This window comes from Schistocerca americana, chromosome 3 (assembly GCF_021461395.2).
Source record: "Schistocerca americana isolate TAMUIC-IGC-003095 chromosome 3, iqSchAmer2.1, whole genome shotgun sequence".
NCBI classification, from domain to species: Eukaryota; Metazoa; Arthropoda; class Insecta; order Orthoptera; family Acrididae; genus Schistocerca; species Schistocerca americana.
In genome coordinates this window covers 99,565,298-99,709,476 of record NC_060121.1, presented here as the reverse complement: position 1 = coordinate 99,709,476, position 144,179 = coordinate 99,565,298, and positions in this window count along the sequence as shown.

Below are 144,179 nucleotides of genomic sequence, written 5' to 3'. Positions count from 1 at the left end.
GTTAGTTAGGTTTAAGTAGTTCTAAGTTCTAGGGGACTGATGACCTAAGATGTTAAGTCCCATAGTGCTCAGAGCCATTTGAACCATTTGAACCCAATCCATGCAGTGGAAGAACCCAGCTTCACCGAGAGCGAAAATGCTCGAATAATAAAAATCAAGATTGAGAGCAATGATGATTTTGTTTTCAATATTCATGAAACTGCGTATCTCTACTGGGTTTATGATGGTCAAACTATTAATGAACATTACTACCTTGCGTTTCTTGCCTAACTCCTACAGAAAAAAAGAAAAACGACCCTAATTCTGGTGGAAGAAGTCATGGGTTCTGCATCGAGACAATGCACCGGTTAATACACCATTGTCGCTTAAGAATTTTCTAGCGAAGTACAGCATCCCAGTGCTAAACCACCCACCTTGTTCACCTTACCTGATGTCGTGTCACTTTTACGTATTGCTCAATGTCAAATGGCATTAAAAGGAACAATATTTCAGTCCGTTGAAGCAGTGAAACGAAAAGCGGAACGCGTCGTCAAACAGCTCAAGCGGAAGACTTCCAGCAGTGTTTCCTGAATGGAAAATTCGCATCGAGCGTTGTTGGGATGGAGGAGGGGAGTACGTTGAGGGTGACAGTAATTAACTCTGGACGTTTCTGAAATAAAATGTTTTACGACAGTAGCCCCGCTGTTTCATAGCCTCACCTTTTATGTCAGATATCCACCAGACAGCCTCGCATCGCCCAACCACAACCCCGTTAGTGTAGAGCCGCACTCTGGCCTTTAATTTTGGTGCCAGCAGCGTCTGCCAGCTCTACATTTCGGTGACAGAGCAACCGCAGTGGCCGCCATGTCTGCTGTTTTGCCAGCATGCGGGATGGTGAGTGACGTTTTTCTTTTTTTGTGTTTTTGTTTCATTGCAAAGGTAATGACAGCTCAGTGGATTATTGTCGGTTGTCTAATCATAAATGTGCGTACAGTACGAGGAAAGTGAACTCAGGCTATGTTCTTAGTACTGCAGAATATGGCTGTCAGTTTGTGGTGTTTTGGTTCTGAGCAAGGGTTGTCGCTCATTATATTTCAGCGTTAAAGTTATAGTCATAAGTAACCATACAGATGAAAAAGATTATGTTACAGTAAGAATGTTAGCACTATATTTAAATATCCTCATTATTTATTTGTTGCCAGTCTGTGTGTCTGTCTGTCTGTCTGTCCGTCCGATTGTTAAAAACCCTTTATCTCAGGAACGGTTACATGAATCAAATAGAAATTTATGTCACATACTACGATCTATAGACCCTGGGCGGTGTAAGAAGTATATGCTTGTACGTCAAAGAAAAAGGAAGCTACGGCCATTTTCGTCACATGTGTGTACACGCGCAAACTTACTGATCAAAATCTATCCCGTTGATCCACAATGATGAAATTTGGCAGTTTCACAGTACAAGTAAAGTATAAATTTCGAAAGTTGTTGATTTGTAACTATACGAAAAAAATATTTCTTTTATCATTTGTTATCTGACGTCAAGCTTCACATTAAAACAATCGTGTTCTACATTCACGCTGACTGGTCCGCAATGGTGAAAGCTAAACATCAGTCAGGGATTAACTTTATTCTTCATATGAGGCGCATGGCAGACAAGTCTGCGAATGTTTCTTTCTCATGCAACTTGATACGCCATATCTACGTGTCGTAATCACACCTGGATATTTGATGATGTATACATTTCGAAATGCGGCATATGAACAATAAAATCATTCCTTGTCTGTTGTTTGACTTTCACGATGTCATATTGTAACCGCTCCTGAGATAAAGGGTTTTTTACAATCGGACGGACAGTAATATTGAATAGAAAACTATTGATTGTTGTAATAATAGTAGCCTGTCTGTTGCGTGGCTTTATATCATATTTATATTATTGAAGTTAAAACATTTTCGAAAATCTTGTAACCCCTGCTACCGATATCTTCCCAGTACCAGTGTCGCTAACAGGCAAAATTGTTGAGATTCTCGATTCCTCGATTCCAGGATTGGGTGATTTATCTGTATGCGTAATTAAGTTAGTACGGGACCCTCAGTGCACGAGTCCTATTCGCACCTGGCCAGTTTTTTGGTAGTCGTTTTCTGGCTTTTCTGTAGTTGTTAAAAGGTCAACCATGGCGTTTTCAATACCACAGGGGCCTACCATGGATGCGTAGTTGCACGTTTTAGCAGCGAGAATAGCTCAATTTCAAGCAAACAGTGCGAATACGTCTAAGCAACTAAAGATTGAGGAAACGGACCAAGCATATATAGCAGACAAAATAAATGTTGGGAACAAAAACAAACCGCACTGGAAGAGCGCAATTACTCAAGAAGAAGAGGAGGAAATGCGACTGGAGGCTTGGTAGACCGAAAACTCCGAGTGTGCATCTCCAGCGGCAATGAATATTAAGAGTCTGAGGTAGTGCAAGATTAAAAAACAAGAGTGCTTGAGCGGAAGCAGAAAATAAGGAAAAGAAAGTCGACCGTGTGAATTTAATTGATGCGCCAAGCACTAACGCTGTAGATGTTAATGAGAGATGTGTAGAAATTTTAGCTCCAATATCATGTGAAATTTTGGAGTCGGAAATAGCTGCAATACCAGACGAAGTACTTGTATGCTGTGCTGAAGTAAATGAGTATGTGAGTAGCAACATGGGTGATACTGATTTAGGTGCAGTACTATCATTTGGTGCCAACGGCCTTGCCGCACTGGCAACACCGGTTCCCGTCAGATCACCTAAGTTAAGCGTTGTCGGGCTGGGCTAGCACTTGGATGGGTGAGCATCCGGTCTGCCGAGCGCTGTTGGCAAGCGATGTGCACTCAGCCCTTGTGAGGCCAACTGAGGAGCCACTTGACTGAGAAGTAGCGGCTCCGGTCTCGTAAAATGACATACGGCCGGGAGAGCGGTGTGCTGACCACGTGCCCTTCCATATCCTCATCCAGTGACGCCTGTGGGCTGAGGATGACACAGTGGCTGGTCGGTACCGATGGGCCTTCCGTGGCCGGTTCCGACGGAGGTTAGTTTAGTTTCCTTCAGTGCTATTTGGTGGTAATTATATTTTTTTGTACACAGTAATACTATTATACAAGGTGCACAGGATGCAAAGGTAGCTATTTATTATGTTTGTTATGTTGCGAATATTGTGGATGATGAAGTAGTACAGACGCATCTACTTGCAAAAGACGCAGATTCGTCGCCGCAGGTGATGGCGAGACTGTCTCTGAATAGGAGCCGGAGGAAGAAAAGAAAGAGGAGAAATTTTAGTAAGGCTGCTAATCTGAGGATCACAGTCTATGTGTCACATTATTCCTCTACTACACACCAACAATGATTAACTGAAATCAAATTAAGAAGAAGTATTATGAAAAACCAGTTAGAACTTAAAAACTTTTCGAAACAAAAACTATTGGTAACTATAGCTGCCATTAAAAGACAGCTAGGACACTATAGAAACTCATTTCGATTGCAAATATCACGTCTTCCAAGGTGGAATAAGCCTTCTGTTTCGAAGTACAATGTGGTGCATGAGCAGCGATATACCGCTGGTTCCTCGATTTGTTATGTAACATCTTTTACAACATACAAGACTTTTATTCACCATAAAACTATGTAAAAGAAGAAGGAACAGTTACAATGTTGCCAATGAACTGACCCTCGTGGTGACGCAAAGTAGGCCTAATTGGTGAAATAGTTCCTAAAGTCCATACCGCTATCTGTACGTCTTATACCTTGCAATAACTTAAATTCAAAGGGCGGTCCGTATAATGTGTCTCCATAGCGAATACCGTCTTTCTTCTATACTATAGAAGACTTGCTTTGATTACAGGAGTAGAATTTTACAGACTAACGTTTAAGCTCCTCTGGAATATTCTCCATTTACTAGCTAAAATTCCAAATATGCATTCCACCATATGTCTTATCCTACATAATCTGCAATTCAACGCCGGCCGGTGTGGCCGTGCCGTTCTAGGCGCTTCAATCTGGAACCGCGTGACCGCTACGCTCTCAGGTTCGAATTCTGCCTCGGGCATGGATGTGTGTGATGTCCTTAGGTTAGTTAGGTTTAAGTAGTTCTCAGTTCTGGGGGACTGATGACCACAGATGTTAAGTCCCATAGTGCTCAGAGCCATTTGAAACATTTTTGCAATGAAACAGTCCTTTTCGTCACACCCAGATGTCGATTAGGAGAAGATCTCGAAATGTGCGTTGCTGCTGAAAATTCCTTACCTCATTTATAAACTAATGGCATAAGTTTACCATATTCATCATGAGGTAGTTGTTGATCGCCTGGTCTGTTCAACAGACCTTCAGCTAAACGTTTTTAAAGAGATGAACTGCAAAGCAGATTACAATCACTGATTAACCGTAAGCGCCAGTATCAACATACGTGAAGCAGTAATCTGAGTTCACTACAGCTAGGAGTATCACAGATTGCTTGCCCCGGAGGTAGTTTGAGCACGATGTAGCCGTCATTTGCGTGCGTATATGCTTACCATCAGTGGCTTCGAAACAGTAAAATATGTCTTTCCATAAAAGAGCTTTGAAATTTCCAAGCATGAATCGTGTATTGGGACGGTATTTCCCAAAGAGTACGACATACAACGAAAACAAATCCGCGTATAGTCGATGCACCAAACAAGAATTCATAATGTAAGAATATGAAGGAGCTGGGTGTTGTCAAGTACCTATGGAAAGAAAAATAAAGACAGATAGGTACGGACCTATACCTTGTGTTACTGCTGAAGTGCAGCAAAGGTGTGATTCCGTCCACAACTGAATCAGATTATAACGAGCTATGCAGAAGAAAGCACCTTCGGGAAGCCGTGCAAAGTATTGGAGAAAATCTTTTGAGCAGATACTGTTTATAATCCTCATCCATAAACTTCGTAGGCCGCGCAGGGTAGCCGTTCTTAGCGTTAAGTTAGTTTCAGTTAGATTAAGGAGTGCGTAGGCCTATGGACGATGACCTCAGCAGTTTCGTCCCATGTCCTTATCACAAAGATCCAATTTTCCAAATATTGCAGACAGAATCGTATACACTGCAGGCAAGTACAAAGTGGAATGTCAACGCGGTGAAGTATAAATCGGTGTAACCGTCAGGTCGACAACAGCGCGCGTGCGGGAACATGAGCACTACATTCAAAAATGGTTCAAATGTCACTGAGCACTATGGGACTTAACTTCTGAGGTCATCAGTCGCCTAGAACTTAGAACTACTTAAACCTACCTAACCTAAAGACATCACACACATCAATGCCCGAGGCAGGATTCGAACCTGCGACAGTAGCGGTCTTGCGGCTCCAGACTGTAGAGCCGAGGCCCGCTCGGCCATCCCGGCCGGCGCACTACATTCGTCTGGGTCAGCAAAGCAAGTCTGCAGTGGCCGAACCCCAGTAACACCGCAGCTATGAAGTCAAATTTAATGAAACGCGCTTACTCGCTCTGGCCGTTATTATACTATCACACCTCTTTCACAAAGAATTATCATCGAATATTTGTCAAGTTTGACAAAGATCTCTGAATTGACGTTAGAAATGGATATTACACTGTCATCATATTTTTCGCCAAGTTCAAGAAGGTAGACAACAACACCTTATTATACGCTGCAGTCGCTTGTGTAGTAGTAGAATCGTGTGTGCATTCGGAAAAGAAGTTACAGAAAAAAATATATACACTACTGGCCATTAAAATTGCTACACCAAAAAGAAATGCAGATGATAATCGGGTATTCATTGGACAAATATATTATTCTAGAACTGAGATGTGATTACATTTTCACGCAATTTGGATGCAAAAATCCTGAGGAATCAGTACCCAGAACCACCACCTCTGGCCGTAACAACGGCCTTGATACGCCTGGGCATTGAGTCAAACGGAGCTTCGATGGCGCGTACAGGTACAGCTGCCAATGCAGCTTCAACACGATACCACAGTTCATCAAGAGTAGTGACTGGCCTATTGTGACGAGCCAGTTGCTCGCCCACCATTGACCAGACGTTTTCAATTTGTGAGAGATCTGGAGAATGTGCTGGCAAGGGCAGCAGTCGAACATTTTTTGTATCCAGAAAGGTCCGTACAGAAGGACCTGCAACATGCGGTCGTGCATTATCCTGCTGAAATGTAGGGTTTCGCACGGATCGAATGAAGGGTAGAGCCACGGGCCTTAACGCATCTGAAGAGTAACTGTTCAAACTGCCGTCAAGGCGAACAGGATGTGACCGAGACGTGTAACCAATGGCACCCCACACAATCACGCCGGGTGATACGCCACTATGGCGATGACGAATATACGCTTCCAATGTGTGTTCACCGCGATGTCGCCAAGCGCGGATTCGACCATCATGATGCTGTAAACAGAACCAGCATTCATCTGAAAAAAATAACGTTTTGCCATTCGTGCACCGAGGTTCGTCGTTGAGTACACCATCGAGGGCGCTCCTGTCTGTGATGCAGCGTCAAGGGTAACCGCAGACATAGTCTCCGAGCTGATAGTCCATGCTGCTTCAAACGTCGTCGAACTGTTCGTGCAGATGGTTTTTGTCTTGCAAACGTCCCCATCTGTTGACTCACGGATCAAGACGTGGCTGTACGATGCGTTACAGGCATGCGGATAAGATGCCTGGCATCTCGACTGCTAGTGATACGAGGCCGTTGGGATCCAGCACGACGTTCCGTATTATCCTCCTGAACACACCGATTCCATATTCTGCAAATAGTCATTGGCTCTCGACCAACGCGAGCAGCAATGTCGCGATACGATAAACGTCAATCGCGATAGGCTACAATCCGAACTTTATCAAAGTCGGAAACGTGATGGTACGCATTACTTCTCCTTACACGAGGCATCACAACAACGTTTCACCAGGCAACGCCGGTCAACTGCTGTTTGTGTATGAGAAATCGGTTGGAATCTTTCCTCATGTCAGCACGTTGTAGGTGTCGCCGCCGTCTCCAACCTTGTGTGTATACTCTGAAAAGCTAATCATTTGCATATCACAGCATCTTCTCCCTGTCGGTTAAATTTCGCGTCTGTAGCACGTCATCTTCATGGTGCAGCAATTTTAATGGCCAGTAGTGTACTTCTACCAATTTTCGTGTATCCTCACAACTCTTTCTTGGAGCTGGGATTTTCTTCCGTCAGTGTATTCGACAAGGTTCTGAAGCATGTTAAATGTCTTGCGCTGCGTGAAGCGTACTTCAGGAGTGAATTCAGAACATTTCTGCTGGCCAGTTCCTTTCTCTCCACTGAAGCGTATCTTCGAAAGAGTACTTCAATGATTTGTCTCCATAGTTATAATTAACTATTTCAAAACTCGATAAGTATCATTTTTGGTCGTAGTAGTATTATAATTGTGCAGTTAAACCTACAATGAATTGGTTTAGAGCATCATTCTCAGTATCGCCATCGCCGTAATGTTAGAACAGTGCAAAATATTATAATGTTCGATGACAGTGTAGACACCACTGCGGACACCGAGACAAAATATGTGGAAAGAAATTGGTGGTGAGGCTATTCCAACGCCACTGTCAGAGTGCGGCCACGGATGCTGAATGCGGCCAGAGTGCAGTTTGGGGCGCCACGGTCGCCCAGCCAGCAGACAATTGAGCGTCGCTCAGAGACTGTGGACCGCAGAGCGCGACCAACTAGCTGCGACCAGGTCTCGCCGTACGACCCACAGCACTGTGCTGTCGTAGAACAGTGCCGCCCCTCTGCGAGCGCTCCGCTGCACTAATCCAGCTACTAGTTGCTGGCTTCGTTAAACTCACTGCATAAAGTCTTGCGTTACCCATTAGCGCTGTTAAAGTTAGTAAACACCCCAGTGTTTCAGCGTCTTACACGTTGCACCGATGTTGTAGTGAGATATTTATGGATTACTTTATTCAGAGCGTCATCGTCGTACTGTCTACATTACAGCCATTAGCGTAATCTCATTTCTGTGTGTTTGTTTCGTATCTTAGCTGAAACTGTTTGTTTAAGTAGATATTGTTCGGTAAATGTTTCTTTCCTGTTATTCGCTTGATACTAATTTCTACTCTTAAACACTGTTTCAAATTTTTACTTTCTCTTATAGAATACTAAATATTTGCTCATTACTGGAGCTTTCTTTACGATTCTCCTCTTAATTTTAATTTTATCATCCTTCGTGTCTAGCTCTACGATCCACTCAACAGTAGTTTAATCTGTTTAACGTTATAGAGGGCACTTGCCACTGCTTGACATTTCCATTGATATCTCATAATCCCATAGGTGGATTTTTTTTATTTGTACTTTTTTATCCAAAGGAAGATGACTATGTAAAGAAATGGATGGTTTACCAAGACATCCAAATTTTGTTTTCGTTTCTGTACTTGTAAATTATACATATGGCTTAGCTGATCTCGAAATGACTCACCAAGTGTACTGTATTCGAAATTTGCTGGGTAAATACATGATGGGTAACGTTATAAAACCGTGCACGTCTTTTTCTCGATGTAGTGAATGTATGTTTTTTTAACCTTCTACATATTCTTCGTCTTCTTTTTCTCCTTCTAGCGTTGTCTGCAGGCAACTGTGGGCATTGCAAAACGATTACTGAGAGAGACAGTACTTTCGAATGAGTTTTCTCTTCCTGTGTTCCCAGCACTTTTTCATTATCTCTTAAGGCTGTCGTTTTTGTTTCTAGTAGACGAGTCATTCACTTTTATCATGTTTCCTATGAAAATATTTGAAGTTCTTTATTTTTCTGCTGTTAAGTTCGTCTACCGTAAGTATATTCGAACCACTGATCTCTGTGCTTTTTGTTGTTGAGGTATTTGCAGATTCTATTACTTAATATATTGCGATGCACTGTCTTCACGTGTACAAGGAAAGGAACAGGCTTCTTATGGACTGTGTCTGGAAGCTTATGAATTTTTTTTTGAGTTCGTTGTTGCGACAACTTACAGTTACCATTTTCATCCTTGGTGTGTCCCAGAATTTTTGTAAACATTCTCTTCCATTTAGTCCCCTTATTTCCAATACTTAAAGTATGCCAATGTAGTGTACTGTACGGAGCGCTTACGGTTTCATTGCTGTTTCATACTATATAATTATCGTACTTATAGGGATTGATTTTCTACGGTCCCCTTGGAGACATGACATGCCACTTCCAATATCCACAATTTGGTGCTTTTTCTTTTTTTGGTCAATACGTTAAAATTTTTACGCTTCAATAACATTAATTAGATCGTTCTTCAGCAATGTGTTAACTTAATTCGTTTCTATTTGTATATACTGGGTGAAGAAAAATTCTCGCCTTTGAACTTCGCAAATGCGATTCCTGACGTACTAGCAATACAAAAATGTCTGCAACAAAACTTCGTCCTGCGCGTATTTCCGACAGTAAAGGGACGTCAAATATTAGCAGTCTGGCAACACTGTAATCCACGTTTACGGTGACTACCTCGCTCAGAAAAGCACGTGTAATGGTTCAGAGGATAGCGTTCTAGGTTTCCTGCAGGAGATAGAGGGTTTGTTTCTGAATCGAGAAGAATTTGTTTTCATTTGCTAAATGTAGTCTGCGTGGTACGGTATGTGGAGTTTTCATCGTCATGCAGCGCTTACAGTAGGTCTTCTACAAAACATTCGTAGTTACACGCTATGAACCCAGAAATGGAAGTACAATCGTTTTTATTGGTCAGCTTTTGAAGCAGCGTTTGGCACGTCGTGGATGCGAATTGTTTCCACCATTGCAGCTGCTAGATCCCAAACCTGTTTTCTGTGTACCTTCCCTCCCTGGTTCCAAATATTATTCTTGCCTCGTTCAGGTCCATTACATTTCGTTAGGAATGTACTGTGAAAATGTCGAATACGTGTGGCTCACAAAAAGCTATATACAACAGTATTATATGACAGAATGAAATCAGCTACTAAACACAAAGACGCATCAACCCAGAATCGAAACCTCGACCCTCTACGCGCTGGCCCGATGCGCTACCTACTCACCATTTGTTCAATAGTAGTCTGCTTTGCTGACAGAGGTAGTTGCCGAACATGTAATTGCACTGTTACCAGATTGCCAATTTGTAACATACATTTACTGCCGGAAATATGTGCAGGACGAAATTTTGTGACAGACATTTTTGTATTGCTGGTATGTGAGGAATCGCGCTGCGAAGTCCGGGTGCATGAATGTTGCTTCACCTTGTACAGCTACGGCACGAGTGTGCTCCAAACACAGTTTCATAAATGAGTTAATGCATTACATTCTTGACGTTAAGCCTGCAAAATACTGAAAGCGAGAAAAGATTCGAAAAGGTTTGAAATTAAGCTCAAAGTTTGTTGGAAATCTGTAAGTGCTCCCTTTATCAGACATTACTCGTATTAATATAATCGGAATAACTTACTCTCTCTGTTAAGGAAAAAATTTTTCTATTCCTTTCAACAATTATGACGCCGTCTCTCCTGAACTATTTGCCACGCAGTGACCTAATATTGCAAGTACATTTAGCAGTATATGTGACAGTCTCTGTGAAAAGTTGCGATTAGACTTACAAGGGGAGATCACGGATTTACTTCAAAATTTGTACACTTCTGGAAGTCCATTAAGACAACATACCGCGCAAGTAGTGAAATGTACTACTTAGGCAACGTCCGCTGCTCGTGGTCGTGCGGTAGCGCTCTCGCTTCCCACGCCCGGGTTCCCGGGTTCGATTCCCGGCGGGGTCAGGGATTTTCTCTGCCTCGTGGCGACTGGGTGTTGTGTGATGTCCTTAGGTTAGTTAGGTTTAAGTAGTTCTAAGTTCTAGGGGACTGATGACCATAGCTGTTAAGTCCCACAGTACTCAGAGCAATTTGAACCATTTTACTTAGGCAACTTCGAGAGAATCGCAAAAAATATTTTACGAGTTTATCGGTACGTTGCCACCATGGACCGAGCTGTCTGTTGTCATGTCGTTAGCTTTCAAGCTCTGTAGTCAGTTAATCGCTGAATCGACTCCCGCTCATCTTTAATTCATATTCCTTTCAACACAAGTCATATTATTTCGTACATACTACATTTTAAAGGTAATACGATGAGAAAACAGATGTATTTGCGTGAACTATTTTTAAACTTTCACAGATTATTTCGCTTTTTATTAATTCTTATCATTAAAAGAAATATTATGAGACCTTTATTTCGACAGAAAAGTTAAAAACTTTACAAAGCGGCCTCAAATTTGTTCATATTTGAGTGACAAGTAACGAGAAATTGCTTCTTGTGAAGATGCTATTAAAAAACATCCAATTTTTGGCATCGATCTACATCTACATCGATACCCTGCAAATCACATTTAAGTGCTTGGCATAGGGTTCGTAGAACCACCTTCACAGTTCTATATTATTCCAATCTCGTATAGCTCGCGGAAAGAAAGAACACCTATATCTTTCCGCACGAGCTCTTATTTTCCTTATTTTATCGTGGAGATTGTTTCTCCCTGTGGGTCGGTGTCAACAAAATATTTTCCCATTCAGAGGAGAAAGTTGTTGATTGGAATTTAGTGAGAAGTTTCCGTCGCAGCGAAGAAGGCCTTTCTTTTAATGATGTCCAGGTCAAATCCTGCATCATTTCATTGACACTCTCTCCCATATTTCGCGATAATATCAAACGTACTGCCCTTCTTTGAAGTTTATCGATGTACTCCTCAGTCCTATCTGGGATCCTTACTGCGTAGCACTATTCTAAAAGACGACGGACAAGCCTGGTGTAGGCAGTCTCCTTAGTAGATCTGTTACAATTTTTTAGTGCCCTGCCAATAAAACGCAGTCTTTGGTTATCCTTCCCCACAACATTTTCTATGTGTTCCTTCCAATTTAAGTTGTTAGTAATTGTAATTCCTAGGTATTTAGTTGAATTTGTGGCCTTTATATTTGACTCATTTATCGTGTAACCGAAGTTTAACGGATTCCTTTTAGCACCCATGTGGATGACCTCACACTTTCCGTTATATAGGTTCAACTGCCAATTTTCACAGCGTTCAGATATCTTTTCTAATTAATTTTGCAGTTTGCTTTGATCTTCTGATGACTTTAGTAATCGATAAACGATAGCCTCACCTGCAAACAACCTAAGACGGATGCTCAGATTGCCGCCCAAACCGTTTATATAGATAAGGAACAGCAAAGGGCCTATAACACTACCATGGGGAAATCCAGAAAACACTTCGGTTTTACTCTATGACTTTCCGTCATTTACTACGACAGTAAGTCACAAATCCAGTCACATAACTCAGACGAAATTCGATAAGCACGCAATTTCATTGTAAGCCGCTTGTGTTGTACAGTGTTAAAAACCTTCTGGAAATCCAGAAACACAGAACCGATCTGAAATCTCTTGTCAATAGCACTCAGCACTCCGTGCGAATAAAAAGCTAGTGGTGTTTCACAAGAACGATGCTTTCTAAACCCATGTTGATTGTGTGTCAGTAGGCCGTTTTCTTCGAGGTAATTCATAATGTTCGAGCGCAATATATGTTCCAGAATCCTGATACATATCGACATTAATTATGTACGCCAATAATTAAGTAAATTACTCTTACAATCTTTCTTGAATATTGGTGTGAAAAGCACTCCGTCTTCAGGCCACAAGTGGCCCATCGGGACCATCCGACCGCCGTATCATCCTCAGTTGAGAATGCAGATAGGAGGGGCGTGTGGTCAGCACACCGCTCTCCCGGTCGTTATGATGGTTTTCTTTGACCGGAGCCGTTACTATTCGGTCGAGTAGCTCCTCAATTGGCATCACGAGGCTGAGTGCACCCCGAAAAATGGCAACAGCGCATGGCGGCTGGATGGTCACCCATCCAAGTGCCGGCAATACTGGTGTGACCTGTGCAACTTTCCAGTCTTTGGGTACGGACCTTTCGTCGAGCGAACAGTTGTGTATGATAGAGAAGTATGGAGCCAAATCATCAACATAATCTGAAAGGAACCTGATTTGTATACAGTCTGAACGAAAATGTTTAGTTACTCACTGTTTGCATCCTAATTGTGGGAAGAAAGATAAACATTTTAAAATGACAACGACCTTTGTTGCTCCTTAGAATCTCTGAAGGCTCCTTCTGGATTCATTCGACGACGTTTTAATTTATGTTTAGCATGTCTGTAAACTAAGAGAAAGCTCTTGACATAGTTGACTGGAACGCTTTCTTTCAGATTCCGACGGTGCCAAGGGTAAAATACAGGGAGCTAAATGCCATTTGCAATTGGTACAGAAGATAGGTGGCAGTTATAACAGTCGAGACACGCAAAAGGGAAGCAGTGGTTGAGAAGGGAGTGAGACAGGTTTGTAGCCTATCCCCGATGTTATTGAATCAGTATATTGAGCAAGTAGTGAAGTAAACGAAAGAAAAATATGGAGCAGGAATTAAAATCCATGGAGAAGAAGTAAAAACTTTGAGGTTTGCCGACGACATTGTAATTGTGTCAGAGACAGCAAAGGACCTGGAAGAGCAGCTGAACGGAATGGACAGTGTCTTGAAAGGAGGACGTAATTAGATCAACCAAAGCAAAACGTGGATAATAGAATGTAGTCGAATTAAACCAGTTGGTGCTGAGCGAATTAGATTAGGAAATGAGACACTCTAAGCAGCAAATGGGTTTTGCTGTTTGGGGAGCAAAAGAACTGAAGATGGTCGAAGTAGAGAGGATACAAAGTGGGAAGGAAAGCGGTTCTGAAATTTGTTGACACCGTGTCAGGTTTTCTGAAAGTACTTGTATGGAATGTAGCCATGAATGGAGGTGAAACATGGACGATAAATTAGGCAAGAAGAGAAGAGAAGCTTTTGAAATATGGTGCTACAGAAGAATTCTGAAAATTAGATAGATGGATCACGTAACCAATGAGTAGGTAGAGAACAGAATTGGGGAGAAGAGGAATTTGTGGCACATCTTGACTAGCAGAAGGGATCGATTGGTAGGGCACGTTCCGAGGCATCAAGGGATCACCAATTTAGTACTGGAGGGAAGCTTGGTGGGTAAAAATCGTACGAGTCCAAGAGACGAATACAGTAAGCAGATTCAGGAGGATGTAGGTTGCAGTAGTTATTGGGAGGTGAAGAGGCTTGCACGGGACAGAATAGCATGGAGAGCTGAATCAGACCACTCTCTGGATTAAAGACTACGAAGAACAGAACAAAAACAGCAATATGTCTCTATGGAAAATATCATCGTGTAACTTGTAATGTCGAAACACATCCGACGATTAATAGCCTTGCTGACATAGCCCATTGTAATTCATTTTATTACTGTATAAAGTTTTTTTCCCCTTGATTTGTCGATGTTCGACTTCAGATTTCCAAGCTTGTCAAACGTCCTTGAAACTTGTGTCTGCAGTCAGGTTCAAAGGAGTTCTCGTTACTCTACCCACCTGCACGTATGACAAATTTCGGAGGTCGCGTCAGGCTTAAATTTTCGGGAAAACTTTATGTTTTTGGTTGTTTACATTTTGATAGTTATTAATGTAACATTTGCTGTGATAATAAAAATTAGCAAACAACGAAATAGTATTCGAATTTTAGTAGAATTTCATGGACATACAGGTGTATTTTCATCATATTACTCTTTAAATCTAATATGAATGGAACAATATGACTAAAAAAATATAACTTAAAAAAAGATCATGAGCGGGACTCGATCGAGTGATACCCTGTTTATGAAGCTTGAACACTAACTACATGGCCGAAGCAACGCAGTGGTACCTGACTAACACGTAAAACTTCCCTCTCGATTTTTCCGAAACTGTGTTCTTCTACATTATTTTCTCCTATTGGACTATTAAATGTGTAAAAAGTTAGAAGGAAGTCCTTGATCCGACCGTCGTTATCTCCCCCTGTCAGTAATAAATAATTACTAAATGAAAACGTTATGTCTAATACCGAAGTTTTACTGCGTAATGTAGTAAGCGATGAACATTTTTCCTGTTATTATTTTGTAGAGGTTATCAGCGAGGAAATATACCTAAAAGAGTTGAAACTGAGTAAAATGACTGTTGGAAGTCGCTAAGTGATCTCATTCTCAAAATAGTGAACGAATGCAGTATGGAGACTGTTTCAAAGTTTAGTACTTCACTTATAGTGTGAAACCTTTGACTTAAGATTGCAGCTCTTAATATGTTATGATGGCATTTTAAATTTTTTAGATTTTCTCGATAGTTATATGTAATACTTATAGCAACATTTTTGTAACTCCTGTAAGCCGTTAGATAGGCAGTTCGCAACGGGAGCGGGTGACCCGGTGACCGCTTTAGTCAGTTGGTGGTGTCGGTGTACTACTATACTGCTGCCTACCCAACCGACTGCCTCCGCAATATCTGCAACTCCTAGGTGTTAATAAAGACCAGTACCGGCAGTAAAAAGGCAATGAGGTAGCGGTGAGACCAGCTTGTGTCCCGGGTCACGCCGGGCCCTGCACACAACGTGTGTTCCCTGTGTGGCGCGGGAAAGCGGCTTTCTTTATGGGTCCACGAGGAGCGCCGCCGGCGCGACGGCTCGATACAACGTCCCCCACAGCAGGTGCAGCCGCTGCAGCCTGCCCGCTTCCGGCCCACAACAGGTAGCTGCTCCGCTAGGACCTGCGCCCCCTCTTTCTCCTTCTGATTCCATTCCATCCCTCTCTTTACTACCTTATTCTCTCTCTTTCCACTTTCCCCCCTCTCCCCCAACCCATGCTCCCACACGGTTTCCTCAAGTAGCTATCGTATGACCCAACTCGCTCTGTTCGTCCGCGAGACACTGAAAGCAGCAGATACCGGGATCCAAGCTGTTGGGTGCTTCCTACAGTTTCCTAATGAAAAAATACGAGCCGAAAGAGCAGGTCAGCTGTGTGGTTCCTGCCAAACACGACACAGCAAGCCATTCTTAATGCAGAGACATATGCAGGCATAAAAATTGCTCTCGGTACCCCAGAGGTGTGTAACAGGATGATAACTCCTGTGTCTGCCCACTTCATACAACGTAGCGCCTACTGCATCGGCATCCCACTTCAACCAAAACGGAATGCCTGCATCACAGGGCGTATATTCACCGTGGAAACCTACGTCGTCTGCTTTGTCAACACACACATTTACCGGAGACCACAGCATAATTCCAGGCTTCCACCAATTGTTGTCAGGGACCGCTAACCGTTCGTGGAGCTGGCAGAACAGGTTCACCAGAGGTCGCAGCTAGCCCAGGAACTATTTTTATACGCCAGGCACGTGATCGCAAGCAGTTCAGACAGATACATCCGCCAAATGGGCTTTATAGGGAGGCGAACTGCCGGCTAAGGGCTGCACAGTGAAGAACAACCACCTTCCCATCTGTGGTGTCACCGCCAGACACCACACTTGCTAGGTGGTAGCCTTTAAATCGGCCGTCAGTATACATCGGATCCGCATGTCGCCACTATCAGTGATTGCAGACCGAGCGCCGCCACATGGCAGGTCTAGTCTAGAGAGACTCCCTAGCACTCGCCCAGTTGTACAGCCGACTTTGCTAGCGATGGTTCACTGTCTACATAGGCTATAATTTGCCGAGAATACAGTTTAGCATAGCCTTCAGCTACATCATGTGCTAAGACCTAGCAAGGCGCCATATTGAGTTACTGAATGTATTCTGAAAAGATAATATTGTGAATCATGTACCGTCAAGAGCGACGTTCATCATTATGGATTAAAGTTAAGTATGAAACTAATTACGTCCGCTTTCTAAACTCTAATTCCTTGTCGTGTTCCAGACCTCACGCCAGCCTGCGTGAGCTAAAACGCGTGCATTTCGGCCTCCTCTAGTAACACGGTGTTGGCTGTTCTGCCAACACAACATTATCCACACTGTCGATGGCTTAACCCTGCATGTGGTAGAAACTCTAGCCGATGCGTCTGAGGCCCAAAACTAAATACTCACGCAGGACCTAACGCCTGATGAACTACAAGATGAATACGAAATTGTAGTGGCCGTTGCCGCTTTCAGACAAAGACCGCCTCTATCTGCCCCTCAACCTACGTCCACAGCGGAAATAAAGCGGATCCTCTGGCTGAAACGAGGACAGTCGGCTCCAGGTTTGGACGGTATTTTAAATGAACACCTCCGACAGCTGTCACGCAAGCCATTGGTGTTATTTACCAGCATCCTAAACCGAGGTCCGTTAGCCTTCTGAATATCATCGTTAAGGTTCTAGAAACTTTGATCCTCCAACTCATTTCCCAGCCTCCGGCGGCGGCTGGGACCATCAATCCGGGACAGTATCGAATCGCTTCTCACCTGTCGGCCGAACTTCAAGTCCTTCGGGCCACAGAACATTTCAGCGAGGGCTTTAACTCCGCCAGCGGCTTTCCTGGACCGGCAAAACCCGTATAACAACATATGGCAGAACAATATTGTGTTCAAAATGCTGACACAAACGACCATCCCCGACATCTATGTGACGACTATGGGTGATATCCTGCACGGTCGGACTTTCTTGGTTACTCAGCAAGGTCGACGCTCCAGCTTACGTAACATGTCGATGGGCACTCCTCACTGCTATGTGTTATCTCCCATCCTTTTTAACATTCATGTTACGGATATGACAATCCTCCACCTGGCACATATGCCGATGATACGGCGGTCTATACCACCTGCCGCAACACAGACAAGCTCATTGTTCGCCTCCTGAGACAGGCGGACGCGACAGTGACCTGGTGCCGTTCCAACGAGATTGCCCTCAATGCCGCCAAAACTATGGCAGGTTAACTCACTAAACCACCCCCCATCATCCGCAACAACATCACTGTATCAGGCGCCCAGGTCCCATGGTCCCCTGATACCAAATACCTATGTGTCTGGGTGGATAAAAAAACTGCTGTTCCATCGCCATGTAGAATATGTAACCCAAAAAGAACTCAAGTTGATAAAAGTGTTGTACCCAATGCTCACAGCAGGGAACTGCACTTCAGCACTAAGCTCGGGCTGTACCGGATGGTTGTCCACCCTTCCCTCGCCTATGTCTCCACTGTGTGAGCTACGGTTATTGCCTCCTGGATGGAGAACCTCCAGAGCCTGCTGAATAAGGTGCTTTGGTGGAGCCTTCACACCCCTCCCTTCACGAGGGCAGTTATCCTCCACGAGGAAACGGGCGTGGCCACTCTCAAGAGTTCCGTGCTAGAGAGGACAAGGCGTCTCTGTGCCAAAGCCCTACTCGACAAGGTCGCTGGTTTAAAAAACACTGGAACCACGACACACTGGCACTGGCACAGACGCACAGTTCCTCTCACCATCCTTGAGGACTCCGATAGCGACCACCGTTAACGTTAGCCTTCTTACGGCCGCTCACGCAACGTTAGTATTCACTTGACCTCTCTGTGTGTGTCGACCATCGTAAATTTCCGATGTTGATACCTAATGTTGTTCATCGTTATGTTAACTCTTCCCTGCGACCTCAACTTTCACCGTCTGAGGGTGTTATAGGACTTCAAGTACCACCGCCACGCCCTCAAAGAGCACTCCAGTGATGTCTTTTGAATGGCATCACAGTCGAAGGGAACAGTTTCACCATCCACCAACACAGTAAGACCGTGAACAACCGGTGACGCTGTATTCCAACCTCCCACAAAGAAAAATGGCTTGGAAGTACACAGAGCTGCCAACTCCGAAGCCACGGCCAGATGCCTCTTCTAGCTGGCCGATCAGCTGCTGATGAACTTGCTATAGTCGACAAACATCTTGACATTATAGAATTATTTCATTGTTATCTCGCCCCTTGAAAAAACGGGTCTTTTCTATTATTATCTGTTATTTTATGTTTGTGACGATTTGCAGTTGGTATCGAGTTTTTGGGGAGACCAACAAATTTGTTTTGGGACCTGTGTTTTCCGCATTTCTATTCTGCTAGCGCTGATACTTCAATAACTTTTCACAGCACAGGGCGAATTAGCTGCCTTTACAGTTTCGTTTCATACAACCCGCGCTAAATCTGTATCAGGAATTGTACCCAGACCGGAGAAAGCCATGTAATCGATACTAGTTCCCTCTCAGAGATTTTGGAGACCATTAGCAAAGGGAACCATATTGTGAAAGATACAATGAAGAATGGCAACGAGTTACACGGTATTTTAGGACCAAAATGTACCTTACTTCTGCCATACTTGTCCAACAGTCTCGTCTTTCTTGGAGTGTAAGTAGCGGTGCAGTCATACACGATTTGGGTGCTTCTGTAAGATTGTTCTGTTTCAGTAGAAAAACAGTATCGGGTGCGAAATTATTTAATGTCAAATCCGCGTTTCGCCCTTTTGAAGCATCATCAGATTTTGTAAAAGTAGCTGGGCACTTGACCCATCCGTCATAAAAATCACGTATCCAGCTACTTTTACAAAATCTGATAATTCCCAGAAAGGGCGAAACGTGTCATTGTCATTAAAGAATTTAGCAACCTAGACTGTTTTTATTCTCAAACACTTTTAAACCGATTGCTGTAACAGCCGGCCATGACGGAATGGCAAAATTTTTATTCTGTTTATAATACTTAGTCTTTCGTAAATGGTTCAGAATTTATATAGCAGACAGCTGTCATTTCCACACTTCCTATTTTGAAATCTCCTGTTAATTACGTCGTTTCCGATGTTGTAATAATTCTGAACCATCTGTGAAATATTAAGAACTATAAACGGAATAAACTTACAGAGACGCCTGTTTGACTACACCTATAATTACAGAAAGGAAACTTGCATGACAAAAGCAAGGTATATCTTGGTCAAAACGTAGCGTGTAGTTCATGGGCAGTCCTCACCTGTATTTTTACAGTGTGAAACCACTTGCTAACAATCGTCAAAAGGTGTCAGAGGGAAATTATGTTTGTTATGGCCAAAGCCCGAAATCTGCCAAAATGCAGCTGGCCGACCAAGTCGCGAAATGGCCAATGTAGCTTTAAATTGGCCAGCCAATGTCCCATCTTTTCCTGATTTCGGCATGGGATTCAGCCTGCCTGCTCGAGAAGTGATTGGGAGCGATCGATCAAACTCGAAAAAAGAAGCAAAGCAGATTTGACTGATCAATTTTAAATTGTATAAATGGTCAACATCGTTTTAAATCGACCGGCCAGTATCCGATCTTTTCTTGAGTTCGGGATCTGGCCTGCCAGTTTGCGAAATGCCGTAGGCATACCTGTCAGAATTGGAAAATAAATAAAGAGTGGATGAATATGTATTGTTTCAACCTGTAAGCTATCTATTTATTTTATTTATCTCATTCATAAAAGATATAAAATTTACACAGCACACCCACTTTTATAATCTTTCTTTACACAACTATTATACTGTTATTACAACAAGTTAAGCTTTCGTGACATTTAAAATTACGCGATATTTTCTTATTTCTGCATTTGTAGGTATTTGTGGTGCGTTTAGTAAAGCAGTTGCATCGATTGGAACATTGGCCACCGGCCTATGACTGTGAAGACGTCAACATAAGTAATAATTTTTCGTCTTTAGCCGCGGATTGCAGCGGGAGCAGAATCTAGTGCCGAACGAATCGTTTCTGGAAAATCGTCACTTGAGAACAACATGTTCTGTTCCCATCTTGTAGAAAGTGCCTTCGACTTTCATGGCTATTGCAAGAACACTTCTGCGATCTCCTCACCCTCGGTCAATATCTGGTATACGGGTGTGAACATTGTCGCCAACTTTTGCTGGTGGGAATTTTGCATCTTTGTACCTCGGGCTAGCAAACTGTCGTGAGCTCCTGCCCTCTTCTTCTCATTTCTTCCTTGTTATAACTTAGTTTTCAAATAATTCTCCCCTCTTCTTCATTACTTCGTCCACAAACTGTATGCACATCTTTGCCACATGATGTACAACAATGAGACGCACTATATTCTTGTTCTCAAACCACACAGAAGACGCTACTGGCCCCTAAAATAGCTACACCAAGAAGAAATGCAGATGATAAACGGGTTTTCATTGGACAAATATGTTATACTAGAACTGACATGTGATTACATTTTCACGTAATTTGGGTGCATAGATCTTGAGAAATCAGTACCCAGAACAACCACCTCCGGCCATAATAACGGCGTTGATACGCCTGGGCATTGGATGGCGTGTACTGGTAGAGCTGCCCATGCAGATTAATCACGATACCACAGTTCATCAAGAGTAGTGACTGGCGTATTGTGACGAGGCTGTTGTTCGACCACCATTGACCACACATTTTCAATTGGTGAGAGATCTGGAGGATGTGCTTGCCAGGGCAGCAGTCGAATATTTTCTGTATCCAGAAAGGCCCGTACAGAACCTGCAACATGCGGTCGTGCATTATCCTGCTGAAATGTAGGGTTTCGCAGGGATCGAATGAAGGGTAGAGCCACGGGTCGTAACACATCTGAAACGTAACGTCCACTGTTCAAAGTGCCGTCAATGCGAACAAGAAGTGACCGAAACGTGTAACCAATGGCACCCCACACCATCACGCCGGGTGATACGCCAGTATGGCGATGACGAATACACGCTTCCAATGTGCGTTCACCACACGGATGCGACCATCATGATGCTGTAAACAGAATATGAATTCATCCCAAAAAACGACGTTTTACTATTCGTGCACCCAGGTTCGTCGTTGAGTACACAATCGCAGACGCTCCTGTCCGTGATGCAGCGTTAAGGGTAAGCGCAGCCATGGTCTAAGGGCTGATAGTCCATGCTGCTTCAAACGTCATCAAACTGTTCGTGCGGATGGTTGTTGTCTTGCAAACGTTCCCATCTGTTGACTCAGGGATCTAGATGTGACTGCACGATCCGTTACAGCCATGCGGATAAGACGCCAGTCATCTCGACTGCTAGTGATACGTGGCCGTTGGGATCCAGCACGGCGTTCCGTATTACCCTCCTCAAGACACCGATTCCATATTCTGCTAGCAGTCATTGGATCACGACCAACGCGAGCTGCAATGTCGCGATACGAAAAACCGCAATCGCGATAGGCTACAATCCGACCTTCCCAAAGTCGGAAACGTGATGGTACGGATTTCCCCTTCTTACACGAGGCATCACAACAACGTTTCACTAGGCAACGCCGGTCAACTGCTGTTTGTGTATGAGAAAACGGTTGGAAACTTTCCTCATATCAGTACGTTGTAGGTGTCGCCACTGGTGCCAACCTTGTGTGACTGCTATTAAAAGCTAATCATTTGCATATCACAGCATCTTCTTCATGTCGGTTAAATTTCGCGTCTGTAGCACGTCATATTAGTGGTGCAGCAATTTTAATGGCCGGGAGTGTATATATATATAGAGTCACTGAAATCCGGAGATGAAATACCGACTTTACCACTGAGTGGATTAAAAATAAAAAGATCTCTAGGTGAAACATAAACGATACTTAAAGCCGCCTTATCGAAGCCAGAATACAGTATCAGAAGAAGAATTGTAAAATATCCTGAGTATAGGAGGAACAGAGAGTGCTCGATGTCAGTACAATAGCCCTTGAGTCATTATGGCAAAGAAGAACGGAAATGTGAGGCATATGTTCGACACGCCGGTAGAGTCTTCTACTGCAAGAGAGCAAGGGAGAGAAAGTTGTTATGGGTGGCCGGTATCCTCTTTGTGGTTCAAATGGCTCTGAGCACTATGGGACTCAACTGCTGAGGTCATTAGTCCCCTAGAACTTAGAACTAGTTAAACCTAACTAACCTAAGGACATCACAAACATCCATGCCCGAGGCAGGATTCGAACCTGCGACCGTAGCGGTCTTGCGGTTCCAGACTGCAGCGCCTTTAACCGCACGGCCACTTCGGCCGGCTATCCTCTTTGTGCAACACAAAAGAACACGTGGATTAATACGACTCTTTATTTACATGAAGTATGATAGTGGCACAAGCTCCTCAGTAATAGTCCTTTAGCAGAGAATATCGGTAGTCTTGCTATTACAAACATTAGTCGCGCTGTAGTCATTAATCTGGTCGCTATGTACTGTCATAGTCCGTGATGTGAGCTGAGTCCAGTCTGCTGGAAGTACTAACAGACGGCAACTGGTTGAGAGTGTCAGTGAGGGCCTCAAGTCAGTGGCGGCGACCTAAAGACATCCCGTCGAGAGGACGTTGTCGGCGTGTTGCTTGAGGGGTGTACCTCTGGCCTCTCTCATGATGGGTGCGCTTGATCCTGCTCCTACTTATCGATCTCCGCGCTTCATCTTTGCCGACTGGTCTGCTGCCGACAGCTTAGTCCAGCACACCAGTGACGTATCTGAACCAGAAAGAGATGGACCAGTAAAATGGGTCAAATGGCTCTGAGCACTATGGGACTTAACATACGAGGTCATCAGTCCCCTAGACTTAGAACTACTTAAACCTAACCTAACCTAAGGACATCACACACATCCATGCCCGAGACAGGATTCGAACCTGCGACAGTAGCAGCAGCGCGGTTCCGGACTGAAGCGCCTAGAAGCACTCGGCCACCGCGACCAGAGACCAGTAAACACAGACGAGTTATTTCAAAAGTCAAATCTCGATGTGACATCTATCAAGTGAGGCTGGACCCAGAATCGATTCCATATAGAGCACTTTTATATGGAGAGAGATACTACATTTTGGACAACGTATAGATGTATTCGACTACGTTTTCATCTATTTGAGTTTATGGGTGTTCATTGTGACTCTTGTAACAGACAGTGTCTAGAAATTAGGAGTAGACACTTACCTAAGTGACATGTGATAAAATAGATTTATTCAGCTACACAGCCGCTTATACAGGTTGTTGCGTTAAAGTGCAGTGACACTGGCGGGTACGAGCGGCTGTAGTGAATATACGAGAAGCAGCTTCTGCCTCACACCGTGTCATGTGTTGTCACACGACGACAGCTGGCACGGCGAGGTGCTGAGTTTCACTGCAGAGCGGCGCCTAGTCTGGCAGTTGGCGAGATGTCAGTCAGTGCGTGAACCAGCCGACGGGAGGGGGCAGAATTCAACAGCCAGCAGGACGTTTTCAGAGAGAGCGGACGTCGACCACGTCACCTGACAGCAGCAGGTGCCGGCCAGCTATCGGCAGCCCACCAACTCGCTGCGTACGTAATGCACTGCTGTATCACGCACCATAGTGATTAAGTTCGTGCATCTGCGCGGATCCTGTTTGATATCCCAGTAATGCCTCCCTATATCTGCAGTGTTAAGACAAGTTCATGAATGCAATAAATCAGTATTTTATTTATACTTTTTTGTAAATGCAAAAAACGTAATTTTCAATTTTCTGTCTTGTTAATACTTTATCATACATTTTCTGAGTCTGCACAGACACTCCGCAAGCAACGGCACGGTGCATGACGATGGGTACCCTGTACCACTACTTGTCATTTTCCTTCCTGTTCCACTCGCAAATAGAGCAAGGTAAAAACAACTATCTATCTCCATATGGGCCCTAATTTCACGTATATTATTGTCGTGGTCCTTATGCGCAGTGTACGTTTGCACCAACAGTATCGTTCGCCAGTCGGCTTCAAATACCGGTTCTCAATTTTTCTGAACAGTGTTTCTTCACAAGAAATCCCTCTCGGGATATCCATTTCCGTTCCCGTAGCATCTCCGTAACACTTACGTGTTGCTCAAACCTACCGGTAACAAATCTAGCAGTCCACCTCGGAATCGCTTCGATGTCTTCCTTCAATCCGACCTGGTACGAATAGGAAACATTCGAGCAATGCTCAAGAACAGGTCGCACCGGCGTCCTATAAGCGGCCTCCTTTACAGTTGATCCATCCTAAAATTCTGCCAAAAACCAAAGTCTACAGATAACGAAAGCATTAAAATAATCAATGTTAATTTTGGGGCAGAAGAAACATTTATGTAACAGACTTCAATAATATGGCAAACTTTATTGATATCTAGATTTGATGTCATCTGGAGCACCTTCTTTACTTCAATACTTCCCTGATTTATGATACTTTCGTAAAGTAAGTATTAAAATGTGGCGTGAAGAGCTTTATGAATTGTGCTACTATATATTTTTCTCTCAACATGGACTTTCATGCTTCACAAATTTTGAAATCGACTGACACGAAATCTAGTACTGTAATCTTCACTGTGATCTTTTCCTGTCTGAATAATTCTATACATTGTGAAAGCGACTGTATCATTGTAAACGTAAATGTCAAACCTAATAGGGAGTGTATAGAGGAACTATACAAGGGCCATGTAGTTGAGGGCAATATTATGGAAATGGAAGAGGACGTAGATCAAGATGAAATGGGAGATACGATACTGCGTGAAGGATTCGACACACCACTGAAGCAACCACGTCGAAACAAGGCCCCGGGAGTAGACAAAATACGAATAGCCTTGGGAGAGCCAACCATGGAAAAACTCTTCCATCTGCTGAATAAGATTTGTGAGACAGATGAAATACCCCCAGACTACCCAAATAAAGCAAGTGCTGACAGGTGTGAAAATTATCGAAATATCAGTTTAATAAGTCACGGTTGCTAAATACTAACACGATTTCTTTGCAGAAGAAACTGGTAGAAAACGACCTCGGGGAAGACCATTTTGGATTCCGTAGAGATGTTGGAGCATGCGAAGCGAAAGTGACCCTACAACCTATCTTCGAAAATAGGTTAACGAAAGGCAAACGTACGTTTCTAGCATTTGTAGATTTAGAGAAAGGTTTTGACAATAATGACTCGAATACTCCCTTCCAAATTCTGAAGATGGCAGGGGTAAAATACAGGGAACGAACCAGATGGCAGTTATAATAGTCGAGGGATACAGGATGGAAGCAGTGGTTGAGAAGGTAGTGAGACAGAGTCGTATCCTATCCCCAATGTTATTTAATCTGTGTATTGAGCAAGCAGTGAAGGAAACAAAAGGAAAATTTGGAGTAGGAATTAAAATCCATTGAGAAGCAATAAAAACTTTGACGTTTGCTGACGACATTGTCATTCTGTCAGAGATTGCAAAGGACCTGGACTAGAAGTTGAACGGAATGGACAATGTCTTAAAAGGAGGATATAAGATGAACATAAACTAAATCAAGACGAGGATAATGGAATGTAGTCGAATTAAATCAGATGACGCTGAGGGAATCAGATCATGAAATGAGACAGTTAAGTAGTAGATGATTTTTGCTATGTAGTGAGCAAAATAACTGAAGATGGTCGAAGTAGAGAGGATGTACAATGTAGAGTGGCAATGGCAAGAAAAGCATTTCTGAAGAAGAGAAATTTGTTAACATCGAGTATAGATTTAATTGTCAGGAAGTTGTTTCTGCAAGTATATACATGGCGTGTAGACATGTATCGAAGTGAAACATGGACGATAAATAGTGTAGACAAGAGGAAAATAGAGGCTTTCGAAATGTGGTGCAACAGAATATTGCTGAAGATTAGATGGATTGGTCACGTAACTAATGAGTAAGTACTGAATAGAATTGGGGAGAAGAGAAATCTGTTCCTAACGAGAGTAGAAGGACATGTTCTGAGGCATGAAAGAATTACCAATTTAGTATTGGAGGGAAGCGTGGAGGGTAAAAGTCGTAGAGGGAGACCAAGAGATGAATACACTAAGCAGATTCAGAAGGATGTAGGTTGCAATAGTTATTCGGAGATGAAGAGGCTTGCACAGGATAGTGTAGCATGGACAGCTGCATCAAAACATTCTCTAGACTAAAGACCTCAAGAACAACAATGGGGATAGATGGATGTGATATGCCTGAAGCATAGATTTGGAATAAAAATTTGTTGCCAATCAGTGGGGTCACCATTCCATTTCGATGTTTTTCAACTAGTGGGGAATTATCATTTTCAGTAATTGACGGTACTCTCTCTCATTTTTCCGAAGTCTTTATTTTACGCGGGTTTTGAAAGCAATTGGTTGTGTGATGTAAGGGTACAGATATCGATCCTACACCTCACGGATCAATCTGTCATCACGTTTCTTTGCTACAGTGCTGCGGCTACGCCGACGGGGATGCTCCACAATTCTATAACAGATTGGCACCCGAAGAGCGTTTCGCGAGAACATATGAATCAGTTGATCCTGAGCACCTCCCGAGTTCTCACGCTTCGTGTGAACGCGTAAAAAGGAATTATTCTCGGAGAAATATTATAACCAGCTGCGCCAGAGCCTTCATCCGAGAAGGACGCTTATGTGGGTGAAATGTGATTATGGTTAAAAGAATAAAATTGAAGCTCAGGATTAATTTCGTATTGAGGGAGTTGTTATTTAACTATAAAGTAAACGTACTGCAAAAAAAAAAAAAACCTGGAATAGTTAACTCATACAAACTCGTGATAGGTGAGAGACAGTGATCGTAGTGTGACTGCGAGTAGAACAAGTAGAGTCGTATTACTACTTAAATTCAAAGTGAAATTAATTAACTGTGTCGTACAACAGGGTTCACATGTTGCCAACTCTTCATTATTGTTAGTATTTCTGGGGGGAACGAGTTACAGAAAATAGGTTGGATATACGTCGTAGGCTAAGGGCCACAACTTCTGTTATGTACCTTGGGAATAAGCTCGCACTTCAAAACTGCTACCTATGAATGTCCGATGCCTAATTTTCCAGTCAGACTATGGCAAATAACAATAACCTATAAATCAATAAACAGTACGCAATGGTGGCATCAAACTTTAGAATCATCTTCATCATCATGATTTAAGACTGATTATGCCTTTCAGCGTTCAGTCTGGAGCATAGCCCCCTTATAAAATTCCTCCATGATCCCCTATTCAATGCTAACATTGGTGCCTCTTCTGATGTTAAACCTATTACTTCAAAATCATTCTTAACCGAATCCAGGTACCTTCTCCTCGGTCTGCCCCGACTCCTCCTACCCTCTATTGCTGAAACCATGAGTCTCTTGGGTAACCTTGCTTCTCCCATGCGTGTAACATGATCCCACCATCTAAGCCTGTTCGCCCTGACTGCTACATCTATAGAGTTCATTCCCAGTTTTTCTTTGATTTCCTCATTGTGGACACCCTCCTGCCATTGTTCCCATCTACTAGTACCTGCAATCATCCTAGCTACTTTCATATCCGTAACCTCAACCTTGTTGATAAGGTAACCTGAATCCACCCAGCTTTCGCTCCCATACAACAAAGTTGGTCGAAAGATTGAACGGTGCACGGATAACTTAGTCTTGGTACTGACTTCCTTCTTGCAGAAGAGAGTAGATCGTAGCTGAGCGCTCACTGCATTAGCTTTGCTACACCTCGCTTCCAGCTCTTTCAGTATGTTGCCACCTGTGAGAATATCCATCCTAAGTACTTGAAACCGTCCACCTGTTCTAACTTTGTTCCTCCTATTTCCCACTGACATTACTTTCCTTTTGGAGATGCTAATCTTCATGTCATACTCCTTACATTTCTGATCTAGCTCTGAAATATTACTTTGCAAACTTTCAATCGAATCTGCCATCACAACAAAGTCATCCGCATATGCAAGTCTGCTTATTTTGTGTTCACATATCTTAATCTCACCCCGCCAGTCTATTGTTTTCAACATATGATCCATAAATAATATGAACAACAGAGGAGACAGGTTGCAGCCTTGTCTTACCCCTGAAACTACTCTGAGCCATGAACTCAATTTACCGTCGACTCTGCTGCCTGACTATCCATGTAAAGACCTTTAATTGCTTGCAAAAGTTTGCCTCCTATTCCATAATCTCGTAGAACAGGTAATAACTTCCTCCTAGGAACCCGGTCATTTGCCTTTTCTAGATCTATAAAGCATAGGTACAATTCGCTGTTCCACTCATAACACTTCTCCATTATTTGTCGTAAGCTAAAGATCTGGTCCTGACAACCTCTAAGAGGCCTAAACCCACACTGTTTTTCATCCAATTGGTCCTCAACTAATACTCGCACTTTCCTTTCAACAATACATGAAAAAATTTCACCCACAACGCTGATTAAAGAGATACCTCTGTAGTTGTTACAATCTTTTCTCTTTCCATGTTTAAAGATTGATGTGATTACTGCTTTCGTTCAGTCTGATGGAACCTGTCCCGACTCTCAGGCCATTTCAATTATCCTGTGTAGCCATTTAAGACTTGACATTCCACTGTATTTGATGAGTTCCGACTTAATTTCATCCACCCCAGCTGCTTTATTGCACTGCAATCTATTGACCATTTTCTCCACTTCCTCAAATGTGATGCTATTTTTATCGTCATTCCTATCCCATTCTACCTCGAAATCTGAAACATTACTGATCGAATTTTCACCTACATTGAGGAACTCTTCAAAATATTCCCTCCATCTGCCCAAGGCATCCACAGGATTCACCAGCAGTATTCCTGACCTGTCCAAAATACTTGTCATTTCCTTCTTACCTCCCTTTCGAAGACTGCTAATTACACTCCAGAATGGTTTTCCAGCAGCTTGACCCATAGTCTCCAACCTGTTATCAAACTGTAGAACAGAAAAAAATTCAATTCAATTGTTTTATATTACGAGCCTTCCTTTTGTTCCGACCAAGGGATAAATCTAAGATTCGGAAAGTTGTAAAGGGCATAGAGAACCGGAGACAGACTAATGCCTATACCTGCGGCCACAGTCGACTGCTGCACTTCATGATAGTGACAGAGCGCAGAACGTCAGCTACAATTCATACTAATATACAAATAAACACATACTACCTACAAATCAATGAAATCTGTTTTATTAAACACTGATTGCATTTGTTGCTCATATACACTGACTAGCAAACCCGGTGATACTTTACAATTGCTAAATAAGTGTCGGAACTGTATTTACGTCCTGATCTACTTCTCCCCCTCTCCCTGTCCATCTCCCCCTTCCCCCCTTTCTCTCACAATTTTCTCGCCCCCCTCTCCCCCTGTCTGTCCACCTCCTCTTTCCCTCTCTCTCTGACCTTGTTTATTGTTATTGCATACGAAACCTCGATTGGGAAGTGAAACCTGAAATGAATGGGTAAATCGCCTGCGATAATTACTGTAACGTGTACTGGAGTGACGTGTTAAGCTGCTGCATGTGTGAGAATAGTAGCTCCAATGATAATATTTCTCAGGGTTTTAATCTGTCAACCGGTGGGATTTTAAGGTTTCACATGATTCAGATTCCACAGCACTATTCTTATAAGTCAATGTGCCATAAGACAACATTCCTGTTTCCTATTAAAACTGCTTAAGACGATCAAAACAAACCACCCCAGTGTTGTATATACAATTTTTGTTTAAAATTATATATAAAGAGACACTTGTGGAAGAAACTACTGTCTAATGGTTTAAATGCCCTGATATCGAAGTTTAAACTCACTGCAAGAAAGAAACGAAACTGCACATTTTCACAATATAGCATTTTCTTTCTTGCAGACGGTTTCAACAAACAATTTGTACATTTGATTAACGTCTCATGATTTGGATTCATAGTCATATAATATTTCTTCCAAGATATCATAGTCTCTGTTGACTGTATAAAATATATATTGTTACTTATTTGGTCTTAAGGCCATTTTCAAGTAACACTGCAAAGTTACATTCTGTCAGAATATAAAACATGTGCTCATGTCAGATAGTTTTATATTCTGACAGAATGTAACTTTTCAGTGTTACTTGAAAATGGCCATAAGGCCGAAATTGCAATAGTAACAACAAATATTTTATACAGTCAACGGCGACTATGATGTCTTTTAAGAAATCTATATATTGTTGTTTAAAAATGTGTAGCTTATGTCTGTCTAAATGTTAGTAAACTGTAGTATAAAATTTTGACGTAAAAACTATCCAGAACTCTTCTAGGTATTTGCGAACGACGTTTCCCCTCTGTACAGTAAACATATATACTTATATATTATATATATTTAAATATATACAGCCAAGATCTGTCTGAATGTTTGTTAGAGCATCACATAAAAATGAGGAGTAAACTGGTCCCGCTCTTTTCGAGATTGTTACTATCAGCGTTTCTCCATTATATATTACATACACATCTTTATACAGTACAATTAAAAATATTTATCCTTTGTCCATCCGAACATTTAATAGAACGTCCCATAAAAACATGAAGTAAATTGGTCATCAACTTTTCGATATTTTTGGTAACAACGTTAAATACAGCTATTCTTCATATAAAAGTATAGATTTCACATATAATCCAACAGCGATTCTGTGTGACACTACTTCGACCACTTTGATAGGAATCTGGAGATACGATGCGTTAGATGTCTACCATTTGGTCAACAATAACCTTAAACTGCAGGCTGGTGGTTTGTGGATGCTAAATCTACAGATCAAGAACTAATTCGTTTTGCCAACATTTTTATATATTAAGGAAAATACAATAAACCTGCAGTGGTAACACACTCTTCAAAACCAAAAAACGATAAGGATCCCTTCTGCCGATCAAGCAAATAACAACTAATTCCTATAATCAGAGTTCCCTTTGACGCTATACCCGCACAACTGTTCCACAACGAAATCGGCTGTTACCAGCTGGTAGATAGCGTAACACGGTGGAGGCGACGTATCACGATCGTGGCGGAAGAGACGATGATCGAGGTGGCACACCACCTGACCGCCTGATCTCCGTACTCGGCGAGTAGTGAACTGTTCGCTGAACGGCCCGGCGCCGGCTTATCTAGCCCCGCGCGGAAGGATATTTCCTTGAGTATTTGCGCACACATCATCGCCACGAAATAGTTCGTTGATCGTCGCGCCTCCTTACTCTGCTGCTGGTTGATTCCCTCTAACGGACGTTGTCCGCACCTACATGTCTGTTGTCAACTGTGGTACTTGCTTGTAAGCACTCATGCTTTGGCCAGACTTCGCAGCGGAGTCGGCAACCCGCATCGTAGGTCTGTTTGCGGTGTTGCCGCACCAGTAGGCGTCTGTGGTGGCTGCAGGAGTGGGCGTGCGGCTGGCTCCCAGTGGCGTCCCAGATGTGTACCATTGGACTGTGTACCAATGGATTGTGACCAGGGCAAGTATCCTGTTTAAGGACTGCCATTGCTGTCAGGGAATACATCGAGCATGAGGGCATGCAAGTGCTCTCACAGTCCACAGCAGTCAAGTTGCCTTCGATTACTTCCCCAGTCCCCACAGAAACCAGCATAAATAACCCCCTCCCCCCATATAGCATAATATGCCCCCTCTGTGCTTCGTCTGAGGGCAGTGTATAATTTAAGTAGGCATTCGCAAGGATGATGCGATATGCACCACGACCATCGAACTCAAGTAACAAGAAATGTGGTTCGCCCCACCAGGCGACACGTTTCCACTGTTCCACCGTCCAGTCTCGATGATCCTGTGCCTACTGAAATTATAATTGACTATGTCGTTCGGACGACATTGAAATACAGACGGAATGTCTACTGCAGATCTCCACGTTTAACAATGTGTGCTGAATTCTGTACACCAGAGCATCTGTGTTTTCACCATCTTCGTGCACTGACAACAAATCTGCCACAGATTGCCGCCCCAATTCCTGCTTTACAGAGTGGGCAATGTTGAATGTGCAACAGCCTGTCCCGTATTTGTGGTCTCGCGACCTTTAAACCTATTCCCACAGGTGCTCATGATAATAGCACGCGAACAGCCGACCAGGTTCACCATTTCCGAGATCCTCGTTCCAAAGCGCCAGGCTATAGCACTGTGGCCTTTGTCAAAGCCACGTCTGTCAGTGTACATCCCCTTTTAAGCGAGCTTTTGTAATGATTTATCTTTTATTTATTGCTGGCTTCCAGTTTGAAGTTTGTTTGTAACCTAATAGTTTTAATATTCATTTAATGCTCAATTTGTTAAGCGTCATCAGTGTTATATCACAAGCTGCGACGAATTGAACAGTGACCCGAAAATAGAATAGATTTCATTTCTTTCACGTTAATGGTCACAAATTTTTAGGTCTTCAGACTACGGGTTGCTGACTATCTTCCAAACTGCAGCAAATTATGGAAAAAACACAAATACAATCAGCAGATTGTTTATAGCTTAAAACAGTGAAACAGACCATGATGAAAAGTTTTATAAAAACATGTCCTAATGCACTGGAGCCATAGTGGCATCGTCAAATAATAAACACAAAATCAGTGACAGCATTGTCAAAAATATGTGAATAATAGTATACAAAAAAGTCATCTTGTCAGTAGCGATACTGTAAAAAAAAAAAAAAAAAAAAACTGATGTACAGAGCCACAAATGGTTTGTCTTTCAAGTTCGCCACAAGTCGCATTTGCAGCCATACACATATTCTTCAATAATAATTGTGTAATGTAAAATACAAAGAGAAAAACAATCGGTAATGTCTGTAGTGGGCTAATAAAGTGCCAAAGCCATTACAGTAATATATATTTCTTGCCTTTATTGTATTTCCAACTCCCCAACTGGGGTGGGCTGGCAGCAGCATAGGCGCTGCTTTTCAGCCTAGAGATGTTACTCTGGTTCAGGAGGACATTTAAAACAATAAAAAGTACAAACATGGTTGAATACAGATATAAACAAGGAGGAACATAATGCGAGAAAGTATACAAAAAAAGGAGTGACTCTAAATTGGAGAAAAAAACAAAAAGTATATTACACAGAACCACACACTGTGAGAATCAAAAGAGAGCTAGATACGAGTCCAAGTATGGCAGGAGCATAAAAAGTCTCATGATGATTATAATGGCCACGTGATGGGCGGCGCAGCATTGAAAAACCATGGACGGAGAAAATATAGACAAGTCAAGCACACGATTAAAAACCACATCACTTGACGACACTTTAGAACTGCAGAGAACAAAAAAAATCACACAGTACACTCAACGATAAGTAAAAATGGGACTCTGAGCATTATTCGACTTCTGAGGTCATCAGTCCCCTAGAACTTAGAACCACTTAAACCTAACTAACCTAAGGACATCACAAACAACCATGTCCGAGGCAGGATTCGAACCTGTGACTGTAGCGGTCGCGCGGTTCCAGACTGTAGCGCCTAGAAGCGCTCGGCCACTCCGGCCAGCGATAAGTAAAACCTGGCAGGATCTGCTAGGGGTGGGGATATGAGGGAATAGGGCGGTGGGTGGGTAGGGGCAGGGTAGAAGGGGGATGATAGAAGGGGTATGGTGAATAGGGTATGGGGTGCACTGAAGTGACCAGGGAGGGACGGGATAGTAGCGACTGAGAGGGAGAAGGGATGGATAAAGGGGGGTGGGGGCTCTGGTATGCTGATAACACAGCCTTCCTGGAACCTTATCCTGCCCTTCAAAGGTCACAACGTACCCTTCAAACCCACCACAGCCAGTTCATATCCTGGTGCAAACAGTGACTCCTGCACATCTACCCTTCCCAGCTCAGGCTATCATCATAAGTCGTACCACCCACTCCTTCTGTCTCCACGATTTTTACTTCATTATTTATTGTCGCCTTATCCACCTCACTCTCACCGTGAAATACATTGTCCCCAACCTCGATTGTCACCTCACCTAAACTCCCCATCTGCTCACCATTCAACACAAAGCCCACAATAGACTCTGCCTCCTGAAACTCCTGTCTGGCCAGACATGAGGATTCCATCCTTTCCCTACCCTTGACACCTACAAATCTTTGATCTGCCCCATCCTTTATTATGCCAGCATTGCTTGGATTTCTGCCCCTCCCAGGTTCTATAAAGCCTTCGTAATCCTAGAATGGCATGCACTCTGCTTCGCCTTCTTTTGGAAGTTGGATAACTTCTGTGCCCACGCCAATCCTCTGTGACCTCATCCCCTTTCCCCATCTTCTTCTTTTCCTCGAACATATCCACACCCTCAACATTGTAACTGGATACCCCCTCCCCCTGGTGTCTTCACTTCTCTCCACCCGTAGCCCTCTGCCGCGCTTTACCGTTGTGTCCTGCCCTCTCTCCATCTCCAGCCTTTTGCCTCCTTTCCCAACACAATTCCAGCACCTACCCCTCCTGGATGATGAGCTTCACGCTGATCTCTACCCCTCCTATCGACTCTATCCGCACCTTCTCTCCTACTCTTCAGGGCTCTCTCTCCCCTCCTCTTCCCTTCCCCTGAGCAGTTTTTCTCCCTCCTACGCCCTCTCCTTTCCCTGTGCCCCTTCTGTGTCTCTGTACTCCCTCCTGACTTTCCTTCCACCTCCTGCCTCACCCAGCTGCTGCATCTTGGTGCGCCCCCCCCCCCCCGACCTTTTCTTCTCTTCACCGCTCCAACCTCCCCTTTCTCACTGCACCTTCCTCTCTCCTCTTTTCCCCCTTCTCTTGCCAAGGTCCCTACCAGCAGCTCTTATTCTTCATGTGTGCTTAAGTGTCTCTTGCTCTGTGTGTTTGTATACTATGGCTGACTTATAACTTGTGTGTGTGACTCCAGTGTATCTTACGTGCCTCAAAATCGTCAACTGTGTTACTTTAACCTATGTCAACTTTTTTAAATATCCCCCAATGATCGTCCACGTGTCAGTGTTTATTTTAACTTCCATTGTCTCCATTTAGTGTGTTTTATATTCCCCTTTTTACGTATAAGTTTACACTTGTTATTTTCTGTAATCCCACTCACCTGAAGAGTGGCGGGTTGTGCTGCTGCTAGCCCTGCCCTGCCCATATAAGGCAGGGGAATGAAATTAAAGTAAAGAAAAAAAAAACTGGCTGTTTGACGACCTAAAATATTTGATATGAGTTATATTTGATTCTAATTAGTGCTTCTTAGTCTTTCCTAAATTGTCTCACTTTTTCGTTTAAATTAATTGATTAATCATTACTTGGATCAGTTGGAGGAATTTTGGAGTGGCTGACTGCATTATTTATATTTTATTAGTGTTTCTGGTATCGGTGCCATAAAAAATTGTTGTACTTCTTTGTAGTAACAAATAACTTGATATAAGTGTCATGCACCTTTCCCATGGCCGTTTAGTTATTTCCTTATCCTGAGGCGTCCGCTTACATTTTAGTGGTAGCATCATTCAATCTGTGGTTAAAATTTATAAAGGCTTATTTTCATTTAACAACCTTTTACGTTCACAGATTTTTGGTTATTATTGTATTTTATTTTGTACTGTCATGTTCGTTGTAGATAGATGTGACCATTCAAAGGAGGAATGATGTTAGAATTGTGGACCTACGCTTGCATGTGACTCTTTTCTTATCCCACCACGTATCTTCAGATCTTACTAAACAATACTGGTTTAAAAACAAAGTTCATATTATGGAGTGACAATTACACAGCATGGAATAAAAACAAGATGATGATCGTCCTTTCCGTTTACCTTGTGTTACTTACAGGGTCTGCCAGGAACTTCACGCTGACTGAGAAGAGAAAGAGGATGTGCAGCGTATTGGTACCTGAAGACATGCATGATACAGTAAGATCTGCTACATATGCTAACAAATTTTAAGTCATTGACTTAACTGAACAAAACTTCTTCAATACTAACTTTGATGCCGATATCTTGGTAACAATAAAAAAGCTGCATGTCTAAAGTAACGAGGGTTCACTTCTCAGTAAAGAATCCCAGAGTCAGAAGTGAAATATACCTTCAGACAATAGAAAACTTGGAAATATGTTAATATTCTAAAACATTCGCGGTATTGAAGGGCTACAGTACTTAGCACAGGTGAAAAGAAGACTTCTAAAAAATATATATCATTTTGTGAGATCATGTGTGACACTAATGTGGACTGTTTTGTATTTTGCAATTTTTTAAAATAGCGTGCCGGTACTAAGACTGAAACTACCTTTGGCACTTAGATTATTTCTTGGTAAAGAGTAGAGACACTTACAATGATCAGCCAGAGCATTATGATCACCAACCTACCATCGATATAAGCCCGTCCAGGTGATACCGGCGTCACCTGTCGAGGAGTGGCTTCTAGTCAGACACACGCACGGTGAATGTAATACCACTAAGCGTGTTATCCATGCGTAAGACTGAAGAAAGTGTGTGGTTTATCTGAGTTTGGCATGGGGGCTGATGGCCTGGAGGCTTGGCACGAGCATTTCGGAAACCGCATGACTTGTTGCGTGTTCGAGGAGTGTTGTGGTGAGTTACTTCAACACGTGACGAAAGTCAAGGTGAAACCACCTCCAGACGTCCTGGGGTTGGGCGGCCACCGTCCACTACAGATGTAGCGCGTCGTAGGCTGGCCACACTGGTAAAACAGGGCAGGCGGCGAACTGTGGCCAAACCAACATCGGACTTTAGTGCTAGGCAGATTACAAGTGTGACTGAACAGAGAGTACACCGACCACTCGTAACGATGGGTCTCTGCAGCTGACGAACCGTGCATACGCCAGTGTTAGCACCACGCTATCAGCCACTACGAGTGAAGTAGGCACATATCTATCGGCACTGGACGTTGGCGCAGCGGCAGAGCGTTGCATGGTCTGATGAATGCGTATACCTTTTTCATTATACTGATGAGAGGGTGCGAATCTGTTGTCTTCCAGGGGAAACCTCATTGACACCTGTACTGTGGGACGAAGGCAAGGTAGCGGCGGTTTCCTTGTGCTATGGGGAACATGCACGTGGCCATCCATGGGTCTAGTGGAGCTCGTGGAAAGCACCAAGACCGCCAAGCAGTATCGTACACTGGTTGCAGACCACGTACTCCCCTTCATGCGAGAATTTTTCGCGATAGCAGTAAGTGGCATTTTTCAACAAGATAATGCGGCATATCACAAGGCCAGGAATGTAATTGAGTGGTTCGAGGAACACAGGGAAGAGTTCCAGTTGATGTCCTGCCCCCCCTCCCCCCCCCCCCCCAGTTTGGCCAGAATGAAACCGATCTAACACATCTGGGATGTGATTGAACGTGCCATCAGAGCTCGTCGCCCTACTCCCCAAAATTAACGGGAATTGTGGGCTTGTGTATGTATAGTGCCAACCCCATTCAGTGACAGCTTCGTTGTTTCCCTGCCACGACGAGTCGCTGCTTTTATCCGCGCCAAAGGTGGACGTACCGGCTACTAGATTCGTGGTCATAAAGTCTGGCTGATACGTGCAGCTGTTTTTAGTATTTATGACTTTAACAATTTGCACTTGTCACGTGACATGCAATATCATTAATGAGTATAATAATCTGCCTACAATTTTCCTTCTATTTAATGTGCACTATATTTAATACTCAAATTTATACTGAAGCGCCAAAGAAATTGGCATCGGTACGTGTATTCAAATACAGAAATATGTAAACAGACGGTCGGCAGCACCTATATAGGACAACAGGTGTCTGGCGCAGTTGTTAGATCGGTTATTGCTGCTAGAATTGCAGGTTATCAAGACTTAAGTTAGTTTGAATGTGGTGTTATCCTTGGCGCACAAGCGATGGGACATAGCATCTCCGAGGTAGCGATGAAGTGGGAATTTTTCCGTACGAGCATTTCACGAGTGTTCCGTGAATATCAGAAATCGATAAAACAACGAATCTCTGACATTGGTGAGGCCGCGTTCAAGAATCCTGTGAGAACGGGACCAACGATGACCGAAGAGAATCTTTCAACGTTGAGAGAAGTGAAAATTGCTACAGATTTCATACTGGACCATCAGCAAGTGTCAGCGTGCGAACTATTCAATGAAACATCATCGGTATGGGCTTTCGCAGACAAAGGCCCACTCGTCTACCCTTGATCACTGCACGATACAAAGATTTACGCCTCACCTGGGTGCGTCAACACCGACATTGGACTGTGGTTGACTGGAAACATGTTGCCTGGTCGGAAGAGTCTCGTTTCAAATCGTATCGAGTGGTTGGACGTGTACGGATATGGAGACAGCCTCATAAATCCATGGACCCTGCATGTCAACAGGGGACTGTTCAAGCTCGTGGAGGCTCTGTAAAGGTATGGGGCGTGTGCAGTCGGAGTGATATACGTCTAGATACGAGCCTGACAGGTGACACGTACGTAATCACCCTGTCTGATCTCCTGCATCTCTACCTCGAGATTACTGGGCGTTTGTGTTGTCCTCATCATTTCATGATCATTCATGAAAGTGGCGAGATTGGGCTGAGAAAAGGTTGGGAATCTGTACGGGCGCTGATAACCACGCAGTTGAGAGCCCCACAAACCAAACATCATCATCATCATCATCATCATCATCCTGCATCCACTCATGTCCATTCTTCATTCCGACGGACTTGGGCAATTCCATCAGGACAATGCGACACACCACACGTCCATAATTGCTACAGAGTGCCTCGAGGAACACTCTTATGAGTTTAATCTCTTCCGCTGGCCACTAAACTCCCCATACATGAAGATTATTGAGCATATGTGAGATGCCTTCCCACGTACTGTTCAGAAGAGATTCCATCCTTCGTACTCGTACGGATTTATGGTCAGATCTGGAAGATTCACTGCCTCAGTTCCCTCCAGCATTACTTCAGACATTAGTCGAGTCTATGTCACATCGTGTTGCGGTACTTTTGCGGGCTCACGAGGGCGCTACACGATATTAGACAGGTGTACTAGTTTGTTTGGCTCTCCAGTGTTAAAATGAAAAGTTGTGTAGTATATTGTATTAATATAACTTCTAAATAAACTTATGGTAATTAGCAGATTTTTTGTGACACTCTTCAATTGCTGAATCACTGCATACGTAGATAGCATCTATTTGGCTCTATTGAACGCTCTCTAACAATGTTGCTACTGGTTTTCGACTGCTTCTAACACTATGCTAGTGAAGATGTATATGCTGGTGTTCCGCATTTGTATGCTTCTGGATATTCCCACATGGTTGCTGTAGGGACCACGGGCCCTTACGGGCTTACATGTCGCAATGTGGGCGGTGTTTGCCGGCGCTGCAGTGTTTAATTTCACGAGCCAGTGGGCTGGCGCGTAATTCCTCGGCTCCTGTGCCCGCTTTGTAGCGCCAAGCCGGCCCGCCCCCGTACGCTGTCATCAGTGAGGGACTGTCTGACATCAATTCCCCGCGATCAAGGGCGCCAGCGCCGCACCCCGCGTCCTTGTTTTCATTTGGTCTCGGTACAGAACAGGATAGCGGCCGACCAGCCCTGTAATTTGGCGGACACAGCCGAGGGTCCTGTTCCCGTACACACCGCAACAGCTATGAGAGGCGCTGCGTCTCGCCGCTTGGATTGTTACAGAAGTCCTTTTGGCTGGACCGCTGTGACATGGAAACTGCGGGAGTCATTCAAATCGCAGAGAGACGTAACTATACCCATTGCGTGCAGTAGGCCTACTCTCGTTCCTTTATAAAATTACCACGACCAGAAGAGTTGGCTGCCCACGTCAGCAGTGTTAAGCGTCGACAAAGCTTTGCTAGCAGCAGCCTCAGTCCACGCCTGAATGATACTAAATCTCACACCCTTCGACGAACTTCGTAAAATCATTCAGTTTCATTTTCCACAATAAACCAACAGCTACATACACAATTGAGAAACTTCATAACTTAGTGAAATATTATCAGCATACCATAGTCGCATCTCGTATCAGATACGGTAGCTCACTATTCAGAGACTGTCGATTTTATGGTTACCTTCAAAAATAACAATATTATAATTAAAATATACGTTACGGATAATGCAACAAAGGACTAACCATATCTGACACAAATATTACATTCGAAACGGAGGAGCTTCCAGGAACACACTCACACCGCAATGTTGCTGCTTAACTTTGACTGGAGTCGGCTATTACAAAACAACTACTGCTACTAGAAAAAAGCTTAATAAAATCTGCACTAGTCTTATAAGAGGCAGTTAATCCCTGTGGACTGCCCTCGACTGTACAAAAGCAGTAACGCAAGCTGCCGTACATCATGGACAGTGACGCTTGTTCTGAGGTAATGCAATGAGATGCACCGTTTCACAACGTATTAAAATGCAGCCGAGGTCAAAATACAGTTTCATGGGTTTTCACCCCAGTTGTGGTCTGTGGTATGCTACGTAACACTGTTGAGGCAGATTTGGTATTTTTTTGCACAGTAATTCAGTATAGAAAGACATGAATCGGACCAAATCGTATTATTATTATGTACACCGCAGCCCACGTTCCGGACCGTTCACTACATGCCTCCATGCTTGAGTTATCAGACCGCTCTTTTGTTTATTGTTCGCACTATTATCATCTTTCAGCTCGCAGTGTTGTGTTGGTTGCATGACTGTGCACTTTCGGTCACCATGGATCACCATGGAGGGCTATTTACCGGTACGACAACGATCGATTTTATTTATCTCTGGTGTCAGAAGCAAACTAAAAACAATATTAGATACATTACTACATACATACATACATTATAGTTTATAAATTAAACTAGTCAAGAATGAAATAAATGATTAGACACAGATTTTGTTGTCGAACATAAGGTAATTTTAATCTATACAGTGGATGCCCAAAAATTTGCAACGTCCAGTGCACTTTGTGTAGCGTTTACGAGGTCCTCCATGGTGCACACGGTTGGAGGTAATGTGCATTGTAGTAGATGTGTTGATGTCTGCGCGGCAGCTCCGCAGTCACACTGGAGAGAGTCCACCTGGAAGCCCCACCTCTCCAGATTACTCTTGGGTCTTGTGACAGAAGAACGCAGGCGGTTGAGTGATTTCCATGTGGACCATTTCTCTGTGTGGCCTGGGGGAAGAACTTCTTGCGGAATCAGGCACTCCTCCAGATGCTGGCATCTGACCTGCCATCTCTTCTCCCGGTGTTGATGTGGAGTGTTCAAAATGGTTCAAATGGCTGGGAGCACTATGGGACTCAACTGCTGAGGTCATAAGTCCCCTAGAACTTAGAACTACTTAAACCTAACTAACCTAAGGACAACACAGCATTCAATGCCCGAGGCAGGATTCGAACCTGCGACCGTAGCGGTCGCGCGGTTCCAGACTGTAGCGCCAGAACCGCTCGGCCACCAGCGGCCGGCGATGTGGTGTCAGCGAGTGGTTCTGTACTGTGAAGGAAGCTCTTTCTAGACACAAGTCTTTGCTGTGCCGGTTGGTGGCCATATATAGTGGGTGGGGTTCGGATGTTAATGCCTTCTTCATTTCACTCCGTCTCTTCGGATGTCCGGGGGGGGGGGGGGCTATGCCGGATAAGCAGTACAGTGTTTCCACAGGTGTGGCTCTTAGACAACCCGTAGTGATACGACATGTCTCATTCAGAGCAACATCAACTTTCTTTGTATGTGTAGATCTGCACCATACTGGGCAAGCGTACTCAGCTGCAGAGTAGCAGAGGGCTAATGCGGATGTGCGCACTGTGTCTGGCTGTGCTCCCCATGTTGTTCCAGTCAACTTCCTAACCACCTTGTTCCTGGCAGCCTCTTTTTGCTTTGTTTTTAAGCAGTGTTCCTTATATGTAAGAGCACGGTCCAGAGTGACTCCGAGGTATTTCGGAGTCTTGTAGTGTTCTAAAGAGATTCCTTGCCAATCTATCTGCAAGGCTCTACTAGCCGGTCTGTTTCTGAGGTGGAAATCACAGGTCTGGGTCTTAGAAGGATTTGGTTTCAATTTATTGTCCCTGTAATAGGCAGTTAATTCTTTCAGAGCATCAGTCAGCTTCCGCTCCACCCTCTCAAAGCTGTGATCTTGTGGTGTGATTGCTCGGTCATCTGCGTATATGAAGCTTTGTGTTCCTTCTGGTAACGGCTGGTCATTAGTGTATATATTGAAGAGGGTGGGTGCCAGTACACTGCCCTGTGGCAGCCCATTTTTCTGCTGCCTCCATCTGCTTCTTTGTCCTTGATATTCCACAAAATATCTTAGGTTCTGCAGAAGATTTCTAATTAGACAGGTTAGTTTGTAGTCCTTGGTGAGGTTGTATAGCTTCAACAGTCTGTGGTTGACAGTGTCGTAGGCGGGTGAAATATCTATAAACACCGCTCCTGTTATCTGCCGCCTTTGGAATCCGTCCTCTATATGCTGTGTCAAATTCAACACCTGTGCTGTGCAGCTCTTCCCTTGTCTGAATCCTGCCTGTTGAGGGATCAGTAATGGTTCTATCATATCTGTAATTCTTTGGAGGATCAACCTTTCCAATACCTTTTACAGGTGGCATAGGAGGGAGATTGGCCTATAGCTTTTGGTGTCATCCCGGTCTTTCCCTGGTTTATGCGTAGCTATAATTTTTGCTTTCCGCCAAGATTTTGGTATCTTGCCGCTCTTGACACAATTATTCATGAGCTCGAGTAGCCAGCACTTTGCGCCTGGACCAAAGTTCTTGATCTGTTCACTTCTTACGTCATCTACCTCTGCTGCATTTCCGACTTTGCACTTATTTAGAGCTGAGTCGAGCTCATTCAAACTGAATGGTCGAGACAGAGTGTTTCCCTCTTGTTCGGGCTCCCTTTCCAGGGTTCGTCTCCCTATTTTACTGGTATGGTCAGGTTTACCATTTTTGAAAAGCTGGTGTGCGATCTGGTCTGCCTTCACATTTGTATGCGTATTGGGTTGGGAAGGATCATTGTTAAGGTGTCGTAACAATCGACAGGCCTTTTGACTACTTCTACTCATCTCACATTCTGTCATCAGTTTAATCCACTGTTCTCTCTTCGCCTCAGAGATTGAGGAGAGAGTATTTTGCGCAGCCAGATAAGTCTCCTCGCTATAAAGGTTTTCTTCATATAGTCGATAGTATCCGTCCAGCAGGGCAGCTGTTTCAGGTGTCACACCCTGCAGATACATTGTCCTGCACCCTCTTGGAATTGATGCCCGAGAGCAATGTTTGACAGTTTGAACATAGCTGTCCTACTCTTCAGGGATGGGTCGCACAGACTTAATCTCCTTGTCCAGCATCTTAGCAAATTTTTTCCAATCAGCTTTCATGAAATTGTATCTCCGTTTGAAATTCACCTCCTGTGGCCTTATTGTTGGAAGAACTTGACACAGTAGTGGCCTGTGTTGCGTCTTTGGTATGGGCGAGCACACTGATTTGGAGCAAAGCTGTGTGATGTCTTCACTCACAAAGAGGAGGTCAGGGTTAAATCCACGTTGCCACCTGCCACTGTTGAAGGAAGGGGGTAGCTTGCTGTCGTGTATAAGAGACAACTGGCAGGATTCAGCCCAGGAGAGGACTGCCTCCCCATTTTCGTCATCTTCAGAGTATCCCCACAAATGACTATGACTGTTAGAGTCACCGATTACTACAGACGTCTTGCTGTTATGGAAGTTCCTGGGTGGTGTGAAGGAAAATGCAGCCGAAGGGGGCTTATACACGAGGTAACCACGCAGTTACTCAGCTCCACTGAGATGACTTCGATGTTATTTTCTACGGTGCAGTGAGCACTGATTATCTGAAGCCCTGGTCTTACAAATACAGCACTTCCATACTAAGAGTGCGGTGTTTCTGCAGCTAGTTTCGTGCCCGGTATTTTTGGTCGTCTCTGTCGCTCATCTCTATGCGTCTCTTGTATACACAGGACGTCGTCTTTTTGGCACGGCATAGGTTGAATAACAGATGTTCTTTGGCTGATGATATGCCTTCAATATTTATAGATATGATAGTTAAAGGTGGCTTTGATAAGGACCGTTTATTTACTCGCATGTTTGTTTGCTTCTGGTGTGAGAGAATCAGCCGTCTAGGTATACCTAGACGCCAGGGGACGCCCGGATGTGTAAGGCTTAGTTGTCAGGACACACCCTTCGATAACGAAGTAGAACGAGAATTCGAAATGCGAAAACTAAAGAAAGCGCAAAAATACAACTCAGCGAAACCTGATGTGTCTTACGAATTATTATTTTCAGTGAAATTTGTAATGTCGGTGCGGTGATGTGTTTGGGAAAGATTACACAAATCCGTATTTTTATACGTTCATTAGGATTCTGTCTGAAGTTATTACTTGAGGAGACGTATTTCATTTTAGGTACTTCAAGTAATGTTGAGCCGCCTTGTAATCAAGAAGAAGGAAGAATTAAGTTTACAGCGTACTGACCACAGCGAAACAAGATCACTGACCCACTCATATAAAATTAACAATAAAGATTGAAATGAACGGTTTCATGTCATATTTAGTTAAAACATGATTCGATCAAAACGTATTTTGTTCAGTAAATTGTTTCGAAACCTATTAAATGTAACTTAAAAATTTCTGTTTATGGATTGGGAAATGATTTCAAAAGTGACTAATTCTGGAACGTAATCTAAATGCCTAGGTCTCGCCGTCAGAAATTTTGACATACACCATTTGGTTAGGAACCGAAACGTTTCTTTTCTCGCTTTCTGCAAAATTATAATCGATACAATGTGCTAATACTAAATTGCGAAACGATTAGACTCCCGTAATACCGTTCGGACGCACGGTAACGACATGCGCTTGCAGAGATACTCATTTTATATATATATATAATCTGTTTAGGCAGGTTCTTGTAATCTGCAGCTTTCTGTGGCACATATAGAGGAGTATATGGCGAGGGGAAACATTTGAAAGGTAATTCTCATTAGGATCGTCAATTTATTACGATGATTGAAAATGCGCGTGGGATACATCATCCAACATTAGATTAGTAATGAAATTTATATAGTCCCTCCTTCTTTTTGGGGTCAGGCTTAAATGAAGTTACAAGGGAGCACAAGTGCAGATGATCTCGATGGTAGTGACATGAAAGTTAGCCATCCATGCGAAAATTGAGAATAATCCTACATTAATATTAAAATAAATGCAGAACATAGAACAGAAATAATAAAACTTTCTCCATCACTATTGAATCACACTGGAGCAATGGGTCACGTCACAGAGGGGTCAAAGTATTCACACCAACGTTCCTAAATTCCGTACTTTCCGTGATATATGAAAATCATTACATAGATCTGGGGTTCATTTTGAGTGGAATTATTTACCCCATTCATTAATAACCACTATGCATGCAGTATCTTCCCTTTGTGCTAAGAATTAACATTCCTACTCAAGTAATAGCACTCAGCACTCCGTGTTCAGGCTACAAGTGACCAATTGGGACAATCCGACCGCCGTGTCAACCTCAGCTGGGGATGCCGATAAGAGGGGCGTGTGGTCAGCACACTGCTCTCCCGGACGTTATGATGGTTTTCTGTGACCGCAGCCGTTACTGTTCGGTCGAGTAGCTCCTCAATTGGCATCAAGAGGGTGAGTGCACCCCAAAAAATCGCAACAGTGCATGGCGGCCCGGATGGTCACCCATCCAAGCGCCGGCCACGCTCAACACCGCTCAACATCGGTGGTCTGACAGGAACCGTTGTGTATCCACTGCGGCAAGGCCTGTGGCCTACTCAAGTAATGAAGGAACAAAATTCAAATCTCGCAATCAAAACACGCAACTACCTTCAAGGTTACGAGTTAACGTTGTAACTCTGACCAAATTTACACGAACTTTAATCTGATTCTGCACAAGGCTCCATAATTAAATCTGTCATTATGCTTATAGCATGAAGTCAAATTTGTATTAACTCGATTATTTACAAAAAGAAACTTGAAACGCCCCCTTTTAAAAATTGTACAAGACTGCTTAAACTGACACACAATATTTTGTAGCGCAACGCAATCTGACTTTCAATAATCCCTACAAAAGAATGGGCCTGACTAACGTTAGACTATACCTTTCAAAAATCACTTACCTCACAAAAATCTTCGTTACTCAAGCTACTGCAATACAGCGAGCGCCACTACTGCCAGCTAAATAAAAGATTCAAACTACTGAAGGCACTAACTACTGATAGGCATTGTTAGCAAATGAAAGATTTTGATAGAGAAAAAACAATGTACACTCCTGGAAATGGAAAAAAGAACACATTGACACCGGTGTGTCAGACCCACCATACTTGTTCCGGACACTGCGAGAGGGCTGTACAAGCATTGATCACACGCACGACACAGCGGACACACCAGGAACCGCGGTGTTGGCCATCGAATGGCGCTAGCTGCGCAGCATTTGTGCACCGCCGCCGTCAGTGTCAGCCAGTTTGCCGTGGCATACGGAGCTCCATCGCAGTCTTTAACACTGGTAGCATGCCACGACAGCGTGGACGTGAACCGTATGTGCAGTTGACGGACTTTGAGCGAGGGCGTATAGTGGGCATGCGGGAGGCCGGGTGGACGTACCGCCGAATTGCTCAACACGTGGGGCGTGAGGTCTCCACAGTACATCGATGTTGTCGCCAGTGGTCGGCGGAAGGTGCACGTGCCCGTCGACCTGGGACCGGACCGCAGCGACGCACGGATGCACGCCAAGACCGTAGGATCCTACGCAGTGCCGTAGGGGACCGCACCGCCACTTCCCAGCAAATTAGGGACACTGTTGCTCCTGGGGTATCGGCGAGGACCATTCGCAACCGTCTCCATGAAGCTGGGCTACGGTCCCGCACACCGTTAAGCCGTCTTCCGCTCGCGACCCAACATCGTGCAGCCCGCCTCCAGTGGTGTCGCGACAGGCGTGAATGGAGGGACGAATGGAGACGTGTCGTCTTCAGCGATGAGAGTCGCTTCTGCCTTGGTGCCAATGATGGTCGTATGCGTGTTTGGCGCCGTGCAGGTGAGCGCCACAATCAGGACTGCATACGACCGAGGCACACAGGGCCAACACCCGGCATCATGGTGTGGGGAGCGATCTCCTACACTGGCCGTACACCACTGGTGATCGTCGAGGGGACACTGAATAGTGCACGGTACATCCAAACCGTCATCGAACCCATCGTTCTACCATTCCTAGACCGGCAAGGGAACTTGCTGTTCCAACAGGACAATGCACGTCCGCATGTATCCCGTGCCACCCAACGTGCTCTAGAAGGTGTAAGTCAACTACCCTGGCCAGCAAGATCTCCGGATCTGTCCCCCATTGAGCATTTTTGGGACTGGATGAAGCGTCGTCTCACGCGGTCTGCACGTCCAGCACGAACGCTGGTCCAACTGAGGCGCCAGGTGGAAATGGCATGGCAAGCCGTTCCACAGGACTACATCCAGCATCTCTACGATCGTCTCCATGGGAGAATAGCAGCCTGCATTGCTGCGAAAGGTGGATATACACTGTACTAGTGCCGACATTGTGCATGCTCTGTTGCCTGTGTCTATGTGCCTGTGGTTCTGTCAGTGTGATCATGTGATGTATCTGACCCCAGGAATGTGTCAATAAAGTTTCCCCTTCCTGGGACAATGAATTCACGGTGTTCTTATTTCAATTTCCAGGAGTGTATTTACCTTAATATTGTTCAAAAGTCATAATATATATAGCAGTTCATGACATCCAGTCTTACAAATTTCAAAACTCCGCCATTTCTCTCCCCACATCCACCACTGCTGGCGGCTCACCTCCAACTGCGCAACGCTACGTGCTGTTAACATCCAGCTCCCCAACACTACAATGGCGAGTATCACAACAATGCCAACCAGCCACTGACTGCACACAGCACAGCCAGTGATTTTCATACAGAGCGCTACGTAGCGTTGCCAATAAGAAAACATAAACAGCCTACTTACAAAGTGTTTGTCAAAGGGAGGAACCACTCTGCTAATCCCACTTGGTCCACCTAGGTGTGAACTTTTTCTTGCGCCTTTGTCCCACATCAGTGAAGGGTCGCCATGGTTACTTACTGATTTGCGTGGTTAATTTAAAGGGTGACCAGACTGCGTTCCTATCGCCACACCATTACTCTCCTGGGACAGAATAAGAGTACCTCATTTGTCAGGGGCCGATACAGAATTTTTTTCTTGCGAAGGGTGGAGGGAAGCAGGGGTGGGGCAGCGGGGGGAGTCACAAGGATTAGAAGTCTCTCTTTCACACACATACACACACACACACACACACACACACACACATACATACTCTTGTTTAAAAAAAGACCTTGAAGGACAATAGGTAGACGTTGATATTCACAGGACCCCTACATTAGTATGTTCAACAGAAATTATTAGCGTTTGAACCATGTCGCCCGACGTGTTCCAGGTCAACATCGACATTGCGGCACAACACCACCTATCGGTAAATTGTGCCTGCGACTGTCGTTGTCAGTATAAACCGAAAATATGGGTCAGTGTGACTTGGGCAGGTCGATGGTTCAAATGGCTCTGAGCACTATGGGACTCAACTGCTGTGGTCATAAGTCCCCTAGAACTTAGAACTACTTAAACCTAACTAACCTAAGGACATCACACACATCCATGCCCGAGGCAGGATTCGAACCTGCGACCGTGGTGGTCGTGCGGTGCCAGACTGTAGCGCCTTTAACCGCTCGGCCACTCCGGCCGGCAGTTGAGGTCGCACTACTCAAACCACCAGCTGAGAAGATCGACATCTCATCCGAATGGAATTGCAGGACAGATCTGTGTCCTGGTCGGCTCTGGCGCAAGAGTGAAACAGTGTAACATACCGTACACTATCATGGGTGACAGTCCGTCGCCGTTTATTACGGCACGGGTTACGTGCACCTCGTCAACTTCTCCGCCTACCTTTGATAAATGTGCAGAAACATGCTAGACGGCAACAGTGTATGAAACGACCTCACTTGGGACAGGAATGGCATCAGATAGCGTTTTCGGACGAATCCTGGTTCTGCTTGTTTGAATTTGATGGACTCATTTTGATTCGCCACGGTAAGTAGCCGACGGCATTCGTACAAGAAATACAGCTCCAATCCAAGGCCTTAAGTTGTGGGGTGGTATTGGGTACAGCCCCAAATTACAGCTGGGGGGCCAAGACTATGTGACCAGTGGGACGTACGTGAATGACATCCTGCGACCCGCAGCCATACCTATTCTACACGAAACACCACACGCCATTTTTCAGCAAGACCTCGCACGACAAGGTGTAGTGGCACGAACACGTTTCAGCCCGCCAGATTGCCATACCTGTCGCCAATAGAGAATGTGTGGGATATGGTGAAAAGGATGCAGCGCTGCGACCAGATGCCAATCACTACAGTTGTGCTTTGGAAGCAGGTGGCTGCAGTATGGATGGCTATACCACAGGACACCATTCGCGCCTTATACGCGCTGATGTCATCAGGCATGGAACAAGTATCAGGGCCCATGGCGGACCCTATACCTACTAGGCCACAGGACACATGCCGACCCCAGGTAATGGAAATGCATATCATTTCTGCAGAACATACTAACGTACAAGTCATGTGAATATGAAAGTCCTATTTTAAGTCGTTCAGGCTGTTCTGTTCGATTTTTTTCTGAAGACGAGCATGTATATGAAATGAACGTAGAAAATTAGATAGCTGGTGGAGTGGGTCGTAACAAGCATACTTGAAATAGCAACCCAAGTCCACATCCCTTAGCATATGGTGCTGGGGGTCGTTGAACGTCCTCAGCGACGCCAAAGAGGAAGGCACACAACATGCCTTCCGAACAGTCTTGGTAGCAGGCGTGCAGGGCATCGATTTCATGGTATTTGCGATATCAAAGTCAGATGTCGGATTGAAGATTCAGGACCTTTATTCGCAAACGCTGTAGTCGACACATTTGCCGATATTCCAGGGGGACAACGATATGGGACTCCCGCCTGGGATGGGCGTGGAAATGCCAGCAGAAGGCTGTTGCATAGAGATCAGCACCTGTGCACACTGCCGACTCTGATTCGTCCTGCGTCAGTTTTGTCATCAGACGGTGACACTCCTGTGTTTGTTAGTGTTGTAAAGCGGACAGCAAACGGGGCGCTATTCTTGGGAGGAAAGGAAAGACATGCAATGTGTTTACAGGGTGGCGGATGGAAATGCTGACGCTGCCCAGCGGTTTCCGAATCGTCGAGTGCCCGATCCACACACATCTACTGCCATCCACAGATCCCCACGGTAGACAGGTTCACTAGACGTACGTTTTTCCACTGGCACGTTCTCGTAAAACATCTGAAATATAACGTCCACTGTCAAAAGTGCCGTCAATGCGAACAATAGGTGACCGAGACGTGTAGCCAATGGCACACCATACTATCACGCCGGGTGATACGCCAGTATGAAGGGCTTCCATCGAAACCCAGTGTATGCATTTTATGTTACACGTGCGAAGGTCTGACGGACGCTGTCTTCAACGTACACGGCGTACACCAGGGTTAGAAGTCCACAGCTCGTGGTCGTGCGGTAGCGTTCTCGCTTCCTGCGCCCGGGATCCCGGGTTCGATTCCCGGCGGGGTCAGTGATTTTCTCTGCCTCGTGATGACTGGGTGTTGTGTGATGTCCTTAAGTTAGTTAGGTTTAAGTAGTTCTAGGGGACTGATGACCATAGATGTTAAGTCCCATAGTGCTCATAGCCTTTTGAACCATTTTTGAACCAGGGTTTGAATAGAAAGGGTTAGCACTGCTAGAAAGCACACCCTCAAAAAGCTCGCAGAGTGATGTACGGGAAAAGGGTGTAATCCATACAACAATTTGGTGTGTGTGGCATGAAGGCGATTTGCACCCCTACTGCCCTCAGAAGATTCACACCCACAATTCTACTAGTGGTTTTATCAAAAGTGTGCCATTCAACCGGAGTTTCCAGCTAATGTACTCTTTATTGATGAGGCATCCTTTACACGAGAGGGTATGTTCAGTAGTCACCATCAAGATGTAAAGGCACAGGATAATCCTTCCGCTGGTTTCGTTCGTGGCAACATTTAGGGCAGCTTAGTAGATGATAATCGGTTGATCCACACATGTTTCCCCAGCGACGGACCCCGAAAAGGTACTTAACCATTTTACCATAGACTTTTTCAGAGTTGCTGGAACATGTTCCCCTCGACGTGCAACAGCAAATGCGGTAGAAACACGATGGTGCACCTGCGCACATCGCACATGCAGCGCGAATGCATTTGGATGATGCATTTGGTGACAACTGGATAGGACGTGGTGGGCCGGCGCTATTGCCTGCTCCTTCGCCCAACGTGACGACCAGTGATTTTTTCTTCTGGTGGTACCTGAAATCTGTTGTCTATTAAACACCCATTGGGACTGAAGAAGAGATGATAGCACCCATTGTGGCAACCTCCGTTGCAGTTTCTGCTTTGCCAGGAGTGTTTGAAAGAGTGCGATATTCACTCCAGTGTTGTTGCACGGCGTATGTTCATGAAGGAGGGCGTGATTTCGAGCACTTTTTGTAACTGCTTTTAAATAAAGATTACAAACTGATGCCACATATATGTTGAAAATGTTGCACTGCAGACCTGCTACCGTGGCGGCTCGGAAGGTATCTTGTGTGCCCGTCGTCTTGGTGGCACTGAGGACGTTCGACGACGCCTAGCACTGTATACTAAGGGATGCGGATTTGGGTTTCCATGTGAAACATGCTTGTTATGACCCACTCTGCTAGCCCTCCCATTTTCTACATTCGTTTCATATACACACAACATATTGCCAGAAAAAAGTTAGTACATCCCTTTAAGGATTTCCCATTCAATCAAGATTGTTGCAACAGTGCATCTGGCAAATACCAATTTGTGGTAAGTTATATGGGACCAAACTGCTAAGGTCATCGGTCCTTTCACTTACACACTAATTAATCTAACTTACGCTAATGACAACACACACACCCATGCCCAACGGAGGACTCCAAACTCCGATGGGAGAAGCTGCGGGAACTGTGGCAAGGCCCCTTAGACCACTAATCCGTGCGGCAGTACATTTGGAGTACGTGAAATGATTACATTTACCAAAAAAGAAATGGCTTTGAGCACTATGCGACTTAACTTCTGAGGTTATCAGTCTCCTAGAACATAGAACTACTTAAACCTAACTAACCTAAGGACATCAGACACATCCATGCCCGAGGCAGGATTCGAACCTGCGACCGTAGCGGTCGCGGGGTTCCAGACTGTAGCGCCTAGAACCGCTCGGCCACTCGGGCCCGCGACACCAATCGATGTATAGATGATGTCTCCTCTTGACAACCGCGCTTTTGAAACGAATCTCACTATCTACAGTGCACATAATTTTCCGTGTAAGAAATCTCTCTCATACCCTCGCAGTTATCAATGTGCTGAATCTATACATCCCTCACGATAGGACACACGGTCATCATCTCTAGTCATGCCATAACGTAAACTACAGTAACTTTACAACGCAATATATACACATTTTACACAACGTAAGCTACAGTAACCTTACAATACAATATACACACATTTTACACAATCAGTGTAGTTATCTTTTAAAACTCTACAGCACCCAAAAAAATTATGGTACGCCCACACTCACACTGGCTATCAGTCATGATGTTCCTCAGTCCTAGGGAAGCAGGTCTGCCTTTTCTTTCTTTCTACAGACGTGATATTCAGCAGCAATGAACTATTTTACACTGATCACCACATTGACCCAACAACTAATCCTCGCAAAGTGCCATACACTATATCAAATACACAAAGACTCTTACTCAATTACACTGCTTTCCCACAGAGGACAGGAACTTGATTATTAGAGCGTGAAAGCGATCTCCAACCCAACAATATATCACCACGTACCATGTCAATGTAGTAACATACAATTCGTATCCTCTGCCATACAACATTATCCCTTTGACATCAGAAAGCCGTCAGTGGATCGAAATCACTCTCAGAACTGTTATGCAAAGACTGGCTCATTTCCTCCCTCTCAGTACAAACACCGCACTGTTCCAGGTCCGGACCTGCCTGCTTGCTCGCGTTTCTACACACATTTCCAGACCTAGGGATTATGTATCTAATTTCGCATGGTTCACATAGAGCAGTATCATACCGATCCCTCAAGCAACGTAATTCCAAAGATATAGACTGAGAATTATTTCTATACAAACACGAAAGTTTACCTAGGTGGAGCGTGCTCTAGACCACTGAGTAACTGGAAACAAACAGACGAATAATGATATTTTCACCTGCCAATACAGATCTCGGTGATTTAACAGATTCGAAATCATCCCTACAATTTACAAGGTCAACGAAGATGTTTCTCATGTTTAGAGAACCGGAAAATACGTCTTCCACATGCTACATGCACACCCTTCAATCGATCTTCTGTCAACTAAATAAAGGCGAGAAATATGCAGAAGCCGTCAACTCAATAATTATGTGGGAGGGAACAATGGTCCAGTGCAAACGCACCTCTGTATTCCTTCTCAAATTTCCACTCAATCACGAAAGCTATCCAACACATTCTAAGTATTAGTTCACTGTTTGGTAGTCTAGAGGACAACACCTTAATTCATCTACATTCCTACACCCCAACAGGCCTCTGCATTCTGACAGCTCCTACTGTTAAAGAGAAATGTGAATCACCCCTCACAGGCCACCAGTGCTGCAGGTCGAGCACACACAGGTAGAATCAATCATTCGAAGAAATCGGCAACATATATATTTCATCCCTGTACTTACGACTAAATGTCATGATCACTCTTTTTTTGAACGACATTCGATAATGAGCGACATATTGCAGATCCACATCCCAACATAGCTTCGTACATTGTGCTTGCTGGATCCAGCTTCAAACCCTGTCACGTGCATGGCATATTGTGGATCCACATCTCAACATCGCACCATGTATCACGAACGGTGGATCCCCTCGTGTCTACTGCGGGTCCTGGGAGCCATGCTTGAGTCATGCATCTGCACAGACATACAGAAAACAGAGCAAACGCTCTTAGAATTTGGAGGTGGCTGGATACAGACGAGTACAGTGTTATATTATGTCTCCCGATCAGTGCACTTGGGCCATGTGTTGGCAGCTGTGCTACATTTACTAGCAATTTTAGAAGACGGTACGAACTGATATGTCATAATTGCACTGATAGATCCGACATAAAATCGATAGAATTGTGAAAAATGACAAGGGAATAGGTATACATTGACCGAATACACATTGAAAGGCAGGGAAGTTGAGGAAGTACTTGTGTATCTTCTGGTTCGCGCCTAACAATTGTACATGGGAACAAGTATGCAGCAACAAGAGGAATGCAAGTAAACGTAGACATCGAACTGAATGGAATGTCGGACGCAGTCAATTTTTTTCTGTCAGGGCAGCATTATACTGCATGTCTATCGAGATATCAGTGAAACACGCTAGTTGACTACTGTATTTGATGCTTTTCAGGAAGACAGAGAACCATTCACCTCTAAACTTACTTGCGTCTGCGTTAAAGGATAAGAAAGAGAGGATGGGGTGATCGATTGAGGTATGATTTAATGTTTGACTGATGCATTCTAGAGAAGCAGAAGTTGCTGTAGGTCAATTAACACTGTTCTGTCTGGATGCATCAGTTGCATGACACAGCCTGCGTTCTATTCGTATACAGCCATGTCTTATATGCGTGGATTTAAGCACTGTCTAGTTGCGATCGTTAACAGTAAACTCATCAGTCATCAGAGGACCTCAATCTCATGTGTGATGATACTTGACACATTCCTCTAAACGAACTTTGATTTATGTGATGCACTCCATACCCCTTGTCGCATCTTGGGCGTAAAATCAAGACTTCAGCGTCATAACTAAGTTAGCGATAGGTGTTTGCGAGGCGCTGCAATTCCCGTGTACCCACTTGCCTGACAGATGTGCTGTTTACAGAGTTAGTGTCGGAATGACTTGTAATTTTCACATATCGGACGCTGCTGCTATGCGTTTATCTGTTTCCTTGTATGACATATCCCCACTGCTAACAATCATTTTATATAGGCCTGTTGCAGGCATCATATAATTTCTGAACCATCATCGGTGTGAACTGAACTGTGGAGCCTATACATCTCTGGAAAGCAATATTGTGCTCATATCACGCAGAGCAAATGTTTTACGAAAGTAGCTTTTTCGTTTTACGGTTCGATAACGTAGTTTATCGTAGAGAAACAGATAAGAAGGATGTATGTAATGAGAAACATATTTCTCACATTGGGACATTAACAGCGCTACATTCCATATTACTGATAGGTTGGAAATGCAGACATCTAACATTATAGCCCATTAAGTGCAAAGCGTTGTAGCCTTGGGAGTGCTAGTGTTTATGTTCTTTCTTACCAATACCTTCCTGGTAAGGGTCCTAGACTCTAGAACAATATTTTAGAGTTGCTAGCTTGGTTGATTTACGTAAACATACGTAGAACTCCATCCTTCTGGAGCTCCATAGTGCATAAAAATCATTCGTTTCTTGTTCTTCTTATCTGTCTGTTATTACATTACGACACTTTGTAATCTGTTACTATACATCGTAAGGAGTTCTAATAACCTCGACTGTGGCGTATCTCAAGAAATCTCGTGCACTTGGATGGGTTACGACTCGGAAAGCTGCAATCATTCACGAGACGTGGAGTGTAGCAGTCTCCTTCTGGTCGGTTGCAGATTAATTCGGTAACGGTGCTGCAGGACGGGCTAGTCAATGACAGAGTGAGGAGGGTCTTTCATCCTCTAATTGTACCCAAAGACAGGAAGAACGCTCTGTGACTCTCGTACACACAGAGATAGGTCGTAAATTAAGAACTGTGCTCGAGGAGTTAGAAATACGCAGGGCGTTGTCTGGTATACTTTGATGATTTATTTGTTCGAGAATTAACACTGAATGGATGTACTGACCATTCATCTATCTACATTCACAACGATAGCTGCAAAGTAGAGAAGGGGCGGCTTAGCTATGATACTGAAGATGGGGAACTATGCTGTCACATCATTGGCCGGTGATGAAGTTAATGTAAAATTGCTAAAATTATTCACGTTACCAACTGTGTTGCCTATTATTACAGTACATTGGCGGTGTCTTTTCTATCCTATCCATTCGTTGGTTCACTGTTGATTACCACATAATGATTCATTGACAACGCTTGATTGAGCTGAGGAATGCGTTTTGTGGATGGGTGACATCTTCTAGTGGTTGCTAGCAGCGAAAGAGTGATCGCATACATAGGTGAAAGATGAGGAATCAGTCAAAAGGGAACGCTGAGTTTAAATGGAGATGTCGTCAATCACTTTCGGACATCAGTTTGGAAACTCTCCACAACGCAGCAAAACTCTTCTAGTTCCATTCCGTTGTAGGTGTCTATCCGACCACTGCAATGGATCAAAAGCTGTATATTTAAAAGCATCATCCCATATAGGCAGCAGCAGCAGTTTGAAAGATAAATTCGATGATGGACAGGGTGACCCCTTAGGAGTGCTAATCTGGGAAGCATTGTGAAATCTTTTTCGCCGTGCTGGACCGCATCGCAGCTATCCATCATTGCACCAGCATTGATGCGTAGGTGACTTCTATAATGGACAAAGTTAGTGGAGGTTTTATAGTTCGTAATTTTTCTCTGTTAGGGCTAGATAATAACGATGATAGCATGTTGGGCTGATTTGAATGGACATGGATCTGCTTCAGACTGTAGTATCTATATCTAGTTTGGGGACATACCACATTGCGCGCATTTCCACCGAATGTTCAAAACATGGTCCTGTTGCACTAACTCAAGTCATTCTGTTTCTACAACGGTTGCAGATGGAGGTGGATATGTCTTTCTCAGACTTCTGCTCAGTTCCGACTTAAAGCAGAAGGATCACATTTGGGAAGCTATAGAAATGAGATCAATTGCAAGATGCATAGGGGGTGACTAACATTTTACTGTAGCAACTACGTTCAGGAAAGGTGGCTCATTTCTATATATATGAGTGCCAGAAATGTGATTGAGTAGTAGTTGTAATCATTATAGGAATTGTCAATAGTGTCCAATGCAGGTATGTGCTTGAATGCAAGGATCTGTTTCCAAATCCTAGACAACACTTATAGCGGACAGCGTAACACTAGAGATCCGAGAAGATAGTGTACATTTTCATATGAACTCAATCAGCACGCCATCTACTACTGTTTGTGTTCCTTCTCAATCAACCATCGCCTACAGGTCAGTAAATATATTTCCGAACCTCTGTCAAATGCTCGAATGAGAATGCGCTACCAATACTGTAGAAATATTTACCTGCGGTGGCGTGAGGCATTCGCAAATACCGGTTTCATGCCATGTTCCTTAGCCAAATCACTTTCTAAATTGAGTAATTTTATTACGAACTTGAACCATTGGCGACGTGTTGGTCTGATATTATATACTCAGCCGACCAGAGTGGCCGAGTGGTTCTAGATGCATCAGTCTGGAACCGCGCGACTGCTACGGTTGCAGGTCCGAATCCTGCCTTGTGCATGGATGTTTGTGATGTCCTTAGGCTAGTTAGGTTTAAATAGTTCTAAGTTGTAGGGGACTGATGACCTCAGATGTTAAGTCCCATAGTGCTCATAGCCATTTGAACCATATTATATACTCCTGTGATCACCATCATGGTATTTGTCTGGGCAAAAATGGACACCTCATTCATAGGTAACGTCATACCTATACTTGTGAAGCTGCTGTAGCTTTTAACATTGATACCTGTATGAATCTGTAGAACCATGACCGCTTGTGACAGCAAACGGAAGAGTATGTCAAGTCGTAAGAATGGCACTGATACATCTATTTCTTGAGCCATAGACGTCAACAAGGTGTATTTCCGATACTTTGCCTATTGCTGAATGTCGTTCAACTGAGACCGCAATCATAACATTTAGCTGTAAGTACAGGGATGAAATATATATGTTGTAAGAGCTATGTGATGTATGCGCTGCCTGCAATAGGCAAGGCATAGGAGAGTCTCTGACCAGAGAGCTGTATGTAGTTAGTTGTTGCTTGTCGGCATTAGCCTTGAGTAGTCGACAGTAGTCTGCATGAGTCGGCAATAGCCTGCAGTAGTCTTCAGTAGTCTGTGTGAGTCGGCGGCAGTCTGCGTGTGTCGGCAGTCTGCTCTGGTCGAGACTCTGTAGGATGAGTATTATTGTACAAGGTAAAGAAGCAGCCTTGCGCATATCTAGTAATGTATGTTAACTGTCATCCAATTTCTTTTAAAAAATGCCCCAATAATAATTTTTATAATATAAAGTATTTTTTTAAAAAAAGCATTCATTTCAATTTAAAGATTTTTTCCAGTGCATGATAATTCCTTTCACGAGTCACAAAGCATAGGCCAGCATTGCACAGAGTTGTGCCGTAAATTTTTTAGGTAAGAGCAGATATATTCGCAGTTTTTATTGAGGTAAGAATTTTTCAGAGTACAGGGCCGTGGCGCAGCGCTGCTGTCATCATAAAATTTACCAGGTTACTGAATTTTTTTTTATTATTTTTGGGTTTAGGAGTTTTTCTGTTTCTAGCTTAACATTAAATGAGAGAAGAATTTTGTGGGTACATCAAATGTGAATGCATTACTGCATGGAGATTATAAATGGGAGCCAATTTTGTTCAGAGGTTACAATATTTAAAATTCATTTAATTATTATTTCTGTGGGGAGTTTACACTTGGTTCATATTTTTTTGTAATATTTTTGTGGGGAAGTTACACTTGGCGACCCTGTCAGGATTCGAACCTGGAATCTTCTGATAATTAGTATCTGTTCTTATTTACTTAAACATAGTTTGCATTTGGCGCAACGCATTTACTAATTTGTCACTCTTTCTTTCACAGATCATTGGCAATTTGTTGCTCTTTGTTGTAATTGTGTTTGTTGCATTTTTGTATTATCCTTGTTTCATTTGTGCCTAATTTTGATTTGTGAAAAAATGCTGACTCGAATAGTTTGACCGATAATACTTGCGACACTCAGTGTCTTAATGATAGTCCTCTATTTACTGACAATCCGTGGCTACCGACCACTAGTAATGATTTTGATCCTAATGATGAACAAATAAATTCAATTGTGTCGTCTGTCAATTTAATGACAATTGATGATGCGGCACGCTCTGTTACAATGAACGCTGCCCAGTTTAACACATGCGATTTGCAAAATTTGAATTGGGAACAGATAATTTTTTCTAACGAAAATGAACAGTGTACTCAAAGTACGACAGATTTATTTGATTCCGAGGTAGTGACTAACAGTGCAAGTCCGTTTGGCAAGCCCTTTCAAGAAGTACAGAATGACCAAATGGTTACAAAAAACGTGACAATTGCACATACACCATCACACAGAACAGAGAATACAGTAGCTAATTTTGGCATGGATCGAGTCATAGCATTAATGATACAACTTAACGAGAATCTCAAACAACAATTTGGTGAAAATGTTAAACAAGTACTTAATGAAAATTCCGAACAACAGAATGAAAGACAAGACAACAATCACAAACAACTTAGTGACAATCTCAAACAACAATTTAATGAAAATAATGAAAATCTCAAACAACAACTTAATGAAAAACTAGATAACAATTCCAAACAGCTTAGTGAACAGATTACGGCCGTTGCTGCGCAATGTCATGATACTAAAGAACAATTACGTGACGAAATTAGGGCTTGTGCTAGTAACACTAGTGAAGAAATTAGATCTGTTGCACAAGAATTAAATAATACACATGCAGCCACAACAGAATCACTTAGAGACGAAATTAGTGCAGTCACTGAACAATGTTCAAAAAACGCAATACAGATACACAACGAGTTTGATTTAAAGTCACCAGAACTTTCACACACTCTGGATACGGAAGTCGATAAGAAATGTGAACAACAGAACAGCCAAATTGAGGAACGTATTAAAGTAACAGAAATGAAAAATGTTTCAGTCACTAACACGTCACAGCATACGGCACATTCCGAACATTTGTCACACTCACACAGCCAGTGTAACTTAGGTAATTTACAGAGAATACGTGACTTAGAATACGAAGTGACACAGACAAACAGATTCTCACACAAACCTGAACCTGTTCACAAATTCAGAGACGATAGCGTTGATTATAAGCAATTTTTATCTGTAAGAAAATCTAAGGTATTTAAAAATGACAGAGCACAGGTACACACTTTGAACTGGATACGTCGATTTATTTTTGTACTTTCACCGCCATTGCCTGTAATGCAGAAACTAGAATTGGCGTGGATACAGCAATTTGCTTTTGAATTTTCACCGGCATTGCCTGCAACGCAAAAACTAAATTTTATTTGCAGCACGTAATTGACCTCAGGGGATTCATTACGCTTCAATGAATATGTGCCGTAGCGTGCACAGGGCCCCGAGCCGCAGTAGTGCTATTTCATGTTTAGTTTTCTGCACTACTGCCTTCTCTTTTACTATCCTTTATATCTATTAAAACAGCTCTTCAACTATCGATCTATCTAGGATTAAGAATGAGTAAAGAAAACATGATACGACGAGTTTTACTTGAAAGTGACAGTTTTTATTAGACACTCCCGAAATGAAAAGAAATGCCAGCATAATTTTAATAACAAACAAAATTTTAATCATCAGTATGTATAAAATTTTCAGCAGTCGCAAACACATTTTGGTAACAGTAGAGGTTTTCACCGCAATAGCAACAAAACCAGCCGGTTAGCATACCTAACCAACAATGTAATGTGCAAGGTCAACCAAGCTTTAATGTCTCGCCGCCTACGCGTATAACGTCAGCTCCAACAAATAGTAATGCACAGCAACAAGGAAATCGGTACGTACAGAAAACACACCATTTCAATTCCTATCGCAATGCACCATATAGAAATGACTATCATGACAGACGTAAAAGTAATGACCGATTCTTAAGATGATATGGGACGCAAATGCTGAGTAACGCACAGCAACAAGGAAATCGGTACGTACAGAAAACACACCATTTCAGTTCCTATCGCAATGCACCATATAGAAATGACTATCATGACAGACGTAAAAGTAATGACCAATTCTTAAGATGATATGGGACGCAAATGCTGAGTAACGCACAGCAACAAGGAAATCGGTACGTACAGAAAACACACTATTTCAATTCCTATCGCAATGGACCATATAGAAATGACTATCATGACAGACGTAAAAGTAATGACCGATTCTTAAGATGATTGATTCTACCTGTGTGTGCTCAGACTGCAGCACCAGGGACCTGTGAGGGGGTGATTCACATTTCCCTTTAACAGTAGGAACTGTCAAACTGGAAGGCCTGTTGGAGTGTAGGAACGTAGATGAAATAAGATGTTGTAATCTAGAATACCAAATAGCGAACTAATACTTAGTTTGTGTTGAATAGCTTTCATGATTGCATGGAAATTTGAAAATGAATATGGAGATGCGTTTGCCATGGACCATTATTCCCTCCCATGGAAATTGTTTGGTTGACTGCTTCTGCACTCCTTAGTTTATAGGGATGATATCGAATCTGTTAAATCACTGAGATCGTTATTCGTGGGTGGCAATATCATTTTTCGTTTATTTGTTTCTAGTTACTCAGTGGTCTAGAGCACGCTCCACCTAGCTAAAATTTTGGGTTTGTATAGAAATAATTTTCAGTCTATAACTTCGGAATTATGTTGCGTGAGTGATCAGTAGGTTGGTTCAAATGGCTCTGAGCACTATGGGACGTGAATGCTGAGGTCATTAGTCCCCTAGAACTTAGAACTAGTTAAACCTAACTAGCCTAAGGACATCACAAACATCCATGCCCGAGGCAGGATTCGAACCTGCGACCGTAGCGGTCTTGCGGTTCCAGATTGCAGTGCCTTTAACCGCACGGCCACTGATCAGTAGGATACTGCAGTTTGCGAACCACGTGAAATTAAATATGTAATCCCAGAGTGTGGAGATGGGTGTAGAAATAAAGTTCCTTCCCTCAGTGAGAGAGCAGTGCAATTGACGCCCATACTTGACGAAGTGTATGGCACTTTGCGAGGATTAGTTCTTGGTGCAATGTGGTGATCAGTGTAGAATAGTTTATTGCCGCTGAATGCCACGTCTGTAGAAAGAAAGAAAAGGCAGACCTGCTTCCCTAGGACTGAGGAACATCGTGACATATATCCAGTGTGAGTGTGGCCATACCATAATTTTTTCGAGTGCTGTATAGTTTTAAAAGATAACTGCACTGTATGTGTAAAATGTGTGTATATTGTATTGTAAGGTTACTGTGGGTTATGTTGTGTAAAATGTGTTTATATTGCATTGTAAAGTTACTCTGGTTTATGGTGTGGCATGACTAGAGATGATGACTGTGTGTCCTATCGTGAGGGATGTATAGATTCAGCACATTGATAACTGCGAGGCTACGAGAGAGTTTTCTTGCATGGAAAATTACGTGCACTATAGATAATGAGATACGTTTTAAGAACACAGTAGTCGAGAGGAGACATTACCTATACATCGATCGTTGTCAGACTGTAGCAGCAAACGTAATATTTAATTGTAGTTACACTAGTAAATATGTTCCAGGCTTGCAATATTCTTGTGAGTATCGTGTGTATTTTATGATCTGTAGACAACTGTACAGGTTTAAATATCAATGAAATTTAGAGATCTGTGCAAAATAATTTTACCACTGAAAGTTCCACCTGCAGAAAGAAAGAAGAGTTGGATGGTACTTTCATAGCGGTGGCATCAGTAATTCGGCGGGTAAATTCGATGTAAGCCAATCACTATGCTCGGTTCATTCACATCTTTTGTGCTGGGTTACAGGTGCCTCTGCACAGTGGTGGGAATGTTTGTGTGTATTGAAAGCAGCAAGGGTAACACGTGATGGACTGAGGAAGACTGCATTTGACGTTATTCTGCGCCATTTTGGTAAAGACGTTCTTTTACGCCAACAAATTCAGTCCATACAAGCTGAACCATCAAGAAAAGGAGCGTTAGCTATTTCTGGACACTATACAATTCAAGCGAGATTGACTCGGTTATTTTAGATAGCCATGTGGCTTCAGTATAATTGGGAACATCGCTAGATGCGTCCAGTGTTGCGCCGGTCCGTTGGGCTGTCAAGTAAAGTGAGATTCGTCTTTCATGTCACACTAGGAACAATGCACCCCGTGATACACTGTCATCAGTGGTAGAGACACATGCTGCCCAGAGGTGTCTCGCATATGGTGGCGGCGTGAGCGCTCCTTGGAGTTCTGTGACGCCAGTATAACACTGACACTATACCCGAAAATAGAGACAACTTTCACCTACATCCAGCGGCTTCTCGTGGGTGTGACAGAGTGCACGTACCTTGAACTTCTGCGCCCGCAGCCGGTCGCATCGGCAACGGTGTCTAGCTTAACACATACTTTGAGAGTAATTTCTCATGTATCAAGTATGAAAGGGATGTCGCCCCCTCATGCTTGAGGGAACCTGTGTTCAGTTTGACAGCTAACGGCCGTGTCACTTCGCTGGAGCTGCCTGTAGCCTCCTGTTCGCTCTAGAGGACAGGGGGTGGTGGAGGATGCTTGCATGTGTAAATTGTGTGTCTGTTCGATTATTTGGCGAGTGGGTCTGCTCGCAGTGCTATGTTATTTGGACATTTTACGAGTAGATGTCGTGTCTGTACATCAGTGCAGTGCATTATTTAGGTGGAGTTTGCATGTCTGTGCTGAAATTATTTAGGTGAACTAGGAGTTGTTTGCATGTCCGGAGAACATTGTTTAGAATGCGTTTACAGTTCTGTGTACTGTGTATTGTGACTCCAAGCACATCAGGGCGAGGGTTATGTGTCATTGTGATAAGCATATTCCATCCCTAAATAAAATTTTCCAAAATAAATCGAATGCAATCCTTCCTTTCTCTCCCTAGCATCCCATCGCAGTATCAGTAATTTTCGCGCCTTTTCCCCCCTCCAGACCAAGTCACAGGAGGGATGACAGTACCCTCTAGTGGCAGTACTTTGTACTAGGTCAGTTGGACTCTAGATCACGTTGTGGAGAGGCTGCCTGCAAAATAAAGACTCACGTCCATCACAGGCAGAGTCCTTTTCCCACCATTACACCCCATCATCTTGGATATGTCACTGAATGGACGACAGCTCACTCTGGTGGTGGTACTGTGTACAGGGTCCAGACCTCGTGGTGAACACACTGTTTGCTGCCATCTTGGATAATGGTACTTGCGTCATCAGCTGACATCAAGGCTCCCATCATGGATTACATCACAGAATGGAAGACAGCACATTCTGGTGGTGGTACTGTATACTAAGTCAGTTGGAGTGGGGACCTCTTGGTGAACAGACTGGATGGTGGTGCTGTCTCTAATTGTTTAAATAAAGACTGGTGCATTATTTCGACAGTTGACAATTAGCAAGCATGTTTGCAGAGTCTTTTAGATGGATTATTATTTTGACAATTGTCGATCTGTTTGGCTCTCTGGACGTAAATGAATTGCATTATTTATGAGTGGTTTGCAGGTCTGTGGGCTGTGCAGTTCATTATTTTGACAGATTACAATTAGTGAATATGGGTGTGGAGTATTATACATGAGTTGTTTAGGAGTAGTTTGCAGGTCACAATGCTGCGTGGCATTTCAGAGCGTGTGTTCTGTATCACTGTGATAGTAAATCGTTCCAAAATAAATAAAGTACACTCCATCCTCTCTCCATCAGAGCAGTGCAGGCTCAGTCATTTTCGCAGCAATCCCTAGGAAGAGGTGGTGGCCGGGTGACTTTGGTTAGTGGAGTTGAGCTATTCTCCTTCAATTTTCTTAGGTTGGTAGAAAAGGCCCAAGTGACGTTTCATTACCACCAAAGTTCAAACTTGGCCCCACTTCCTAGGGGGAAGTTGTGGTTGGGTGACTTTGGTTAGTGGAGGTAGCCCAAGTGACCTATCTTCCCACAATTTTTCTTAGGCTATTAGAGATAACTGTGGGGTGATGCATTATTCAGTTTGAATTTGAACTTCCCACCATTTGTCTTTGGGAGAGGAGGGGGCTTCAGTTAGTGGAGGTAGCCCTATTGACGTTTCTTCTTGCCCAATTCCGCCATCTTGAATTACGTCACAGCCGCCATCTTCGATAGGATCGTGTGCTGCTGCCAAGTCTGCATGCCGCCATCTTGTATGACGTCATCGCCGCCATCTTTGATACACCTGGAAACATTGCAGAGTGCTCCAGAACATAGCTTTTCCAATACTGACATGTCTGTGGTCACACTCCCTTATGAGTGTAGTGGAAGCTGTGTGATCTATCACTTCTGTCCTTAGATAGAATAACGATAATTGCAGGCTGATGTACTGTGTGGACAAGCAGATCGTCGTCTACCTGTGTGAGAATGTCCACGTGACCTCTGATACAAGAATCTTTGCGCAGTAGACGCAGCGTTCCCAGCTTATGAGGAAATTTTCTGAAAGGACAGTACTCGGAAGGCTGCAGTTTGGTTGGTTGGTTGATTTTGGGTAGGGAAGCTAACAGCGAGGTCAAAAATCCCATCAGATTAGGCAAGGATGTCGGGAGTGCCCTTTCAAAGGCGTTTGCCTGAAGCAGTTTTTTGGAAGTCACGGAGAACCTAAATCAGGGTGGCCTGAAGCGGGTTTGGACCATCTTCCCCCCGAATGCGAGTCCATTGCGCTAATCACTGCTTCACCTCACTCGGGAATCACAATCTAAAGCCATTCAAACTCGTTCAGTTGCCTCCAGGAACCACGAGTACGTGTTCATAGCACAGTTGCCTACAAGCTTCACAGGTTTGCAGCACAGTGAGCCCTCACGCTGTGAGCATTCACTATAACAGGGTGGACACAGATGGCGCTCTGGTACCCGCGCCACTACGCTATCTGTTGGCGGTCGACGTTGAAACCATTATCAGTACATCTACAATCCCCCAGGTGACATACGCAGTCATCAGATCAAAATTTATGTCGTCTTTTCAGGTGCACTATTTTTTCAGCTTTGTATATAATTAGAAATTATTCTTATTGTAGTCATTGTGACGATTGATACTCGTATTAGAAATGCAATTTTAGTACATTCATAATTTTATCATAGCCATTATTACATATAACAATCAAAGTTTCCTGTTGTATTTCGTGCAGAAGATATCCAACACTTTTTCAGCGTTCATCGTCGATGCAATATATTGATCGATATGCATCAGTGCCACTTCATTTAAACGATCTGTCATCCTGCTGCGGAGATACGTTTACAGATTGCGTAAGCTTACAGAAAATGCGTACAAAGTTCACATAAGATCCTAATATTTGGCAACGTTGTTGCTCTTTTATAATCCTTTATCAGAGACTTTCCATGTTTTCGCCCGATTGTAGCCAAATATCCTCTCTCTTCAAACCTACAAAACAAGGTTGATCGTCCTTGTACGGTTCAGTACTTTGCAAAACATGCTCTATACCTTTATCAGTAACGTTTCGAGACGTTAATTTTTGTCGATGTCGGTTTCTTTATAGCTGAGTTTGTAGGGACTTTCAAATTCATCTTATTTAACAAATGACAGAGCAGATGTGTGAACACTGACGGACGGTAAACTCTTCTACAGAGTGTTAACGAAAAGTAAATTTGTTGGTCTGTTCAAAATGTATCTTTATGCTGCTACGTAACCAGAATGCCATCTGTAAGCATGTCAGAAAATTCTCTACGATTAGTAACAGCGTCTGTTGATTTATATATTCAATTAGGTTTTACTTGTTGTGTTGAGTAAGTATCGGAGAAGCACAGTTCGTGATTTGCACCTTCCCCTCCGCTGCCTCGTCGCACGAAGTCAGGTGTTATAAGTTAAACGTGTTTCTATGTACATGGCATCACAGCTTCGAGTCAAATTCATCAATTTCAATGCTGATTTTTTTTACCCTTTTGAAGGCTAAGTTAATCAGAACTGCCGTGGCTTATGTGTGATGAAAGTTTTATTCAGATAATCTGCTATGTATAGTAGAGAGATTGCGGGGTGCGACACGCTGCCTAGTCAATTTGTGTCACATAATTTGATATTATACTTAAATATAGATCTTAAGAATATTTACAAAACAATTCCGCGAGATCATATGTTTATCTTTTATGGTTCATCCACAACCAACGTTCTAGTGATGTTTTTCAAATTAGACGCACCAGGTGTGATCAGAAGACAAAAATGGTTATCAATGGTGAACCTTAAAAGCTAAGCATATGCTCTCCTGGACTTCTGTGCAGATCTTTTTGAAATCAACAGTTTCATACTTTCCAATTAGACGTAGCTCTTATCGTCCCCTATAATTAACACTTTTGTCTCGTCCTTAAGCCGCAGGGCGCATCCTATCAGTTGATGGCACCCCTCCCATTTCCGGAAGCGGTACTTCTGGCGAGTCCACGTTGTGACGAATAAAGGGAGACACCTGATTTGAACGTAATCCTCGAGGTCTGATAAAAAAGGACTGCACGATTAGAAACGAGAAACACTGCATAACGCTTAATGAAATAAAGGGGAAATTTCCTAACGAAAACGAGTATCTGTAGTTACCAGCCAAAACATACCAGCCAAAACATAAAGATGTACCAAGCATGTTCCTTAAAACCTCCTGCGTACCAGACCAGCGTTCAGACGAGGAGTGAAGATCCTCTGGCACCGGCCAGTGGCTGTTAGTAGGCGGAGGCACGGTATTTTTTTTTTCTTTTGTGGGGTGTGGTGTAGACCCAGTCACCCCTGGAGTGGGAAGAAGGGGAAACGCTCTGATCAGCAGAGAATCAAATTTTGTCAGTCGCTCAAAATCTTCATCCAATGACAGTTGCCACGACCAGTCTTTTTGCTAAAGGGAGTGGGGACGGTTTTCATTGCCAATGTTTAGGAGAAAAACCGAAGGGATAACTTTGGCTCGAAAACAAGCACTTTGCTTGACTTTTCTGGAAAAGCTTTGCAAGACTAACAGTATAGTACGAGACCACAAATAAGCGTCTCTGATTCCCACAGTCACAGATTCGAAGAGATACACCCACACATTCGTACTTGCAAAGATTACTGTCGGATACGGAGTGGGTCCTCGTCGTTATACGTAATAAATATTGTGAGACCGTGCATACACTGAGGAGACATAAGTCTTGGGATAGCGATATGCGCTTATAGAGATGGTTGTAGAGTACGTGAAGAAGGTATAAAAGGGCAGTGTGTTGGCGGAATTGTCATGTTTACTCAGGTGATTCATGAGAAAAGTTTTCCGGCGTGATTGTGGCCTCACGACGGGAATTACGAGACTCTGAACGTGGACTGATAGGTGGAACTAAACGTATGGTACGGTCCATTTCGGAAAGCGTTACTGGATTCAGTATTCTGAGATCCACAATGTCAAGAGTATGCCGAGAATACCAAATTTCAGGCATTGCCTCTCACCACGGACAACGCAGTGGCCGATGGCATTCGATTGAGAGGAGCGTAGAGCTGTCAGTGCTAACAGACAAGTAACACTGCGTGAAATAACGGCAGAAATAAATGTGGGATGTACGATGAATATATCCGTTAGGAAGATGATGGTAAATATGTTGGCAGCGGGCTATGGCAGCAGACGACCGATGTGAATGCGTTTGCTAATAGTACAACATCGCTGCAGCGCCTCTCCCGGCCTCGTGACCACGTCAGCTGGACCCTAGACAACTGAAAATCCGTGGCCTGGTCACCTGAGTCCCGATTTCAGTTGGTAGGGTTCGAGTGTGCCGCTGAACCCACGAAGCCATGGGCCCAAGATGTCAACAAGGTACTGTGCAAGCGGATGGGGGCCCCCATAGTGGTGTGTTCTGTGTTCACATGAAACGGACTGGTTCCTCTGGTCCAACTGAACCGATAATTGACTGTAAATGTTCGGCTACTTCGAGACCATTTGCAGCCATTCATGGACTTCATGTTGCCAAAGAACAATGGAATTTTTATGGATGACATTGCGCCATGTCATCGGGCCACAAATGTATACTATTGGTTTGAAGAATGGACAATTCGAGTGAATGATTTGGCCAAACAGTTCGCCCGACATGAGCCCCTAACATTTATGTGACGTAATCGAAAGGTCAGTTCGTGCGCAGAATCCTGCACCGCCAATGCTTTCAGGATTATGGGCGGCTATAGAACAAGTATGACTCAATGTGTCTTCAGAGGGCTTCCAACGACTTTTTTGCGTCCATGTCATGTCGAGCAGCTGTGCTACGCCGGGTAAAAGGTGGTCCGACACGATGTTAGTAGGTATTCCATGAGTTAGGTCACCTCAGGGTATTCTCTTTCCAACGATCTACAACACCCAATGAAACGATGTGTGAAGGACATACACGAGTCTGCCAGACAGATCTCTACAAAAGAAACAAACGCGCCTTTCAGCGTACACACACACACACACACGCACACACACACACACACACACACACACACACACACACACACACACACACACACACCAAAAAGTACAGTCACCCAGTATTGGTAGAAGAATGTATCAAGATACTCATTACCAGAATGTAATCATGATGGAAGAGCTAACAGAATTTTTTATCAAACAATATAGGTGTCACCGAATTGTGCTAGAATCGTGGTTTAAGAAGTCTACTCATCTTATGTAATTTTTCTAACAAAATCTGGATATGAGGGTCTTATAAACGTTCCGCTGAGCGCGTGGCAGAAACATGGCGAGCGTACTTCCAACACTTGTTGCGTCCATGTTATGTCGAGCTGCTGTGCTACTCCCACACGATGTTAGTAGGCGTGTCCAGACTTGACCCCTCCGCGAAAGAGCTAAATGTGTAAATGTACTACTTGGCTTTTGTACAACACGATTTATCAATTGCGAGATCATAATCTTTACAACTAAAAGGCAAAACCTCGCATTCAGAAATGAGAGTAAAGTACAAAGAACTCTACATAATGATTCCAGTTACAAAAATAGGTACGAAAAAGCAGAAAAAAGCAATTACGCACGGGACCAAAGGAATAGACGAGGGTACTTAAACAAATTCGCATCGTCATTCGACAGAGACAATAGTAAGTGACTGATTATATACAACGATTCTAACGGTTTGTAATCATTGTTATTCACTGGTCACAATCATTCTGTATATTTTGTTTTGTTCTACATTGTTTGTAAGGTTTAGCCTTTACGTGTAACGATTATTTACACATAATCTATACATCGCACTCTACACAGCCCCAGTAGTATGTTTGCGTGTTTGCCTCTCTCGTGGAAGGGCCTTATGTGGACAGTCTTGAGTACACAGAACGCCGTGTCGCGTGCACCTACTGCCCCCCCCCCCCTCTCCTGTTTCTGGCGCGCGGCTGGCAGAATGTTTGTATAATGGCAAATAAATAAATGATGTGTGACGAGGGCCTCCCGTCGGGTAGATCGTTCGCCGTGTGCAGGTCTTTCGACTTTACGCCACTTCCGCAACTTGATGATGATTAGGACGACGCAACACCCAGTCCCTGAGCGGAGAAAATCTACGACCCAGCCGGGAATCGAACCCGGGCCCTTAGCAGTGACATTATGTCACGCTTGCCACTCAGTTCCCGTGGGCGGACTGTATGATGGTCATTTCCATTTTTTGGTTCCAACGTTGCGTTGTTGCGTGATACTGTCACAATTCGGTTAGGATTGATGGTAAGACTGTTGGAAGTGTGAGTTGCCTATTTAATAGTGAAGATATTATAGTCTTAAGCCTATTTTTCTCTCTTGTTTAATCGCAAATTATTATCCATTCGCAAACTTTGTGATTGCAATAGGGTATAAAACAGGTCATTTTGTACTTGATTTGGTGTGTAACATACTACTAAAGATCTAATAATGGAATGAACTAATTCGTAACCTATAAACTATGACCTCGTTTGAATAAAATGTAGAGTAGTAACTTTGCGATCGTTTACTGATAACGTAACATTTCCCCATCTTTAGTGTTCCACGGCTGACTGCAGACACCCTAAAGATGACTACTGGTAACGAAACCGGTAGTGACACTATGCATGTGTATCAACAGAGATGTCGTAGTGCTCATTAATATTGGTGTTAATGAGACTATAACAACTAAAATCAGACGATTATTTCATGCGTTTTAGTTGTAATCTTTCCCATAAACAAAGAAAAGTAGAAACATTAGATTTCCTTGAAAATCGGAATATCTATCTGTCTTCCACCTATTTTTCTCGGCGTCAAATTGCTCGTTTTGTAAACGTGTCCGTTTTATTCGTATGTTTCCTCGGAGTTTCAGCGAAATAACGGTCTTAACATTAGGTAATCAGTTTGGTTGATAGCCAGTGCAGAGATATATATCTCAATCCAGAAGATTAAGACAAGTAGCTAAGTTGGCAAATTCTTTTAGCATTGCGACGGAGGCTAGCAGAAGAAGGAAACAATCGCTTCGGTGCTTCAAGTAAATAATGTGCTTAATTTTAAGAAATTAACCTAATACTCAATTAAGAAGAAGGGAAAAATTGCTTCAGGGCTCCAGGTAAACAACGCAAACAGTTGCTAATAAATTAACGCAACACTTAATTAGGAAGAGAGGTGGCTCAAGGCGAACAATTATAATTAGCAGTCGTTTCCGCAGCTCGACGAGCCTTTCTAGAGGAAAGGGAATCAAAAGAGAAACAAAGAACTTACTTCGTAAAAGTCCTTATCAGTGTGAGAAGATTAAAATTTCTGTCTCTGTGCTCACAAGGATCAATAAACTAAGTAAAATGTGAGCGCTGGAATTCAAAGTAGAGCCATGGCTTTAGAAGATTCAAAATCGGTGCGACATATATCTGTAAGCATCGTCAAACTGTTGAAGTTATAAGAGAAGTAGCATTGGCCAGAGAAGCAATAAGCAGTTGTCTGATATGTGTAACGTGCATTTCACGCACAAGCAGCTCTATGGAAGTCTTGTTTGTTTGTTTTTTATCTCCTATTAGAGGTCCAATTTCTTCCGGTAAACTGACCTGACGACTGTGCAATATGATTTTACTTTGGTGTGAAGCCGCGGTCATATAAAACATTTGGAAACAGGTAATTCCCATTTGGGAGTTCAGCAGGTTTTATTCCACAATCTAGATTTCAGCCTCAGGTCATTTTCAAGTGTTACAAGTATCTAAAATCATTGTACTTAGCTAGAACACAATTGAAATTAAGTATCTTGGCCTATATAAACCAATTTTACGAAAAGCAAATGCGATAAAATTCGCGCAATAGGCTAATTCCCTGGAATTAGCATGACTTATTCAGTTGATATGGTTGTGGAATAAAGTAGACGACCAGATCAGAGATTTAAACTTCGTTACCCTGTGTCTAAGGAACCACAGCACTCTGCAGCTACTGCTGTGGCTGCTTAGACACAGTAACGAAGTTTAAATCTCTGATCTGGTCGTCTACTTTATTCCACAACCATATCAACTGAATAAGTCACGCTAATTCCAGTGAATTAGCCTATTACGCAAACAGTAGCTGCAGAGTGCTGTGGTTCCTTAGATACAGTGTAAGGAAGTTTAAATCTCTGATCTGGTCGTCTACTTTATTCCACAACCATATCAACAGAAAAAGTCACGCTAATTCCAGTGAATTAGCCTATTACGCAAATTTTCTCGCATTTTCTTTTGAGAAAATTGGTTTATATATTCGAAGATACATATTTTGACGACGACATTGGCTCTGATGAAGTCTAATGGTTTTTGGTGCTTGTCGCACTTGAAAATCGTCTAAGACCGAGGTATAGATTGTGGAATAAATCTTGTTGAACATTCAAATTCCGGTTATATGTTTCAAAGAAAAACTGTGCAGTTTGTCACGGAAACGGGTTGCTTTTGAATAAATTGTTTTGAACACAAAGCTACCATTAATTGTCATGGTGCTACCAATAATTCTCATACAGTAAGGGAACAATATTCACAGGCTGTTGTTATGAAGTATCGGTATTTAACGCCCAGGAGTGACACTTACTATCAATTTCTCGGCTTGTTGTACTAGACTTATATTTTCCTGGAACAAGATATTCCGGTAGTTGTTCCAACTACGCTCCAACACACGTAAATACTAACAGCACTCAGTTCGTTCCATGTTTAAATAGCGAATAGAAATTTAGCGCCAAGTAGCTTTAATTTATGTTTGCAGATTGTGGTGGACTGTTAAGCTAAGCCCACCATTATTTTGGATGTAAAAAAAGAGACATATATGAATGTACTTGGCTGATCGGACGCTGTTACTACACTTGTGACAATCTTTACGCTGGAGTTACAAGCAACAGCTGATTCTGCCACCGAAGAAACTCACTGGATCTACACCTGGGCTCCAGTATTAGAACGCAATCAAAATTACATTTTCTTCCCGTAAGCAACAGAATAATTAGAAATATAATATTTATTCATATTAAAACCACGTCTTCTTTTACTCTTTGTGGTGTCACCGCCAGACACCACACTTGCTAGGTGGTAGCCTTTAAATCGGCCGCGGTCCGTTAGTATACGTCGGACCCGCGTGTCGCCACTATCAGCGATTGCAGACCGAGCGCCGCCACACGGCACGTCTAGAGAGACTTCCTAGCACTCGCCCCAGTTGTACAGCCGACTTTGCTAGCGATGGTTCACTGACAAAATACGCTCTCATTTACCGAGACGATAGTTAGCATAGCCTTCAGCTACGTCATTTGCTACGACCTAGCAAGGCGTCATTACCAGTTACTATTGATGCTGTAAAACATGTACCGTCAAGAGCGATGTTCACCAACTATGGATTAAAGTTAAGTATTCCAGCAGCTACGTACGTTTTTTGTTAGTCTCATTTCCTTGACCTACACTCCTGGAAATTGAAATAAGAACACGGTGAATTCATTGTCCCAGGAAGGGGAAACTTTATTGACACATTCCTGGGGTCAGATACATCACATGATCACACTGACAGAACCACAGGCACATAGACACAGGCAACAGAGCATGCACAATGTCGGCACTAGTACAGTGTATATCCACCTTTCGCAGCAATGCAGGCTGCTATTCTCCCATGGAGACGATCGTAGAGATGCTGGATGTAGTCCTGTGGAACGGCTTGCCATGCCATTTCCACCTGGCGCCTCAGTTGGACCAGCGTTCGTGCTGGACGTGCAGACCGCGTGAGACGACGCTTCATCCAGTCCCAAACATGCTCAATGGGGGACAGATCCGGAGATCTTGCTGGCCAGGGTAGTTGACTTACACCTTCTAGAGCACGTTGGGTGGCACGGGATACATGCGGACGTGCATTGTCCTGTTGGAACAGCAAGTTCCCTTGCCGGTCTAGGAATGGTAGAACGATGGGTTCGATGACGGTTTGGATGTACCGTGCACTATTCAGTGTCCCCTCGACGATCACCAGTGGTGTACGGCCAGTGTAGGAGATCGCTCCCCACACCATGATGCCGGGTGTTGGCCCTGTGTGTCTCGGTCGTATGCAGTCCTGATTGTGGCGCTCACCTGCACGGCGCCAAACACGCATACGACCATCATTGGCACCAAGGCAGAAGCGACTCTCATCGCTGAAGACGACACGTCTCCATTCGTCCCTCCATTCACGCCTGTCGCGACACCACTGGAGGCGGGCTGCACGATGTTGGGGCGTGAGCGGGAGACGGCCTAACGGTGTGCGGGACCGTAGCCCAGCTTCATGGAGACGGTTGCAAATGGTCTTCGCTGATACCCCAGGAGCAACAGTGTCCCTAATTTGCTGGGAAGTGGCGGTGCGGTCCCCTACGGCACTGCGTAGGATCCTACGGTCTTGGCGTGCATCCGTGCGTCGCTGCGGTCCGGTCCCAGGTCGACGGGCACGTGCACCTTCCGCCGACCACTGGCGACAACATCGATGTACTGTGGAGACCTCACGCCCCACGTGTTGAGCAATTCGGCGGTACCTCCACCCGGCCTCCCGCATGCCCACTATACGCCCTCGCTCAAAGTCCGTCAACTGCACATACGGTTCACATCCACGCTGTCGCGGCATGCTACCAGTGTTAAAGACTGCGATGGAGCTCCGTATGCCACGGCAAACTGGCTGACACTGACGGCGGCGGTGCACAAATGCTGCGCAGCTAGCGCCATTCGACGGCCAACACCGCGGTTCCTGGTGTGTCCGCTGTGCCGTGCGTGTGATCATTGCTTGTACAGCCCTCTCGCAGTGTCCGGAGCAAGTATGGTGGGTCTGACACACCGGTGTCAATGTGTTCTTTTTTCCATTTCCAGGAGTGTATTCCAGACCTCACGCCAGCCTGCGTGAGCTAAAACGCGTGCCTTTCGGCTTCCTCTCATAGTGGGTTGGCTCTCTTGCCAATCCACAACACTCTTAATGTGCCAAAAAAGATCAAATTTGTACGATGGGACACCACAAATATCACTGGTGGCTGTGCTACTCGAAATAAACTGTAGCAGTGGAGGTCCACAGCTCAAATCTGATAAATAACAAATGTTTTTGTTTAATATTTATCGATTCTAGAATCCTCTTGAAATTTCCTGTGTTACGTTTGCCGTACCGAAATATTCGATATTTGTATAAATAACAACACCCACTACGGTGGTTTCCGCAATAAACGTGCTCTCAGTGCCAACAAGGGGTGGCTACTACGTTTGGAGCGCGGTTTCTCTTCAAACTTCGTACACCTTTAGTGGGCCTTTACGACAAGATACTGTGCAAGTAGTAAGGTGCACTACTCTGGCAAGTCCGAGAAAGTTTTACGCGTCTTTTGTCTCCATTATCTATCCACGCAAAGTCGCCAGGCGTACTAATTCATTGTGGTCATGTAGTTAGCGCGTCGTGCATGACACGACAGTTCGGATAGTACTGACATTTCTTTATTAACCTATATTTTTTCATCACAGGTCTCATTATATAATTTGTATGACATTAGAGAGGCAATATAGTAAAAAAAGAACCTGTGTATTTGCATGAAGTTTTCCATGTCTGTTTAGCAAATAACATCCAAAACGTGTGAAGTCGAGAGCACATCCAACAAGTAATTCTACATTACTCTTTGGGCCTGGCCCAAAGTGACTTACTATACTGCTGATTGTGAATAATGTAATTTGCATCATTATTTATCATGGTTAGACTTGAGCCTCCCATGTGTGTTCCTCGTCCTCGGAAATGTAATTAAAAGTAGTATATAGTCAAATAATATATGAAATTCACTAAAACATCATGAAAATGCAAGTGATTTTTTTTCGTTATATTACCTCTCAAATCACATATAAATGATATAATGAGATCAGTGATAAAAAAACATAGATTAAAAAGTGAGTGTTTCCAGAATTCCAATTATTGCCTCGTCCACGACCTTCTTTCCATGTGCGAACGCTAAACACTTGTTCACAAGTGTGCCTGCCCTCCGTCCCATTGCACAGATACAAGATGTACACAATAGATGCATAAAACTTCTTTTTCGATTTTCTCGGAATTTCTAGAGTTGTTCACCTTACTACTTGTACATTACTTTGTCTTAACTGCCTGCTAAAGGTGCACAAAGTCTGAAGAGAATCCGTGATCCCAGTGCCGTGGCCTCCCCCTGTAAGTAAACAACTTGCACTGTGTGTGCTCTTTACTCTGTCGATCGCCAAGGAAGGACGTGTTGCCGTCATTTCAGGCGGAGCGCTCAGCTAGTGAATACTACGGGGGAAGACATTCGTAGTTGGAGATGTTACCAGTCCAAATCATGTTCAGTGGTAAAGTTCTTTACAGCCAAATCCGATAAGTGGTTCCGAATGTCTACCACTTTATGAGGAAACAAACTGTACTCGATGCTTCACTGAAACTAAAGTCTACGACAAAACTTGTGGCCAAACAAACTATTGCATCGTTTATTGCTGTCCGGCGAATCAGGAGTGAACTGGAAAGAATCCAGGCAGGTGAGTCTTATCCTTTTCCTACTCCTGATAAAGCAAGGCCGAAAGATCGAGGAAGGCCCATTTTGACTGTTTTAATGAGCAAGTCGTTTGTTGCTTGGTGAAGAATTCCCACATTACGTGTAAAGGATCCACGCTAAAGGAAATTAATCATAAGTTACCAATTTCAATAAATTTTGAATGAAGTACAGACACTCTTCGTACAATTTTTCTTCGCATTCTGGGATTAACGTCGACGAAGATGGAGGCGAGTAACCGAAAAGTGCTCGGGGAACTAAGTATTATCTGGGGAAAACGACATTCTTGTAAGGTGGCGGTATAATTTTGCTGCTTAACGTACTATTTTAAACAGCAGACGAGTTTGATACCAAAGAAGCACGACTTCAGGTAAAAGTGATCAGAATTTGCATAGTACGAAGAGTAATACTTCATATATGGTCGACATGAACTTGGTACTAACAAGGGTTCCATATTTTGCATGTTAATAGTCATGTAGTATCGCAATCACTTTGTTCTGAAATGAACGCAGCGAGTTTCCAGCCGTCGAGACAAGTAGAAAATGGAACGCATTTCAAGAGGGGCAATAAACGCCGACCCTTTCCAGCGGGGAGGCAGGCACCATTAGCGGACAATAACCTATTAAACGAGCTTCTCTGACACACATGCCTAGAAAGGAAAGAAACATCCTAATTTCCCCATGTGGCCGCACTTACAGGGCCAATACATGGAATTCGCATTTACAAAAATATGTGAAGTCGGACAAAAAAAGTTAACCGCGGTGCAGCGATGACAGGACAGAACACGCACTGAAAGACCACACCAGATGCAGGGGAAAGCTTCTAGGAAAGGAATGTTTTCAGAATCTTACTGTGTTTATATCACGATTAATTTCATGTAATTTGTTAACTCATTGTCGGGATCTCCCTAATTATAGAGGATTTTCCAACGTCACTGCCAACCCCATTCGGATCTCCGACCGGGGAATACTCAGAAGGACGTTGTTATCAGGAGAATGAAAACTGGCGTTCTACGGGTTGGAGTGTGGAATGTCAGATCCCTCAATCGGGCAGGTAGGTTAGAAAATTTAAAAGCAGAAATGGATAGGTTAAAGTTAGATATAGTGGGAATTAGTGAAGTTAAGTGGCAGGAGGAACAACACTTCTGGTCAGGTGAATACAGGGTTATACATACAAAATCAAATAACGGTAATGGAGGAGTCGGTTTAATAATGAATAAAAAATAAGAGTTCGGGTAAACTACTACAAACAGCATAGTGAACGCATTATTTTGGCCACGATAGACACGAAGCGCACGCCTACAACAGTAGTACAAGTCTATATGCCGACTAGCTCTGCAGATGACGGAGAAATTAAAGAAATGTACAATGAGATAAATGAAATTATTCAGGTAGTGAAGGGAGACGAAAATTTAATAGTCATGGGTGACTGGAATTCGAGAGTAGGAAAAGGGAGAGAAGAAAACATAGTGGGTGAATATGGATTACGGGTGAGAAATGAAAGAGGAAGCCGTCTGGTAGCATTTTGCACTTAATCATAGCCAGCACTTGGTTCAAGAATCATAAAAGAAGTTGTATAACTGGAAGAATCCTGGAGATACTAGATGGTGTCACATCGATTATATAATGGTAGGACAAAGATTTAGGAACCAGGTTTTAAATTGTAAGGCATTTCCAGGGGCAGATGTGGACTCTGACCACAATCTATTGGTTATGAACTGTAGATTAAAACTGAAGAAACTGCAAAACGTGGGAATTTAAGGACATGGGAACTCGATAAACTGATTAAACCAGAGGTTGTACAGAGTTTCAGGGAAAGCGTAAGGGAACAATTGACACGAATGGTGGAAAGAAATACAGTAGAAGAAGAATGGTTAGCTTTGAGCGATGAAGTAGTGAAGGCAGCAGTGGATCAAGTGAGTAAAAAGGCGAGGGCTACTAGCAATCCTGTGGTAACAGAAGAAATATTGAATTTAATTTTTGAAAGGAGGAAATATAGAAATGGAGTAAATGAAGCAGGCAAAAAGGAATACAAGTGTCTCAAAAATGATATCGACAGGAAGTGCAAAATGCCTAAGCAGGGATGGCTAGATGACAAATTTAAGGATGTAGAGGCTTATCTCAAAAGGGGTAAGATAGATACTGCATACAGGAAAATCAAAGAGACCTTTGGAGAAAAGAGAACCACTTGTATGAATGTTAAACGTTCAGATGGGAACCCAGTTCTAAGCAAAGAAGGGGAAGCCGAAAGGTGGAAGGCGTATATAGAGGGTCTATACAAGGCCGATGTACTTGAGGACAATATTATGGATATGGAAGAGGATGTAGATGAAGATGAAATGGGAGATATGATACTGCGTGAAGAGTTTGGCAGAGCGGTGGAAGACCTGAGGCCAAACAAGGCCCCGGGAGTAGACAACGTTCCATTAGAACGACTGACAGCCTTGGGAGAGCCAGTCCTGACAGAACTCTATCATCTGGAGAGCAAGATATATGAGACAGGCGAAATACCCTCAGACTTCAAGAAGAATATCATAATTTAATTCCCAAAGAAAACAGGTGTTGACAGACGCGAAAATTATCGAACTGTCAGTTTAATAAGTCATGGCTGCAAAATACTAACGCGAATTCTTTACAGACGAATGGAAAAACTAGTAGAAGCCGACCTCGGGGAAGATCAATGGATCACCAATTTAGTATTGGTAGGCAGCGTGGAGGATAAAAATCGTAGAGGGAGACCAAGAGATGAATACACTAAGCAGATTCAGAAGGATGTAGGTTGCAGTAGGTACTGGGAGATAAAGAAGCTTGCACAGGATAGAGTATGGGTAGCATGGAGAGCTGCATCAAACCAGTCTATGGACTGAAGACCACAACAACAACAACATTTCTTTCGAGTGTTCAGCTTTCAGCTTTATGTAGATACATGAATGTTACAATAAACATTTTTCTCTTGAGAACTCGTATTTAATTATTTTGTTGGAAAAAATTTCGAAATATCCACGACTGTATGCTATAGCGAAACGTTTTCACACTGTCAGATCTTAAAAAAAACACCATCATCGAGATCTTACTACCAATCTAAGTAAAAACCATTAGCTCAGTAAAAATTTCTTGATATAAAATAGCACAAAATATGTTAGCAGTCCTTGCTTCACCGTAATATCATTGTAATTGGTTGGTTGGTTGGTTTTAGGGGGAGGAGACCAGACAGCGAGGTCATCGGTCTCATCGGATTAGGGGCGGATGGGGAAGGAAGTCGGCCGTGCCCTTTGAAAGGAACCATCCCGCATTTGCCTGGAACGATTTAGGGAAATCACGGAAAACCTAAATCAGGATGGCCGGACGCGGGATTGAACCGTCGTCCTCCCGAATGCGAGTCCAGTGTGCTAACCACTGCGCCACCTCGCTCGGTATTGTAATTCGTATTTTGTAGGTGTTATTGTTATTATAATTAATTTTATGTATTTGTAAATCTTAATGAACCATGGACCTTGCCGTTGGTGGGCAGGCTTGCGTGCCTCAATGATACAGATTGCCGTACCGTAGTGCAACCACAACGGAGGGGTATCTGTTGAGAGGTCAGACAAACGTGTGGTTCCTGAAGAGGGGCAGCAGCCTTTACAGTAGTTGCAGGGGAAACAGACTGGATGATTGACTGATCTGGCCTTGTAACACTAACCAAAACAGCCTTGCTGTTGTGGTACTGCGAACGGCTGAAAGCAAGGGGAAACTGCAGCCGTAGTTTTTCCCGAGGCCATGCACCTTTAATGTACGATTAAATGATGATGGCGTCCTCTTGGGTAAAATATCCCGGAGGTACAATAGTCCTCCATTCGTATCTCCGGGCGGGGACTTCTCAAGAGTACGTCGTTATCAAGAGAAAGAAAAGTGGCGTTCTAGGGATCGGAGCGTGGAATGTCATATCCCTTAATCGGGGAGGTAGGTTAGAAAATTTAAAAAGGGAAATGGATAGGTTAAAATTAGATATAGTGGGAGTTAGTGAAGTTCGGTGGCAGGAGGAACACGACTTTTGGTGAGGTGAGGACAGGGTTATAAATACAAAATCTAATACGGGTAATGCAGGAGTAGGTTTCATAATGAATAAATAAATAGGAGTGCGGGTAAGCTACTGCAAACAGCATAGTGAACGCATTATTGTGGCAAAGATAGACACGAAGCCCACGCCTACGCCAGTAGTACAAGTTTATATGCCAACTAGTTCTGCAGATGATGAAGAAATTGATGAAATGTATGATGAGATAAAATAAATTATTGAGGTAGTGAAGGGAGACGAAAATTTAATAGTCATGGGTGACTGGAATTTGGGAGTAGGAAAAGGAAGAGAAGGAAATGTAGTAGGTGAATAAGGATTGGTGCTAAGAAATGAAAGAGGAAGCCGCCTGGTAGAATTTTGCACAAAGCATACATTAATCATATCCAACACTTGGTTCAAGAATCATGAAGGAAGATTGTATACGTAGAAGAACCCTGGAGATACTAAAAGGTTTCAGGTAGATTATATATTGGTAAGACAGAGACTTAGGAACCAGATTTTAAACTGTAAGACATAGCGAGGGCTAGATGTGGACTCTGACCACAATCTATTGGCTGTGATCTGTAGATTAAAACTGAATAAACTGGAAAAAGGCGGGAATTTAAGGAGATGGGACCTGGATAAACTGAAAGAACCAGAGGTTGTACAGAGTTTCGGGGAGAGCATAAGGGAACAATTCACAGGAATGGAGGAGTAGATGAAGAATGGGTAGCTTCGAGGAATGAAATAGTGAAGGCAGCAGAGGATCAAGTAGGTAAAAGAGATACTGAATTTAATTGATGAAAGGAGAAAATTCAAAAATGCAGTAAGTGAAGCAGGAAAAAAGGAATACAAATTTTTCAATAATGAGATCGACAGGAAGTGGAAAATGGCTAAGCAGGGATGGCTAGAGGACAAATGTAAGGATGTAGAGGCTTATCTCACGAGGGGTATGTTAGATACTGCCTACAGGAAAATTAAAGAGGCCTTTGGAGAAAGGGGAACCACTTGCATGAATATCAAGAGCTCAGATGGGAACCCAGTTCTAAGCAAAGAAGGGAAAGCAAAAAGGGTGAAGGAGTATATAGAGGGCCTATACAAGGGCAATGTACTTGAGGACAATATTATGGAAATGGAAGAGGAGGTAGATGAAGATGAAGTGGGAGATATGATACTGCGTGAAGAGTTTGACAGAGCACTGAGAGACCTAAGTCGAAACAAGACCACGGGAGTAGACAACATTCCATTAGAACTACTGATAGCCTTCGGAGAGCCAGGCCTAACAAAACTCTACCATCTGGTGAGCAACATGTTTGAGACAGGCGAAATTCCCTCAGACTTCAAGAAGAATATAGTAATTCCAATCCCAAAGAAAGCAGGTGCTGACAGATGTGAAAATTACCGAACTATCAGTTTAAGAAGTCACAGCTGCAACTAACGCAAATTCCTTACAGACGAATGGAAAAACTGATAGAAGCTGACCTCGGGGAATAACAGTTTGGATTCCGTACAGAATTTGAAACACGTGAGGCAATACTGACCCTACAACTTATCTTAGAAGAAAGATTAAGGAAAGGCAAACCCATGTTCTTAGCATTTGTAGACTTAGAGAAAGCTTTTGAACATGTTGACTGGAATACTGTCTTTCAAATTCTGAAGGTGGCAGGGGTAAAATAGAGGGAGCGAAAGGCTATTTACAATTTGTACAGAAACCAGATGGCAGTTATAAGAGTCGAGGGACACGAAAGGGAAGCAGTGGTTGGGAAGGGAGTGAGTCAGGGTTGTAGCCTCTCCCTGATGCTATTCAATCTGTGTATTGAGCAAGCAGTAAAGGAAACAAAAGAAAAGTTCGGAGTAGGTATGAACATCCATGGAGAAGAAATAAAAAACTTTGAGGTTTGCCGATGACATTGTAATTCTATTAGAGACAGCAAAGGACTTGGAAGAGCAGTTGAACGTAATGGACAGTGACTGGAGAGGAGGGTATAAGATGAACATCAACAAAAGCAAAACGAGTATAATGGAATGTAGACGACTTAAGTGGGGTGATGCTGAGGGAATTAGATTAGGAAATTAGACACTTGAAGTAGTAAAGGAATTTTGCTATTTGGGGAGCAAAATAACTGATGATGGTCGAAGTAGAGAGGATATAAAATGTAGACTGGCAATGGCAAGGAAAGAGTTTCTGAAGAAGAGAAATTTCTGACATTGAGTATAGATTTAAATTTCAGGAAGTTGTTTCTGAAAGTGTTTGTATGGAGTGTAGCCATGTATGGAAGTGAAACATGGACGATAAATTGTTTGGATAAGAAGGGAATTGAAGCTTTCGAAATGTGGTGCTACAGAAGAATGCTGAAGACTAGATGGGTAGGTCACATAACTAATGTGGAAATATTGAATAAAATTGGGGAGAAGAGGAGTTTGTGGCACAACTTGACGAGAAGAAGGGATTGGTTGGTAGGACATGTTTTGAGGCATCAACGGATCACCAATTTAGTATTGGAGGGCTGCGTGGAGGGTAAAAATCGTAGAGGGAGACCAAGAGATGAATACACTAGGCAGATTCAGAAGGATGTATGCTGCAGAAGGCAGTGGGAGATGAAGAATCTTGCACAGGATGGAGTAGCATGGAGAGCTGCATCAAACCAGTCTCAGGACTGAAGACCACAACAACGACAACAATGCTAATGTACACGTAAAATTATTAAGTCTACCTTGTGAAACGTTACGTGTTATTCAAATGTTTATTGCAACAGTAAACTGTGTGCCTGTGTGAGTGGGACCGGTGTTAGGCAGTGCGAGTTCAATCTTATACATAGTTGTGAAATATCTTCATAAAAAGTAAAAACATATTTATATTTAAAAATCGTTGTATCAATATCGATTTCAGAAATTGATGGAGATTTTGCGGCAGCATGGCAAACGTAAGGACATCATCATTTCTGCAACGAACAGATTGCGTTACGCCCATGCACACACCAGACGAGATGCAGTCACCAAGGTTGTAAGGTCCTCATATGCTTTTTGCTGTTGTAAATTATTCATTGCCGTTGTTCGTAAATTCAAAATTTTTCGAAACTTTCGGAACGACATTTACACAGAAGCCTGGTTAGATCAAAATTTAATTTCACTACCACCAAATGCCGTAAACTAGAATTCATGTATGAGTATCTTGAAAGCGAGCCAGCTGTGAGAATTCGGTCTGAAATCAGAGACTGTAAGAGTGAAGCTGATTTTTACCACACTCAGAAGCTTCTCAGGACCGTGTAAAACATAGTATAATAATGACGGAAAATATTGATAAACCTGAGTTTTCATGTCAAGTCAAATATTTTGAGAGACGTTACGTAGGAGCCAATGCCTCACAAATCTGTATAAGGTCAAATATCCGTGCAACAATTACCAATACACCGATAAATCCGTGTACAGCGGTAATTTAATATGGCCCTGGCTGATTTCCTATATGTACCACGTTAATCATCTCTCATTACAACGATGAAGCAAATTAAGCAACACCCTGTTATAAAGAAGACAAAATTTCGAGCTACTTAGTATTTCCTACTTCTAAGCACATCTCTGTAGCGTTAGGTATTGCTTATTTAGTTACTGGATTTTAGGCGCTTCATTTCCAGAAGCTTCACTACACACTACAGTACTGTATTTATTCTAGCGGTAAAGAGAAAAGCGTACACCCGGGGGCAAGCTGTGTTGAGCGGCAAACGTCAAAGAGCTCCTTTGTTTGAACGTGTGTTTAGTTGGTCCATTGTTGAGCTTCGGCAGCAGACAGAAGTGTTTTGTTGGGATCATACGCAGCTTATCTCTGCGGTTTTTTCAACCTATGAACGTTTTTAGTTGATGTAAACGCTTTGGACTTCGCTGAGATTTGTAAATGGCTGGAATTCGGAAACAAATAATGTTGGAGACAAAATGAAGCTTCTCAAAGACAATGATAACGGAATGAAACAAGTAGACGTGGCGAGAAAGTATGGACTTGCGCAATTAACGTTAGCTACATTCCTTAAGAAGCGAAAAGAATTTGAAGAAAGTTTTGTAGGTGGCAAATTTAACCCCTTAGGAAAAAGAATGAAGACGCCTGCTGCTAACAATGAAGAGAGTCCTACACTGCAGTGGTTTAATGAGATACGTGCACAGAATGTACCATTTAATGGTCCGTCAGTTGATATGACGAAAAGCCTTAGATTTCGCTAAGTTGCTTGGCGATTCTAATATTAATGCAGGCAACGAATGGTTGCAAGGATTTAAGGACAAGCATGGGATCATTTTTGAAGTGGTTTCAGGACAAGATAAATCAGCACCTTTGGGTGATGCAGAAATTTGTAGGAAAAATACCACGTGTAAACTGTTGGAAAAATACAGTCCTGAAATCTTGTACAGAGCAGATGAGACGGGATGGTTTTATCAACTGATACCAGAGAAGACGATGGTCTTTAGAGAAGAAAAATGTAAAGTAGGGAAGCAGTCTAATGTACGTCTAACCGTTCTTCTCTGCACCAACGCTTCAGGACCGGACGATAAGCAAACCCACAGTGCTTCAGAAATGAAAGAAGCTTACCAGGTAAGAGGGTACATACATTTTATTTTACCTTCCTTTAATTTAGAAGTTAATTCAATACTTTATAGCTTCAGCTGTAATGTTTTGCTGCAATCGTTTTGTAAATGTGAGGCCGGCCAGTGCGGCCGAGCGGTTCTAGGCGCTTCTGTCAGGAACCGCGCGACCGCTATGGTCGCAGGTTCGAATATTGCCTCGGGCATGGATGTGTGTGATATCCTTAGGTTAGTTAGGTTTAAGTAGTTCTAAGTTCTAGGGGACTGATAACCTTAGATGTTAAGTCCCATAGTGCTCAGAGACATTTGAACATTTTTAATGTGATTTCTTTTATTGCAGTCTTTTACAAGGCAAAGCGAAAAGCATGGATGAAGTCTACTCTTTCCACTGAGTGACTGCTTTCACTTGATAAAGACATGTCAATGAAGAATAAGAAAATAGAATTGTTGGTGGATAACAAAGAACTGTAGGACAAAATACCGTTCACATTTATTTCAACACGTGATCTCAAACATTGAAAGAAATGTGAGTAATCCGTACAGTTTCCGATGCGAAATAGCTTGTGACATGATTGCTAGTTCCTGGAACAATGTACAGCAGAATGTGATTGTGAACTGCTGGGAAAATGCAGGAATTTCCGAAAGTGAAGATGGTGATGAGAAATTCGTCTGTTGAAGATTCTGACGATGACAGTGAAGTGGTAAGTGCGAATCCTCCTCCTCTGATGGAGTTGTTAGGTCAGTTGGAAACCATTCTGCAAGTAGCATCTTCAATCCCCATTATTTCAACGCAGCAATTGATTCCGTTAGGGGTGATAAAGACAATATTCACAAGAGAATCTTTACGAAAAAGAAACAAAGGGAAATAAGTGAATTTTTCTGCACACAAAAGTAAGATATTCTACAGGTACAAAATTAATAAATAAAGTGAACAAAATTTGTTTCATTATTTGTCTTTTAATGTTATTTTTCATCAGAAAAGTACTACAGTAACGTACTTCTCAGCCACGAAAACATGGCGTGTCACGATAACAAAGTCTCATTATAACAATAACCCTGGTATAAGAATTTAATTTTCATGGTCCCATGAAATTCGTTCTATCGAGGTTTGACTGTAGTGTATCTGAGTTGACACGCATTTGCTTAACAAAATTGCCGTCACATTATGTTACGTGAGATTGGCAGAAAGATGTCGGGACCACGTTGGCCCTTTCCCAAGTTTTCTTACAAGAACTGGAACTGGACTTCGTCAACCGTATCACTCGAAACAGACACCGTGACTGGCGACATTCATTTCCACCACACCATCATGGAAATGAAGAACGATCAAGCAAAACTGATTACTACAGAGGCAATTACAGACGAAATAACAAACATCACCTATGATTCACGCTGGTATAATATGAACTATTATAGTGACAGAAGTCATTTCTGATGTGACGATCATGATCAAAGCAATCGACAAAATAGACGCTATGAAAACCAAGATAGGAACTATAGCAGTAAACAGAACGTCCATAGGCGCAGCTCGTATTATAATGGATACAACTGTGGTAGGTTAAGCCCACAGAACTCACGGCAAACAGAAATTACAGAGACAGTCATCAAAGCAAACTAATAACAGAATGCAAGACAGTAAACATCGGCTAAACGTAAGTAGATCAAGTCAGTCGCGAGACGTATAGGTAGTCGAAGTGAGACCGCCTAACCTGTCCAACAACCAGCGGCGTGGAAACAACACACAGAAATGACCCGCAGCTCCGATGGCTGGCGTCATTATAGACAGGACTAAATACATCAATGCCAAAACAGTAAATTTTGTACATCGTGAAGGCATAAGAGATATCGTATTGCAGATATCAAAGACACACACAATGCTGTCGCACATAGAGCGATCTTTCTAGGTGTCACTTTGCCTGCTGTTCTTAACGCAGGAGTGCTACACTGTGTGATCAGTGAAATAGCTTTCAACAGATGTTCAAAGACGATAGACTGTCCATTATTCCCTTTTCATAAAATAAAAATTGAAGGTGCTATTTCAGGCAAAAGTGTTGACGTACGAAGTCAAATTTGTTTGGATTTCACATGTCAAAGCCACAAACTCGTGAAGAGTTTTTTGTATGTATCGCTGTTGTCGACAAACATGATACTGCAAGTAGATTTTTTAAATGAACACAAAGCAATTTTTAATTCTAACAATTCTGAAATAATTGCAGAGGTTGCTCTGAAATTTGAAGTGTGGACATCAATACAAGATGAGAAAATTAATCGTCTATGCATTTTCTCAGACCTTGCAGACATTTTCCATCCGAATTCTTTTACTGTGACAGGCGATTTTTATGTACAGCTTGTGATTACACTGATCATAAAGCAGACAACAGAAAAATGAGACATAATAGAGCATTGCACAAATATAGATGGGAGGAATCTTTTGACATTTTGCATTCACATTCAGTTGTTTTTACTCACTGTAGTGGGACTATAAGGACTTTTAGTACAGATTTAAAGTTTAATTTAACAGTAAATTTTGTGTTAAGTCATACATCACTCCTGCGCATTACAGAGAACAAGTGACGGCTGAAATCCTGTCTATGCTACAGCAAGGTGTTATAGAGCCAGTAGTTGATTCGTACCATAACCCACTGCACGCAGTAGATAGAAATGACGGATCGACCGGATTCTTATTAGAACCAACACAAATTAACAACATTATTTTACCTGAGACAGATAGACCCCCAAATCTTCGTTGAATTATTGCAGAATTTGAACGGTTTTCAAATTCTGTCTTCAGTCTATTTGAGAGTTAGTGTCTGGCAAATAGAATTGCACCCAATATAATGAATTTCTCTGTTTCGAAGAATGCTATCAGTTTCGCAAGTTATAAATGTTCAAATGTGTGTGAAATCTTATGGGACTTAACTGCTATAGTCATCAGTCCCTAAGCTTACACAATACTTAACCTAAATTATCCTAAGAACAAACACACACACCCATGTCCGAGCGAGGACTCGAACCTCCGCAGGGACCAGCCGTACAGTCCACGCAAATTACCATTTGATCTTAACATTTCTTCTACCGCCTTCATTCGCAGTTTAAACTCTGTCCTAACTGAGTACTTGAAGCAACACATTACCTCATATGTTTATGAAATCCTCATAGCTGAAAAACCATAGTCTCACCATAACCATATCCTAAATAGTTTGCTCCAGATTTTTCAAGAATCAGGAATTACTGTCAATCCGGAAAAATCGAAATTTGGTGAGATCAGAATAATGTTTCCAGGACACATCATCTCTTCTGAAGGCATAGAGCGTGATTCCAAAAAACTTCTGGCGGTCACAGACATTCCTGTTCCTATTATCAAAGGAAAAGTTCGTAGCTTTCTTGGCTTCATAAATTTTTACCGTCGCTTCTTCGGTATGAAAATTTTTGCCACCGCAAAACTTTGTTCTCTTACTACCAAAAACGCATTATAGCACTCGGATGAACAGGCGCAAGTGGAGTTTCTGTGTCTAAGAGATGCACATCTCAATGTTCCGGGCCAGTCACGTGATTTTTATTTTACAACAGATTCATCAAAAGTTGCAAAAAAGTGTGGCTTTTGCTAATAGCGTTCTAACTAAATCAGAAAGAAATTATTCAATAACTGAATTAGAAGCACTAGCAATCATCTGGGCAGTTTGAAATTCCGTTCATCTATAGAGATCATCGTGCATTAAAATTTTTAATGCCTCCAAAACTGAACTCTGACATATTAAAACGTCGGACATTGTTTGATAAAGAATTCCGTTTTGTCATTTTCTTAGTTCAGAAAATGCTTTTTCAGAAGTACCCATTGGCTTAGATAAAATTAATATAGGAACGAATCTTGTGAAAAACTTCAGTATACCGTATATTCAGAATGTTGCCTCTGAGAACTCTGTTATTTCTTCTTTAAAAGATATTGCACAGGAACAGAATAAGGATCCAGTCTGGAAAGATCTGAAATAATTGGCACAACAAAACAAACACAGATGCTTCCCTGTACGGAAGATATCCTCTTCAAGCATTGTACAATCAACGACTTTCTTAGGGTCTTATGTATTCCTGATGATTTTATAAATAAACCCATGTGGGGCACAGGTCCTGTTGAAGTACGTATCTTTTCTTTTGTCTGTTGTAACTAACTACTCGCCTTTTGGTCTTCATGTCAGATTGTAACAGACATGCCGGCCGCGGTGGCCGTGCGGTTCTAGGCGCTCAGTCCGGAGCCGCGCTGCTGCTACGGTCGCAGGTTCGAATCCTGCCTCGGGCATGGATGTGTGTGTGATGTCCTTAGGTTAGTTAGGTTTAATTAGTTCTAAGTTCTAGGGGACTTATGACCATAGCAGTTGAGTCCCATACTGCTCAGAGCCATTTGAACCATTTGTGACAGACATCACGATGTACATATATATTAAAAAGAGTTTGGCTCTATGCATATGTTCCAAATTTAAGCACACAATTGCACATTGGAGTCGCCATTGAAGAATAAATTTTTTGGTGACACTAAGTCGACATGGAAAACATTAATTAATTTTATTGCGTAATATGACTATTGCTTAACATTGTTTTTGCCCCTTGTGAAGTCATCCATTACACAGTTACTGGTGTACCAATAAACTTTTGACACTGCTGTGTTGTTGGGATTTTATAATGACAATTGTATCTCGCATTTGTGTGATAACGAACTCGGCTTTAGTTGCTGCTTCCCTTTTATGCTTAAACTTGTATGTATGATTTTTCTTAGCCAATGAATGCGTTCCCTGTTTTGTTTACTGATTTACTGCATTGGTTTTTTGCTGCATATGTGCAGAATAAGAGATTTCGCTGTTTTTGTGATGAAATAGTTGCCTTTTTTGGGTACGATAATGAATTAAGCTTCTTTGATGAACTAGTTTTGTGTGTGGTTATGTACTGTGGTGTCTGTAGTTTTATGAGAGCTCACTTTGGATAAGTATTTAGTGTTCGAGGCAATAAATAAGTTAAATGTCACGACATAAGAAAATTACAAAAAACTAGTATAGGAGGAGACTAAGTTGAAAATGTAACACTTGCTGCTAGGCATGAAATAGATACGATAACAAATGGATGTAGTAAGATGTGTGAGTAGGTGGGTGAAATAAAATTATGTAGCATGGAAAAATACATGAATACGGGCACGTAGAATAACGATTATTATGATGATGTGGTAATGAAATTTAGGCAAATTTTCGTGATATTTTTGGGAGGTAAATTAACTTGCAAGGAATTACTATATGAATATGATGTTTTTGGCAGGTAGATTGAGGTGAAGGATGTTATGGGAAAAATCTGAACCTTCAGAGAATGTACAATATCCTTACAGTACTGATGTTGTAGAGCTGATCAGTGCACTAAAGTAGTACATAACATTAGAATAAAATATCACTCAAACTGACTCAGACTTTGGCTTTGAAGTGAACTTAATTCTCTTTCCTTTTCCTATACATGCACCATGATACATTTGTTGTTTGTCCTGTGTTTCTGGACTATATACTATCTTCCTTTTACGTTGTGCGTATGTTTTTTATCTATGAATTTTTATTACCACTGTTCCTATATTTTACATGTTAGTTGTTAGCTCTGAATAAACATACACTTTTTGTCGCAGATGATCTACTGTTGTGTTTACACTAGATTTTTCTTGTACACTTTCATTCCTATTGGTCACCATCAGAAAATAATGATGTTCTGTCAATTGCTTCTCCTGTCAACTTTGCTTTGTATCTGACACATAATATTGCGTAATTCTTTTTGTATGTAGATATTTTTGATCACAGTGACTATTTTAATCTACCAATACTCTTGCTTTGTACATAAACTTTGTCTTGCATTTTCATGCGTTCTTGTTGTAATATTTGAAATATTTGCTTGGAATAAGGTCATTTCTTATAAAGACAATACTGCACGTGCAGATCAGATAGCCTATTTGTAATGTAAATCACAAATTCAAAGATGTTACCAGAGATTCAAATAAATTTTGCACACTTAATGGAAACAGTAGTACTGAGTTTATCAGCGAAATTTCAAATTGATATATGAGTTGTCCGTGGAAAACTGCTTACCTGAATCTGCCCATACCTGATTCTGCATTTACTTCCAATGTGCAGAGTGTAGTCAGTCATAGAAGGTCAGCTGCCTTACTGGCTGCCCCTAAGCCTAGAACATTCTTCATACTCATTGGCGTTGCTCACCTGGGGGTTCAGTGCTAGGGGGTCGGCATTCATATCGATAGTGGACTTCAAGAAAGGCGTCAGTATTATGCTAGCTGCATTTATTTTAGCCACAAGATTAATGAGAAGACATATTAACAGTGCCTCAGTGGTGCTAAGTGATGCAACATTTTTCCCTCAAATGTATTCACATAATAGTCTCTGTATTGATGATACGAGTTATTAAAGCAAATCTTTATGTGCCATGAATGATACAATATTTATCTACAATCTACAGAACTCAGCTAATAGTTTGTGTACTTCCTCCTTCTGCAAAGACAATCTTCATACGTAAAACTCATTCCAGAGCATTCTCTTGCACATTTTGTAACCTAAATACTAACACTAGTAGTCTTATATATATCTTTATGCCATTGTAGTCACTCCTCTGTAATTACTTTTAGAAATTTCACTCTCCACAGCTAAGACGATCTGTATGAAATTTTTTCTACTACTGTAAAAAATCCACCTTTACTATGCTGGGACAAAGGTGCATGAACGCACTGTTGGAGTAGTGAATGAGATCATTGACTCCGTATTGACTTATATCAGCAGTTGAGTTGCTAGTCTATCAGTCGTGCAGCGCCAGGGCACTCTTGTTTGAGGCGCTGTAGAGTGCAGTTGAATTTTTAAAAGAATGAGATCTCTATTCCGTGAATTTGAGAGAGCTTATCTAGAATACTTCATTATGGAGATGACTTATTTTAAAGGTAGGTTTGTAGTTTCTTTGTCATGAGTGAATTTTGTAATTTTAGACTCTTCCTAAGTTGTGCAGTCTTTTTGTGAGCTGTCAGAGTTTCATTTCTCAAAAATGATTTTCTTTGAAGTGAAACCCACCTCCATGATCCACAGTGAAATATTGAATTTTTATCTTGTGTGCATTCCAGCCTACGCCACACGTGGCAACCAAATTTTTCTGACAAAAAAATGTAGAGTAGATAATTCATCTTTAGCAGCTGCATCTGCTAACTTGTACTTCCTTGCGGGAACGTCAGTCCTCCACACACAAAAAGGTGGCATGCCGAGCAAGACGCTAGTCAGTTTTATTTCGGGGCAGATCTCGTCTTGCATTCTTACAAGGGCAGTGTGTAGTCTGAAATTTCAGGTATCATGCTTGCAACTACTGGAATTTTCAGTAATATCAAACAGTTATTTTCTTCCAATTAGAGCAGTAATTTATTTTTGTGCATTTTTGTGCATCAATCATTGCACTTCATATAACATATCGGTTATATTGTGCTTCGGTACTGAGTTTTAGTTATATAGTTTCCGTTCAACACACAATTAGTTTCCTTTGGCATTTAATTAGACTCATTTTCTTTGTTTCAAATCTTCCATGTTGCGAAGTTTGAAAATTTATTTCACGACACAATCACATGCACAACACCCGGCCATGTTACACGAGGGAAAGTTTTCTAAATTTATGTTTCTGTTTGTCTCAAAAGCAGATAGCATTTCATAGAAAACTTGCAACGTAATTGACAGACTGTGGTCGCGTTTTGAGTTGCATACCCCACGGAATGTTGTATTTTAATAAATTTTTTTATTTGTCGGATTTAAGGGATAGGGAGAAGAGAGGACGGAAGCTTCAGTGACCTTGAAGGAGAAATCTACCTCAATAGCAGCTCTGCATGAGTGGGTGAGATTCAGTTTGGCTATTTGTCTAGTCTAAGCTGGCTGGAAAGAAAGGAGCCCACAATTGGACTGAGATCTAAAATAGACTTAACTGCGTACTTGGTTAGGGAATGAAACGTGCGAAATGAAATTAGAATCTAATGATCTCCTTTCTTTGCCTGAAAGTGATGGAGGTGACAATCGTCGTGACATATGGGAATTTCATTCTGAATAATAGAGCTATTGACTTTGTTGTTCGTTCTTTCTTCTATCAGCTGAAGTACTTCTTCTGCTACCCGTGTTCTTTTTTCGCAGCTACCATCCTACAACTACGTTTATCTTTGCAACTTCTGTGATGCCACTTCTGTGATGGCACTTTTTAGAGACGTCCATTCTTCTTCAACAGAACTGGCTACTGAGCTACTGATTATCGCAGTATGTATAGCGGCGCTCCAGAATTTCAGTACCTGAAGTGTTCCTTCTGTTACACATGGTTCTTTTGCAGCTATCTTTAACTGAGCCACTCATTATCACGATATCATAACGGCAACGAATTTCAAGACCTTAAGTATTTCTTGTGTTATCCATGGTTTTCTCGCTGCTGACTTTCTGTAACTATGTTTCTCTGTCCAGCATCTGCGATGGCCCTTTTTAGAAATGTCCATTCCTCTTCTACGGAACTGCTTACAGAGCTACTGATTATTGCAGTCCCTACAGCAGCAAAGAATTCCAAGCATGTCTCTTTCTTTCTTGCCACTTCCGTATTCCACTTTTTTGCGTACTGATACTCCCTGATTAGATTTTTTAACTTCAGCCTACCTTTCATCTTTAAGAAATTATGATCTGATTCTATATCTGCTCCTGGTACGGTTTACAATCCATTCAGTATCTGATTTCAGAATATCTACTGACCTTGATGTGATCTAACTGTATTCTTTCAGTACCTCGTCCAAGTATATCGGTACCTGCTCCTCTTGTGATTCTTGAACACTGTGTTCAATGTTACTAGCTGAAATTTATTGCAAAAGGCAATTAATCTTTCTCGTATGTCTATGTCCCTACCAACCCCATATTCTCCCATAACTCTGTTTCCTGCTCTTTCCCCTACAGACAACGGTTTCCAGTCATCCTTTACTATTACATTTTCATGTCCATTTACGTACTTTACTACCCTTTGAACGTCCTCATACAATCTATCTCTTCACTTTCTGCCTGCGGCGTCCACATGTAAACCTAAATTTCTGAGGTCGGTGTTGGTTTGCTATCGATTCTGATGAGAACAACCCCACAACTGAACCGTTCACAGTAACTCATTCTCTGCTTACTTTCCTGTTCATAATGAGTCGTACTGCCGTTATACCAATTTGTGCTAGTGTAGATGCTGCTCTATACTCGTCTGGACAGAAATCCTTGTCTTCTTCCCATTTTACTTCATCGATCTCCACTACATCGAGACTGAGCCTTAGAATTTATTTCACATTTCCTAGCTTTCCTACCACGTTCCGACTTCTGACATTCCACGCCTCGAGTTGTAGAACATTATCCCACTTGACCATTCCCCTCTCTCCTGGATATCCGAAGGGGGGACTAATCCAGAATATTTTGCCAGTTAAGGAATCATCAAGACCCTTTTCAGTTACGGGGTACATGTTATATGGATACACATTATACGTGTCTTTAATTCTGTGGTTACCGTATACTCCTCGACCTTTATTGCTGATTCTTCTGCCTTTTGGGGGCTGTTTTCCAATGCAAAGACAAGAGAGTGCCCTGAAGCTCTGTCCAGTTCTCTGTCTTCATTTAGAAGGCCGTTGGCAGATCGAAGGTGCAGTTTTGTTCGTTAGTATACAGGGTGTTACATAAAGGTAAGGCCAAACTTTCAGGAAACATTCCTCACACACAAAGAAAGAAAATGTGTTATGCGAACATGTGTCCGGAAACGCTTACTTTCCATGTTAGAGCTCATTTTATTACTTCTCTTCAAATCACATTAATCATGGAATGGAAACACACAGCAACAGAATGTACCAGCCTGACTTCAAACACTTTGTTACAGGAAATGTTCAAAATGCCCTCCGTTAACGAGGATACATGCATCCACCCTCCGTCGCATGGAATCCCTGATGAGCGCTGATGCAGCCCTGGAGAATGGCGTATTGTATCACAGCCGTCCATGTACGAGCACGAAGAGTATCTACATTTGTTACCGGGGTTGCGTAGACAAGAGCTTTCAAATGCCCCCATAAATGAAAGTCAAAAGGGTTGAGATCAAAAGAGCGTGGTGGCCATGGAACTGGTCCGCCTCTACCAATCCATCGGTCACCGAATCTGTTGTTGAGAAGCGTACGAACACTTCGACTGAAACGTGCAGGAGCTCCATCGTGCATGAACCACATGTTGTGTCGTACTTGTAAAGGCACATTTTCTAGCAGCACAGTTAGAGTATCCCGTATGAAATCATGGCGGTGAATCGAGGAAGTATAGTACATACTGACGAAACTAAAATGAGCTCTAACATGGAAATTAAGCGTTTCCGGACACATGTCCACATAACATATTTTCTTTCTTTGTGTGTGAGGTATGTTTCCTGAAAGTTTGGCCGTACCTTTTTGTAACACCCTGTATACTAACGAACAACCCATAGTACCCAATTGAAGGAGTTCCTTGTATGCTGGTGATATCGCTCTGGCAACCCAAAGCACAAATTTCGATTCAATAGAAATCACCCTAAAGAGTGCTGTTGAAGGTCTGTCGAAATACTACAGAATAAACCAGCTTAAACCAAACCCATCAAAGACACATATTGCGCTTTCATTTCCATCTAACAAAGAGGGAAGCCACCTGCAAGCTAAAAATAGAATGGTCAGGGTTAACCTGGAACACTGTGGCACTCCAAAACACCTAAGAATAACAATTAACGGATCTCTAACGTTCAAAAAACACTGCAACACTTTCAAATCAAAAGTCTCCACCAGGAGCAACCTACTGAGAAAACAGACCCGATCACAATGGTGCAGTGAGACTGATACCATCCGAACTTACAGAATGACATTATACTACTCCGCTGCAGAGCAGTCTGTTTTGGTATGAATCAACGAAGACGAAACAGATGGATATTGCTCGAAACGACACATGCAGAATTATTACAGACTGAAGTCAACTCCAGTCGAATGGCTCTGCCACATTGCAGGAATTGCACCACATCCTCTTCGAAGAGAAATAGCAGCAAACAGCGAAAGAACGAAATCGGAGCGCGAAAAAAAAAGCATCTTATGCATGGCCAACAACGCTACACATAAAGACTAAGGACAAGGAAACGTTTCCTCAGAATATCGTAGAAACTAACAACCGCTGATGAAGGAGCCAGGCTGCAATTATGGAGGCTTGAGACATCCGACCCTCCTGGTTGGAAGTCTGCAGCTAGTGGTCTAGTGGCTAGCGTTGCTGTCCCTGGATCATGGGGCCCTGGGATCGATTCCCAGGCGGGTCTCGAATTTTTCTCTGCCCGGCGACTGGGTGTTTGTGTTGACCTCGTGATCTGATCATCATTTGTGACAGCCGCTAGATTGGACTGAGTAAAATTTGGACTGTGTAAAAATGGGAGTTTGTACAGGCGCTGATGACAGCTCATTGAGCGTCGCTCAATCCTAACATCATCATCATCCTGATTGGAAAAGATGTCCAAAATATTTACCCGTGGTCCTAATGAAAATTGGTCGATCTGTAAGAGTATGAATAGGTCAAGGTCTCGAGTGGTCACATCACGGGTTAATCTGGCAAAATGAGGATATGTTGAAGAAAACAAATCTCAATGTGACGCCGGGGAAGAACAGACTGTTCAACATATGTTTCAGTGTCGACTGTGTCTATCAACCTGCACAGAAGAAGACCTTCTCCAGGCAACGGAAAATGCATTGAAAGTTACCAAATTTTGGTCAAAGATGACATAAACTGAGTTGATCCGCCAACAATTGTATAATATGCGTTTTGTGTGTGTTTCTGGGACGAGAATAATGACAATAAGCTCATGTTGCCTGAAAGGTGACGAAAAAAGTACGTCAAGGAGGAAAGAGAGAAATGGAGGGACAGACATAAATGTAGAATACGAAAAAAGGGAAGATACGAAATACAGAATTTGAAGTTCATTTCAAATCGTGGTACAGAATCTCTGTTTGGTTGAGGACTTCTGGAACGTCTCGGCAAGTAGCTCTCTCGCTGGAGAGGGAAGGGGGGCAGGGCGTTACCATCGCGACGGCAGCCAGTTACCGCCGCTGCCAGCCGCCAGCCGCCTGGGTGAGGGCACAAGTGCTCGTTACGGCCTGTCTGGGTGCCGACCTCCGCTCTCGGGTCGCTGGCACAGTGACTCCGGCGCTGAAGGGCTGCTCGCTCGCTCGCCGGATGATTCCGCGGTGCACTCTGCTTCGTCGTCTCTCCACACGGGCTGCAGGCGCGGAGCCTGTTAACGCACGACCCGCCTATTGTCTCTGCTTTCCCAGCAGACTGGCAGGCTTAACAGCCTCCCTCTCGAGCCCTATCTGTCTCACTCGACAGCCCTGCGGAGTGATGTAGAAATAAGAAAGGGGTATCCTGAGAGAAGTCGCAAATTCTTACAAACTGCTCTCTACATCCTACATCTCCAGCGCTGATTCTGTTTACCATAGTATTTGTTTCGAATAAATGTTATAATGCGTCGAACACTTTCTATAAACGGCAGTGCACCCCTAGTGGTACCGTCATAGCGTCGTTGAAAGAGCTTAACTTACAGTTGTACGTATACTTGCATGACATAACACAGTGAGCATACCATCTTCCAATAATTTTGAATTACACAGCACAAATCCCTCAACAATTTTGTAATCTGTCTCCGGATTGCGTTTCTGTGATTTGCTCCATCGTATACCATACAATTGTGAAAAGCCTTAAGTTCCCGGATCATTTGATGTTCTATTGCGTCCTCACAACCTGGATCCATATCAGACAGTATTCATAAATTTCAGAATAAAGTAGTTCATCACCTGTCATCGGTCAGTCATCGAAACTTTCGACCAGACAGGAAAAGATATCAGATGCACCAATAGTGTGAAACTGACGTTAACTCATTTACATACTTTTAAAGTCTAAGTACATTACAAGCATTAAAACGTAAGCTTTTGTAGTTTTAGTATAACATTAATTTAAACACAAAATTTGAGTATAAGGAGCGTTTTTAATTCGTGAATTAAACATAACGTATCATAAATTATTAGGCAAACAAAGAGCCACGTATGTTTACTTGAATGTTGCAGCGCAGCTAAGGAGCACTGTGGCAACTAGACAACCATACAACGCCCTTTCGTTCCATTACATCTAGCTATATAAATAAATGGATGTTTGTTTATTTATACGTCTAAGATGATGACTCACTGCTCGGGACATAATATTTTGGCATTATTTCTGAACATTTCACAAAGATTTCAAAAATGGTTCAAATGGCTCTGAGCACTATGGGACTTAACTTCAGCGGTCATCAGTCCCCTAGAACTTAGAACTACTTAAACCTAACTAACCTAAGGACTTCACACACATCCATGCCCGAGGCAGGATTCGAACCTGAGACCGTAGCGGTCGTGCGGTTCCAGACTGTAGCGCCTAGAACCGCTCGGCCACCTCGGCCGGTACAAAGATTTCCTAGAGTTCTGTGTGACTAGGTCAGCAATTAAGTGCAAGTAGCATCAAGGCACCAGGAGTAGACGACAACTATTCAGAGTTATTAAGATTTTTGGAAGAACATACCGGGGCATAACTATTCCAGCTGGCGTGTGAGATGTATGAGACAGGTGTAGACTTCAAGAAGAATCTAATCATACAAACTTAAAGAGAGGAAGGAGCTGACAGGTGTGAGTACTAACCAGCCACCAGACTAATAAACCATGGTTGCAAAATACTCCCTGCAATCGATTACGTATGTGTTACGCCTATTCATATCATCATGTTCATTTGGAATAGGTCATTCTCTGGTGTCACAGACAATGAACGAACAACAGTGGTGACGATGGTTATTCGTGAATAAGTATTAATGGTTAGTGAACTCTCAGTACAAAATGTATGCTCCACATTGGACAAAGTACAGTCCGTGAGCTATAACAAGACCGGAACCTTGCGTCAAGTTTCAAGGGAGGTCACTACTGAATACATTAAGCCCAAAATACCCTTATAGTCAGGTTTTGCCTCCTTTAATTGACACAGAAATCAGATATCAACTACGCAAGTCAGTGATTCCACAAGTAACTTCTTCTCCTTCTTGCTTCCAAGTTTTAGACTTCTTGCGCTTTTACGATCTCATCGAGAAGTTGTCCTACTACTTTTGAATTGGTCGACGTAGCGCCGTTACACCATTGGAGTAGTGCTGTGATACGGATTTTGGAACTCTCCCTGAGCTCTTTAGTTGCAGATCTTTTCTCCAGTTGTTATGGTAGTTCTGTATCACGTGTGACGATTTTCCTTTTAAGTTCCTCCAACATCTCTTCATAACTTTTGCGATCCCATTTCGTGTAAGCAGCTGTTCGTCTTCGGAACATCATTTCGCAAGCGGTTAGTCTTTTCGCATCGTTTGCCTCTGTTGTTCAGGCTTCACTGCTGTGAAACAGCACAGCAGTAGTTAAGGACTTAAAAAGACAAACTGGACTAGAAGAGGTTTCATTACATTGTTAACATCCTCAGCAAACCACAGGTTGGATTTCCGAAGAGTTACTCTACACGCTGAATGACCAAGTCTTACAGGCATTAAACAACAAAGTAACACCGTTTGGTAGGAGGGCTATTTTTTTCCCAAGCTCCAGTAAGTGGCGAAATGGAAACCACAGTGTAAATAAAAATGTTTCATTCTCAACATTGAGCTACACCTTTAAGCTACTTTACCACATATTCGCCAGTCCCACTTAGACATCTACCGTACCGTGGTACCACTTTTTCAATATCCTTGCCATAGGAGACAACCGCCTGTGCTTTTTAGCATTTCCTTACGCTGATATGGGCCTAAATGCTATCCTCATAGCCAGCGGTTCATGTGAGCGAAGAGATGAAAATCAGAGGGAGCCAAGTCCGGACTGTATGGTGGGTGATAAAACACGTCTTATCGAATACGGTGCATCGATATTACATTTTGCGGTAAGTGGCCGACCATAGTCATGAAGAAGGAAGTGCAACACAATTAAGTAATGTGGGCTGCATGATATCTGGCAGATCCTCTCAGCAGGCACTTAACACTTGGCGGTAGACTCTTTTTTTTATTATTGTTATTTTGAAACCTGTTTACAGGCAGGCCTGCAGCAGCATACTACGCCGCTCTTTGGCCTCAGAGAAACACAAAGATACAAATGAAGACAATTAGAGAAAAAAAGATGGTGGGCATATAAACGGAGACAAGCGCTGTTTAAAATACATGGTGCCGTTCACGGGTGGAGAGTCCAAGATAAAATTGTTCAGACACTTGGACACATACAGAGACGAAAATTGTCACACGTGATTGTAGGGGCACAGAACGAATAACGCTGATCCACTTAAGCACAAAACGACGGCACACACAGAAACACGAGGCGTTGATCTCCGGCGCGCGAATGTTCACTAACCGTGTACGAGTCCGGGGACCTGCCAAGAGAGGAGGAGGGGGGGTGGGAGAGGGAGAGGGGAGAGCAGATGCCATGGTCAGGGGAGATAGGGGGAAGGGAGGAAGGGGGAGGGGAAATCCCGGGGGAAGAGGGGTGGGAAAAGGAAAGAGAAGGGAGGGAGGGTGCCTAAAGGAAAGGACACAGGAAGTGGGGGGGAGGATCAAAGTTGATAGGAGGGTTAGATGGAGGGGAGGAGGACATCATCAGGGAGGGGGAGCTTGCGGAAGCCACCTTGGGAGAGGGTAAGGAGGGTGGAGAGATGGAGACCAGGTGTGATGTGGGAATACAGGCGCGGCGGCGGGTGGGGGTGGGAGAGGATGGGCGAGACAAGCGGTTGAGGAGGATCTAGTTTGCGGGATGTGTACAGGATCCGTATCCTTTCAAGGAAAAGGAGGAGGTGGGGGAACGGAATGAGATCGTACAGGATCCACGTGGGGAGGGGAGATGGATGCGATAGGTGAGGCAGAGAGCATGGCGTTTAAGGATTTGAAGGGATTTATAAAAGGTAGGGGGGCCGGAGATCCAGGCTGGATGGGCGTAACAGAGGATAGGGCGGATGAGGGATTTATAGGTGTGGAGGATGGTGGAGGGGGTCCAGACCCCTCGTATGGCCAGAAACGAGCTTGAGGAGACAGAGTTGGGAGCGTGCCTTGGCTTGGATTGTCCGGAGATTGGGGGGGTCCAGGAGAGGCGATGGTCATGGGGGACGCCAAGGTGCTTGAGGGTGGGGGTGACGGCGATAGGACGGCCATAGACGGTGATATATAAATCAAGGAGGCGGAAGGAAGGGGTGGTTTTGCCTACAATGATCGCCTGGGTTTTGGAGGGATTGACCTTGAGCAATGACTGGTTGCACCAAGCGGTGAACCGGTCAAGATGGGATTGGAAAAGGTGTTGGAAGTGCTGCAGGGTGGGGGTAAGGGCAGGGAAGGCGGCGTCATCGGCAAACTGGAGAAGGTGGACAGGGGATGACGGCGGCGGCATGTCCGCCGTATATAAAAGGTACAGAAGGGGGGAGAGGACGGAGCCTTGGGGCACACCGGCAGAGAGAAAAAAGGTGTAGGAATTCGTTTTATGGATGGTGACGTAGGATGGACGGTGGGAGAGAAAGGAGCCGATCAGACGGACGTAGTTAATGGGAAGGGCGAAGGTTTGAAGCTTGAAGAGGAGACCGGAATGCCATACGCGGTCATAAGCACTTTCGAGGTCCAGGGAGAGGAAGATTGCGGAGCGACGGGCATTGAGCTGTTCAGAAAGGAGATGAGTGACGTGAAGAAGAAGGTTGTCGGAAGAGAAGAACGGCCAAAAGCCACACCGGGTTATCGGGAAGGAGGCGGTGCTGGTGGAGATGCTGGTGGATGCTGTGGGTGAGGATAGATTCCAGGACCTTGCTGAAGACTGAGGTAAGGCTGATGGGACGCTAGGAGGAGATGGCGGATGGCAGTTTGCCAGGTTTAAGGAACATCAGGATACAGGAGGTTTTCCACAGGTTGGGGTAGTAGCCAGTGGACAGGACCACGTTGTTGAGCCTGGCAAGGGTGGAGAAGAAAGAGACAGGAGCTTCACGAAGGTGACAGTAGGTGACACGATCGTGACCAGGAGCGGTGTTGTGTTTTATCCGGAGTGTAGCTATGAGATCCTGTGTAGTGATAGGGGCATTGAGTTCCGTGTGTGCAATGTTGTCCAAGTACTGGAAACCAGGTGCGAGGGGAGGGACAGAGGTGTCAGTTCGATCGCGGACATCGGGGAAGAGGGAGTAATCGAACTGGGGATCATCTGGGATGGAAAATACATTGGAGAGGTAGGAGGCAAAGTGATTGGCCTTACTAAGGGTGTCAGGGAAGAGGTGATCATCATGGAGCAGAGGATAGTAGGGGGAGGGCTTAGTTCTGGTAAGGCGACAGAATGCTGACCAGAACTTGGACGAGTTGATAGGTAGGGTAGCATTTAAACGGGTGCATGTCTGTCGCCAGTCCCAGCATTTCTTAGCCGCGAGCAAATTACGAATGTGTCGCTGGAGTTGCCGGTGGCATCATAGTGTGTCCGGGTCACGTGTGCAGAGGAAGGCATGGTAGAGACGGCGGGATTCACAGTGGAGCAGGACGGACTGTGGGGGTAAGGTAGGACGGTGGGGGTGGATGGTTACAGTCGGGACGTGGGCCTCCACGGCCTCAGACATGGTCTGCTGGAGAAAGGAGGCGGCATGGGTTACATCGTCAGGGTGGTGGTAGGTGAAGGGGTGGCTATCGACCTGGGTGGAGAGGGTATCCCGGTAGGCATTCCAGTTGGCATGGGAATAGTCATGGACGTACTTAGGGGGAGGGTCATTACGAGGGTCGGGGCGGGGGCGACGACCGTCCGAAATGGTGAGGAGGACATGGAGATGGTCACTACCAATAGGCTCCAGGACTTCCACTGTTATGCGACCAAGGAGGTTGACGGAGGAAAGGACTACATCGGGAGTGGAGTTGGATTCGGGACGGGTGTGCTGGGGGATGGGGATGAGGTCGCCTTGAAGGGAGGAGAGGAACCGATGCCACCTCCGTAACTGGGCGGCGGAATGACTATGGATGTTGAGGTCGGCGGCGATCACGTAGGAGGAGAAGGTACGGTCAACGTGGGAGAGGAAGTCGAAGGGAATAGGGGCGTTAGGGCAGACATAGATGGTGGCGCAGGTGACGGTAAGGCTGGGGAAGAAGAGACTAAGGATCAGGTGTTCAGTGGGCTCGGGAAGGAGAGGTTGGAGCTGAACGGGGATCTGGCAGTGGTGACCAAAGGCAACTTCACCATGTGCAATCAGGAGGGAATTATCGGAGTAGTGAAGGAGGTAGGGTGAAGTGTGGACAGTGTGGTGGGGTTGAAGGAAGGTGGTGGGTGGCAAGGGTGTGCAGGAAAAGGTTCTTGTTGGCAGGAAGGGAGCGGATGTTGGTGAAAAGGATATGGTGCTGTCGTACCATGACAGGGAGTTAGATGAGGGTATCAAGACGGGAGAAGGTGAAATGGGCCTGGTTGTTGGAGTAGGTGGCATACATTTTTAAGTGGAAAATGGAACGGGCGGCGAGGGAGACCTGTTGGAGGGAGTGAGGGCGCTGGAAAGAGTGGAAGTTTTCTAGGACAATGGTGAAGAACCTGATGATGACCTCAGCGGAAGGGGGGGGGACGAAGAGAATTGCCAGGAGGGTTGGGGCGTCCAGAGGACAGACAGGGACGGTGAGTTCAGGAGTGGTCGGAGGGGGTTGGGCTTTACACTTCTGGGAGTAGGTGGAATGGGGGAGATTGCAGGTATTGCAGGAGGGAGGGGATTGAAGGTTAGGGCACTGCTGGAGAAAGTGCACTTGCCTACAATGCGGGCAGGTGGGGGCCTCACGGCACTCGGCTCTTGGGTGTGCGTTATAGTGCAGAAACCTCTGGCAGCACAGGGATTGAGGAGGGGAATGGGAGGGGTCGACCTTATATCGCTGGTTGAAGAGGAGGGCACCCTCCTTCAGGAGATGGTCAATGGAGAGGGCGCCCTCGGAGAAAACCCGCATAAGGCGGGTGGGGCCGGCCGAGTTGAAAATGCGTCGGACTGCCCGCACCTCCAGCGTGGGATGCGCCTTGAGCTCCACCAACACCTCCTCCTCCATGATCGACGGACTGAGCTGAGTGATCACGGCGGTGAGGGTCGGCGGGCGACACGGGTGTTGGGGTTGGCGGGTAGGAGATGGAGAAGGAGCAGGGATGAGGGTGGCTTTGGGGCCAAAACGGGTGATGGGGAGGCGGGAGAGGATGTCAGAATGGAGGGTTGGGCTGGGCGAGGAGATGAGCACAGAATCCTGTCAGGGAGTGAGGAGGGAGATGGGGGCACCAGGGAAGTGTTGGCGGAGGAGGAGGGAGAGATTCCGGGCCTTGAGAAGGGTAGGATCAGGACGGGAGACGAGGTATTTGTATAAAGAGGGAGGGAGGAGGAGGAGGTGGAGGGAGCAGGGCCAGGCAGGGTGACATCCATGGCATCCCAGGGGGGGGGGAGGAGCATGGGGCAAGGCCTTTTTTGGGAGCGGAGGAGGTGGTGGTGCCACTAGGGCGTTTAACGGTGGCAGAAGGGTGGGTGGTGACATGAGGGATGGGAGCTATAGGGAGGTGATGGGTAGGGGCAGGTCCCAGCGTGGACGCAACAGTCGGCGCCGGAGATGGTGATGGTGAAGGCGACGACGACGGCGACGGTGGTGGCGGTGATGGCGAAGGCGACGGGAAAAGTTGGGCATGGGCAGTGGCCCGACGGGCCACCACCCTAGCTGGAGCTGCAGTGACAGGCTGGGGGAGTGGTAGGAAAGGATCAGAGGGAGAGGAGCGGGAGGAAGAAGCTGGAGAGGGGGCGACAAAGAGCGAGGGTGAAGGGAGAGTGTGAAGAGGAGGGATGGAAAGAGGGGCGTGTGACTGTGCACACCATGTAATGGTGGTGGTGGCGCCGGAGGCGGAAGTATAAACTATGGCTGTGGTGGTAGTGGTGGTGGGGGCTGACATGACGACAGGGAGAAACAAAAATGCACAGGACGAAAAGGAAAGGAAAAAACCGGGGACAGACGAAGATGGAGACAAAGACGGATGAAGACGAAGACGGACGAAGACAAAGACGAAGACGGAGGAAGACTAGAGTCCCACGCTGCTGGTGCTGACGCTGACGGCGGCTGGCAGGAGTGCCGCAGCTGCTGCTACTGCTGCTGCTGCCGCGGACGGGGCCAGGGCTGCTGCTGCTGCTGCTGCTGCTGGAGGGCTGGCTGGCTGGCTGGCTGGCACCTGAAAACCTAGCGCTCCGATTAGTGACGGAATGGCACAATCGAAGGGCGGTATCCTCTCGAAGTACCGCCGGAGATGCCGGCAGACTCTTGAGTTCTAAGAGTTTCGACATGATCATTGTGCACTCAGAACTGAGAAGAGCGACATGACGCTATCGAAGGACATATTAGAGACACGGAGCAAAACATCTGCGCAAAGCATCATCAGATTTTCACTGTAATTTTAATCTCTTATTGACTGTGTGAGCAGATAAACTGATAAACTGAGGTTTTAAAGAACTGATGGCATATCTAACCCAAAGGGTGTAGAAGAGTGCAGAAAGACTCAGTCGAACTCACACATCAGGGTTCCCATGGCTCTGATCTGGGCCACTGCTGTTCCTCATATATGTAAACTGTCTTCTGTCTAATTTACAGCAAGTAGTGTTAGATCTTTTGGTAGATGACACCATTATTGTATTCAGTCCAAGCAACAACACAGCAACAGAAGAAATTGTGAACAACAGTCTTAGAAGCGTCACTGAATGGTTTTCTGCCAATGATCTCACTTTCAATTTTAAAAATACGCCACATTAGTGCACGCTAGAGGTACTGCACCAGTGACAGGTGTAATGCATGGTGAAGAAATAAAAAGTAGGATGGAAACTTCAATACAATCTTAGGTCCACAAAGCACAGTTCATAACCTAAGTAGCTGTCTGTGTAGACTCTTGCCAAAAGCTTATTTTCTCAAATATATATTACACTGCGCTATGTTTTTTTCACAGAGAGTCGCGGTTATTTTCATTTTTCAGTGTTGATTCCCGTGCTACAAGAGCTGAACCATCTGCAAAAGTAGAGCACCTAGATTTCTGTTTCTACTAATATGAATGAAGCACTGTGGCATTTGCCTCCACTGTTAGATGATTTTATTCGTATAAATAATATACAAAAACTTTGAAAGACTACATTCCTGTCACACTCCAGCATGGAATCTTCTCCACTCTGTTAAGGTGTCCCATTTCCTGATACACAGATTAAAGTAGTGGAAATTTTCTATATATTGTCCGTAAGTATCTGGGTAACACGTGTAAGTTGCAATATTTGGTTTACTTATTCTAGGATTGAAGATAACTATGTAAGAGAAAATTACATGTTTAATGTCCCAATATTAGCAGAAAAATACACAGTTTTACACAGTTTTCAATGTGACAGCAAAAAACAGTTGAAAGGGTAAGACATCTCGTCAACATCTGAAAGTGAAATAATTCTAAACACAACAATATTAAATATTAACTCTCAGAAGGTTAAATTTTCCTAAACACGACAGTATTAAAGTTTAACTAGAAGTTTCTTCAGAAATTTTTTCTACACTTACATTATGATGTTGGTCAGTACTACGAAAATCGTCCGATTCCGGTTGAAAGTTCGGTACTATTTTTGGGATGACAATCAAGTCTACAGTGGGTGGTTAGTTATGTGACAAATTGAGAAAAAGATTACCCACGGTCGCTCGAGTTTACAGTGGACGCAAGCTGGTGAACCAACAAGTTTACGCCACTGCACATGGTATTCACCTTAAGCTGCGATGAGCTGTCGTCTGCTAGGTCGCTCTCTTCCGCTGAAATTCCAATAAAACTCATTACACCTTTGCTGAATTTTCCACCAGAAAGTTTCCCTATGTTCCTCGTTATGCGGGAGAACAAGTACTCATCCCTAGTCTAAGAATGTGGTGATATACATGCGCATGGTTGGAGCAGCGTGCATATTATAAAGCCCTCCCAGTTTTTGCAAGAACAATTAAGTAATTGGCGGGTTCTTTTCTCCACAGTTGGAGCTAAACGGTGCTACAGCTAATTTCTAGCTGGATATCAGCCGCTGTGAATGCAGTGTTCACCCAAATTACTCCTGTGCGCCGTACAGAGCATTATGCGCTCCATTCTGCACTTGACGCCATTTCAGAGAGGAGTCCTCAAAAATTTACGTCTTGCCTTATTCATAGCTGAACTGTCTCCCCACCTGGGTTCTTTCATTCTTTACGTCACAGCGTTTTCCGACCAATAGGAGCACTCCTCTTATTTTATGGAAACTCTCTCTACCAATCGCAAGATCCCTACTTTTAAACTGAGTCGAAACATTGCATTGGCTCTTTTCTCCTTCCTAGCGTGTTTCCGCCAATCGGACGGTTTGTGCCCATTCCAGACGCCTAAATGCGTGTGTTGACTCTCTCAAATGTGTGCCTCTCACTGGACAAGTGATCGAGAATGCGTCACTGGTTTTGTTTTGTATCCGTTTCGAATTCTGAAACGCAGTTTCCTAAAAGCTTTCTTTCCTGCCCTCCCTCAGATGGGCCATTATACTCGCTCTCCCCATGTGAGTCACCTGGTCGGTCACTGACTTTCCACCTGGGATACCCCTTTAAGTGGTTTCTGTGGTACCCCCAGTAGCACAGCCTTGCCTCAGCGTTGTACCTCTGAATTCCAAACTAAAGCGCCTCTCGCTGTTTGTTTCATCTTCTGCTCAAACATTCATTATAGGATTTAATTGCCATGAATTGAATGTCATCCCTTTTCGCATTACATACTGCTAGACAAATTGGCTCATTGCCACTGAATTAAGTTAGGTGCCATATTCACCTTCCCGTTGCGATGTATAAAGCTCACATGTAAGGTGCGAATCTGACCTTCATTTATTCTGCCACCTTACACAAGATCTTTTGCTAGAATCTATAGTAATTTGTTTCTGTTGACTTCATCAAAAGCTTTTTTCAAGTGGACGCCTACGTCTGTTCTTAGATTAAAATTCATATGTTTTTCTATTAGCAGTATCAATAAAAAATGTGACAGCAACATCTTCCTTTCTGAAAGCCATTTTATCCCACACCCAATATAGGTTCACAGTTTACGTAGAACTTATTTTTGATAATGCTGGCAAAAATTTTGCATGCCTCAGTATTTAGCACAACTTTTCAGGTCCCCTTTTTTAAAGAGATGAATGAGAATTAACTTTTGCGAGGGGTGTACGATAAGTAATGTTACAATATTTTTTCTCAGCAAATTTCGATGGGAAAATGCGGCATTTGTTGTGGGACATCTTGGGATCTTCCCGCATCATTCCCTTTAGTTTCATGAAGTTCCAGTAGGTGGCGGTGCTATACCTAAACTTCAGAATGGCATCTGTAACAGAAGTGCGTTCCAAGCAGACTTGACTTCCATTTGGCGGAAAACCAGAGCATGCACTTGCAGAAAGACAACAAAAGCACGGTGCGATACTGGGTGAGTAATCTGTCATCAAGGCAATAAGGTCGTGTAAACGTCTCTGATCTCTTGTATTGTGTCTAGGCAAGACAGCCTAGACACAATGAGAGGAAGCCGAAAGGCACGCGCTTAAACTCACGCAGGCTGGCGTGAGGTCTGAAACAGGATACGTAATGAATGCTATAAAGAAAAGTACGTAGCTGCTGGAATACTTAACTTTAATCCACAATTGGTGAACATTGGTCTTGTAGATAGAGTATTATCTCAATATAACTTGGTGATGGTGCCTTGCTAGGTCGTAGCAATTGACTTAGCTGAAGGCTATGCTAACTATCGTCTCGGCAAATGAGAGCGTAATTGTCAGTGATCCCCTTCTGGCAAAGTCGGCTGTACAACTGGGGTGAGTGCTAGTAAGTCTCTCTAGACCTGCCGTGTGCTGGCGCTCGGTCTGCTATCACTGACAGTGGCGACACGCGGGTCCGACGTATACTAACGGACCGCGGCCGATTTAAAGGCTACCACCTAGCAAGTGTGGTGTCTGGCGGTGACACCACATCTTGCACACCAGACAGCAACACACAGCTGCGACTCTGAAATGCTGAAACTTGCGGACACTGTAATTCGAAGTGATTGATGGATCACAATCAGGCGCCTGGCTCTACAACTGAATGTCTTTATTGTTAGTGCTGACACACTCGTCCACCAGTTGGGGTACTCAAAGGACTGTGCCTGCTGCATTCCTCGCTGCCTAACACTAGACCATATAAGAACAACAAAGGGCCGTCTATGCGAAGTTGCTTGCGTGTTATGAGGCTGATGGTGACAAATTCTTGCCGAACACTTTCACAGGCGATGAAACATGTTTCTTCACTTCGAACCGGAAACGAAACGGCAGTCCATGGAATAGCAACACACCACCTCTCCTCTGAAGAAAAAGTTCAAAGCCACACTGTCAGCCAGTAAAGTCGTAGCGATGGCCTTCTGGAACTCTGAATGGGCTATTTTGTTTGACGTCCTCCCTTACAGTGCAACGACATTGGAGAGAAGCTCACAAGACCTGGTTGGGGTGTCGCTCCTCATGCGCCCTACTGACCAGATCTCACACATCCTTCCATCTGTTTGGTCGAATGAAGGATGGACTCCATGGGAAGCAGTACATGGATGGTGGAGAGGCTACTGATGCAGCAAGATGTCGGCTCCGCTCTTGACAAGTAGAATGGTACCACGCAGGCATACAGGCACTACCAGTAAGATAGACCGTCGCATTGAAGGGAGACCGTGATGAAAAATAGGGTTTTATAGCCAAAAGAGTGGTAAATGATATGGTGTATTGAAATTCCAAATCAAAACAACCTGCTTTCAGAACAAAAAATGTGTTGCACTACTTATTGAAAGTCCTTCGTCGACATGAGTGGTGTCCGTTCTGTGGGACAAGTCCGACAGAACAGACATGACTCGTATCTATAACTGAGTTGGCATGACGGCTGTCTTATAAAATTTTTTTAACACAGATGCACAGCCAACGTCCGAACTCCTATAGGAATCAGAAACCTGCAAATAAGGGTTAATGGGCTTGGTTTGTTATGATTAGGATCAGACGGAAAGCATGTCCGGATGGCCGTCGCTCCCCTCATGGGGACGACATGGATACAGATGTGCAACGAACTCCTGACGCCTACGTTCCAAATCCGCTCCAGTTCACAGAGAGTATTATTATACACATTCCTAAACCATCCGGTTGACGCCGGCAGCAAAAATATCTGTCTCTGACGTTAAGACGGATTACAAGATCTTTAAACGAATACTTCGGGATCACCTCTACCGGTGGGTATTGGAGAAGATATGGTTCAACTAAACGTCTCTCGGCGGAAGGAGCAACATACACTCGGCGCTGGGGGCGTATATGGATGTCATAGCACTGATATTAGCTTGCAAATTATGATGGAGCCTGGTGTCCATGCCTTCGAGCAGGTGGAACACGTGTTTCTTGGCGCTATCATGCAAAGGATGGAAATCCCCCGGCAGTTCATTGACGTGAAGTTCTTTCATGACGCGAAATCTCGAGTCTTGCCGAATGTTACTACCTTTAGAAAGGTCCTACACTACTGGCCATTAAAATTGCTACACCACGAAATTGGCGTGCTACAGACGCGAAATTTAAGCGACAGGAAGAAGATGCTGTAATATGCAAATGATTAACTTTTCAGAGCATTCACACAAGGTTGGCGCCGGTGGCAACACTTACAACGTGCTGTCATGAGGAAAGTTTCCAACCGATTTCTCATACACAAACAGCAGTTTACCGGCGTTGCCTGGTGAAACGTTGTTGTGATGCCTCGTGTAAGGAGGAGAAATGTGTTCCATCACGTTTCCGACTTCGATAAAGGTCGGATTGTAGCCTATCAAGATTGCGGTTCGTCGTATTTCTGCTCGCGTTGGTGGAGATCCAATGACGGGTTAGCAGAATATGGAATCGGAGGGTTCAGGAGGGTAATACGGAACGCTGTGCTGAGGATGACACGGCGATCGGTCGGTACCCTTGGACCCTCCCAACATTTTTTGGACATATACATATGATTCATGTACTTTGGGTCTCTAATCAATATAAAAATACAGTACTTCTAATAGTTTTAATTCTTAGTCTGCAAATGCAGTAAATCCTGATGTAATGTTGTTCAGCACATTATCCTCAATACCCATTAAAATTAGCTGCACTTACACTCCTAACATACTGTATACATTGCTGGGCATCAAAATAGCAACACCGTGAAGAGGTTTGCGGTAAACGCAGAATTGGCGTGAAGCGTACTACAGCAGGTATTAGTTGGAATTCTTCACCTGACACCAATACTTTGGATTATGGCGTCGTTATCTTGTTACGCGGGCAACGGCCTTGCCGCAGTGGATACACCAGTTCTCGTGAGATCACCGAAGATAAGCGCTAATGGGCGTGGCCGGCACTTGGATGGGTGGAGATTCAGCCGCAATGCCATTTTACCGGATGCACTCACCCTCGTGACGTCAATTGAGGAGCTATTCGACCTCATTGTAGCGGCTTCGGTCAGGAATACCATCATAACCACCGGGAGAGCGGTGTGCTGACTCAACGCCCCTCCTATCCGCATCCTCCATTGAGGATGACACGGCGGTCGGATGGTCCCGGTAGGTCACTCGTGGCCTGAATACGGAGTGCTTTTTTTGATCTTGTTACGATTTAACGACATGTATAATGTTTACTGGACTTGTTTTGTTTCCTCTGACTTAACTTACCAATTCGACTACAGATACACAGACAGGGAGAGAGAGAGAGAGTGAGAGAGAGAGAGAGAGAGAGAGAGAGAAGAGTGAGACGTGTGTGTGTGTGTGTGTGTGTGTGTGTGTGTGTGTGTGTGTGTGTGTTTCTCTGTGTGTTCTAAAGAACAACCTGTGAGATGCTGGATAGGAATCAGGCGCAGTCACTTTCAGAATATGTACACCAGCAGTGTTAACGTAAAGAGGATGTTCAAAGCAGTGTCGGACAGACAGCAATCAATCGAGTTTCGGAAACACTCTAACGGTGCCTTGCCGACGTCTTTCTACAGGTAGGCTGGCGGCAGTCGGTCCAGTATCCTCCGGACCCAAGCAATCTGGCAGCTATAGTCGATCTGGATGAACCGAAAACACTCCCGGAGCAGATTTATTCTACATGTACGGCGACTTACGGCGGTTCTCTGTGTGGGTGGAGCCGTGGCAGAATTCCACTGGAATTCAAACTAAACTGAGCATTTATAGAATATTAGCTCCATTGATCAACATTCACCCAACTTACCCATTTATAATTCCAACTGCGTTAATCAAAAACACTTCAGAAATGCATAACAGCACACTATTGAAAGTGTTGATGGTAAGATCTAGTCTCTGTAACAGTCAGTACCAACTTCAGTTTTTGGTTCAGGCTAATAACTATTCTGCTGCACTGCACAACATCTTTGCGTTCAATACCTTAACACTGAACATCTAATTTTAACTGTAGCCAGGACCGTCATTATGACATAGTGTTACATTTGACACTTCACCCCAGCATAGTCGCGTCTTTTTGCTGATTGTCAGTTCAGTCTTCCTTGGAATCGGCATTGCTGGGAACAACGGAAGTGTCCTTATATTAAAGATTACCACAGTTAGGAAACCGAAAATCTATTTCGTAACTGCAGCTGGTACCGACACCACTACAACAGTTTGGTTATCTAGTTTGTCCTTCGGGCTACAACTGCAACTATGGTGAACACACTCCATACTCGTGAAGGATTCCGTGTCATTTAAAATACATGATAACGCGTGCGCTGATGAATATTTATGCTTGGAAGGCACGATGTTAAGTTCAGAACAGCTAATCTCTAGTTTTTCGTGGTGCTGCTTTGTGTTCTGAAATAAGCGCTTATGATTCACTGGCTGAGGTAGCTGGACGTAGCATCAGTAATAAGTGGGAGAGAGATCGAGTTATATCACATTAATGTCTTGAAAATTACATTAAAAATCCCTTGAGGTTCACCTATTACGTTTTGTCGTGATTAGCCTTACCATTTAATTGTTATTGATCTCATAATGTTTATTCACCGAAACAGTGACCAGATGGTGTTACACAGCTACTGGCTTCGGCCATGCAGCGGTCATCTTCTGAAGCAAAAATTGACAAAAATGGAATATATATTAAAAATTGAAGATGGTGTGCATTATCCAAAACCCACTGCAGAAACTTAAGAATCCAATTTATGAGGCATTTAGAAAGAGTGGACTCAAACATGTTAACGCACATAATCCATACATTTTTAAAGAAGAAAACTACAAGACCTAACTAGTAAAAACAGATGGAAAAAGACCGGAGAGAATTATGGTTTCCAAATCTACATGTCAGAAACGAAATCAGAATTATCACAAACAGACGTGGTTTTGACGAATAAGAGAGAATACCTAACTGACACACGAGGTCTGCGCAACGAAAACGAACATTCGTTGCGCATGAAGGAATTCTGGGAGAAAAGGAAGGCCAAAAAATGTTGGTTACACGTGGTCGTAAGTGATCCATCCATGAAGAAGAAGAAGAAGATATTCTTGCTTTTGCTGTTTCTGAGACGAATGGAAAACGCGTCTTCCATTTACGCAAGAAATCTGTCGTAGTTTTGTATAGACAGTCAAATCGTCTGGATCCTAGTATACATCTGTACTTTACTGGATGCTGCAAAGCAACTCCGTTTTCCAATAAGAAGGATGAAATTCAAGAACACGTACACTGTAAGAAGTTGCGAGCTCTGATGCCTATGACTTAAACACAGTAACGTCGATGAACAAAGAATGTAAAATATAGCTACAGACATCCGCAGATCCGGGTACATAACTCTAAAAGTGTTGTAGATAATGACGAGGCGGTGAAAAAAACAGACCCTTTGTTCCGTAAGGAAACCATCACAGCAGCTTTTAAGATGTCTCAAAATACCATATAATGTTGGAATGAAGAAGAATAAAGGCGCTAATTCCCCTACTGTACTCTTACAGGATGTGTAGAGGGCTCACAATCATATATTTTGAAACACATTTCAGGCAGCACACTGTGCAACACTATTATTGATATTGGCAATAATTGCCTTTTCTAACTTCTAAAAGAAATTATTCAGATTGTGAAGGGAGAAAAAATTTAGTAGTCATGGGTGACTGGAATTCGGCAGTAGGAAAAGGGAGAGAAGCAAACGTAGTAGGTGAATATGGATCGGGACTAAAAAATGAAAGCGGAAGCCGCCTGGTAGAATTTTGCACAGAGCACAACTTAATCATAGCTAACACTTGGTTCAAGAGTCATGAAATAAGGTTGTATACATGTAAGAAGCCTGGAGGTACTGACAGGTTTCAGATAGATTATATAATGGTAAGACGGAGACTTAGGAACCAGGTTTTAAATTGTAAGACATTTCCAGGGGCAGATATGGATTATGACCACAATCTATTGGTTATGACATGTAGATTAAAATTGAAGAAACTGCAAAAACGTGGGAATTTAAGATGGGACCTGGATAAACTGACTAAACCAGAGGTTGTACAGAGTTTCATGGAGAGCATAAGGGAACAATAGACAGGAATGGGGGAAAGAAATACAGTAGAAGAAGAATGGGTAGCTTTGAGGGATGAAGTAGTGAAGGCAGCAGTGGATCAAGTAGGTAAAAACACAAGGGCTAGTAGAAATCCTTGGGTGACAGACGATATACTGAATTTAATTGATGAAAGGAGAAAATATAAAAATGCAGTAAATGAAGCAGGCAAAAAGGAATACAAATTTCTCAATAATGAGATCGACAGGAAGTGCAAAATGGCTAAGCAGGGATGGCTAGAGGACAAATGTAAGGATGTAGAGGCTTATCTCACTAGGGGTAAGATAGATACAGCCTACAGGAAAATTAAAGAGACCTTTGGAGAAAAGAGAACCACTTATATGAATATCAAAAGCTCAGATGGAAACCCAGTTCTAAGCAAAGAAGGGAAAGCAGAAAGGTGGATGGAGTATATAGAGGGTCTATACAAGGGCAATGTACTTGAGGACAATGTTATCGAAATGGAAGAGGATGTAGATGAAGATGAAATGGGAGATACGATACTGCGTGAAGAATTTGACAGAGCACTGAAAGACCTGAGTCGAAACAAGGCCACGGAGGTAGACAACATTCCATTAGAACTACTGACAGCCTTGGGAGAGCCAGTCCTGACGAAACTCTACCATCTGGTGAGCAAGATGTATGAAACAGGAGGAATACCCTTAGACTTCAAGAAGAATAAAATATATCCAATCCCAAAGAAAGCAGGTGTTGACAAATGTGAAAATTACCGAACTATCAGTTTAATAAGTCACGGCTGCAAAATACTAACGCGGATTCTTTACAGACGAATGGAAAAACTAGTAGAAGCCGACCTCGGGGAAGATCAGTTTGGATTCCGTAGAAATGTTGGAACACGTGAGGCAATACTGACCCTACGACTTATCTTAGAAGCTAGATTAAGAAAAGGCAAACCTACGTTTCTGGCATTTGCAGACTTGGAGAAAGCTTTTGACAATGTTGACTGGAATACGCTCTTTCAAATTCTGAATGTGGCAGGGGCAAAATACAGGGAGCGAAAGGCTATTTACAATTTGTACAGAAACCAGATGGCAGTTATAAGAGTCGAGGGACATGTAAGGGAACCAGTGGTTGGGAAGGGAGTGAGACAGGGTTGTAGCCTCTCCGCGATGTTATGCAATCTGTATATTGAGCAAGCAGTAAAGGAAACAAAAGAAAAGTTCGAAGTAGGTATTAAAGTCCATTTAGAAGAAATAAAAACTTTGAGGTTTGCCGATGACATTGTAATTCTGACAGAGACAGCAAAGGACTTGGAAGAGCAGTTGAATGGAATGGATAGTGTCTTGAAAGGAGGGTATAAGATGAACATCAACAAAAGCAAAACGAGGATAATGGAATGTAGTCGAATTAAGTCGGGTGATGCTGAGGGAATTAGATTAGGAAATGAAACACTTAAAGTAGTTAAGGAATTTTGCTATTTGGGGAGCAAAATAACTGATGATGGTCGAAGTAGAGAAGGTATAAAACGTAGACTGGCAATGTCAAGGAATTCGTTTCTGAAGAAGAGAAATTTGTTAACATCGCGTATAGATTTAAATGTCAAGAAGTCATTTCTGAAAGTATTTGTATGGAGTGTAGGCATGTATGGAAATGAAACATGGACGATAAATAGTTTGGACAAGAAGAGAATAGAAGCTTTCGAAATGTGGTGCTACAGAAGAATGCTGAAGATTAGATGGGTAGATCACATAACTAATGAGGAGGTATTGAATAGAATTGGGGAGAAGAGGAGTTTGTGGCACAACTTGAGCAGAAGTAGGGATCGGTTGGTAGGACATGTGTTGAGGCAATAAGGGATCACCAATTTAGTATTGGAGGGCTGTGTGGAGGGTAAAAATCGTAGAGGGAGACCGAGAGATGAATACACAATGCAAATTCAGCAGGATGTCGATTGCAGTAGGTACTGGGAGATGAAGAAGCTTGCACAGGATAGAGTAGCATGGAGAGCTGCATCAAACCAGTCTCAGGACTGAAGACCACAGCAACAACAACAACAATAACAACAACTTCTTTGTCTGCTTTTACTTAATATGATACCTGTATAACCGTGCTCTTTCATTTAACATCTACGTAAAGGCTTTGTTCATCATTTAGTGCCATTTATGTAAGGGTAATTAATCTATGGATATAATTTAAAAGTAATATACCGTCAAAGAAGAGAAATGATAAAACTTTACTCTTAATACTGCTTCATGGATAGTGCATGTAAGTTTGCAGTCATGCAAAACATGGAGGAATGCCCGTTTGCAACGAAACAGGCTTAGTGGAAATAGAAAAGGTGGACCTGGCAGTCTAACTGCTCCTTTGTGAAATGAGTCAGTCGGTGGCTTCTTGCATCGTGTTCGCATCTTGTGAACTGAACGATCGAAGAACAGCAAGATTATATAATATAGCCTCGGATAGCTTATTATTCATAGCATACTTTGGCTGGCTCTGTACTACAAAAATCCAACGCTAAGAAGAGAATTTTTAGAGCTATCTACGCGACAAGAGCCATTGACACTTTTTCTTCCTTGAATGAACACAGCAGATCGATTCTGCAATCATTTACATCTCAACTTAGAAGTTGAGTACTGTATAATTGCATGATCCATTTATGTGATTTCTAGTTTTGTGATAAATTTGAGTTCTGTAAACTTCATATCGAGCATTCGCCTTTTAACATTAGTCATTTACCCAGGCAGGTTCCTTTCCCAAGTGCTACGATATTTCCCAGTATCCTATTTTATTGAGCTGAAAATTAATTTCAGTAAACTTTCACTACAGTTGATAAACATTGTGGGATGGTAAATTCCATAATTATTCAGTGATCCTTAGGTTTGAAGTACTCCAACAATATTTCATAAAAGGATTGTTAATTGTTAAAGGTTCAACGAAGTTCAGTTACCAAGAGAAGATTTATAATATGTACGTTAAAGATTGCTATTATTGAAATCACTGTACAGTATTACAGCTACATGCAACACCTGTGTTGATTCAGATCAGTTACTGGTTAAGAGACTCTGCAAAGTCAACCTATAAATTAATTACGGTGCAAGTTTGGAAGTAACAGTGTTTATAATTTCGTGTTTATATTGTTAATAGTTCTTCTCATGCTTTTCTGTGACTAAAATATTCAGCATTAACGTGAGGCTACTGATAGATTAATTTCTGCGTCCCCTTCCTAACTGTTGAACCATACTTTCGTTTCATATCACAATTACAGCATTAATGAAGTGCACTTGTCAGCTGTCTGACATTTGTGTACTGTAATAATCAACATGATACAAACATTCAGACTGTACTAGACCCAGATACCACATGTACCCTTTGAGTTAACTAGCATAAGGGAGTGAATACTCCTTGACAGTACAAATAATAATAGGAGTAGAGAATGTAAATATCTTACAACCCGTTCTAATAATTGAAAAGAACCATTCGTCCAGTTTAGTATTGCTCTAGCATTAGTAATTATTTACCTATAATGACCAGTAATATTTTCGTTATTATACAGGTTGTAAGCGTTATTGAGAGCTAGCTGCCGCGAAAACGGTTAATATATCTTCTGTGTTGTTCACGCCAAAAACTGTTACCTTGTATCACGACGGGCGCTAGTGCTTGGTATCTTATTTGCAAAACATAATTTCTGTATCACGTAAGTCAGTCCCAATAGTTCAGTTTCTTTATGAACTATGTTAGTACTTGCAATTATGCAACGTTGCTTAATTAGGCTGTCAGCCGTTTCCTTCTACGTAGTTACAGTTCACCTGCTTACTAACGGAGCCATGGTTCGATTCCCGTTTATTCAGTTGCTGCTTCCTTTCAATACAATTCTCCATAGAGACAAAATTATTCCGATACCTCTCCATTACCCACGTTGACATTAAATAAGCATGCATTTACAAGACTATCACATGGACGTATTGCTAATTTCGCACTAGCCGGTAGTCTTGCTTGTGGTATCCACAGCAACGATTCCACGGCGTAGGTACAACTTCATAAGTTGGCACTACGAGACACCGACGACAGCGCCTCTAGCAGGCGCTGTTGAGATCTACGAGTTGCGCTGCAGATTCTCCCCATTTCCACCAAGAGCAGACTGCCTCGAAGCATCGCTTCAACCTCAGCTTGCTATTGTGACTATGTACTACTTACGACGGGTCTAAGGCTTCGCACCTCAGTGCAAAGTTATGTATTCAGTTAATATTGTGATATACACTGCTGGCCACCGTAAATGCAACACCAAGAAAGACAAGAGGTAGCACAAAAAATTTATTTAGTAGATAACATGTTGACCAAATATCAAATGATTACGTTTACGGACGTCTGTGACATGTGGTTCCTGCCAGAATCAGAAGCCAGAGTAGCCGCCATTGCTGGAGATCACCGCTGCCACACGTCTCGGCATTGAGTCAAAGAGACGTTGGATGTGTTCCTGGGGTACAGCAGCCCAAGCAGCTTCCACGCGTTGCCAAAGATCATCTGGTGTGGCAGCTGGGGATGTAATCTGGGTCACTCGTTGAGCAACCGTGGACCACATGTTTTCTATCGGCGAAAGATCCGGAGAGCGAGCCGGTCAGGGAAGCAAGTCAATCTGGTTATCGACGAAGAACCTTTGGACAATGCGTGCCACGTGTGGTCGCGCATTATCCTGTTGAAATATGGCTGTGGCCGAGCCCTGAAGGTAAGGAAAGACAACTGGCTCCAGCACCTCGGATATGTAGCGCCGGCTATTTAAAGTACCGGCAATGCGTACTAGAGGCTTGCGAGAGTAATATCCAATACCGCCCCATACCATAATATCCGGTGCAAGACCAGTGTGGCGGTGCATAATGCAGCTGTCCAGCATCCTCTCTCCACGGTGTCTCCACACTCGAATCCGACCATCGTGGTGCTGCAGGAAGAAGCGTGCCTCGTCAGTAAAGACAACGCCATTCCATTCTGCCGTCCACATCCGTCTGTCATCACACCATTGGCGACGGAGACGTCTGCGGTTCTGCGTCAATGGTAGACGAAGCAATGGACGTCTTGCGGACAGACCACTCTGCTGTAAACGGCGTCGAATGGTACGCGCAGACACTGGATGATGCGTTACAGACGCAATGTGCTGTGCTATGGTTCGGTATGTCACTGAGCGATCCGTCACTGCCATGCGCACGATTTGCGTATCAGCACGTGCAGTGGTGCACCGAGGTGTATTCGATCGACCACGTCGGTCCGTCGTACCCTCCTGCATTCAACGGTCACATATCCGCATTACAGTTGCTTGGTTTCGTCCAACACGACTAGCGATTTCTCTGTATGATAATCCACAATCTCGGTAAGCCACTATCCTTCCTCTGTCGAACTCGGATACTTGATCAAACGGTGTTCGCTGTTGTCTACGAGGCATAACATCGTCTTGTGAAACAACCACAAGGTAAACACACGTGCCGAACGTACACTCGTCGAAATCGCCAAGCCTTAAACGGCGCTATGAGGTGGCGCCACAGGCGCGCGTGATGTGGGTCTGCGCTGAAATTCTAATCAGTTGCATATCTCATCGCTGCAAACCCATGGTGTAAATGTCACTTGATTCGGATGCTTCCTTCAGGGTGTTGCATTTACGGTGGCCAGCAGTGTATTTCTAAGAGCAGTACCATATCACCTTTTCCTGCTCCTACTCACTTCCTACATTCGGCCTACCCTTCAGTTTACAGGAGCAGACCCACGCCCTGCCTTCCAGGCGGGATACAAAATTACTCGTGTCGCCGTATGACAGGACATACTTTAGTTTGATACAGACTAAAACACAGCGCAAAACAAACATATTAGCACGACAGAATGTCCAGAGACACTTACTTGCAGTAACTTGAATAAAAAATGTAGCACCAACAATTACGGGAGTTTAGAAAGTAAGCTGTAATTCATGTTCAGTATTAAATGGATACAAAAACGCTAGTAAAGCAAAGCGAACAGAAGGACTCAGTATAGGACGTAACGAGAAACATCATGGAGCCCGATAACAGTTACTGAAATGAGTACACAATTAGCGCCACAGAACGGCATTTGGATTATGTGGAATACCTCGCTTATGTAAATGATCAGATTCAGCTGATGAAGCTGTCACAAATAAAACAAAAATGGGGAACAAATGAGAGACATTACGCAGAAGACAGTGGTTGTGCGAATGAGTTGGTTGACATGAACAGTTCGTAAAAAGGAAGAACAAATCGAAACAAATGAGGCTGAATCAGAGCATTAAGAGATCTTAGTGCAAGGTGGTAAAAACCTTTGAGCATGAATGATCTGTTCAAAATTTTATCTACGGAAATTAAACAACAGGTTGGCATCATTAACAGTCAGCTAGTAGCAAAAGAATATAGCTTCAAGCCATATGGTAGTGGTCCTGATAATCAAACGAAAACACAGAGTGCAAAAATTAGTAAACAGATCGAAAAAGTAGAAGAAAAAATACATATTGAGTACTGCAATCAGGGACATGAAATTTGAAATAAATATCAATGTGGCCACCATGCAGGGGCAGATCAATGATATCATCGAAAGGTACGATTTAGAAATCATAAAGATCCTAAAAACAGTAGAAACTTTTGTAGTGACAAAATTGAATAAAAAGATAAAGGTCTTCGGAGTGAAAGCCGCAATTGTTCACGACTGTGGAAATGTAAGCTCACATTTGAGAAAGATAGTAGTTGATTCTGAGAAAGAAACAAGCAAACAGTTAAGTATTTCCAAAGTGTGACCAAAACAAAAATTCAAGGCAAATTGAAAAGAAAGTAAAGAGGCAAGGCCAGTTGTGTCTATGATAGGATACCTTGTAAGAAACTATTACAGGGTGAGGAACACTTTGATCCTGCGAAAAGACATACTTGCTGGCACTCAATGAATTTTCTGAGGTGTTTCGAAAGAATTTTTCCTGAAAATTTAACAGATCAGGAAAAGATTAATGTAGTTATTAGTGCAGTAGCGGGCGATGCTAAACAGTGGGGGCTAATTTTATATCCTGATCCGATGACGTTCGATGAATTTAAGCAAAAATTATCCTGTCAGGACAAAAACAAGACCGTTTTGACGAGAATTCATAATGGCCAGATCGAATGACAATAGGGGCTGATACTCCATCAAAGATTCTGCGAATTTTGCTACCGAAAATTGACACACTTAAGAAGTAGACGATTCGAATCCGAGATTATTTGTGAGTCATGAAAAAGCTGGCAGACGATTATAAGAGGAATGTGGGAAGCAATCATAAAAACTTTTTTTGTGTTTCTATAAAGTGTAGAGAATGAAGCTCATTGGCGAAGTAATCGTGATTATCGGCTGGATAATAACAATAGGGTTAATCGTAGCGACAACGAACAAAACTACTGCGATACGTTTGACGTTAATATGATTCGAAGAGGTAGGGGGAGAGGTCGAGGTACTCAGCAGTTCGTAGAAGATCATTTGCTGCGCGTCATTACCACGACAGCAATAACGCGGAAAACTGAGGACCGCGGACGTTTCGGATCAAATTACCGCCGAAAGATCTTTACGGCCCATACGTGAGAAATACTACCGGCGCAGACACATGAATTCAGTAGATGAGAAAGCGACTGCGAAGCCACAGGCCATTGCAAGCAAAGTGACAGTCGGCACGCAGGAGTTGGAACTTGTACTTGCTGACCGACAGAGCACCGCCACTAACGAATAAATCATGCGAATCAGCAGTCGGATATGGAAGCTGTAGTTACGGCAGCAGGACAGAATGAAGGGGTTACCGTAGAACCCAGTGAACCTACTGCGCCAAATAAAGATTACTTAGCAACAGAAAACGAGAACAAACTCGTAGGCGGGGAAGAAAGCAACGACAGCAGTTTGAATAACGATAAAATTAGCGAAAATGAGTTGTCAGGGATTGCAGGTTGCTGCGAACAGATCGATATCTGTTCCAAGGGCTAAAGCAGTGCGACACGAAACGAAACGAAAATGCGACCAGAAGGTTATGTAGCAATGAAAAGAGAAAAATGGATGTCGCGAATAGGATGTGGCCCGAGAGAAAGGAGGAAACGGAAGTATTTAGCGCAATGAGGAGTTCGCGAGCAGCAGTTAGTAAAGGGGTGACAGACACTGAGGAAAAGGGGGCCGCGCAAAGCTCACGAGCTGACAATAATACAGAGGTTAAGAGAAAGGAAAGAAATACGGTCGCAGTGAAGAGAGTGGAGGAAGATGAAATCCTCACCGTTGGCCGGCCGTGGTGGCCGGGCGGTTCTAGGCGCTACAGACTGAAACGGCGCGACCGCTGCGGTTGCACTTTCGAATCCTGCCTCGGGCATGGATGTGTGTGTTGTCCTTAGGTTAGTTAGGTTTAAGTAGTTCTAAGTTCTAGGGGACTGATGACCTCAAATGTTAAGTCCCATTGTGCTCAGAGCCATTTGAACCATTTGAACCTCGGCGTTGTTGGCGAAGGATTCCTGATTAAGGAATCGCCAGCAGACAAACTGTTGTCAGTACACATGGAGAGCTTCGTACAGACGATTGTTTATGAATTATTGAAGTTCACGATGACTACAAAAAATACGAAACAAAGGTAGACGTCACTAGAGCGATGAAAATTACAGCTCAGACGAAGAGCCTGCTGTGAAAGAAAGAGGACTAATAATTTTTCGAGAAAACCGTCACTCTAAAGTATTTAGCATTCGACGAAAGATCGAAAACTTGGGTACAGCCTACAGAAAGTAGAAAACTTGGGTAAGGGGGTGGGAGCTGCAATAGCTCCTTTGTGGTATGAGTCAGTCGGTCGCCAGCAGGCAACATGTTCGCATCTTGTGAATTGAACGAGGCAAGAACAACAGCAGGATTATGTGACATAGTCTCGCACGTGGAAGTAATTTGGCGTATTATTTAAGGTTCTTTGGCTGGCTCTTTACTTCGTAAATCCGAGACTAAGAAGAGAATTGTTAGAACCGGAGATCTGGTTACACGGCAAGAGCCATGGGTACTTTTGCCTCCTTTTTTGAATAGCCACAGCAGATCGACACTTCCATCATCTTCATCTCGAGTCTACTGACGGGTTAGGTTCTGGAACCGCTTGCTAACTGCTGAGCCAGATTTAAGTTTCATATTACAGTTACATTATGAAGTGCATTTGCCAGCTATTTGAAACTTGTACGCTATAATAATCAACTAGCTACGAATTGTCAGATTATACTAGATCTAGATACCACAGATTCCATTTGAGCTATCTAGTATGAGGAAGTGAGTACTCCTAAAAAGTAGAAAAAAAAGAGGAATAGAGAATGTGAATACCTGAAAGACCATTAAAGGACAGTATTTTCCAATAATTAAGGTCATAGAAGCCCGCATCTCGTGGTCGTGCGGTAGCGTTCTCGCTTCCCACGCCCGGGTTCCCGGGTTCGATTCCCGGCGGGGTCAGGGATTTTCTCTGCCTCGTGATGGCTGGGTGTTGTGTGATGTCCTTAGGTTAGTTAGATTTAAGTAGTTCTAAGTTCTAGGGGACTGATGACCATAGATGTTAAGTCCCATAGTGCTCAGAGCCAAGGTCATAGAAAACCTTCTGTCCAAGTTAATACTGTTCCATCACTAGTAATTATTTACCTGTAATGATCACTAGTTTTTTGCTTTAAGATACAAATAGTAAGCGTTATTGAGTGCCAGTTATTGCAAAAACGGTTAATATTCCTTCTCTGTTGTTCTTGCCAAACTAACGTTACCTTGCTTTATGAAGTGCACTAGCGCTTGGCTCCTTATTTGCTAACGTAATTAGTTCACCTCACTGCTGATAGAACCTTCCTTGCGTTCCCGTTTGTTCTGTTATTGCTTCCTTTCAATAGAAATCTGTAAAGAAGCAAAATTAGTCCGGCAGCTTTCCCTTACGCACTGTCGCGTTCAAATAAGATCCTTTAATAGGAGTAAAATAATTAATGTACTTATAATTCAGAAGTAGCCGGTAGTATTATAACTGGAGCATACCAATTTCCTGGCAAACATTTAGACTGCGTTTAGAAGATGGTCAGAAAAATGATTTGTAATATCTATCACCCGAATTCTTAGGACTCGCCGATTTATTAATAACAGGCGCACAGCCATAAAAATTGTCTTTTTGTTTTCATAAGTAGTTTTTTCGGTGCACCGTTACATATGATGTGCCACTAAGCATAAGTAGCAACGTAACGTATCTACGAATTATGATAAGTGGCACTATAAAGAGACTGATTGTACCGCTAAAAAAAAAGAACGTGCCAGTCTTAACACAAAATGGGTCGAATAAAAGTGATGGTGCACAGTTAGCTCACATGCAGTCCAGCAATGTTCAGACAGCGAAAGTTACTTCTTACATCGTTGATACAAATGTACTCGTTCCCATGTTCTGTATGAGCACTACGAATATTAAGTACATATAATAGTAGACGTAAATAGGTCCTCATTTGCAGACAGATAATCCATTCAGACAAGCACATAGTAAAGGAAGGTGCTTGGATATTAGATATTTATCAATCGAAACGTGCGTGCTGTCAGATGCTGCTAATTAAATAGACATTTGTAATTCTATTTTTAATATCTCCCTGCGACCAGCCGTGTCCGAAATCGTTTAATATAACACTGTGTAGCAACAATTAATGGTGCGAGTTCTATATTTTTTGGATTACATTTTAAGACATGTATAAAATTTTAAGAATTTTTGTTGTAACGTATTTTTCTCTTATTGGTTCCGAAGGTTACCTACTGTCACAAAGCAGGAACAGGTATTCAGGGGGAAATTAATCAGTGACAGAGTTAGTATTTCGAAACATTTATATATCACAGGAGTTCCACAAAGACACCGTGTCGTACTTAGCGTAACACGACACAGTGTTCCATTTCTTCATTGACCTTAGTATATCTGCTGTAACGAGTGCCCTTTGAAATACGCTACGCTGGTTTACAAACGGTAGGGAGAAAAGTAACTTTCACATGATGTATCACTGCCTAGTGTCATAGCTCGCTGAAACTTGGACCATGCATAGAAAGAACTGCTATGGTATAGAAGGAAACAGAAAGAGATACTGAGACGAAAAGACATGGCATTTTTATTCAAAAAAATAGTTGCAATGAGGTCACTGCGATTCATGTCGGCCGCCTGAACATTAAAAAAAAGACGGGACACGGTTCTTAATAGGCTGTTAATGACTACGGACGGCAAATTCCATGCTTGCAACATGCTCCCGTGAACCAATGTTGGTATGGTAGCAAACCACAAGTTGCTATCTGTCGTGAACGCACACTCTGTGAACTAGGTCCCGTCCTCCTAATGTGCACAGGACTATCGTGAGTGGCGATGAGTTCAGTGTAATCATTGTCTTTGAATAGAAGTGTCACTTTTATTCGCCTCATTGTGTCTTTCTTTCAGTTACCTATTGCACTGTACTGTAGCAGTACTTTCTACCTATGGTCGAATTTCATTGAGCTATGATATTTGACAATGACGAATAATGTGAAGAGTTTTTCAAACCAGTTTATTTTATCGTTCATCATTCACCGATAGGTTGAGTGACTAAGATTTCGAATTTATGTTCGGATAACGCGGGGCTCAAATTCCCGTTTAGATATGACGAAGTCGCCTCTTAGAACTATTGTTCACTGTGCGCCACACTGAGAAACGAACTGTGTTCTACCTGTCTGTTAAACAGGTTATCCTTCAAATAGAAACACGATGTGTGCCCAGTCTGCGTCCGCATCCGTCTAAGGAGGCAACCACGTAGCTGTATTCCGTCACTGAAGTCCCAACTGCATCTCCCTGCAGCTATCTGAAATTCTTAGTTGAATAAGTTAGCAGAAACGCCCTGACTCCGAGTCTTTAAGGACTCGAACTTCCTCGGATGAGTATAGGCTCCATAATCTGTGCTCTGCTTTAAGAAAAGCTAGTATTTCAGCCACCTTAATGTTTACGATGTCATACCTCCTGAACTAAGAGTCGAACAATGATATTTTTTTGTAGGTAAACTTATTGGTACATTTAACTACTGTGTGTAACATTTGATGCGAATAGAGTTAGTACAGATGTAATAAATCAAAACGTCGAGCCAGATGCCGAAATTCTACTGGACAAATAGCGAAAATGCAGTATGGATAAACTTTTTTTAAAAAATAACTTACGACAGTGTGACGTCGTCGACAACCGCCATCATTTCGTCAGGAGCACACCCCGCCATTTTCAGAGCAAAACTGCAGCAAGTAAGCGCTGTGCTAGCGAATTTACAACTTCGGCTTTCAGAGAAACTCCGCAAAGACAACACGCACATAAACACTGCAGATACTAGCGCCGTCACAAACCAAAGGTGATCGACGTCATGAGTTATCGATAGTAAAATTAATAATCAATGAGGAAGATAGCACAAACGCTGTCCCTATGTTTTTTGACAAGTGAGAGAGTAGGACTCCATGTAGAAATTAAACAAATAGCACAATCTCAATTCATGAGTTTACTCGCTAATTTAATTTTAACAGCTTCCTTAACAACACTGTTCCGATAGTTGGAAGAACATGCCAGAATCTCCGTGTTGTTATATTCCATAGGATGACCGGATCAAGTAGTATGTTCTGAAATGGCGGATTTGCCCGGCTGTTGTAAGTGTGTGTGCCGCTTATGCTGAGTACACCGGTCCTCCACAGTCCTGAGAGTGTGACCAATATATGACACGCCACGACTGCAAGGAATACGATAGTCACCAGCCTTACAAAACCCATATCATCCTTCACGGAACCTAAAAGGCCCTGATTTTAGATGGTGCTCGAAAAACACACTTCACATCATACTCGTTACGCAAACCAAGATCATCCTACACGAAACCTCACTGCACCATCATCTCAGTGGTCGAAAAACCAAATATGACCAGTTCCATTCCAAATGCTCCCTAAGGTGACCTTTTGATGCGTTTACTTTTATAGGTAGCGGTCAGTTACACAACGTGTTTGATTAATGAAAATCACAGGCTATGTGGTTTAAATGTTTCCATGTTGCTGAACAGATGACTTCGTCGGTTGACATATAATCTCTGCGTGGAATAAGTACTTATTCTCTTTATTTCCAGATTACTTCCAAACGGTTATATTTGTTGATGTTCATTGATTACGATCCATTTCCATTCTCTGATGACTTCATCTTAAGTTACATGCCGTGACAATCAATTTGCTGCGCACCTGCAAAGAATATATCTGCATACTCATTGAATGCTATCGCTTATAGCTTCACCTCAAATAATATCAAACAAAATGGCGATTCGAACACTTATTGTCACATCGGTTGGTTGATGTGGGAAAGGTTACAAAACAGCAAGGTCATCGGACCCTTGGATTACGGAAGGATGGCGATGGAAGTCCGCCGTGCCCTTTCGAAGTAAGTATCGTAGCATTTGCCTGAAACGATTTAGGGAAATAGCGGAAAACCTAAATTGTGGGTTTGAACTGGTGTCCTCGCGAATGCGAGTCCAGTGTGGTAACCACTGCGCCACCTCGCTAGGCTGCTTATTACGCATAACGCAACGGGGCAGGAGTAGAATCTACAAGTGTAAACGTGTATATTTTGTATAACATTATCCACGATAATCAGTGCTAGACTTGACATTTTGGTTGACGTTGCCTGTTAATGTGAAGCTATACGTGGCAGCGTTACGTGATTTTGCCGATATACAGAGCTATTACAAATGATTGAAGCGATTTCATAAATTCACTGTACCTCCATTCATTGACATATGGTCACGACACACTACAGATACGTAGAAAAACTCATAAAGTTTTGTTCGGCTGAAGCCGCCCTTCAGGTTTCTGCCGCCAGAGCGCTCGAGAGCGCAGTGAGACAAAATGGCGACAGAAGCCGAGAAAGCGTATGTCGTGCTTGAAATGCAGTCACATCAGTCAGTCATAACAGTGCAACGACACTTTAGGACGAAGTTCAACAAAGATCCACCAACTGCTAACTCCATTCGGCGATGGTACGCGCAGTTTGAAGCTTCTGGATGGCTCTGTAAGGGGAAATCAACGGGTCGGCCTGCAGTGAGCGAAGAAACGGTTGAACGCGTGCGGGCAAGTTTCACGCGTAGCCCGCGGAAGTCGACGAATAAAGCAAGCAGGGAGCTAAACGTACCACAGCCGACGGTTTGGAAAATCTTACGGAAAAGGCTAAAGCAGAAGCTTTACCGTTTACAATTGCTACAAGCCCTGACACCCGATGACAAAGTCAAACGCTTTGAATTTTCGGCGCGGTTGCAACAGCTCATGGAAGAGGATGCGTTCAGTGCGAAACTTGTTTTCAGTGATGAAGCAACATTTTTTCTTCATGGTGAAGTGAATAGACACAATGTGCGAATCTGAGGGGTAGAGAATCCTCACGCATTCGTGCAGCAAATTCGCAATTCACCAAAAGTAAACGTGTTTTGTGCAATCTCACTGTTTAAAGTTTACGGCCTCTTTTTCTTCTGCGAAAAAAAAAACGTTACAGGACACGTGTATCTGGACATGCTGGAAAATTGGCCCATGCCACAACTGGAGACCGACAGCGCCGACTTCATCTTTCAACAGGATGGAGCTCCACCGCACTTCCATCATGATGTTCGGAATTTCTTAAACAGGAGATTGGAAAACCGATGGATCGGTCGTGGTGGAGATCATGATCAGCAATTCATGTCATGGCCTTCAGGCTCTCCCGACTTAACCCCATATGATTTCTTTCTGTGGGATTATCTGAAAGATTCAGTGTTTAAACCTCCTCTACCAAGAAACGTGCCAGAACTGCGAGCTCGCATGACCGATGCTTTCGAACTCATTGATGAGGACATGCTGCGCCGAGTGTGGGAGGAACTTGATTATCGGCTTGATGTCTGCCGAATCACTAAAGGGGCACATATCGAACATTTGTGAACGCCTAAATTAACTTTTTGAGTTTTTGTATGTGTGTGCAAAGCATTGTGAAAATATCTCAAATAATAAAGTTATTGTAGAGCTGTGATATGGCTTCAATCATTTGTAATAGCCCTGTATACTTCAATACATCACGCCACGCGCTTGATGATGAAGTCCTCAGTGCTTGGAAAACGATCGTACTTAGTTGACTTACGGTTCTTTCGAACAATTTCAACATAAAAAGGATAACTAATTATTTTTTGTGGTAAGTTGTGTATGACCAAACTGCTGAGGTCCTCGATCCATAGGCTTACACACTACTTTAATTAACTTACGCTGCTGATAAGGTACACACCCATTCCCGATGGTGGAAACACCGACGGGGGAGCCGGGCGGACCGTGGCAGGGCGCCGAAGACGTAGCGGCTACAGCGCGCGGCAACTAATTATTCTACATGGACTAAGTTGGTATAGTGATTGAATATGAGGCCGTGTCTCGATACACAGGGTCTTTGTTTTAACTTGGAACTACTAAATAAATCTAAAAATACTAACCGTATGAAAAACGTAATATTTTTATAGGGGTCGTCTATTTGTGCTAAAACTGGCTATCACCTAACGCCCTCACTCTTATCTAGGGTCAGATTTGTATTTTAAAATAACAATTTCTCCTTTGTAATGTACACTCTGACTCTAAGCCAAAAACACCTGGCGTTTATGTCAATTTTTTCCCCATTCTGGCAACTGGCGCTGTAATTGGTGCGAGAGTTACGGCAGTTAGACGGACTAACACACCGAAATCAAGCATCCTTATGATGAGATTCGAGGGGACTCACCGAAACCAAGCATTCTGGTGGTGAGGGGGCTCGCCGAATCAACCCCGAAGAGAACAGAAAATTAAGTTACGCTAAATGCCCCTTATTTTCCGTACTTTTAAATGTCGAAAGGTAATTGTTTTACGGTATAATTAAATTTGCAAAGCGTGTTCGGGATTGATTTCGTTGAGTCTTCACACGATCAGGATGCTCGATTTCGGTGAATCCTCTCGAATCTCACCTTCAGGCTGACTGAATTCTACCCAACCTCCGTAATTCTCGGTCCGATTACAGCACCATCTACCACGAATGGAAAAAAAATTAGCTAAAACCTACGGTTTTTGGGCGTAAAATCAGAGTCTGAAACAAGAAAGTGGTTTCCCTTTGGAAAACAAAAACCTGATCTGCCACAAATGGTGGAGTGGTTAGAGGGTTTCCACATTTAAAGTGTCCCCGTTGAAAGCATTAACTTTTTCTCTGGAAATTTTTTTTCTCATACGATGCATACTTTTCGAAATTTGTTGTTGTTAGAAGTGTGTGCTGTGGGGGTCAGCAATGAAAATTAAGCTAAATCACTACTAGACAGTTAAAAAACAAATACAAAGGTTTTTTCCACCTAGATTGAAATCAAGCAAATTTCTTCAAGAAGTGCACAAGTTCCGTAAGAATAAGCGGAATTATGTGATTTGACAGCATTTAATTCCCCACACTTTAATTATGTTACTAGTTTGCAGGACTCTCAGGAAAGATACTAAGCTTGCAGCCCTTAGATGCTGTTTCTACGATTAGTCACATCAAATGAACATTTTCCCAAATACTGGAAAAATTCTTTCAAGTCTCTGCTTTACTGCCCACTGAAAATGTTAAAGTAGCACAAAATGATGTTATCCCGAAATTTAGCGGTCCAGTATTCTAGGCCCGGAATCGTTGCTCAAGAAACACACTCTCAGACCGTAACGGATTTCACACTGTTAAGCATCCAAAACAGTACTTCCATTTCCGCTCGCTGAATGGGCTTCATATAGGGTGGCTTCACTCCAGGTTCCGGCACACGGCCCGATAATAATCGAAATTTAATCTAAATGAGTAATAGCTACAGGGTTTATCGATAGCTCAAATTGCGCGCCCTTCTGCTCCCAGTGAGAACGAGACTTGAACCCCCAACGCTGCTGTTACTAGTATAGGTCGATAGAGGAATCGTGGAGGGGGGTATATACAAATGAGACGTCTAGATGCAAAGTTATTACATCACTATTTCAGTGTTCCTCTGTTGCGCGCTGCTCCGTGTGTGTGAGCATTAAATCATTGTATATAGTTAGCAAGGAAATGAAGTTCATTAGCGGTCCGTCACATCCGCTGGAGAAAGAAATATGAATATGGCACAAAACGTCATATACGGTAGTAGCTATAGCGTGCGGCACTTAGGACACAAGAACGGGGCTTCTTTCACTTTTGATGTGGATGTTATTTATTTTCACACAGTTGGCTTATTTATTGGAATTCAGCGTATCATGTCTTACAGAGTACTAAATGTACTGAAGATATCACCATTAATTTTGCTATTCAATATCGCGTCTTTCCTTCATCTACGTAGCTCCTTCAGGGATGCATTATCTTCTTCTGCAGCCAGGAATCGTTCAGTCTTTCTTTTATTCTTTTGCAAATTTATCCAAAGATCTTTGCTTCTTCTGTATGTAATGGTTCTAAGCGTTCGCTTTAATTGGAACGTACATTGCCTGACAAAAAAGTGAGTTCCAAGAAGCGGAAAATGAAATTAAGTGACATGGGTTGAAAGGGTATGCAATGTTATATTACTGACTACCAAAACAAGTCAGATTTACAAAAAAACTATGCATTATGAAACGATTTATCAGTACGACATTGCATCCCACGTGGCTGGGATTCTTGCACACATTCTATGGCAAGGGTGTCATAAAGGCATCGTATCCTGTACCAAGCTGAACCATTAACCTGGGAATGGGCACTGTGGTGAAGATGGTGTCCAAGCTGGTCGCATTCTTGTTTCATCGAGGACATATATAGGGACATAGCTGTCTGCGGGACTGTCTCAACGTCAGACAGACTGTTAACAGAGAAACACGCCTTGTGTGGACCAGCATTGTCCTGTTGAAAAATGGCACAACGATTATATCGACTGACAGATGACACAAGAGGACGCAGCATATCCGTAACGTACTGTTGTGGTGTCAGAATTCGCTAAATCACTACAGCGATCTGAAGTCATACCAGATGGCTTTTCACACCGTTACTCCTGGAGAAACGCCACTGTGCCTCTGCAAAACGTTGGAAGGGTGGTACCTCTCTCTAGGTCGTTGCCACACTGGTCAACAATGGTCACCCTGGAGGGTGGAGGGCAGCGGTTCATTGCTGTCATTCATCAGCAGTCCGTCCGTCCCAGTCATTGCACCGCATTTGATTTGTGGTGTTAACGATTGGCTGCAAATGGGACCGTAATTCCCTAGTCTGGCTCCTGCTTGTCTGACCTATGGTGCAGGATGACACTATTCCACCAACTAAGTCTTTAGGTAACTAACCTGTATCTGTATGTGGATGCGCAATGGAGACTGTAAACTATGATTTGTTTCGCAAGCGTTTTAATTAACGCTAAATTACAACCCTGCTGACTGCAAAAGAGTGGTGGAATAGTGACACTGTAATTTAATTTTGTGACCAGGTATGATATGATGTAATGAAAGACAAAGCTACCACAAGTTCTTTTGTTTATTATAAATCCTCACACAAAACGAGTGAAGTAGCTCCATTGAAGCACGGCAGAAAAATATTTAACAACATCCTGTTCACTGCCAAATTATCACAAGAACATGAAAGAGTACAAGTAACTAAGGTTGGCGGAGATTCAAGACTAGGAACCGATAGGTAGGTTACTACATTATTAGCACACTGATCCGTTTACACTATCTGACGACAGCGATTGCCAAAATTTGACTTCATAAAACTATGCATACCAGAAGGGCGTCTTCCTTCTACTCATTAACACGCTGAGTACATTGGCACGTACACACGCCGAAGCCGATTGCAGATTTTACAGTTTTTTTAAACAAATGCTGCTGTCAGACACAATGCCTGTGAATCCAAATATGCTACGTAAAACAAACTTTACATCATGCTCCAGTTGGAGCTGCAAAGTGAAACGACTACTTCTCACACCAAATTCTACGAGCAGAATGCGAAGTTTTTTTCTCATTGGCGGCGGACGAAGAGTCCTTACCCCCTTCTATGTTCTCTCATAACATTCGGCCCTTCTTCAAGAGCCAATCCTATCCTCTCACAAGCAGCTCCCCAGTGACAAGTGTCAGTTTTTCTGGAGTGTCCCCCCACATGTCAATAATTTCCAGAAACTACTAAGACAGACGATGCTGACTTATGAAATTCACGCACTTTCACGCCCAGAGGCCTGCAGCTAAGGAAATAATTTTTTTTTTGCTCTGTCGTGTCAGTGCCTGAAAAGAGCGCGTTATTGTGTTGCAGCATGTTGTTCCTTGCGACCCTCCTAAGACTTCAATCTGCTTTACATATAGGCGGGACTGGCTGCAGGTATTTTTAAGATGCGAAACTAGCAGTGTCACAGTTACAGAATCCTCACACTCCGCCTGCTGTGTTCTGCCAAGAGCGTAGAGCCATGAATAGAGCCTGCGTGGTATCCACTGCTATATTGCTCTCCTGTCGGAACAACGGCGCCCTCATCTCGGCAATTCCCCCTCCCCCCCTCCCCCCCAAAGCTCACTGTTGCTCGTTCTTTAGGTCCTTTACTGGACTTTACAACGCCCTCTGGACTTTACAACGCCCTCACTGCAGAAGAACGCTTTAGAAACGTGGGAGCGGCAGTAATCTAAGGCAGAATTCCAACGATTCCTCTCCTGTCAGCATTGTGTAGGCTCGGGACGGGCATCTCCTCATCTTGTCCAGTACACACAACAGCTTCTCGTTAACGCCGTCCTACCTGACACTGGCGCCACCTTTTACAATCTGCACTAACCTAATGCTGCACTTCATTCAGCTTTGACCTTTTGTCTGTCCGTGAAACTGTCAAACACATAGAAGTTCAAATGGCTCTGAGCACTATGGGACTCAACTCCTGAGGTCATTAGTCCCCTAGAACTTAGAACTAGTTAAACCTAACTAACCTAAGACATCACAAACATCCATGCCCGAGGCAGGATTCGAACCTGCGACCGTAGCGGTCTTGCGGTTCCAGACTGCAGCGCCTTTAACCGCACGGCCACTTCGGCCGGCAAACACATTGAAGTACTTCATGTACTGGCAATCACTATTGGGTAATCTTTAGTAAATATAAAGGAATACACTATTTTCAAATCAAATTTATATAACTTGCGTATCACATATCGATAATATGGAAGTGACAAATCAGCCAATTTCTCTATCCTTCAATTGTTGCTGCGAGTGCTTTACTTGTTCACTGACGGCATCCGCAGATGTGGAGGGGTTACGATGCTATTGGTGCTCAGTACAGCACAGCACCCATCCATTTTAGTGGTCAGACTTGGTCGACCGGAGACCTGTCGATGGGTATGCCTATCCTCTTGTTCCCGTGCAGTCCAATCTTTGGTCACTGTCGCCTCTGAGTGCCCCACAAATCTATATGTTGCACGATTCAACCAGTCTGCCAAATGGACAGCCACGGTCAGGCCCCTTTCAAACTCTGTTTCGTTGCTAATAATGGTGCATCAGTCAGTTAAGTGACATCTCCGTTACCTTCACGGTGGACATTCAGCACGTGAACCTGTACACGCGTCTTATATACCCTGCCAGTCATGGTAACAGCACTAAACACGTCAAACGCTAATGCTCTCGGTGGCTGTCGTAACTGCCACAGATTATTAGAAGTCAAATCACTTACATACCCTTCAGGCGCTCAGGATAAATTACGTAGAAAGACTGGACCGGCGTTCGGGCAAAGATTTATTATAAAAGACTTTGAAGTAATAACACCCAGTTTTACAATAGGCAAACTTTAGGAATGTACTGAACGGCTATTGCCACTTAATAAGTTTAAAATGGATTGAATCCCCAAAAACTCTTCAACAATTGAAGAACAAGCCCACAGAAGACTGAGATAAATCTTAAACAAGAAATGATGAAATTTACTTTCATTTTGAGTTTAAACATAGTGGAAAAAAATGGAAACATGAGTAGTAATTATACTGATAAAGAGGACCAGCTGGCCTTCTACAATCTTATACCACAATTCAGATCTACAGACGGGATCCCGACTAATATGGAACCTAGAATGTAATGGATGGTAAGGACAATTACTTATAAATGAAGCCCATTAACATATTGCCTCTACACCGAAAAGCCCAGTGTCAGATAATAAAACATTAACAAATTAACAAACAGCCAATTACGGCTCGTAAAAAATTCAAACCTGACCAAAAATTAAGGAAATTTTACATCATGGGCAACGGCCGTCCACGGCCCTGAAAAACATTAACCCAAGAGAGTGAAACTCATGAACCCATATTAAGTAAAACACGAAATAGTATAAATATCTTCTTTAAAAAAAGGAAGGTAAAACAAATATATTACAATTATTGCTGCAGAATCCCGTAACAAGGTTATGTAACTTACGTTATTTGGGGCCCGCAGTGCAAAATACGTCTTCTAATCAGATGATTATTTCGAGTTACAGCCAGCTACACTGCACTCTAAGTGGGTTTTATTTTATAAATTATTCACGGTGACGCAATTTCGGCATATTGCCGTCATTAGGTGCTCTTAAATGTAATATCGTTGCTGCCGTATCCTCTGTTTTTTAGAATTATTAGTTTCTCTTTAGGTGTACACTTGAGATGTGTATCTGATATTAGTTGGTTTTTATGAATGCTATTTTTCTACTCAACAGCTCGGATGACAGTGGATCTGCGATATTATAGCATATATAAAAACCAGCTAAAATCAGAAAAATGAAATGTGTGTGAATTCCTAAGGTACCAAACTGCTGAGTTAATCGGTCCCTAGACTCACACACCACTGAAACTAATTTATGCTAAGAACAACACACACACCCCGAGGGAGGACTCGAAACTCCGGTGGGAGAGGCCGAACAATGAGTGACATGGCGCCTCTAACTGCGCGGCTCTACAATCAGATGCACATCTCCAATGTATATCTAAAGAGAAACTATTATTTCTAAAAATGACAGGACATGAGAGTAACTATATTACATGTAAGAGTGCCTGATGATGCAGAGCCGAAATTGACTCATCGTGAATATTTTATAGAATGAAAACCATTTATAGAGCGGTGTAGCTGGCTGGAGCTCGTAATAATCTTGTCATTAGACTACGTAACTTAATTCTCTGAGGCTTGGGGAGGCGGCAGGTTCGGTAAAGACGATGTCGGCAGGCGATGCCCGCAGGCAGCCGGTACACTGGTGAACTACGGGGTCAGCAGATTCGACGTCCTCTTCGTGGGTAACACCAGCCGTAAGACTGTATCAAACTGAGGTGGCGTCTGAGTTGCGGCGCTTCTAGCCCTCTTCAGTCCATATTGTTTAAAGTACACCGTAGACAAGCAGTAATGTATTATTCGTCTTATTCTGTATAGAAGGAAGTATGGGGGTTGGGTTGGATTGTTTGGGGGAGGAGACCAAACTGCGAGGTCGTCGGTCTCATCGGATTAGGGAAGGACGGGGAAGGAAGCCGGCCGTGCCCTTTCAGAGGAACCATCCCGGCATTTGCCTGGAGCGATTTAGAGAAACCACGGAAAACCTAAATCAGGATGGCCGGACGCGGGATTGAACCTTCGTCCTCCCGAATGCGAGTCCAATGTGCTAACCAGACGGAAGTATGTTCTGTTCCTTGTGTAAAGCTACAATCAATGTATTTTATATATCAAATGTATTTCCTGTATAAGCTATGTACAAAAGTAAGAATGTAATATATTAAGTTATTTAGGGGCTACTGCATTCAAGGAGCAATGAACTACATTCTATTTCTACTAACAAATTTACAATCACAGGTATATTCTTCGTGTAAAGCTAAACTTCATGTAATACATGTGCAAATACTCAATTAGAATATCATCTGAAGAACACTCGGTGTGTGTGAATCCGAGGCATCACACAGAATATACCACAGCTACTAACTATCAGACAGGCAAACAACTTCTGAAAATCGTGTAGTGTCCTGACATGGGACGCTCCAAGTACTATATCAACGCATACAAACTCAACCATCGTACATAAAGTTGAACCATTTCAGATGAGAATAGCTCGAAGTTCTACCGAGATCTTCTCATCTGAAATAGGTCGAAAAGGGCAATTATCAGTCAACACGCTAGTTTGACTGTATTACACGTTCAAATATAGCGTATCACTTCCCTCTACATATTGCAACATATTTCCACCACACTTACTGTATTAATTTTGACACTTGCATTATATAGATTATATTCTCCTCAACTAGGCAGAAAAAGAGTTATTTCAGAACAGAAACGGTCTCCCTTGTGAAATTACGTAATTTAAATGATGCATTTCGCCCTTTTGGGGCATCATCAGATCATGTAAAAGTAGCTGAATACGTGAGAGGTCAGTCATAAAACAATATATGGAATAGAAAAAGTAGCCGGACATGTGACTTATCAGTCATAAAACCACTTATAATGTAAAAAAAACACCCATGTAACTGGATGCACACTCCACCTGTGATGTTTGTTTTACATTATATGTGGTTTTGCGACTGATGGGTCATATGTCTAGCTAATTTTACTACTTTGCATTACATATGGTTTTATGACATATGGCTCACGAATACTTTTACACAATCTGATGATGCTCCAGAAGGGTGATAAGCCTCATAGACATTAAATAATTTCGCATCCGAGACTGTTTCTGTTTTGAAACACTTTAACAGCCTATCACGATGGAATGGGGAAATTTTTATAGAAACAAATTATATAGAACCACTTTAACGATTGTTAAGAATTCAGTTCTCTGTCAGTTTAGAGAAATTTTTATATATTATGTTCTTTATAGTATTAAAATACCATAAACAACTGCATACCTATAAAATTTTAATGATAAGAAGTCTCTCCTGTTAGGTTCAGAAGCATCTGACCCACCTTACATTTCAAGTCGATGGGTTACTCGGCGCTGCTAATGAAATAAATAAATATCCACTCTCAGAATCTCCCATAACTGGTTGTTCAGTCAGGAAAGGATTATCTTAGCAGGCTCAATCTCTGCAAAAGTCGACATTTCTCCGCACAAGGAGTCGCCCATCATTTGTACAATTTTAAACAATTTTACCCTGTCAGATATACTGCTGAGCATAGGAAGCAATATCACGATTACTACAACCACATGTCAGGCATTGCTACCCCTTGATTGTACGCAGCACCAGAATGTAACATACCAGGACAGGAAATAAACCTAGACCCCACCAATATCGCCTTCTCCTGACTTAGCCCGGCTCAAAATTCATTAGGCCTATGGACAGCTCGGTAATCCCATAATCGAAAAGCCAAGCACCTAACTGAGTCTCCAACACAACAGACTCTCCGTACATTATTTCGTACAAAGGAAATTTCCAAATGAGAGGAAAATTACTCGACTGTACAATTGAAATACATTTGTAGCTCGAGAAACAAACAGTGCCAATGTCGCTTGCAGTAATGTTCACTAGGGAATAACGCCGGCAAACTGGCTCGTCAACAGGCGTCTTTCCAAATACTAAAGACCAGAGTGACTGAACTCGGGCCTCTCACAGCGCATCAAGACCAGCGGATGCCGCCAACCACACCGCCCGGTAGCGCCCCTAGTGGGAAAGCGCTCTCTGTGGCGAGAAACCGCCAGCTCTCTGGTGCGCACGGCGGGAGATTTGAAAGAAGGAAGTCTCCACGGCGCCATAGGAACATAACAACATGTGGTACCTTATCCAAAACCACACGGAAGTTATTATGAGAGTATGTGGGGCAGCAAAGCGATTATCTGATAACACTAACAACGGAAAATAGTTGTAGCATGTACAAAACATATTAGGAACGTAAACAGACTTTCTTTGTTAAGTATGCGGACGGCACATTAACTAAACGCAGAGAGAAAATAACACAAATATTCCAAGATTTCTTTAAGTGCTTGTATAGTTCAACTGATGTATTAGAAAAAAAAAATTTTGATAATATAAATCAATAAAGTTCCGGAAGAAATGGTAGATGAGGATTATAAAGCAGCTGGTAGTATGGAGAAAAAGAAGGTTGCTGGCAAACAAGAGAGGAAGTAATGCGAAAGGTTGTAGCAAAATCACCTGACGCAATGTCCTTGTAATGTTACCTTTTCCTCATGATTCCCACGGCAGCTATACGCAGGAGGTAGTAGTATACTCCCAGACTGATCTATATTCATCATTATTCATTGCCATTGATGGAGGAACAAACATTCGATTATAACACAAAAGCAAAAAAAAAAAAAATAAAATAAAATAAAATAAAAAAAAAGTAGAATATACTTGCCTTATTTCATACAAGATCGTTGCTGAATCTAGGTTCGTAATTGTTCATCTGGCCGCCAAGGGGTCAAATAATCAACAAAACTATCCTCAGTAGACTTCGAAATAACGTTCACACTACTGAACTTTGCAGAAGAAAACAGAAAACATATCAGTTCAGCGCATCTGACGTATCAGCACCTATATCTGTTCTCCGGAAGCCACCTTACTGTGTGTGGCTAAGGGTATTTGGTGTGCTAGTACCACTTCTCCAGTTCTTCTTCCAGTCGCGAATGGTTCGTGGGAAAAATGATTGTTGTTAAGCCCCCTTGTGAGCTCCAGTCTCCCTAATTTTACTTTCATGGTTCTTTATCGAGATTTAAATAAGAGGTAGCAATATATTGGTTAACTTTTCTACGTGCGTACTGTCAATGAACTTTAAACCGTACCGTGTTGCTGAACGCCTCTCTTGCAACCTCTGCCACAGGGGTTGAACATCTCCGTGACGCTTTAATACTTCTAAACGAACGTGTAAAGAAAGACACTGATCCTTTTCGGATCTTATCTATTTCATTTATCAGTTCAATACGGTAGTGATCCAGTAGGACTGTTTTGTAAGCTACTCCCTTCAATGGTGGATACACTTCCTGAGAACTTTTCCATAGAATCTCAGTCTGGCATCTGTCCCCCATGCTATTAGTCTTACAAGGTCGTTCCACTTTAAATCGCTCCGTGCACACACTCGTTAATATGTTACGCCCGTGACCGCTTCCAGTGACCTTTTTGAAGTCATACAATAAATGGTCTTTCTTTCAGTGTATTCGTGATACGTTAAATCTTCAAAAATGGTTCAAATGGCTCTGAGCACTATGGGACTTAACATCTGTGGTCATCAGTCCCCTAGAACTTAGAACTACTTAAGCCTAACAAACCTAAGGACATAACACACATCCATGCTCGAGGCAGGATTCGAACCTGCGACCGTAGCAGTCGCGCTGTTCCGGACTGAGCGCCTAGAACCGCGAGACCACCGCTGCCGGCATACGTTACATCTGTTTATGTTGAGTGTCAACTGCCAGTTCTCGCAGAAAACGTCGATCCCTTGCAGGTCTTCGTGCATTTTGTTGTGAGTTCTCTGTAAGCAGCACCATCTTCCTCGAAATCACCATGATACTTCAGACGTTATCCGCTACGTCTTTTACATATTCTAAATAATTAATTTTAAACCTTCAACTGTACCAACAAAACGATCATCACTGGAGAGCTATAACAACGCGGTAAAAGCAATGTTTCGTTCCAGTAATGCAGGTTCCGTGAATCAAAACCGGCATAGGAATTGAACTTTGTTGGTGCAGCTGATTGTTTACAATCCATTATTTGAAGTACTCGATGGCTGTAGAATGGCGCATTAAGAAAATTTTAATCTTCTCTATATATAGTAGGCAAGGTCCCGACCGACCGACTCACTCAGTGACTCATCATCGCCCAGTCCTGATCGCTAAGGATCGTAAATTGAAATTTGGGGAAGGTGTTGATTTTATATTGTAGGCGTCGTTTAAGAGGGGATTTTCGAAATTCCACCCTTGAGGGGTGATATAGTGGATGAAAAAATTTTTGAGCGTGCTTCGTCATTGAGGCAGTTTTGAAGCCAGACCTACGAAAATTGGTATTTTTTAAATAATTCATTATCAAAGAATTAAGTATTTTTGACGCTACAACTATGAAAATTGATAGGTATTTGACTTCATGGTTCGAAAAAAAAGTGCTTGTTCCAGTGTTTCTGGAAATTCAACCCCCAAGGGAATGACACATGGGATGAAAAGTTTTACTAAGTTACTTCATTATGGAAGAATTTTAAAGCTATGTCCTTCGAAATTACTATTTGGTTTCTCTGAGAGAAATAATGTACTACGAGTTTCACTGATTTTGGAAATTCAACACCTAACGGGGAGAAACAGGGGATGGAATATTTTAAGAAATTATTTCGTTACATTAAAAAAATTTTCAGCGAAATCTGTCAAAATTGGTGTTTCATTTCATCATAGTTATAAGGAAAATTGAAGTACCAATTTTTAATATTAATGGTACAAGAAGGCCAATGAGCCTTGTATGATTGGAAAGGTACTTTGCGACAGATGTACACAAGGAAATAATAATGCGTGTATGTTGGCGTTAAGAATGATGTAAGGCAGTAGAAGCTTTCACATTCATAACAGTGATGTTTCATTCTCTATCACGCATTAAAATCTCCAATACCTGAGCGTCGAAAACTGAGAGTTATCAACCTCTGCCCTGCGCATTAATCAAGTGCTGTGGTAGAAATGACACAAGAAAGTAACAACATTTCTTGAGCTCGCATTCTAGGGGCTTTCATGTTTACATGGTTTATTTGGAGTAAAACATACATACCGGGCAGCTACAATGCAACAATTGCTAGGTCGATGATGAAGGCTGTAAATAATGTTGTATATTGGCCTCGTTACTTTACTTACTTTTGTCTAAGAATAGCTGTGTGGTTATTTGCTGCCATTACTAGAAAATCTGAAGTAAGTTAATTTTTAATTTGCCCGCATCTCGTGGTCGTGCGGTAGCGTTCTCGCTTCCCACACTCGGGTTCCCGTGTTCGATTCCCGGCGGGGTCAGGGATTTTCTCTGCCTCGTGATGGCTGGGTGTTGTGTGCTGTCCTTAGGTTAGTTAGGTTTAAGTAGTTCTAAGTTCTAGGGGACTGATGACCGTAGATATTAAGTCCCATAGTGTTTAGAGCCATAATTTTTAATTTCTTCATTTTCAATGACCACCATTTCTGACTTCTCTTAATATCCGAAACAATACTTGTTTTAGGGTGATTCTAGAAGGAGATTGGTAAAGGGTCAGAGTGAAAGTCGCAGAGGTAGAGAGACATAAGATAATGCATCTGTTTTATTTAACAATCATAATTATTATACATGAGCATCGAAAACTGAATTTTTCAAAATAATTATACAAGGAGCCCAATGATAATTATATAATTCCAAAGGAACTTTGCCATAGATGTGAGCAATGTAAAATATCATGTCTATACATAGCCATTAGCAGAGGTAAAAGGAAGTAGACACACACACACACACACACACACACACACACACACACACACACACACACACACGTGAAAAGTTTTCCTTTGTCATCTATACGAAGTTCCACCATGCCTAAAGATCAGGTTCTACAGAAGAAACGACACACGAAAGTATCAACGTTTCTTGAACTTGCATTCTAGGGACGTTCATGTTCAAATGTTTCAGATAGTTCATTTGCAGTAACGTACGCATACCGTACAGCCGCAACTGCTACGGTGCTGATGTTGTCAACAGTGGAAAACGAAACGTAGTAACGAAGCCGTCGGGGACAACAAACGTTGCTTATTATCGTCGTTACTTTACTCACTTTGGTCTAAGAGTAAACGAAACTAACCCTGTGTTCGT